Raw genomic sequence first — 144,179 nt, forward strand, 5'->3', positions numbered from 1 at the left:
GAGGGGTGGTATTACAGAACAGTGGATGGTGTGAAGTAACATACTGGCCTTCTCAGACAGCGCACACTTTACCCATGTATAGAATAAACAACCAACTTATCTCAAAATACATACAATTATTTATTAACAGAATATTCCAACTTCAAGGTGCTTCAGTAAACAACCTCTTCGACTAGACTGGTAACATTCAACTAAACCACAAAATAAAAATGAAAAGAATAAAGCAAACTGACCAACTATGAAAAAAACATAATAAAACTTGAACCAATAACCAATAAATCAATGCAGTGACATCACAGTTCAGAGGGAATGTGTATGTTTAGTAACCAATGTTTGTTAAGGTCAAGAAGAACAACAGCTATTCAAATCAACAGCTCACAATGCAAAGCAGAAGGGTAAATACATTGTTTCATCAAATGCTTCAAAAATAATGTGCTGAATTAGAGATTAATAACCTTTTTGATAATCGATTCTTAATGTTGCACTCCTAAAATGATGGCTAAAAGCAGATTAGACACAATGTGGCAAGGAAGGCGTGATGGTATCACATCCAGGATAAGAGGTCAAACTGACAACAAAAAATATCAGCTGCTGCGTTATTTAGCAACCCCTCTTAGTCCCACTTGTCTCTTTAAGTACATTGATAAAAATATTAATGTGTGCACGAGCTTTAGCAGCACGCTACGGCCGACTCAGACAGAACGAGCCGTGTAGTAAACACAGCAGAACAAATGCTGGCTACCGTCTTAGCTTTAGCAAAGCTTCTGCCTTCTAGCATTAGAGATAACAGAGACACAATTTAGCACATATTTTAGAACTATGCAGAAATATTTTATGCAGGTTAGTGAGACATGACATGGTAGAAGCTCACATTGCTGGAGTAAAGTGACTTATTATCACCCATTAATTAATTAATTAAATTAATTAATTTAGCACTCAAACAGTTAAACACCGCAAAAAAGGAAAACACTTGGGGTACGTCTGATATGGCCAGTAGCTATGTTTCCATCCAATTGTCTCGCACATTTTGAGATTATTGAACTTTTAAAACGTTACAAAAAAGAAAATGAGAATTAGGCTTGTTTCCATCCAATGGCTTGTAGCAATATTCCCCGGCTATGCAAAGCAAAGAGGTTGCAAACTAGTATGGATGACACATGTATAAAAAAAACTTAAAATATGCATAAAAATGTGAATGGAATCAAGGCTAATGTCAGTGTTATAGTGCTTCCAATAAAAGTATGGTCTTAAAAAAGGAGTCAGAAAACTGTATTACCCTTATTATATTTATCTATTCTTGGTTTTTGCCCTCAATTCCTATCATACAAAGGTCATTTTTTTTCAGTTTAGTATTTTTTTATTTATTGGTTAACCTGCTTGTGTTCTTTCTTGTATTTGGGCCTACGTTTCTACGATCCACCCTGCAATCAGTGGTCCTTTTTGTAACCCCACTGCAGTAACCCCAACTGCAAGCCTAAATCACTTAACAAATGATTAGCTGACCTCTCTGTGAAATTTCTTTAAAGGTCACTTTTTGGATTTAGTCATTCAAATTTATGACAGACACAAGACGTAGAAAGAAAGTTAATTAGCTTACCTGTTTTAGGGTCAACGGAAAAGTATGGTTGACCATGAAGGATGCTGTATACAACTCTTGCACTGTTTCCATAGGTTGGGTCATCTGCATCTGTGGCTGTTACTTGCGTTACGTAGGTCCCTGTGAAAAAGAGCAGAAAAAAAAGACCAACATATCAACCTTGCATTAATCTGTTTTCACATGAGACTGGCATCCAAATTCTTTTGAAGTTCATCAGCTTAGCAAACGATGTCACCGTACTGAGTGGTGAGTCACGGGTGAGAACGCTGCTGCTAACGCTGATGGAGTGGAATGAGGAGTGTAGAGGAAATATATTTGGTGGGGCAAGATGCAGTGTCCCTGTTGTATGATTGCATTTGCACAATTCAAGCTGTACAAAGCAGCAATAAAAAATGTATCACAAAATAGCTATTTTGCAACTGTTCATTGAACAATGTTGCTTTTAAGAAAACAGAGAGCAGAGTTGGAAACAATGCTAAGATGGCAGACTTCCAGTCTCTTATAGCAACAATCACTAACAACACATAAGAGTGGTTTCCTCATCTGCCTTTACATTATCATCTGGGGAAAATAAGTCATTTTAAAGTTATTGCAAAACATCTATCTCTACATTCACCAGACTCTGGTGTAACAACGGGCCCATTGGGACCTGCCGGTCCTTCAAATGGTCCATTCTGTCTCAAGTTGAAGCTGTGTTTTCTTGTGCAACCTAAAGGGAGCTGCTCCCTTTCTTGTGTGGTTGTTTTTGTCTCCTGTGAGTCCTTCAACAATTCTCCTTTAGTCAGCCTCTGCCTGCAGTTCTAGGCACATGTGGGTCATGGTTAGTTACAGCTAGATTCAAAAGCAACTTACAAATCCCTAGTTTGATTATTTGACACAAACTGTGTCCCGCAACTGATTACTTGACACAAGTTGCGTTTTGCTTAAGTATCCCTGGTAAAGTATGCTTGCCTGATGGTTGAAATGTACCAAATAAAAACTTCAGTTTTTTTGCCAGAATTGTACACCGACCCAGTTCAGGTCAAACTTTCCCGACACTGAACTGAAGTCTGATAGATCCCAGAAGTGAAAACTTTACAGTTTGCTGTTGTTGTACCTGTCTTTCGCATAGATTAAGTTAAGGTTAATCATACTTAATTTCGTAGTAGGCTTGCTGGAATTTGGAGCCATTTTAAAAACTGATAAAATGTTCTACTCATATTCTATATTTGCGGAAATAAGGCTAAAAAGGGTTTGGAAGGGTCAGCCATTGAAATAAATGTTTATTTCCCAACCAATGCATTACTTAGATCAAGTTTAACATTTTGCATAGTTGGTTAACAGAATTTCAAACGTCCCAGGAGAGTTTGAGAGTTTCCAGAGTTTTTGCACAAGTCTGCCCCCGCTGGAGATAAGTTGAAATGACACCAGTGTTGTGCACATGGATGGGAGAAGAAGAAAAGCATCTGCAGGTGCACAGATCTTTTGTTTAGAGGTGTAATGTCTTCTGAGGTAAGAAAGCTATAAATATTGAAGGTAGCCCATGTTCTCTCACTACTGCATCGATTACTGCGGAGACTCATCAAAGTACCCTGGTGAACCCACAAGTACGCCCAGAGGATTCTGCCCAAATCACTCTGTCATGAAAAGACTGATCCAGCCTATAGAGGCAACTGTGGTAAATAGAGGCAAACACATTTTACACAGCAGACAATTGTAAGGGCATGTATGGGGAAGAAAATAAATAATATTTAACTTCAAAACTTGCACTATGCACCTTTAAGTCTTTTAGGTTTTTTGAGTTGTGCTTAAATCCAAAGCTATAGATTTTCTGTAGGAACACTTCATGAACTTAATGTGCTTCCTGTTTGGCCACATTGTGTTATCTTGGCAGGGGAATTGGCATTGTAGTCAAGTTGTAAGACACATCTTTGCTCCTCTCATCATAATTTCCCCGGTTAATGACCCCATTTGACACCCTAATGCTTCAAAGGCATCCTGTATCCTAGCAAAAAAAAACTGCTCCAAAACATAATGATTATAAGTCCATGCATGACAGTGGCGATGTTGTTCTTCGGGTCTTATTCTGAATTTTTCTTCCTACACACACAGTAGGTTAAAGTTGCTGCTAAAGAGGTCAATTTTCATCATGTCTGACCACAGCACTTTCTCCCAAAAAGCTTGTCGGGACATATAGGAAGCATTTTACAGCCTTAATGCCAATAAAGACATCTCCACGGAACACTGAGATGGGTATAAATAATATTTGACTTGCCATTTATATGAAAATGTTAATGAAAGCAGAACATATATTATTATGCATATCGTATTATTCCCATTTCTGTTATTACTTGTATTCTGTTCTGTTTATTCAGTTTTGTTTACCATTATGTTGCTGTAATAAAATGAAGTGTGTAATGGGGGTTTTATTCATTTTCCCCTATTTTGTGGAGCAAATCTGCCTCTAACCCTCCAGGGCAGCCAGTGAAATCATACTATTTGCCTAAGCTCCCAGAAAAAAAGATAAAAAACAAAGCAACAAAGAGTTGAGTCAGAAACACAGTTAAGGTGGCAGTCTTCCAGTCTCCTAAAATAACAATGGCAAAGCAATTACAAGTACGAAGTTTGGCTCGTCTTCTTTTACAATATGACAAAAAACAAAATCGCTTATTTTACTAAACCAAACCAAAGCATGTGCTTGAATTGAACAGATTCCACTTTTATGACTCCACAACACACGGAGATTGCTCAGAGTGACTACCCCATCTGGGCGGTGTAAAAAATATACTAGATGAAGACGAAAATTGCAGGATGTGTGGGAGGCTTTTCATGATCAAGAGGCACTGACCGGAGGGATGGCACTTAACTTGGTCGTTTTCTTTTCCGTTACGTTGCTGCATGCCCGTGAAGAACCTGTTGTGTATTAAGCAGGCTTTTCCATCTAAGCTGCTGTTAACGGTGGAATTAAAACATCAGGTGAAGAGAGATTAGCGTCTCTGAGAGATGCCTGATTAGAAATGCCGTACGACTGTGTTAAACATGTGTGTAGAACAGATGAGATAACGCGTTTCCCGTCAATGCAGAGAGAGCGGAGCCTCGGCAGCCGCAGCCTGCATGCGCTGTAAGTTTAAAAGCCTTCAAGCACCTTTGACTCCCACACATTCCCATGCAACAGCCGTAACAGCTTTTACATAAGCGTGAGGCTATAAACCAGTAAAATAGATTTCCATTTATAGGATGAAGGATAATCAAATGCCTGAATGAGAGCACGTCGAAAAAAAAAAGTTTAACATTCTTCAACGATTAAAAACTATCCAACTTCACCAAATGCTATATTTCTCAAGATTAATGCAGTAGTGGTGTAAAGGAAAGCAATTAATGCAGCAGACTACACAATGTATACATGTTTTATATTTAAGCGTGAGGCTGGGAGATAAGAATTACTACAATCGAAAGACTGATTCGATTGCAAAAGGAGTTTTTCGGCGGAAAATGCATTAGTCTGATGTTAAGAACCACATTAATAACCCAAAGTGGAGGTTTGTATACAGGCAGTGGGATAAACAAATTGATTAAGCATAAGACTTCATTTTGCAGTAATTACACTCCCTGCAATGGTGTTTTTAATCTGCCTTATTCTCCAAATGATTCAGGGATAAACTATTTATTGACAAGGGATTATGGAACGACATTTTTTTTCTCCCTTGGCTAAAAATTTGTTGCATTCAACAATCTACCAGCCACTAAAGCAAATATATATCCCTATAGTTACTCTAAGTCTGTTTAGGACCGTTGCTGAGGCTTTTTTTTAAGGGCAATTGATTACCCTCTGAACACTTCACTACAATGTAATTCAATTACATCCATTGATTTTAATATAATGGCTGCATCTCAATATCGATAGCTTCTGGGTAAGTTCATGCTTTTGCACATTTCTCTATTTGCTTATATATATATATATATATATATATATATATATATATATATATATATATATATATATATATATATATATATATCAATGGTGGTTTTGAAAGTTTTTTATAAAACATAAAAATCTCAAGTGTCATACATATGTGTCAATGGATATGTTTACATGCACATATTAATCGGTATAGCGGTCTGATTGGAATACAAATGTAATGCAATCAGAATTTTTGGATTAAGCTCTATTGGAATGAAATTGTGATTATTTTTTTTTATATATATATTTATTATTATTATTATTATCATTATTATTATTATTATTATTATTATTATTATTATTATTATTATTATTATTATTAATAATAATAATAATAATAATAATAATAATAATAATAATATTATTATTAAAGCCAGTAGGCTTGGTGGGTAGGCTGGGGAGGTGGAGGTGTTGGTCCTGGTGGGTGGTTGACTGGCGGGCCCTGCCGCCTCTCCCCGGCCCCCGGGCTATGGTGGTGCCGCTGGAGGGGCCCCTTTCTCCGGGTGGGGCTTTCGGGGAACGGGGGTGCCTATTGGAGTGAGTAGGGGTGCTGGCTCCCTGGGTTGGCTCCCCAGTCCTTTGTTCCCCATCCCCGGACTCCTCCCTCTGCCTGCTCCATCACGCCGCCACACATGTAGGTCCTTGGGGAGGGGGCGTTACAGGAGGTTGCCACTTTCTGGTGACGTCCCTCTCCCCAATTTTATCATGCATTTTAGACACTTTCACTTCAAACATTTTCACAATGCACATTCATGTAGGCCACGATATGGGGGGGTGGGGGGAAGACGTCTGGGGGGGGGGGGGCTTATGTTGTGTGAGCCTCTCTTCGGACGGCTCCCTTCAACTCCTCTTGCATTTAGACATTGAGGGTTCTGGGTAGTTGCTTGGAGGGGGGGCGCTGGCACCAGCTTCCTTCTGGAAGGGAGGTGGGCTGTGCCGTGCACCCCCTTCGGTGCTCCCAGTTTTTAAACACACCTGAGATCAACATGCAACAACACAACATCTGAGCGGGCGTAGGGAGGATCGGGGGTCTTTTGCACACCCCGATCTCCGATCGCGGTACGGAGTCTGGGGCCTGGAGGAGGTGCGGACCACTGGGTCCGGGGTCTTGGCGGGGGGGTGCTGCGGGTAGCCAGCGGCTTGCCGGGTCTGGGGCTGACGCCTCTGCTCTCCCCAGGAAGGGATGGGGGGCAGGGGTGGCTAGGGTAAGGTCGGGGTGGGAGGGGGTTTATTATATAAGTATATAGTGGGTGAGGGGGGGTTCAGGTCGGGTGGCCCCTGCAGGTCATGTTGGCCCCCCCTCTTTGGAGGGCCTGATCCGGGGGGCGTCTGGTCCGGGGGCGGGGGTCGGGGGTCGGGCACAGGCAGTCGTATAGTTGAATTGTGGTGACCCCCCCCACTTGGGATTTTTGGATGTGAATGTTGTGTGGGAATGTGTGTACAGCGTCCTTTTTTTGTGTGTCTGTGTGTGGGGCACTAGGGAGGTTTTTTTCCAGGTTTGGGTCCGGTCCGCTCCCTCTCCCAAGAACATCTCAAGTCTCCGATAGGTGCGGAGCCCATCCCCCCACGTCCTGCCCTCCTCCGCTGCGTTGGCGGGCGCCTTGGCCCTCTGGCGCATTGACAGTCCTCGGGTTTGGGGCGGGTTCCCGGGTGGGCGCCGGCCCATTCCCGGCGGTGGCTTTGCGGGGCCTCTGGCCCCCAGGGCCCATGGCCAGGACCACTTCAGCGCGGCTGGCTGCCGGCGGAGCCCACGGGCTCGTCCCCGCGGCTCTTGGGGGCGTCGGCATTGCGGTGGCTGGAGGATTTCCTCTGGGTCGTGTCTCCTCTTTCCTTGGGGGGGGGGGGTTGCAGATTTCCTGTGATGGCCCCTCTCGGGCGCACTGCTTTGGGAGTCCGGGGTTATGGGTCCCCTGACCCCTGCCTCTGTGCTCGGGGAAGGCGGGTCTTTGGTTCTCCACAACCACTATCGAGCTATTTCCTTTTGTATAATTTTCACCTAAACTAGTGCACTCTCACAAACTCCCACAGGTGCTGGGTCCCAGGTATTAAATGTTCACTTATATACAGAAAGGCTACAATTTATTTATTTACTTTCTTTCACTTTCTTTTTTTAAGGTATCACACTACACATGTCAGCTTAAATAATAATACATATGATTTAGTAATGGTATCTAGGTGTTATTCGATTGTATCTGTTGCTTTATGTCTGTTGGTTGTGCTGTTCTTTTTGCGTCTCTTTCCAGGTGATGGAGCAGACAGAGCACATTTTATCATTCTCTCCCTTTTATCTCTTCTTTCTTTCACCTCTTCTCTTTCTTTTTTTTTCTCTTCTTGTTCTTCCTTTACTCTCCCACTTTCCCATTGTAGTGTCCATATAATTTGAAATTCTCCCTGCAGGAATCACAATAAAGCTATTTACATGCACAAATCAAGCGAAGCATTATGGCGAAAGCGGTTTGCTCCACTTGGAAAAGCAAAATCTGTCGAGCTCTATTTGGCATTAAGACATCAATTCTTATTGCCACATTGCTAGACAGGACACTGGGAAAAAAAAAAAAAAAGGAATGAAATTGTGATCCAAACAAGACAGGTGGTGTACGCCGACCGCTAATCAGAATCTCAACACTCCCGATCATGTCGTTCAGATTGGGGCGAACTGTCCTGACTACCTGAATGTCCTAATAAGCCTGCAGCATCTTTGGGAGAACAGTAATGTCTCAACCTGGATTCTGGACGCTAAGAATAATAATTGAATACTACTACTACTACTACTACTACTACTACTACTACTACTACTACTACTACTACTACTACTAATAATAATAATAATAATAATAATAATAATAATAATAATAATAATTGATACTTTATTCATCTCACAATGGAGAAATTCAAAGAAGACACAGATTCAGATTCTTCCCATTTCAAATTGCTTGTATTCTGAATAAATAATGTAAACGTACGTCATGATCAGATGATTTTGTGTCCATATAATGATGTATTAATTTATATTACTTTTGTTTTTAATTCCAAACACATTCCAATCTGATCAAGGAATGTTTGCCTTGTAAACAGCTTCTAGGGCCCTGTGGGATGAGTAGCCCCTGAGCAAGTATACATTGCCTTTTTCAATAGGAAAACGGCAATGTATGATTATCCACAATCATCTATCTTATTGATCTCCTCACTTTCCTTTCATGGGCATGGCAGACATCTTTTTTTTATGAACTTGAAAGGCTCTCCTCTACAGTAAACATTACAGTACAGCTTTTCATTCAGGGAGCCGGCATCATGTTTTCCCTTCTATCTATTCATCCCCTCCGAGACTGCTCAATCTGAAGTTTCGAGGGCTTCATTGTGATTCACATCAAGAGAAAACTATCCTACCAGTAAATTTACCTTGATCTGCCCCCAGTCCCCGGGGGTCTTGGGGGGGTAAAGACAAAAGCTGTGAAATGTACGCAGGGCACACCAAGAATAAAATGGTTCTCTGAAATGTCAAAATCTGTTAGGTGGAGCAGCGTCAGCCCCGCTGGTTGCAACCATTCTGTTGTCAAGCTGAACTTAGTCTTTTTGTTTCTCGTAAGGAGAAAAGGCTTTCGCTTAAAAGAATGGACTCTACATGGTCTCTTACCAACTGGTGACATCTCAGGTACACTGGCTGTATACGGTCCCTCCAGGAATTTTGGTTCATTGTCATTGATATCTTGGACCTTGATGACAAATTCAGATTCCGGCTCCAGAGGGATATTGGTGTCAATGTCCACAGCCTGGGCCCGCAGGGTGTAGTAAGGCTTCTCCTCCCTGTCAAGACTCCTTAAGGCATGGATGTCCCCCGTAGTTTGGTCAATTGTGAAAATGGAGCCAGCACCTTCCCCCGAGAGGGTGTACTTCACCGAACTGTCCCCCTTATCGAGGTCAGTGTGGAGCTGGGAGACAAAAGAAGGGAGAGGAAAAAAAAAAAAGGTTGAGTGCAAACATTGGCACAGATAATGATTCAATGAAAACACCGGGGAGGAGCTGTCAAGGAGAACTATTTCACAATGACAGTCAAGGAAACTGACTGCACATCAAAGAGCTCGCTCATCTCTCTGTGAAGTTGTGCAAGACACTAAGTCAGGAGAGAAGAAAAAAAAAATGATAACGCTCTCGGTACATTTCGCAGATTAACGAGTCTAAATCTTTCATAAATAATGAATCATCCCAATGCAATTATGCTGCCATGACAAGCTTTCAACACCATAGACCTATTACAGTTTAAGAAGATTTCAGATTCCTTTCCTAGTGATAGGCCGATGCGAGTTTAACTTCAGGGTGCACACATCAAACTGCAAAAGCACAAGACAAATATCTACAATGCTTTATTTTTTTTTAACCAAAACCCGTGTAAAAACAAATTATAATTGATGATTTCCACAGAACAAATAATCCAAATTTAACTTCCTGATGGGAAAATACTGAGGGCAAGGTTCCTGATTAAACATGAGATTTGGCAAGAATTGTTGTTAAATAAAACTGCATTTTGCATTTACACACTTTATCTTTGTCGAATGTTAAAATTAGTTTCCTAATCTGAAACACTTAGATCTGAATAACAGTAAAAAAAAACAAAAGAAAATCCAAAGAGGGTAGCTACCTTTTAATGCCAGTGTACATATCAGAGGGAGAATTTTAATAAATTTACTAAGCCCCACAACCTTCCAGCATTTGCAAAACACAACATTTTCAGGCAGAAAGCGTATTTGCTAATACAGTTCCAGGTCCATCAAAGCAATTTTTCCCCCCTATGACAAACAGATTCTGGGCTGGCAGCAGAAACCCCTATTGACATAGTTATGTTTACTTTATTGTCGAAAACAGCTAGGATATTCAAAACCCTTTAAATATTTACAGCCTCTAATGCAATGTGATCACCACAGAGGACTATGGATTTTTCTCCTGCTCTGTCAGTGAGATGGAGTTTCCACAGGCTGGACTGAACAATGGTTGTATACCACGACAAATGAAAAGATATTGAAGCACGGAAGAACACAATTCCAAGCTGGCTACGTTAGGTCATGTCTTGTGGCAATATGATACATTTTCCATAAAATCTGAAATCTTACAAATAGACTTTAAAGCCATTTTTTTGTTATAAATGTGTTTGATTGGACAAGACTATTATTTATATCAGCCTGCACCGCCTTACAAAGGTATTTATGCCACTTTCTTTTCTTACAACTACAAGCTTCCGTGCATTTTACAGGGAATAGGTTTGGGAAAGCAAACCACACCCTTGTAAATACGAAGCACAATGTTACATGGTTTCCCAAATGTTTTCCATTTAAATATTTGAAAACTAACATCGCATGCCACCTTGAACACCATCTCCCATGTAAAATTGAGCGGTAGCGGTGTCATACGGTGGGGATGCTTTTCATCGGCAGAGACAGGGAAGCTGCTCAGTGTTTGGGAGAAGATGGCTGTAGCTAAATAAAGAGCATCGCGGGAAGAGAACATGTTAGAGGCTGATGAAGACCTGACACTGGAGCAGTGGTTGAACTGTTAGTGGGACAACCACCAATGGATACATTTTAATAAATAAATGTAACTGAAGCATTTATTTTTAAGCTCTAGATTTAAGTAATTAGGCAGGTGTGTGTCGTAGTAACTAACTATTTGAGTATTATTCTGTTGAAGTAATGCTACTCTTACTTGCATACAACTTCTGGCTAATCTTCTTTTACTTTACTTCTTTTACTTTTTAATTTAGAGAAGTAAAACAAATCTCGCTGGTGAAGATTCTCAGTCAAGATTCTCAGTTTTTGAAACTTTTTGAAAAAAAGTTTCAAAAACAAAACAACTGGACATTTTTCCGAAGTTTGAAGACTTTTCGCTTCCATCCAGAAAGCTTTCACATTTAAACTGAGAAAGCTTTCTCGATGGGAAGCGAAACGTCTTCAAACTCCAGAAAAAAGTCCAGTTGTTTTGTTTTTTGAAACTTTTTTTGGAATAAAACAAATCTCCAAAGCCCACTTCTGGAGAATAAGCGAACTGTGCATTACATCTGCGCATGCACGAGTCATACGACTTTATCCTTATGTAGGCTATTAAGGAACCGAGGAAGCTATCAGGCTCAGAGCGGCTGCCCTGTAAACAAACGCCGACAGAGGACGAGAGTAGAGAGACAGGACATGGAAACAGCCTGACAGGAATGTTATTTTGCACACTGTCACTTTTTAAATACTTCAAATGCATCCAGGAATAACAGAAAAGTTGATAAATATAGTAGATGAACACTAGCGGCACCATATGCCGTAATATCGCCTCACCCACGTTAAATGTGGCCAAAGCAACACTTTATTCATGGCAGTTGGGTTACAGAAATATAAAAAGGGTTACAGTAACACGTCATATTGCTTTAAAAACTATCGATGATGTATCCCTATTTATCATCGCAGTAAGGTGTGCTGTACAAAAGCATTTTATCATGGTCTGATGGGCAGTGCTGTCTGCACATATCCACCGTGCCCGGGGGCATCTCAAGACCGTACGGTGCTTCAGAGGTGCTTTGAGTCTCCAGACGGCTGCAGTGAACCTAGAAGCTGCTTCCAGTCCCTTCAACCCTCACTGAAGAACACGACTGTCTCTCCATCGCCTCTGTGTCGCTCTCTGTCCACCACATCTCTTAAGTCGCTCTTTCTCGGTCCTAGACCAACTCGCACCTCCAGCCAAATCAGTGCTTTACGCACCTAACTAAGCTCAACTTTAGTGTCCCAGCTCAAAACATGGACAGTGTCCCTGCAGAGGATGGCTGGTGTCACAGAGAGAAACATGGTTCTCTTTGTTGCTTTCCGCAGTTTTTAAATGTTGTTTGGTAGCCAAAAAGGAGAAATTACCCATAATGCAACCCAGTTAAGATATTGTGCACATCCTTAGCAGGTGTGCCAAACCAGTAGAATTTTTTTTGGAAATGGCTAATTTTTTTCACTAAGTTAACTAACCTCAAAATTAACTTTGAAGCCGTTTTCAATCCTAGTTATCCTCACTGGACGTACTTTGTATTGTGCGACTGAATTCATCAGGTCAAATTAAAATGAACACCACCTAATTTAGCCCAGCCAGTAGTCCCTTTGTGTTGAAATTACTGTGTTGATATTACTATTTTAATGATTTTAATGCATTTCACAACAACCTCAGGGCAGGTTTTTACTGTAATCCAATTACTGTGTTCTGAAATACGGCTACTTTTTGGTTGACGTTCCAAAACACTGAGCTAAGACTTCTCTAATTGTACATTTCTTCTGATCATTTGAACTCAGAATTTCCCTGACTTCAGCTTTTCTGCTTCCGCGTTGCCTATCGGGTCAATGGATTCCCACTACACCATTGCTAACTGCCATGGTCATAAAGACAGAAAGAAATATGACATGTGGCGGCAGATTTTCTGTAGGTTACAGCGGCTCCAACAGACACACAGACAAAAAAAAAAAGAAAAAAGGCCACAAACACACTGGGAGTAACTGGTGATTCAGAGCAAATTGCCAAGTTCACAGAAGCATAGCATGGCATTATAATGCTGTCACCCATTGGTGCATTTCTCATTGCTATTCAAATGATAGACTATTATTCTTAGTACATGACCGATGTTGGGTGAGAACGAGACCCCAAAATATTTTCTCCCAGGAGGAGGGAGACTGTGATGTAGGTTTTTTCTCATGTATAACTAATGTGGCTGATACGCATTCCTCCTCCCCAATCTGAGTCATGTGGCACCAATTAGGGATTCACAAAATTACCCACAAATTAAAATTATGGGCAAATAATGATTAAACTCATTCTCAAGATTGTGTTCTGTTTTTTTTTTTTTTACCCCCAGAAAATATCTACAACGCCATCTGATTAGTGAGTGAGTTTTAGCAGAACTTATATTCAGTACGAACTTGTTTCTTCCACTCGACTAATGTCCACCAAATAAAGTGAAACCATCGTGTTGAATGTTAAAATGAAAAAACAACACCTGCATATAGTGTATGCAAAGACACACTACCCTTCTTCTTATTATTTTTACATTAAATTGAAGCAAACTCTTCTTGTTTTAGCTATGTTAGGATAAGAAAAAAGTGATAAATGTATATATATATATATATATATATATATATATATATATATATATATATATATATATATATATATATATATATATATATAGCTGTTAAAACATTTGATTGATTTGTCCTTTCCAAGTGGCATTTCAGCCTATGTTGGTACAGCACTAACTTTTTGAACTCAAAAAAAAGTTTATTTTTTATTTTTTTGCAGTTTTGTATTAATGCTGTTTTTAACCTAGTCAGTCTTTTTTGTTTACCTTGAACTGAATGCCTGCCTGTAAATCAAAATATTTCAGACTTTGACCAAATATTTTAAGAGAACAAGGTTTTTGTGCCCAAATAACAAAATCAAATATTTTATTTGGAGATGAAATTTTAATTTCTAAACACGTTCCATCTCAACTTCCATATTTTTTCACATTTCTCTGAGGCATTTTGTCCTTTTGGGCTGCACAGTGGAGCAGTTTGTAGAACTGTTGCCTGGCAGCAAAAGGGTCCTGGGTTTAATTCCCAGCCTGTGGTATTTTTTTTGCTATGGTCTTCCTGTTCATGTGAGTTCAGTTTGGTCACTCCTGCTTCCTCCTACAGTCCTAAAACATGGTTGTTTATGCTCAACTGCCTTATAGAAGTGAGTAAGTGACGGATGCAGCCATAGAGCAGCTGAAACCTGGAGTCGTAGAGCCAGCTTTGGTTGACAAGAAGCAGGTGTGATAATTAGTGAAGGGATCAGAAACCAAAACCAATTGAAAAAGTAACAAACAAGCGTACAATCAAAGGGCTGTGGAAGCAGTAACCATGCAATCTGAAGTCCCATGGAACAGCTCCATGTGTTTGGAATACAAAAGTTTGAAAGCTCTGGAAATTCGCTGAGTTACAGAATGGATCAAAAACCACAAACTGCAGAGTGACTACAAAAAAGGTAGGACCTGAATTACCTCTCTCTGCTCGCCGTGCCTTTCCTTTCCTATCGCCTCTGCTATGTTTGGTATAAAAGCTGGCTATTGTGCTCATTATGCCTGAGTTGGCTTTCATTGTGCATTTGATTCTGTTAGAGCTGCCTTCTTTTGTGTGTTTGCATTGACTGGGCTTTAATAGATTCTTTTTTTTCCCTTTTCCTACCAACATTGGCGTTTTGTTGTGGAATTTGTCTCCTTGAGTTATGCAGTTGTGTGTTGTCAGGATGTGTCATGATGACAAATTGGTTTACGCTTTGAGCTGTGATAATTTAAAAATTATAAGACGCCGCTTGTTTTCTCTTAAATGTGAGTGTGGCTCAGTAATTATTAATCGGCTCTGATCTGCCAGGGATTATATCTTCGCGGGTAAAAAAAAAAAAAAAAAAAAAGTGTTGGCTATAGATGTGTTTTTGTGATTTCTCTGACACTAGTGAAGGGATTTGACTTGACTGGTAAATTTTTAATGGGAAATAGCAGACGTTTTTGCTCATAAGATGGATTATTTTCGGCACAAATGTTTTTTAAATGTCTAACATTCAGTGCGTTTTTATTGTTTAGCTTCATTTCTTCAGAAATTATGTTTTTCTCTCCCTGTTTGGCCATTATTTTTCTACAGAACTCTTTACATTCATTGCATATCACACTTTTTTTTCTTGCTGCAGCTCTTTACTCTAAACTACTTCAAGCTGCAAAGTGTGTTTTTCATTATGTTTGTCTAAAAGGTGTATATAATGACTGGGGGGAAAAAGTAAATAATTTTTTGGTTGCTCAGATCCTTGTGGATATATTTTGGTCCACTTTTCGTAAGACTACTGCTTCACTTCATCAGGGGTTTACAAACATTAATTTCTGCAGCGCTCTCTGGACTTTAACTGAGCTCTTGCGACACCTTATTCCTTCTTCTTTTTTCAGCTTTATTGTTGTTAATCTGCTGCTGTGTTTTAGATCATTGTCTTGGTGATGCCCAGGTTTGGGGCAAGCTTCATCTGTGGGTTCTATTTCATCCCTACTGACCGCCAGAGGCGGTGCTTAAAGCACTGAATGATCACTCTTGCGCATGCACAGGTCGAGAATTTTATACCAACATGGTCACGTGTGACCCCCGGTGACACCGGTAAGCCCATATAATCACGTGACAACGACAGCTCAGTCCCTTATCATCTTCTCGCATGCAGGTTGTATAGGTGGTAAGTCACTGATTGCTTGTCGCTGGTAGCCTCGAGACTACGGTCGGGGCTGCGAGAATTATCTCGCCCTCCAGAGGCTGCGCAAGCTCCCCTTGTTACAACTTTGCTGTTCCTTTGGAAAGTTGTTTCCCTTTGATCGGCGGGAGCGGGGACGCGTTCGCTCCCCGCGCCGATTTCCCCGTTGCAGTTGGTAAGACGTTAGGCGATTTCGACCAGCTTGTAATGGTAGGTTGCAGCCGCGTTCGGCTGCCTATAATGTTAAATAGCAGCCGCGCTGCCGATAGTGTTAAATAGCAGCCGCGTTCGACTGCTTATAATTAATTGCCGGCGCATCAGCTGCCTATATTGGATTATTGCAGCCTATATTTTATTACGTGGCAGCCGTGTTCGGGCTTGCTTTTCATTTACTGTGCAGCCGTGTTAAGCTACCAATATTATTATTACTAAGCAGCCGTGTTCGGGCTTGCTTCATCGTTTACTGTGCAGCCGTGTTAGGCTTGCCTATATTTTATTACGTTGCAGCCGTTTTCGGGCTTGCTTTTCATTTACTGTGCAGCCGTGTTCGGCTACCTATATTATTATTACTAAGCAGCCGTGTTCGGGCTTGCTTTATCATTTACTGTGCAGCCGTGTCCGGCTTGCCTATGTTTTACTACACAGCAGCCGTGTTCGGGCTTGCTTTATCATTTACTGTGCAGCCGTGTTCAGCTTGCCTATGTTTTATTACAAAGCAGCCGTGTTCGAGCTTGCTTTATCATTCACTGGGCAGCGTGTTCGGCTTGCCTATGTTTTACTACACAGCAGCCGTGTTCGAGCTTGCTTTATCATTCACTGGGCAGCGTGTTCGGCTTGCCTATGTTTTATTACAAAGCAGCCGTTTTCGAGCTTGCTTTATCATTCACTGGGCAGCGTGTTCGGCTTGCCTATGTTTTATTACAAAGCAGCCGTTTTCGAGCTTGCTTTATCATTCACTGGGCAGCGTGTTCGGCTTGCCTATGTTTTACTACACAGCAGCCGTGTTCGAGCTTGCTTTATCATTCACTGGGCAGCGTGTTCGGCTTGCCTATGTTTTATTACAAAGCAGCCGTTTTCGAGCTTGCTTTATCATTCATTGGGCAGCGTGTTCGGCTTGCCTCAATAAATGTTGCAACCTTGGTGGTTGGTACTTCTGTAGCTACGGTGATCGTAGTGCTCCTTGCAGCCTTTTACGCTGCTGAGGAACCCAAGGTGGCGTTTTCTGCTCAACCGGGTTTCCTGGCCTGTTCGTTCGTCGGCTTAAGTGTCAGGGGTGGCGATTTCAGCTCGACCTGACCTAGTCCTATGAGCATAAGATGCTGGACAAGCCCTACTGCAGAGCGTGTTTGGCCCCTCTCCAGTCGAAGGGTGGGTATGATCTGTGTCCCTCTTGTCTGGGACCAGATCGCCATAGAGAAGCCTTGACTGGAGATGCAATATATTCCTGGCATCGGGTACTGTTTTTCAACATCAGTTGACTCTGGCTCGCATCTGTCTGCAGCCAGTTTACGTATCTCTTCCGGCTCTGTCGGAAGAGGACGGTTTGATAGTGGGCGCTTTGAGAACTGCTCTTGCCCGGTTGTAGCTGGATGCTCAACCGAACCAATCTGCGGCTTCTGGTACTTCTTTCGACGTCCTACTACTAGGTCGTCGTTTGTTTCCCCATTGCTGAATATGTGAAGGTGGTTCATGCCTGTTGGGCAGGCACCCAGGCCTTTTTTTTGTTGCTGACCTCTGATGGCAGGGCCCTGGCGGCCATGCAAGACGTGCTCAAGTTTGGCTTGGGCCATATGCCTTCCTTCGAACATGCCAGAGCATCCCTCAGTGTGGTGCCGGAGCAGGCTTTGAGAGCTAATGCCTGTAGTCCTCGTCCTCAGTGCCGTGTGACTGCCGATCTACTCTGTAGAGTCTATGACTCGGGGTCTCTTGGGGCGACTTGGTAACTCATTGTCGCATTTATTACTGGTCTCTCAGCCTCTCTGGAGGCTCCGCGATTGACACACCTTTACATGCTTTTTCTCTCTTGTCAAGGTAAGTTGGCCGTGTCCTGTCTACCGTTGTTGTAGCATGCCGCCAAGTTGATTGGCTCAGTCTCCTCTAACCGAAGCCTGTACAGAGACCCTGATGAGTCTTCCAGTGATTCTGGGGAGTTATTTGGCTCTGCTGCGCTTGCAGCGGTCAACCCAGGCTTTGCGTACAAGGCAGCACCTGGCCGGCCTGCATCGTAGGCGATTGGCGTCCTGCTGGGAGTGCCTCTGGTTCACTTTAACACACTTATCCTGCCCCAACTACACCTTTTGTGGGGCAACCACGGCCTGCTTATGGCCAGTGCATCACCGAGCTGGCGGTGGGACACTTTACCCAGGACTAGCTTGGCTGCTGGACCGCTCTCGTTTCTGATCCATGGGTGGTGTCTACACTTGCCCAGGGTTACGTGCTACAGTTCCGCCACCGCCCTCCTTTTCCTGGTCGAGTCAGGATGACGGGAATTCGCGACCAGGTAAAGGCTCAGACTCTGAGCCCAAGATGGATGCCTTGCTGGCCAAGGGTGGTATATTGCCTGTTGACCCCCTGCGGGACCCAGGGAGCTTTATACTTAAGTATTTTTATTGGTCCCAAAAAACGGCTGCGGACTCGACCCAAATTTGGACCTGAGAGGTCTGAATGTTCTTTCGAGACCATCCCCTTCCACATGTTGGGAGGGGATGTGCTTCAGACAATCTTCTCCAGGCAACTGGTTCACCCTGGTTGACATGAGGGACGCATACTTCATGTCCCAATCGCACCATGTCATTGGCTGTTTTCTCCGCTTTGCATTTCAGGGCAAGCCTTTCGTCCAGGGTTCTCCCATTCGGTCTCTCTGTCCCTACGTATGTTGCTTGGTGCATTGCTGCAATACTGTGTCCTCTGCAGGCCAAGGGGTTAAAGATCCTGCTCTACTTGGACAATTGGCTCATCTGTGCGTCCACAGAGGCCCAAGCCACTGCAGACACGAGCACATTACTCGTCCATATAGACCTATTGGGTCTACGTGTGATCTGGCAGGAGAGTAACTTAGTTCCATATCAAAATGTCACGTTCTTGGAATCACAATGGACTCCCTCACTGTGACCGTTCGCCCATCGCCTCAGCGTGTCGAGGGCATTCTGCATATGCTGCCCGACTTTCTGTCCGGCTGTGCACCCCCTTTATTGCTTATCTTCATCTGTTGGGCAAGCTGGCTCCTGCCACTACAGTAATACCCCTGGGACGGTTGTCTCTGCGACCACTGCGGATGCGGTTCACAGCCTGAGGCTGGACCCTTCTCGTACGCGGTGCCATCGCACGACACTGTGGGTGTCCTCTTACTGCCTCGCATCACTGGCTCAGTGGCAAAATGCAGTATTAATGACAAAGGGTTCCACTTGGTTCGCTGCCGTCTCGACAAGAGGTTGTCTCTACTGGCGCGTCCGCCACGGTATGGGGCGTGGCAGCGACAGATCGCCCGGGGTCACGGTCTCAGCGGAGGAAAACTGCAGCTCATCCACGCCTTGGAGTCAGAGTCTGTGCAGCGGGCGTTGCAGCACTTCCTCCCAGACCTGTGCGGACAGCATGTCTGGGTGCGGTCAGACAATACTTAAGTGGTTTTTCATATCAACCATCAATTGGGGACACGCTTGTTAACATTGCTGTGGCTGACCCAGAGGCTCTTGACCTGGGCAGCCCCTGTTCTCGCCAGCCTGAGAGCTGCCTACATTCCAGGGGTGCAGATGTTTCGGCCGATATTCTGTCTCTGGGACGCCCGCCACCGGGGGAGTGGAGACTCCACCTGGAGGTAGTGGGGGTCATTTCGGAGTAGTACGGAAAAGCAGCTGTAGATCTACTTCGTCCGAAGAGACAACACATTGCCCACTTTAGCTCTCCCTGGCAGACAATGCCAGTCCCCTGGGTCAAGACGCACTGGCACATGACTGGCCGAGAGTGCTGTTCTGCACTTTTCCGCCGCTTCCCATGATAGGCCCAACACCCCCGAGGGTCCTTCAGGAGGGGCATTGGGTCCTTCTAGTGGCCACCTGGTGGCCAGGGAGAATCGGGTTTCCTTTGCTGCACAGGCTCTGTTGCAGCTCTCTAATGCCTCTTCCCCACAGGACGGACCTTCTGTCACAGCTGGGGGGTCAGATCCTGCATCCCAATCCCAGTCGCCTCCAACTCTGGGCCTGGCCGCTACCGGGCCGGCGTTTCCTTCAGAGTATGACGGAAACATCGGACATATGATGACTAATGCCTGGGCCCCTTCCACACGACTGGTTTATACCCATATGTGGAAAGTTTAGCAGCTGGTGTCATGCAAGACATGAGGACCCTGTACACTGTCCTGTTTCTCTTATTTTTAACCTTCCTTCAAGCGCTGCTTTCTCAAGGTTGGTCTCCATTCACTCTGGAAGTTTATGTTGCTGGCATTCGGTGGCGAATGGAGAAACGATAGGCCGTAACAAGGATGCCTTGTGTGTCTGAGAGGTGCCTGATGTTTGCACCCTCCCACATGCCCTGTTGTGCCTGTGTGAGACCTCTCTCTCTCGTCCTCGCTGCCCTGCAATCTCCTCCGTTTGAACAGTTGGCAGATGCAAGCCTTGAGTGTCTGTCAAAAGACTTTCTCCTTGCCTTGGCTTCGGCGAAGTGGGTCAGGAAGCTACATGTGTTGTCTGTTCACAAGCCCTGTTGCCATGGGAATCCAGCTGATGTTGTTCTCTGGCCTGATGTTGGGTTTCTTCCTACTGTGGCCTCATTGGCGGGCCACACTGTGTCCCTCCAGCTTGCTTGCCTTTATACAGATGGGCCTAGCCTTTCTGCCCTGTTCGGGCACTGAAGGCATATGTCAGACTCACAGCTTCTCTGCGGCAGTCTGATAATCTGTTTGCTACTCAGGGCCCTGCGAAGGGCAGGCTCCTTCTAAACATCGTCTTGCACGTCGGATTGTGGACATGGTGGAACAAGCGTACGTTTTACAGGTCCGCCAACCCCCTGCTGGTGTACGGTGCCATTCCACCAGAAGCATTAGTGTGGCATGGCCACTATGGCGGGGGTCACTCTGGAGGCTATATGTCCAGCAGCCTCTTGGTAATCCCCGAATACCTTTGCAAGGTTTTACAGGGTTAACTTGGCCGACTTTCACCCTTTGGTGGGGATCCTATCCCAGCACGCATCTTCATCCCAGTGTGGTGGGCGTGCTTTCAGGGTTGTTTATTTCTGTGTGATTCCTCAGGACTCTGTTGGTAATCGTCATCCAGTGCTTTAAGCACCGCCTCTGGCGGTCAGTAGGGATGAAATAGAACGAAAGTTACGACTGTAACTACGGTTCTATGAATCCCGGATGACCGCCAGAGCGCTCGGTCCCTCGGAATCATCGTGTTGTTCGCGAGAAGATTAAGGGACTGAGCTGTCGTTGTCACGTGATTATATGGGCTTACCGGTGTCACCGGGGGTCACACGTGACCATGTTGGTATAAAATTCTCGACCTGTGCATGCGCAAGAGTGATCATTCAGTGCTTTAAGCACCGCCTCTGGCGGTCATCTGGGATTCATAGAACCGTAGTTACAGTCGTAACTTTCGTTATATGGCCTCTTATCAGGCCCTGTACACACGTAGCCAGTTCTTTATGAGGTCGAACATCTTCCCCTCATCGTTTTGAAAAATATTGTACGAATGGGAAAGTTTTTATCCACATAAACTAGCACACTTTAAAACAACCCTCACTGGTGTAAGCATTTTAGACTATTGGGGGGGGGATGTATTGCAAAGCTAAAACTTAAGTCACCCAGTCAGAATCCTTCAGAACAACAGCGTCAAAAAGCATTGCACCTCGGTATTGGGGTAGAGAGTTGGTGTCAAACAGCTGACCTCCAAACGCTCTTTCTCTCTTGCATCTCGATGTATTACACCAGCAGGGCTTGTAAAAACAAACAAGCGCAACATATCTGAACCAACAGTAACGTTATAACGTTCCACGTGTGCTTTTACTATGAAGTCTGGATACCAAAGTGAAGACAGGAAATACTCAGTCGGAAATGAATGATCGCATGTGCTGTTGATTTCATGCCAGTGGATTTGTCCACTTTAACATGGAGATGGATTAGATGCATCGTAAACAAACACAACACCAAGGGAAAAATCAGCGCCTCTCTGATGACGTTCATTTTTCCTCCGCTGTGCGGCCAAGTCGATACCCCTAAAACTGGGACCCTAAAACTCTGTTTTGGTACGTCCATACGCTAACACTAAAAGGGATGTATTCTAAACTCTCCACGTTGGCTGGACCTTTGAGAAATACTGAACGTTTTGTTTAATAAAAAAATTTATTTGTTTTTCCAGCTATGTGCCAAAAGGCCTTAGACTCAAGCGTACTCTGGTACAACAAATTCCATGGCTGATTCAATGAATGAGTGGTTGTGAAACACAAATCATCAGGCTTAACCACTGTATTTGACAGTTTATGGCAAAATGCAATTTTTTTTTTTTTATTAATTAATTTATTTTTTTAAACACATCTTAACATTGTGCAGTAAATTGTATGCAAAAACTCCGCTTGGGTTTCATCAGCCTAAGCAACATGGCGTTAGCGGTCTAAGCACAACATAAAGCAAAGTAATGCCACATTGTCTTGAAGAGAACAAACTTTCTTATTCAATTCTGTACTCGATGAGTCATTTTTCTGTTTGTCCTTTTGTCAACTCCAATGTTTCACATGCTAAGGACGGTTCGTAGAGTCTGAGATGAAGGTCTTTGGTATTTTACAGTTTCTCTGAGTGTTGCATGCTCTGACTTTGGGGTGAATTTGCTGGAATGTCCACACCTGAGAAGATTGATAACTGTCTTAAAGTTGGGATGTTTGTAAGACATTCCTAAAAATAAGTTTTTAAAATGATGTCAAGAAGATGTGTGCTGGCTAAAAGCTAACACGGCTGCACTTTGCACTTGAATAGCTAAATTTGCTTTCGTTTTTTTGCGTCACTAAATTGACATCAGAACCTTTTTGGGGGGGGGGGAATTGTCATCCAACAAAACAAAAAACTTTGCCTAGTGTCTAAAATCTTTTAGATAAATGCTCAACAATTATCTCATACATTTTCTGCATTTTTATTGGTTAGAACACAAATAATTTTGACTACTTTTTTTTTTCTTTATCGAAACAGTGTATTAGTGTAGAAAATATTTTCAACATGATAAAAAAAAATATAGCACCCTGAAACAACATTCAGTTTACATTTGTCAAATGAAATTTATTGAAATCCTTAAATTATTAAGAAATCCTTTTTTTTTATTATTGTTATTATTCAGACATGGACCTTGCATGGGCTAATTAAGCATGCATTTACCTGTAAAATTACCTGGTTATAGTTAGGTGCTTAAACGTCTAGCATTGTTGAAATCAACTTGCCTTAGGTCAAATTTAAATAAAGCTTTGAGCAAAATATAATGAACCAACCACTGTTGTGAAAGTATATCTATAAAGAATAATATTGGGATGTTTCTACATTATCATTGAGATCTCTATCATACAGTTCAAAGATAACATAACAATAAACTCCCCTTGAACACAATCCCTTGTCTGATGATGGATTGAATGACATTCACATGTATCTAAGCTGCCAGGGGTGGAACTTTAATTTACATGTATCATGAATTCATCTGACTGGAAGAAGAATGACAAAAAAAAGCACCGATTGGCCAGAGGCTCAGAGAGCCGTGCCCCAAGGACAATCTAACCAATTAGCTAAGCTATTTTGACTAGTGCTTCAGTAAATGGCACTATTATTTCTCTCGGTATTACTTTTTTTTTTTCTTTAACACTAAAAAAGTGGTAAAAAAAATCCTTTCTGATTTATTAGTCAATCATAACCACGGCATACTTTATATTTTACCATGAAAGTAAAAAGTTTAAAAGCAACAATGAACTGGAAATTTTGTTGAAGTTACTGTTATCGTTGCAGAAACTCGAGCTTTAAGTTTAGTTTTTCTTTACGAACAGATAAACTTCCACGTTGCTGTTTTCAGTCTGATAGCGAGGGGTTTCTGGAGAAACGGTCTTGTTTAACAGTTGTTCCTTTTATCATCTCTCCTCTTTTTCCTCCCTGTTGTAATCCCGTAATCTATTGCAGCATCAATTGCTCCAGATTATCTCACGAGTTTACCACTCCCATTAGACGGATGAAACGGCAGCGCCAGAGACAAACATTTTCAGTCTACAACAAAGCAGCCCTTGTCTCGCTGTGGTTTTCGTCGTGACCTACTGCAGAGATGATGGCAGCAGATGAACTGTTGCAACAATGTTGTCTTAATGGGATCTATTTCTTTTCGCGACGCCACCAGATAGCAGACACAGAAAACAGCTGTGTTTAAAGCAGCCCAAATCAAGCAGCCTGGAGCCAAAGGGCAGCTGGGAAAACCCAACCACGTCTTTCATTAAACCTACTTGATGACACGGTTTCTAATTGTGGTTGCAGTGTGTTACAAGATCCCCATCTCACTGCCACCTATTCCCGGCGGACCCAATGATGGAAACTTTACAATGAAATTTGCGAGCTGCTGGTGCTCTGTGAAACTGAATCAACTTGTTTTCGACACATACAGAGAATGAGCTGCGTAAGCGCCACGGCACAATCTGTTGCAGAGCAGTTGTTTTGGATTGCGTAAGGTTGTCGAGGCGTTTGTGATGTTTTTCGGTCATATGCACTACAGCATTCAAAGGCGGCTCAGGTTTAATGAAGTTATGCCACATTATTAAGACCACCTCTGCCAAAACAGCACAAGAAATGGGGCATTGCTTAACACTGATATACCTCCTTTTCCTGTAAGATTAATGAGCAGTGAACTGGTGACCAGTATTATTCAAGCATTAAAAGTGATGAGTAGCGACTGAGACGTATTCCCAAGAAGTGAGGCAACGCAGAAGTGTTGTTATAAATTGAGAATGAGGTCACCAATACCCATGACCACTTGGAAGTTTAAATACTGTCATCATTCCCATGAATGTCATACTTACAAGCTCAAACGTATGCATACATGTCAAGTAATGTTTAGATACATGGGTTTCTGTCAAACACAAGTTTTAAAGCTCATGAAGTTTCGGGTTGTGGAGATCTTTTCAGATACCAGTTATTTAGGATATTCGTCCCATTGGAACGGTCGAAATGTGTTAAAATATCCACCGTCTTAACTAGTCGCAAGATGTTTGGATGTTCAGGATCAACCCAAGAAACCATCAACACCAGTGTCGCTGTCCACAGTGAAGCCAGTTGGCCACACCCACAAATCAAAAGGGTTTAGCAAAAAAATAAATAAAAAATTTGAAAACAGTAAAACAGTTTAACTTGAACATTCAAAGGCAATTTTAAACAAATGTGTTTTTAATCTCGATTTAAAGGAACTCAGGCTTTTAGCACTTTTACAGTTTTCTGGAAGTTTGTTCCAGATAAGTGGAGCATAGGAACTAAATGCTGCTTCTCCTTGTTTAGTTCGTGTTCTAGGTATGTAGAGAAGGCTGGAGCCAGAAGACCTGAGTGGTCTGGAGGGTTGATGCCCTGATAACAAGTCTGTGATGTATTTAGGAGCTAAGCCATTCAGGGATTTATAGACTAACAGAAGTATTTTAAAGTCTATTCTCTGAGATACAGGGAGCCAGTGTAATGACTTTAGAACTGGGGTGATGTGCTCTACTTTCTGCGTCTTAGTGAGGACGCGGGAAAAAAAGAATGGTTCAAAGTTGAGCTTACAGTTTTTGCCACCAATATAGAAGCTATAAGTCAGATATATACTGTAAAATGAACCCTAAATCATTCCCATTTGTCACCTGGGATGGAAGTAGCATTCCCTATAAACCATCGGTCCTCTCCATCAACAATATCTCAATCACATTTTTCTCCTTTCAAACCTAGAGGTATGGTCTGGAACTGCTTTGATTCAGCGTGTAGCCCGTGTTTACTTCCTGGTTCCTGAGCCAATCATATGAGAGTTCCCAGGGTTCCCTAAACAAAGGGCAGGATTTTGTATTTTATCTTGGTAAAAGAGCAGCAGCCTGCAAACATAGAAGCCAGTAAGAGAATCGGACCATAAATGGAACAGAATACAACATCATAGACCGATCCTGTTGAGGTAAAACTTCAGTGCAAAAATGGACCATTGGGTAAATGGTGAGTCTTTGTGAAAGGCACTGTGAATGTGCTCCTCTGATTAAGTGTCATTATTACTTATTGTTCCTTTTTTGAAGGGAATCTGAGTGGCTCATCTGGTGCTTGTGCTATTGGAAGTCAAATGATAATTATGTTTTCATCAAAATAAGTAAGGGTCATATTCTAAAAAGAATCCTAAGGGTAAAAGTAGCTCTTGGTGACATCGTTTTTCTTTCTTTCTTTATTTCTTCTCTTTTTAGATTTTTCTTAGCATTTTTCCCCTGGTATGATTAAAAACTATTAATAAAGCACTGCAGGTCTGAAGAGAGCTCCTAAAGTGTTTAAGAGTAGTGAGGAGGACCTTTGGCGAGCCTAAGAGTGTCTTAAGCAAGGGAACAGAGAGAGCTGGTTGGCTGATTCACTACCTAAACAATGGAGGAATTGAGCACATACACATTTATACAAATATGTAGATAAGACACTTTATCATCACCAAAGAGGGAAATTACTTGGTTTCAGCAGGGGGACGGGTTAAAGGTGAGGTTCTAGTAACGCAATTTTATTGAGGATAAATAAAAGGGAAAACACTGGAACATGTACAAACAATATACTACAAAGGAATTATATATTTTTATATATAAATTGAATAATATATTTAGGCTGTCCAAAAGCAAACAAAAGATTCCCACACACAAGATTTCCCTTTTTTAATGTGAGCTTTTGGTCAAAACGTCCTTTATCAGAACATACAACATACAGAGGGAGCAGACAGCTTAAAAACAAATAAGTCCTGCCCTGTTTTGTTTTTGTGGACTAGTTTTGGCTTCCAGCACCTTTACTAAAACATACCTAAGTTGAGCTGTAGATCTGCTATAATATTTACAGACTGTAAAATGCTCTCAATAATAAACATTTTAAAAGAATTGGAAAGAGTTGCAGCAAAAATATACGTAAAAATTTAACATAGAGGGAATATGTAAAAGAGGTAAGAAAGCATTTGTTGTATTGTACATGATGATGTGACCCTAAATGGTCATCTAGTCTGGCTTTTGATTGCTGCGCATAGCACTTCTCATTTTCCAGGCTGGTGCATAAAACCAGAGAAAAAGACTCATTGCACTTCAAAGGACGTCTATTTGGGTGTTGATCCAGGGACCAATTTACCTCTCAACACTCCTTTACAGCTGTGAGGACAGAGGCGCTGCTCCTCTGTCCAGTTCGGTTTTCTCCACCGTTTTTTCTCCAAGCAGGCAATCGCAGTAAAATGCTGACAGGTGAGTGCGCATTAATATCAAATAGCTGAAGCAGTAAAATGACCGGTATGGCAAGTAAACATAACGATAAGAAAAATAAAGGGGATTTCAACATTTTCATGCTTTCACCATCATGACACACATCTTAATTCTAATTGGTTAATTTCTCTCCACTGATTACTGGGAGCACATTTGGGTTTTTCTTTGCTTGTTTCTGGTCTCAACCAGTCACAGCTCTGAGAAGACAGCGTCGCAGCTAGCAACGAGGTCAACCCGCTCCTCCTCACTAAGACAGGAATTTCTGTCCGCTCTGCACTCAGTCACTCTCAGCAACTATCTGAATCACTCCTAAGGCAGGAATTTTTTTTTCCTCGGCAGGAATTTTTAGGCTCAATTAGGAGCTGTCGGAGAGGACTCTGAGAATCTTTCTGAACAGGCTTTCAGTTTACCTTCTTGTATCTGTAATGTGATTTGCTGTCTTATTTGTTGTGTATTTGGCGCCATCCATTCGGAATGGAGATTTGTCATTGCTCATGTGTCATTGCCGACTAAATCTGGAAGGTGACGAATTTAGATTGCACCCTGTTAATCTGAAGTACTCCCGTGAGATGTCATGAATGAGAAAGAGTTATTTTGCACAAGTTATAGGAGCCATAAATGAGCTCATAGGCGGGGCCCTATATGGTAGCAGCGACATAAGAATATATAACTGTGGTATGTCAGGCTGTCATGATGCTTTCTTGGCTGATAGTCGTCATTATGATTGCCAATACTTTGGGTCTTATTTTGGAGTTTGGGCCTCAATCGTCAGTTTCTAAAACAAGATACTATACTAATTTTCAGTTTACAAAAAAATTGCTAGCAATCTAATTTTAAATTTAAAAAAAAAGTTCTTTAATCCCACTTTTTTTGAAGATGTACACATTTACGGCACAACTGCTAGACCGCGTTCATTTTATCTACTTTCTTTAGTTTGACTATGCATTGAAATGCATGGTTATTTTACTGAATAAATTATCATATTTGATTAGGGGGTAGGTAAAATTTGATTTTTATTTGATTGGCAGGAGGGGAAAAGGAGCCTCTTTGATAAATTTGCATGAAAAAAAATCTAATTTTCAGGTATTTCAATACAAGTACCCAAGAGAGGCCTATTGAATCAGAACCGCACTTTGGAGGAAGAAAAAAAAAATGCAAATGCAAAAACGAAACGGACAGACACATTTGCTCATTAATTACAAGAGAACACAGCCTGTTATTAATTAAAAAATCCATTATGCCAACAATGGTAATCAGTTAAATGAAAAAATATTCATTAATAAAGAGCCACTCAATTGTTTAAAGTATAAAGAAGCAAATAGCCCAGGGGCAAAATCATAGCCCTTGTAACCAAATCATAAAAGAACAAAAGAGCATAAGTTATTGCAATGACAAAGGGAGACAGAAAAAAAAAAATTTAAAGAGTGGGTCGCATTTATATCGCATTAACCAAAAGAACGGCCCTTATGTTCAGAATTCAAAACGATGGCGGTTCTGATAACTTGAAATGAATCATTGCGGAATGCCTGAATGAGAACCGGCTGACACAATGGCAAGAATGACCTTCCCCTCCATTTTTTTTTTTTTTCCCCCTTGATAAGCATAATTACGGAGATCCTCTGAGCAGGGTATCTGTTAACATGGAAGCTAAAAAAAGAAACTTTGTGTGTAAAACTGTAATAAGATTCTAGTTGCATCCAACCTCACAACATCCACTGCAGAAGCAGTTTGTTTTATGTATTTTGCATTTGGATTAACAATCTACATATTACCACAGAGGACTATTCAACATTTGTGTATTAGCTCCCCTATTAGCTGCGTAACAAACATTGTTCAATGATCATGAAATAAAGTAAATAGTGGCATAAATACATTCTGCCATGTTATGACAACAAACAATGTGGGAAGCGGGCAGCTTCTCAGTAAGGAAAATGGCAATAGCTTTTAAGTTGTGAGAAGTTGTTTTTGCCAAATTTGCATACTGACCATCTGCATTTATGAAATTAATATTTCCCTCAATTCTTCTTTTGTGATATGTACAGTAGATTTAGAGATGTAGCTACACAATCTTCAGGGGCACCTAACTCCACTCTGTGTGTGTGTGTGTGTGTGTGTGTGTGTGGTTTAACACACCTGAATTTAATTTAATGAATATATGTAAACTGATCACTTTTCTTGGAGAAATTGATTTCTCTGGGTGCTCAGGTTTCAGTTAAAAAAAGAAAAATGTTTAAATGTTTACATCTGCAACAAAAAAATGTAAATTCTCGCTATGTTACATGATCTGTACCACAACCACATCAGATTCCTTATTGTGTCATTAAAAGGTATAACAATATTAATCCGTCCGTCCGTCTTCTTCCGCTTATCCGGGGTCGGGTCGCGGGGGTAGCAGCTTCAGTAGGGAGGCCCAGACGTCCCTCTCCCCAGCCACTTGGGCCAGCTCCTCAGGAGGAATCCCAAGGCGTTCCCAGGCCAGCCGGGAGACATAGTCCCTTCAGCGTGTCCTAGGTCTTCCCCTGGGCCTCCTCCCGGTGGGACGTGCCCGGAACACCTCACCAGGGAGGCGTCCAGGAGGCTCCAGATGCTTAACCTCCTGATCCCAGTGTTCATAACGACATGAGTGATATGGGAACAGCCTGGATAAGACTAATAAATGAAACTTGCTTCTCCCTAATGTTATACATTTTCCAAGTAGAAAAATGTGTTTATATTGTCTTTCTATTCTGGCAATTCGAAGATACATTGCAGCTTTCATAAAATTAATGTAGATATAGGGAATTGAGAAATGTTTAGAAACTATACCTCTTGGTTTTTGTTGCATTTCCCAGCATAATTAATCTAAACTTGACCATTATCACTAAATATGCACAAAACAAGATTCCTGTCTTGCTAGTTAGTATTTATTTATAATGTTTGCTGACATTCTGGGGGTGATTTACACTTTTTATATCCAAAAGAGCCAATGCCTCTAACATTAGCACCTTCAAAGCTGGTAAATACTGTACAGAACAAGAATTAGTGGTTTTGAAACAAAAGTTACAGATGTGATTATGCACTTAAAAGTGGAATCTTGATTGCTTCATCACAATTAGTCAAATTAGCTTTTCTAAATAAACGTATGCTTGGAAAAAAATAAACCCTTACTCTGTTCTGTAAAATAAATAGTTGAAAGATGTCTTGTGTGATTTAAAAAGTATAAAAAATATTAATCATTGCTTCAAATTTAAGATCCAAATGTAGCTTATTCTACCAACATGGAGCAAAGAAGAGGGAAGACTTTTGTTCCTGTTGGCGTCAAAGTATGGCAAATGTAGTTTTTTTTTGTCTGTGTTTTAATGTTAGCACAAACCCCAGTCCGCACTGGCAAGACTCACTTTCTGCAAAGTCAAATAAAGTAGGGTTTACTGCATCGTCATACATTGCACCCTGAGATGGATGAAACAATTATTTACAAAAAGCATAATCGTTTAAAATTATAAGAAAAAACACTGTTCAGTAAAAACACTTATTTAAAAAGAACTTGGTTGAAAAAAGGTCAATTGAAAAGAGCAAAAATGGTGCCAAGTTTAGTATCCTCCTGGTTAAAAGAGAACTAACACAGCCCATGCTCCTCCTACCACCCCCATTGCATACAAGATCACAGAACCAAGCTGGGTGATAAAGAATTAATCATCTGCATGACTTTACAGGTATCCTGGCATCTCTGCAGCGGCTCATATTGCACAACTGCAAGGACAAAGACGCAAGTAAGACACTGACAGTAACAAGTCAATGTCCTCTTTAAAAATTGGGTCGTCTTGTTCCATCTGGATTAGTTGAGCCGATGCACGCTGGCAGCCTCAGCATCAGCAGCGTTGGCAGCATTGGCAAGTCCATTAGTCGTCTGACATTAATCAACACACACATTAAAAAAAAAAACGTATTGACCTACTGGCAACAACTGTTGATGTTACTGACTGTTAAATGGTCTCTAACTTGGAGGAGTAGTTCTTGACTATTTAAGAGAATGCTGCTCCTTGATGCCGTTGCTTTGCAGCAAATGGCCCCTCACTGACTGGGCAGTAAAGCTGCATATTGATTTGAGTTATTCCAGCGGAGAATGTAACCAACCTCCTGTAGAAAAGGCTGTAATTGGATTTCTGCAGCCAGGATTATGTGGAGCTCCTCAGGAATGCGCATCAAATCTGCAATTCTTTGTTGACGGCAGGCCAAAGGTGTCTCTTGAATGGGTGAGAAATCCAGCTCCAGCAGGTACACTTAGAAATCAACAAACACCCCGATGAAAGCAGCTCCTGTCTTTCAATAAAACTTCAACTGAGTGGATTGTGGTTAATTTTTTTTTTTTTTATGGTTGTGTATGCCCCACTTTTTACAGTTTAATGATAATGTATACTCTATACTAACCCCAAGTCCATTTAAAAGCTCTGCACTAGAGGTCTTCTATTGCAGTCTTTAAGGTTCAGTGTCCTGGAACTTTTAGATGTGTCCCTGGTCCAATACACCTAAATCAAATGGCTGAAATAGCTCCTCAGTATGCAGTCAAGTTCTCTAGAGTCCTGCTAATGACCTGATTATTTGAGTCAGGTGTGTTGAGGCTCATAAAAGTTGCAGGGCACCAGACCTCGAGGACTGGAGTCGTGCGCTAAAGGATTATTAGAAAGGGCCAATATAAATGTCTTGCACTTGTATAGCGCTTTGACTAGTCTGACCACCCCAAAGAGCTTCATTCACAGTCAGGCATTCACCTATTATTCATCCATTCACACTGTGTGTGTGTGAGCTATGTTAGTAGCCACAGCTGCCCTGGGGCAGACAGACAGCAGAAAGGTACCTCTGACCACCGTGACGTGTTTTGCCCAAGGACACGACAACTGAGACGGTCAGAGTGGGGGTCCGAACCGGCAACCCGCCAATCTCTATGCCATTGTCGAACCATATAAGACAATTCTACCTTTCAAATATACCCTATGAACGATGAAACAGAATTTATATGAAATGTTAACCAAATGTTTTTGTTAAAGTTGTGCTCTTCTTTTTTGTCATCTTGGTGAGGAATTTGTTGCTTTTTTTTTGCTGTTTTGGACGCTTTACTGATCCCTTTAGGAGTTTCCTAAAGCACCAAAACCACCAACACATCACATTTATTACTTGTATCTTATATCTTTTAAGCCATAATAATGCGTCATTCTTAAACGATGACAAACACTATGTGACACAGGTAATGCTATCCCTGTTGACATCGGGTAATTGTTCATAAAGTAACATGGTCTCACAAACAGTAGCCTATTGATTTATCTTAATTTTGACATTTTTTTTATTTATTCTAAAAATACCAAGGTTGGTGCAGGCCTTGGAAAAATATAAAAAATATATATATTACTCTACAAGTATACATGTTGCAGCCCCATCATCTCATACATGTGATTTTATTTTATTTATTTATTTTTGATTGGTGGTCATGCTATAAGATTTTTTTTTTAAATGTTTTATTCTAATCATCAAAAGTACTCAAGTTAAGAGAATAATCATACTTAAGCTGTTTTGCTCTATTTAATGTTAATTGGCCAAGTAATAATGTTAATTGCCCAATAGTAATGCTGTAGACTATTTATTTTACTTTACCTCTTGAAATTAGTTCCAAAGGTTTGATTCAAAACACTCTTTCCTCTTTAAGAGGGCGATAGATCCCAGTCCTGCAGTTGCCTAGCCAGGGCTTTCCAAACAGTGAGGCGCTATACTCCCCTAGCAGAACCTGCTTACAGTTGCAAACTTTTGATTCAAAACATCATTATACCAATAAAAAAAGAAAGATGTGTTGCTTTGTGCGTTTGTAGTTGTTGTCACCGAGGGGGAAAAAAAAAACAAAAAAAAAAACAAAACTGTACACTCCACACAGTCAGAGAAAACTTTCCGTGGCGTCTAACTTTGCAGTCGGCTGTTTGTTGAAGTGGCGGATACACAGTGAGTGAGAGGCAGTTCTCGGGTATCCGAGCCATGACTTCATCTAGCATCGGTAACGGCTGACAGACACTTGGCCAGAGCAGATTGGGGACAAAAAACGGGACTGTGTTTTCCACACAATTAGGAGAGAACCACAATGCGTCAGGTACCTGACTCTGCAGTGGGCTGTTTATTTTCCTGCCAGATACAGTTACTGCATGTCGTAGCAAGTGCTTGACTAAAAAACAAACACTGCTACCCTTAATACATGGCAGCATTCTGTTAGCAGAGGCATGTGTTTTTTTTTAAAGGTGAGTTTTCCGTCGGACCGGCTTGATCCAGCGGCATACGCAGCTGGCAGACGGCTTCCAACGACAGATGGAGGATCTGGAATGAAGCATGGTCCACACAATCCCAGATAACTACACTGTCTCTGATACCAGACTCTCCTGCAGGGTGTTTATCTAATTTTTATTTTTTTTTCACTTGCAGAAATGGTGACTTTTGTAGCTTGTTGCAAACACTTAATTAAAAAACTGTTTTGATTATAAAACGGAAACAAAGTGGGGCTCCCCTGAGATGCCAAGCAGTGACTTTTTCTCTCTCTCTCTTCAATACATACTTCAACCAGCACCGTAGCACGACTGACAGCTCGCAAGATTCTGGACTTTTGGTTAGACCTTATAATTGGAAACGGGCCCGTGCGTTATCAGAGCCGTGTTGTCGCTGCCGTCAGTTTATTTCCTACTTATTATAAGGTGAGGAGCAGCTATTTCATCAGTCCTCCCAGATCAGTTCCTGCTTGCAAGTGGCTTCGTGTCCGTGTTGTCAGACCGGTTGCGCGTCTTACCACATTTTGACTGGCGGTTGGGCAGCGGACATTTGAGGGTCGGCACTGTACTGGTGAGCAGGTGACGGGGAAGAAAACAGATTGTCAAATCTTGCAAGCATTTTACAGATGATCAATATTGGCTTGTGTCGTTTTTTTTTTCTTGCTTTCTTTCTATTAGTGACAGCTCTGTGCTCGCTATCTGCTTTGTGTCATACCCGAGTTGTGCAGTAAGGGCGGAGAGAGGAAAACTCAAAGGGGTTTATATTGGCAGATTTGCAACCTTAGAGTGTGTGTGTGTGTGTGTGTGTGTGTCAGGTGCGTTACTGCAAGCCTTGCATGTATGACAACTGAAGTTAATGAGTTTTATTCTCTTGTGATACTGTTTAAATGGCCATTCATCAAGAAAAAAAGAAAAAAAAAACAATTGGATAACTTGCACTTTTCGCAAATAGCTGAAGCCGTTGTGGATATGAACGCCACAGAGTTCGACAGTTTGAAAAACTGATCAGAATCGGCAAGCAGAAAGAAATGCACCTCTGAAAATATATCATTGTTATTGATCTTACAAAGGTCACAATTAATGCATGGTCACCGTTTCTCATATTACACATGGTTAAACACTATAGTAACATTAATACAAGACACGGGGCACATTTTTCTTCCCATCCCTCCCCCCCTGAATGTCATCCTACAAATGGAAAATGTTGACCATGTTAGAAAGTGATACTGATTGGGGCATTAGCAGGCCATTTGGAAATATGATTCAGGCGATTCACGAGAAAACTCCATTACCCATAAGGACAAAATATAGGAAATGTATTACTTTGGCAGGACAGATGAATGACATCATTAGCTTTTTATTTCATCTGTTCTTTCTCGCGACATCCATCATCAGCATACATTACCACTCCGAATGCTCTCAACCTCTTAATAATTTCTAACGAGCTGCGGAGTCACCGACATACCTCAACCTTATGCATGATCTTCAGCAGAACAATCCTTTTAAATCACTTTGCATATCACAGGAAATTACAGGTGATCTGTACAAAGCTGATGTCCCAGAATCATTTTTCAATTTGGTCACTTTGGTCTATTCGAAATGGGCAAGATGACCCTGATTTATAAGCAGAACCTGTGTTAAGGCATTGTGGAAATGAAAGAAAAAAAGAAACCACAAAAAAATTAATAAAACAAAAATAAACAAACAGGAGATGAACAGCGTCTGTCATGCAGACGCTTAACAATAGCCCAACAGCGACCTGAGACGGAGCCTGAGATCAGTCTAATCAGTCGGCCCTCTGAATGCTGCAGTGTCACTGGAATGAGCAGTGATTTGACTGACATCTTTCTGTTACCTTGATCGTATTTGCCCATTCTCTACAAAGCTGCCATTTTTTTTTTTTTATTTCAGACAATTGTTGGTAATTTGCTTGGTAATTCTTAATCAGCTTTTTTCTACGTTCTTATGACTCTTCTTCCTGATTTGTAGATGTCTAAATGCATTGAGGTTTAGCTTATAAACTGGCCAATGAATTCAAGCACCCAAAGTCCACGATTTGGATGTAATTAACTCCACGTGCAATTGGTAAAGACGGTGCACAAAAGTGGGTTAGGGAGAATAAAATCCTTATTGATTGATTTTATTTATTTTTTGACCTGCTTTTTGGCTTTGTTAAATAGAGTAAACATTTTACAAATTGGAAACTGAAACAATGATCAACGTAGAAACTTTTCAGTCTGTTTCACCACTCCGAATACCGTTTCATGCATTTAGCTTAGCTCTAATGACTGTTTATGTTTACACATATAGAATAGTGCCCTCTATGCTAAAGTGCCCTCTATTTCAGCACTGATTGATAACTCTGAAGCAAGTGGCATCTTTAGCAAAAAATCATTTTCAGCCCCAAATATGCTAAGGTGCAAAACATTTTTCTGCCAAACCCTAAACCTAATTATCCCATAAAACTATAATCTGAGCCCCGACACGTGACATTAAAGCAGCACTAGTTAAAATTTTTGCCTTAATGTATCCTCTTCTGAGACTTAAGGAGTCTGTCATCTCCCTCTACTGTCTCTGGCATGGAGCCGGTGGTCTTGCGGTAAGCAGAACAGCTCTACGGCAGCCCAATGTAACGCCACTGGCATCCATAGTGGCATCATCGAGTCCACCTATTGTAAGTGACTTTTGGCTTATTGGCTTATGTGGTTTATTGGGCTTGTTTTTTACCGTGGAGATGCTTATTTAGGCTATGGAATAAGCAACAATGGACAAGAGCAAATAAAGTACTTAAAACAGCTACATTTATGACATATCACAACAGGTCCATATGGTTAGAACATCACTACTCGGCATTTTGAAGGAGATCTGCCCTATTTAAATCTCAGACATTTAGTTTGGTGTTCTACACTGCTGAAGTAGGAGTGAACACCAGACTCGACGAGCTGTCTGAGGCCTTCAGAAGAAGGATTGTAGTGGTTTATTAACTATAATACTGCAATGGTCTAGGGTTGGAGGACATTCGAAACAACTGCCAGCATGCCCAGGTCTGGCTGTCTATGCAAGGTAACTCTGAAAGCAGAGGGCAGCATGCCTAAACCAGTCGCCACCAGTCCATCATTGGACCTACAATGATTTGTTTCCTTCCTGTTAAAGGGGAGTTTTCCTCTCCACTCTCGCTTCATGCTTGCTCAGTATGAGGGATTGCTGCAAAGCCATGGACAATGCAGACGACTGTCCACTGTGGCTCTACGCTCTTTCAGGAGGAGTGAATGCTGCTTGTCAGAGACTTCAATGCAATCTGCTGGGTTTCCTTTGAATAGGAAATTAAATTTGATTGATTAAATTTTACTTTGTAAAGTACCTTGAGATGACGTGTTGTAAGTTAGTGCTATGTAAATAAGATTTAATAGAAATATTTTTTTTTTTCACTTGAACTAATATTTGTTTTTATTTCAATTAAATCACTTTAATTTTCTAGCATAAATACTGTTAGACATCAACATGTGACCATTTCCGAGCTAAATATCCTCAGGTTTATAATATTGAGGTCTTTATTGGTGCACCGGTACTACATTAAAGAAACTAGTTAAAAGCTACTTTATATACTGAGAGTTTATGGTGGCTTTGATAACTTGAGCTGAAGGACACTGGCACATTCCTTTTCTAGAGTTTGGTATTTTTTCCAACTTTTCTTTTAAATAAAGAATTTTGCTTGAATAATGGCTTGTATAACAAAAATGAAAATATGTCAACAAGGCTTGCCAGTTTTGTAAAAAAAAAAAAATGTCCTTGAAACAAATGACGAAACAATTACTTCATAAAGAAAACCTTTTGGAAGGCTTTTGGAAAAGGCCTGAAAATGTGTTACCCGAGTATTTCTGTCAAGTTTTTTTTATATTACCGCCATTGTTATCCTGTCATTATGCTGTTTTTTTTGTGTTAAATATTCTTTAGCTAAGCTGCATATAAATAAACAAGATAATGCTGTATAAGATTATTGTTTGAGCACTATATTCTCAAATGCACAAGTTACAGCCTCACTTAGCTGTAGGTCACTGAATAAACATCTTCGTAGCACAGAGCAAACCAATTAAGTTATGAAGCCTGTGAATTTGAATTCCAAGTTAATTAGCTGCTGGTTTGCCGCGCAGCCGGTCCCACTGAAGTATTTTACCGCGGTGGCTGTCCTCATCATCACGGCACATAAACAGGTTTGTTGTTTTTATGTTGGCCTGCTCAGATATAGCGGACTTCCGCAGCGATTAAAGAGAACCAAATTTAACCGAGTGGAACGCGGCGTCGCCACTAAGGCCTGTAAATTTCATCCAGCCGGTTGATGAAATCTTTCTTTGTGGGGGCCCAGTGTGTAAGTCTTGTTGAAAATGTTTTTATGTCCCTCTTATGGGTCGTCACTGAAAGATTAAATTGCCGGCTCCACATCGGTCGTAAATCTGAGACAGGTGTGGAATGGGACGAAACGGAAGAGCCATCAATAAAAATAAGGACAGCCATTCCTTGTCAGGCAGGAAGAGGAGGGGGAATAAACAGCTTGTCAGAGATACGGAGCTGGCCTTTCTAAAAAAAGCATCATATTGACTTTTATGTAAATAAGTGACCTTTTGTCTGTGTGTGAGAAATGGGCCACTGAAACATACAGCCGCATGCTGTTTTTATAAGGAAAAAGGATAACGACTCCCCCCCCCCCCCCCCCCTTTCTTATAGACTCAATGTCACAATCTAAATTTAATGGATTTAATACATAAACTACTCACTCTGAATAATTGGGCTATTTCTTTACAGTTTAAATCTGTTATTTTAACTTTGAAAATTTCCAGTAATGACGAAGCAAAGTCTAAAAACACGATTTTTAGTTAATTGGTCTGTTTAAGTTACCCTTAGGTGTGTGAGTGAGTGTATGGTTGTTTGCATGTGTCTGTTTTACCATGTGCCTGATGTTTCCCTGTGATGGACTGGCAACCTGTCCAGGTTGTACCCATGAGCCTGCATGGATAAGCAGGTACAGAGGATGGATGGTTGGTGACGTAGACAGAAACCTGCCTTGCCTATCCTTCGATGGGAGATAAAAATAGCGGGGGGATGGGGGGGGGGGGGTCTTCTCCTTTGAGCTGGATCAACAGTGTTCTTCGTCTCTCCATGTCATAGGTTTGGCCTCTTTAAAAATGCATCTAAACTATTCTTTGTCGAGGATGGGATAAATATACAGCAAAATGCTTCAGTACGTTTACTGATAAAAATGAATTTGGAGCACAGGTTTGAATTTATTTTTGGGAATTTGGAGGTAGACATTCTTAATCTTTCAATCCACCAGAGTTTTTGGTCGTAAAACAACCCCGCTGCATGATTCTCCCCTGCCTTGTCATGTTTGTAGACTCACTCTTCTGTGTGCAATTATATTGTTTAGTGACATTCACACCTGTATGTGTCTAAGCTGAAAGCAGTAATCGGCAAAGGGTGCGCAAAAAAAAAAAAAACTGACCAGCAGGGGTATGGAAAATAAAATGGAATAAGGTTGCTGTAATGGACTTTCAGTGCTCTAACGACTCACTGAGATCAAGTTTATGTCAATAGCCCCAGCTCTGGCTTGCTCTGGGCCCGCTCCGCTCTGGCACAGTTTAATATCAAAACGTGGCAAAACACAATTAAATAAACCAGATTTAAATTGCGTTTGCTCAGAACACAGGGATTCAGTTTCAACGACATATTCATCAGGCAGTGGAGTAAAATCACTCCGTCAATGATTATTGGGGAACATGTGACCGTATTCTTTCTGCAGGAGCTCAGACATCCAGTTCAATGTGACTAGTCTTATTTTTGGCCAAGGTACAGACACCAGGGACACAGTTAGTGTTTCACTTTGGATCCGAGGTTTATTCAAAGATGCATGTGGACAACAGGACCAATACATTCACATGAGTGTCCTATCCAATGCAGCCCTGACACCAGGATTCAAGCAGTTTCTAGCTCATTGTAAGCTTTGGCATTGGTGGTTTCAGGGTTTTTCTGAACATCTCAACAGGTGTAGTTTGGTCTAAGGGGAATCGTTGTCTCAGATGGACAAAGATCCAATGGATAAGGCAGGCTCACATTACGCTTTTGACATGACTTCACAAAGAGTAAACCTCAAGTCGCTTGAATAATTGTGGGCAATGTCACAAATGTTGGTTTGTGCCAACTAACTAGCTTACATTAGCTCTACCAATTATGTCAAGACAAATTGTCAAATATCCATCTGAAATTTAACCAGAAGGCTTAAAAAAAATGTTAATGGTTAAAAATATGGCTGAGTTTGAAGTACAAGTACATCAAAAAATACTCGTGATTCTGTGGATTAGAGGAAAACCAAATTGTTTGTACCAAATTTTATTGAAGTTGTTGGTAGTATGATCACATCACCGGAACTGTAGGTACAAAGCTCATTTTCAGTGTTGGTTTTGAATAAACATGTGTTCACAGTATCACAGTCACTGCTACCTAATTTGAAATCAAAGAACGTCACGTTTAAGAACATATTTAAATGTTTGGGTGCACCCTAAACGTACACCCCCCCCTTCCCCACTATAGAACTGTCAGATGTGTTGTTGCTTGGAGCTTCATTATCTTGTCACACCTTGATATGATTGCAGCAACACCCAGCTGCATTTATCCCCAATCTGTAAAAACAATGTTTTTCACTGAGACCTCACCCAGCATTTAGCTGACGTTTCTCGTTGCACCTTTGCTGCCATGTGATTATAGATCTGGGTGTTTACTGAACAAAGCACTTGATTGAACAATAAGCCCTTACTTGTTCACTCGCTGCAATAATTTTCAGTCAACATTTAGCAAAGCAATGCGGCAACAGAAAGGCTTAGACAAATTACTTGCATGCTATAAGGGTTTTGTACATATTGCGGTGGTAATGTATGTCTCCATGTAGGCCTGTACATCTATACAGTATGTGTGCATGCAACCAGTTCAGTTATTTGGCGTCATACATGCAAATCTTTCCACACACACACACGTATGGCTGCATGCTCATCAGCATTTTTTTTTCTTTGCACAAGTATGTATGCATGCTTGTCTGAATGCATGGGTACATGGAGTAACTGCAGTAACTCCTTAAAAATTGTGTTTAAAGCTAATTGTTTCTCTTCCCCACATTTTGGCACATTCTGATAACTCTTTAATCATATAATTGACCTTATTGATTCTCAATTCTTAGGCAAACAAACAAACGATCACAAATAAACTTTATGTTCCCTTCTCCATTACCTTTTTTGTATGGATTCTGAGTTGTTTCAATTACCACTACCGATAAACACCGTTGTCTAACCTTCATTTTGACATGAGACTGCAAAACCAGAAGAATTGGAAAACTGCATCCTGCACTCAAGGTGAAGATTTCAAAAAATTAAGTAGCTTGGCTTTTTATTGCATCATATTTTTGCAGATAATCCGAGGCCTAGTTGAGTGAAGTTTTTGGCATATTATCTTGCTACATTTACCCTTTTAGACCCTGTCGACTCTGCTTGTCAAACTTGTTTGCTTTCCTTATTATTCCTGTCCTCGGACCTGCGACATTTTTATGCTGCAGAATTCCCCGTTAAGCTGCCCTCATTAGGATTTCTATTTTTGTTTAGTTCTTTTGTCCATGTAAAGGCTAAGCAGTCATCATGGACAGGTTCTGTGTAACTAAAATGCTGCTCTGAGCGTATAGGTGTGGACAAAAGCCTTATGTCTATCCTTAGGGGGGGAAAAAGGAATGCCTTTCTAATTATTGTATTTGAAATAACTAACAAGTGACTGGCATTTTGTCAAGGTAAAGATGAAGAGATTTCTTGATTACTGACATCCCACTTTCAGGTAGACTGAATGAGGCATCAAACAAAAGCCATTTCATGTCTGAAACGCTGCAATTAGAAGCTCTTGTTAGAAAATATACCTTTGAGCAAAAATGCCTTGAGGGCCAAAGTATGATGATACAGCCTTTTATTTTATTCTCAATAATTTTAGTTTAAGTCAGCATTGGGAATGCAAAAAAAAAATGTAATATTAAACGAGGAATAAATTATTTCCACATAGCTGCATAGAGCACTTAAACAAAGTTAGAACTTCTTGAACAATTTATTGAATGTCTTATTGCAGATGTATACTTAGCCAAGCCAGCTTGATTTGCCAACAAATGGCTGTAATCGTCCATCTGTTTCCTGTGCCCAATGAATCTGTCCCGTGGGGGACGCTGGAGAATACAGCAGCAGTCAAAAGTGGGGAGAGGTGGAGAACCCCCATGATGCACCAGTCTACCACAGGGCCAATACAGCTTGTGAAATCCAAACTCTCTCAAATCTGAAGCTCAATTTGACGACTCCAGATGCACGCATGCTGGATTAACTGGAGGAAATCCATTCGTGTTTGGTGGAGAACATATAAACTTCACTTCGATGCCTCCCTTGAGGTTTAAAAGTGCCAATAACCCAGAGCTGCAGGTGGTGAAGCTGATGCATTGCAAAACAAAATGTACAGAATGGAGACAAATAGTTACAATGCTAGTGGTATTTTGGTGAAAAGCGGGTGTGGACGTCTTGAGCAGCAAAACGTGCTTATATGCCTGTGTAGGCTGGATCAGCTCCCAGAATTAAGGCATACTAAACACTGGTTATTAAAACTGCAGAAATCTTCCTGCTAAGGAATAAAATCCTCACAAATGGGATGGCGGGGAAAAGTGACGGACTGATTGGAGTGGCCCCTGCCCCACTAGTTGAACACTACAGGTCAGCAGGCTGAAAAAAGGCTACGGTCCTATTCGACAGTAAAAAGACAAATTCTCCTTTTTTGTGAAATATTTTCAGTCATAAAGAACATGGACAGTTACGGTGTGGAGACTAAAAGAGGTCCATCTGTCACTTTTACTAAGGTTAGACTGCAAACTACATTTGACAAGTTACGAGCAGCTTGTCTGCTGAGATAGCCGACCCGTTGCCCTGTCTATATCAATTTGTTGCTTTATCAAGGACTGAATGACAAAGAATGACAAACACCTCGTGTGCTCTTAAATTAGTTTTTTCTGCTCAATATCAAAGAGCAAATATGGACTAAATATTCAAAATTTTACTTTAACTAAAGCCAATCTATTTGCAGGAATAATCATTTAAAATGATACCTACTAGTTGGTCTGATACTTTTTGTGAAAATGCTTCAAACCTGTGGTAATTGTGTTGTTGTTTTGTTTTTTCTGTTGTCGTGGTAGCAAAGGTTTCACAAGTTATAAGTCCAATTTCTTTTCAAAGAACATGGCTGTAGGCTACAAATTTAGAAAGTTTTAATTTTCACCAAAACATGTGAAATCCTCTGAAATAATTGTTCAGATCCTCAAGTTTTTTTTTTCTATTTCATTAAATTATGGAAAGGGGCCTTTATCTGAAAGTCTGTCTTTATTTTAAAATGGCAAACAAAAAGGAGACTAACTATTTTAAAGGGGAAGAATTAGCTGGTCTGAGAACACAAGAGTAGCTTGTCTGTTTTTTTTGGTCACGCACCTGTTCAGTTTGTGAGCCATAGAAGAACCATTGGGTGGTGAACTAAAACACTGACCACAAACACAATTAGCACCGCTGATTAATTTCAGAGCGTGTAATTATAAACGCTTACTGGCCCCAGCTCAGTTTCGTCATAACATTGCGCTGAGATTCTAGACTTGCGCTGTAAATGAGTTTTATTTAAATATGTGTTTTTACCTTTTTTTTTTTTTTCTTTTTTTGCATACATTGCTTTGATACATGAAAAACAAATGTGAATACATTAGTTTCCTTTCACTGTTTCTGCATTTAAATGAGCTTGCAAATATTACACCGTATGAAAGCATGAGGGGAAAAAAACCCTCTTTAGTTTGGAGTCGTACCACCAGGACAAGCAGGAATGCAGACGTGGCATTTATTTTTACATATGCTGCAGAACAAAAGAAACTTTGCTGGCACTCATTAATCCAAAATAGAACAGGTAGCCTATAATAATAATCTGTTTTCCCCTTCGGTTTAGTTTTCTAAATGTACAAGTTGCTGAGCTAGATTAATACTGTGTATACTTAAAAAAAAAGGATCTGCAGCCAGTCAGGAGAAAGACATGCTGTTTTTAAAGCTACATTTTAAATGCAAGAATTAACATAAAATTAGACATTAACGTGCACAACTACGTTGTAATAGAAATAAGCTCTCCCACCTCAGTGGTGAGGCTGGACACAATATTGACTTTTTGAGGTGTATTGATATGTTTTCAGAGGAGATAAAGGATGAGACAATTCTTCTTCATAGCCCAGCTTTCATGGTGGATTTATAGCAGCCAGACTTCGACCTATATTCAGAAGAGGAAGAAAATGGAAATCACTGCCCTGCAGTTTTTAGAAAAAGATGGACTGACTGGGGGAAGAAGGTGTTTGTCATCCTTTGTGGTGAAAAGCAATGGTTTCAAGGGGGGCAGATAAATCTCAGGTTTTGGATCAGACATAAATGAGACCAGCTAAATATGGAGTTACTGAAAAGTTGGTAGAACTGTAACTTTGATGTTTCGTTTTTGCACAGCGTGACATTCCTTAGTTTTCACATCTTATTATAATCTGACAATGACGTAACGCCTTGGAGGGTAATTCATTTGCATTTCACAATTACCAGTAGGAGCACCTGAGGGTATATATTACCTTAGAAAAGTCATCAAACCCCCTTGAAACTTATTTTTCTACTTCGCAATCACAACATTCAACACAGCATTGGGATTTCACAATGGATCGATACAAAGTAGATCATAAATGTGAACTATATATATATATATATATATATATATATATATATATATATATATATATATATATATATATATATATATATATATATATATATATATATACTTTTTTCAGGCTTGGTTGTATTCAGCCCACACAACAATATGCTTTTTAAAGATAGATAATGTTGTTCTGAGTATATCATGAGGACCAAGGAACCCTCCAGATAATTTGGGGCTTTTTGGGTACATCTCTGCCAGTTTTGCAAATGGAATGAATTTTTTCACCATTCTTCTTTGCAAAATACCTAAAAAGTCCATTAGATTGGGTGGAAGACATCTGTGAAGATCAAGTTTAACGTCTTGCTAAAGGTTCTCAGCTGACTGTAACTGGGCTGTTTCTACACACTCTGCTTTTGATCTAAATTAGTTGATCTTAGACTCTTTGTAAGAAAATTGCCACCTCAGGGAATACAAGTTTTTCAAGATCTACCACTGACAGACCTTTTTAAAATTCCAGCCAAAACAGGACTTGAACTATTTCAATTTATTGCTTTCTAAAACAAAAGCTAAATTCAAATTGCGGTGCTGTAGGATGTCCACGTTGGAAAAAAGCATGGAAAGACTCCTGCAGGGGAGTAATTCCATGAGAGAAAGTGAGGTTTCCCACCAACCCTGACAAATATCCACCATTCATTGTTCCTGTTTTCCATTTGTTATAGGAGTTCTCAATATTTTCCTCTCTGCACAGATGTACTTGAGCCGCTCATATTTTAAGTTAATGATGCATATTGACGCTACATAAAAGTTTTTTTATTATTTTTTTGTTTACTTACCAGGCAAATACTGCCAACATTACTTCTGACTACCATCAAAGGCAGACCGAGTACCACCAGTGGTGCTTGTGCCACAGCTTCATAATCATGGTTTGAAACCACTTCATTGCAGCGCTGGCTGTAGGTTTTGGATCATTGTTTTAATGCAAGGTGAATCGCAGCTCCCGTGTCGAGTCTTTTGTGTTTTCTTCCAGGATCGTCCTCTATTATGCTACATCAATCTTCCTATCAACCGTGGATTCACAGACCAGAGCATCTTTTCTCACATGCTATCTGTGTCCCCTGCCCTTTCCTTAGTCAAAGTGCAGTAAGGGCCCATGTATCGCCTTAGCAGCTCATTTAAAAGACTTTGAGAATATGGGTTAAAGAATTCCAGAAATGTATGCAATACCTTTTTTTTTTAAATCTTGAAAGGTCTGGTACTACTGCTACCTTGTCACTGTATCCAATATTACAGACAGGATTAGGACTGCCCCGTTACCTAACTCACCATAAAGTTGGATAAAACTTGTTTTAACTATACCTAAAATAATTAGTTTTGCCATTTTCTACTCGATCTCTAGGTTTAACCAGGGTTAAATGTAGCATTTGATGTGTGATTGGGTTTTATTTCCACAAAATAGACAAAAAAGTGCTGAAGCAATCAAGGTAGTTTTTGTCTGTTTTTCCTAACAGACAAGTTCTCTAATGCCAGCCGTGCACAAGGGCGACGCTAAAAAGTGGATTTGAGCGGTCCTGATAATCCTGCTCGTAGCATGGTTCCATTTCTTTGTTGGCTCCTAAAATGCTTCCATTGAGCCCAAAATCAAATGAATGCGTTTTAACATTTTGGTAAGAAGAAACCATTAAGGCGACAAAATTTGATCCGACTGTTGCCAAACATCTGCTGTCCCCACAAGCAAGCACTTGTTCTTTTTGGCACCAGCGCCAGGCAGACTAGTTGAACCGAGACACCAGTACAGGCTGTGTACTCCATCACCTCACCCCCTCGCCCCCAACCCTCCCCTTCTCCCCGTACAAGTCTTTCATTTAGCTTGCTGTCAGAACTGACAAAATTACCACCCAGTTAGCTGCTTGAATTATGTTTCAGTGGCTAGCACTAATTAGTGCTTATTTAGCTTTTGTAATTACAGCTGGCAGCGATGCATTTAATGCAATGCTCTTGAAATAAATGTGTATAATGTGCACTGCAGCAGGGCCCAAATCGGCACGTTTTATTTTTAATAACATCAAATAACAGAATAGTACATTTTTGGGTCCTTGCGACACCTATTACACTTTTTTTTTTTTTTTTTGCTGAGTCTGGGATCAGTGTGCTGTTTATGACCCAATTTGGGTTAAGCTTCAGCTGACAGACAGATGGCGTCGCATTTGACTCTAGAATATGTCTGGAATATGGGCTGATATGCTCTGTTTGGTTTTCTCCACATATGGTAACGTCCATTGTGGTCAAACATTTTTCTGCTTTGGAACAATATCGTTTTGGACAGATGAGACCATAGAGGCTGTTGTTAATTGCATGGTCTGACATTTGGGGGAGTTTGCTGGACTTTTCACTCCTGTGAAGCTCGCAGTTCCCCGCTGGTGCTTAATCTATATCCTGTTAAAAATCTGGATCTGTAGCCCTTCCCAGATTAACTGGCAGCAACAAGAGCTTACCTAAAGTTGTCCCAACAATGAACAGAAATCCTTACTGAACCCTAACAATAACCTATTTACATATCTATGTTGAGGAATGAACTCAAAGACTAAGGTAATATCAATTTGTTTAGTTTTTTTTTACCAGAGCAATCATAATTTACTAGTTTTCCTTGCATAGAGTTAACCTCTTAAGACTAAAATTGCAAAATCAGCTTACGCTGGTCCTGTTTTTTAATCAGCCTTGATGCCTGTTGATTCATACTCTACACGTAACTAATATCAGATTCAAAACAGTTTGCTGCCATCTAGTAGTAAGTGTAAATGTTATCCAGTTGAGATTTAATATTGTTAAGCTATATTAGAAATACTTTTGATGGGAATGGGTTGTTCAGAACTTGAAATAGTGATTTGTTTTAAAGGTCCTGCTAAGTAATAGGCATGTATATTATTTTATTAAATCTACTGAGACTTTAAAATTAAATAAGTATTATGCAAAAGTATGCTTAATGTTAAGAAATTGCATCATGAGATTTATCTATTATAGGTGCTATAGTCAAAATGACATTCAACTTAATTTAGCATCTACTTAAAATCCAAAATTATTATTTTTTTATTTATGAATTTTTTCTACATAATTTCAGGGAATAATGTTAAGGCACTGAAAAGATTTCCAGCATTTGAACACTCAACAAGACTCAACATGGCCGCCCAAATGAGCCTGGTACTGCTGGAGATTCCTTCTTATTAAAAATGAGTTGTTCATTTTTAAACTGTCGCTTTATGTCTCCTCTGATTAAGACTCCTGCAGCATCAGTGACTCCGTGTAATAAGATTGTAATAAGATTGGCTTTCTTGGATAACTAGTACTAAATGGCATTAGTACTAGTTATCTGACTAGGATAAAATTGGAATATGTGTGAGTAAATTTCCCTCTGACCATATGACTGGACTGATTTGGTTTTAGTTTTGATTCTGGATAAGAAATGGACCCGTTTGTCTTGTAACATGCTTCAAGATGATAATGTGATTTGGCACTAAATAAATACAAGCGGCATTGAATTATAGTCTTAAGTGTCATCGATCTGTATTCAATATCTGTGCAAATGTTTTAAAAAAAAAAAGGTTTCTGGCACTGGTTCACTGAAAAGTAAACAAAACAACAACACTGGAAATCCCTTCAGTGGGCATCTGATGGGTGCATGGTGAGTGCACACATGGGTGGAGAAAAAAAAAAAAAACATGCAGCTGAATCCCATTGCTTGACTTGCAGCCAGCGGGATCTTTGCTCCGTGCGATTTCTCTTGCTCTCTTGCCCCAAATTTCCCATCAATCTCCACTGCAGCTATCCTCTTTAGGCTGAGTGCCAAAAGATTCAAACAGGGTCACAATAATGGACCATTTTTAAGGAAGTATGTGCGTACGGTACACTCATGTTGCTTAGATCGTTATGGCTGCATGTGTGTGTGTGTCTGGCTGGAAAACGGGTCAGAGGGGTTAAAGTGTTGCCAAGTCTCTGAGGCTGGTTGGACAGATGAGTCAGTCACATCCCTAAAGTATGAGCTCCTGTGGCCATATCGTCATCTGCTGCAAAGTTTCTCTTCAATCAGACACACACATACCCCACCTCTTAGGCTACCTCCCTCCCCAAGTATAGCTTTTCCTCCCTCAAAGTACTCCTCTCTACTTTTTCTTCAACTGCTCTTCTCCCTACTTACAGACGCTGCAGTCAGATACTGAAATTACTTCAATTGGTCCGGAGAGGCACTTTTGCCACTGAGAAGGGAGCAAATTTAGTCTGCCACTCTTACCCCACTCCATATAGGTCACTGAATAGACCTGACGTCTATATACTGCTTTCCATTTACCACGGAACTTAAACCTGAGGTGTGTTTATGAATTCTCCCCATGTTTCAGTGCAAAGCCGAAAAACCAATAGAAACTACCAGGTCAATCATTGTTCTCCATGACCGGGATAACAATTGTTGGCTTTCTAAGTTCATAGCATGTCGTCTCTCTTCATCATTTGGGATTCAAACAACAAGTGTGACACAACTCTCACGAATGGCGTCTATCACTGCTGCTGACGGTCTTTCTGTGTTTGGCAGCTCTACTGGGTTTCAGGAATGGGGTTTATTTTAGATCTACAACTTCACAAGTAGGAATTTCAAGTACATGAAGATTTTAACCACAGCAATATTTTCTGCAATAGCTTTCACGATATTAAGTGTGGGACTCATTGAAGCAAAAAAAAAAAAATGTCTGTGGTGAAAGTAGTTTATTTCTTCACTGGACGTTACATTTAATGCATTTTTCGACCATATTGAATTCTTAAGTTAGGGTTGGAACACAGCATGTCCATCTTTTAAAGACGGAACTCCAAATTCAGGGACTGTTGGTTGAAAATACTGACTTTTGTTTGGCTAACTGTGTGGGTTATTCTGAACCCCTGAATATTCAGAGGTTGATGATTATTCTGACATAGAAACTTGAAAGGGTGCTCACTGACCGAGCCAACGGTTCTTAGCTATAAGAGATGATAATGCATCTCTCTTAATTTTGGTGCATTCAAATACTGCAGGGACATGTTTGCTAGCAGAGGCTGTATGGTCATATAAGGACTTTCTTTAAATGGATAAAAAAAACAGCAGGTGAAGTAAACTGAGTTTGTCACTGCAGCCACCACTTTATTTATTCAACCAGGAGCCAAATCAAAGCAACCTTTTAGGAAGGATTTTAATGTTGCTGTTTTTTCATGTAGCAGAAACAAAGGGTATGCAGTATGTTTCATCTGTTATTAAGAGTGGAAAACAGGGTCTATAGTGTAGTTTAATATTGCAGCTAAGATTGGGATTTATGCAGTCGGCTGCCATATTGGATTATGAGGATGGGTTCCAACTTCTGGGGCCAGTCGAGTTCAGTATTCTTAGAACAAAATTATGCTAAACTAATTGAGCTGGCTGACTAAGCCAGGTACTATTAGCCATACAAGTTGAAATGAGTGTACATTTTTATTTAAAGTATTCTGGCAGCATGTTCACTAACTCAGGTAGTTGTAGGCTACCATGAATGTACAAAAACCATGAATAGTGCAAATAAGTTATTATTCCAGGTGGCACAATGAATGCATTTGAGAGACGTATACACATTTGAAGCTGGGGTTTGTGCAAAACCTTTAAAGTTGGAATGCTGAAACGTTATAGGCTGTATAAATATATGCAGTACATTTATTTTTAAGTTGGAATTCAGAAATTTGCAAGTTTGTCTAATCTATTTGTAATTAAAAGGACAGCAATGCATCTGTCTCCACTTGGCTGCATTCAAACATTGTAGTGACAAATCACTCATGGAGGTTATACAGTAGTGGCTGATTTTCAATACAACTTTTAAAAGCATAAATCTTTATAACTGCTACCAATGTTACAGTTTCCTTATCAGATTTTGACCCGAGCCTTGCAGTAATGCTCATGCTTTTCAAATTTGAACTTAAAAGTAGGGGATCATCTATAAGTCGGCGTTTTTGAAAGAACATTCTTTCAAAAGGTTATGAACTGTAAAGAATTTACATAAATTCAATATGTCTCCTGGATGGCTTTACATATTTAGAAGCATCAGGTTATGTTCTCCAGGTTACTGGTGGTGGTTTGCTACCAATGATCTTCACCCTTAAACATGTTTTCTGGTAAACATTTCTACAGCTTGGAACATCCGGATACAAAAGTAACGCAGCACAAAAATCAAAACAGAAGTAACTTGAACCATGACAAACATTTTGCCATCTGAATTGTACTCACTGGGTAAAAAGCGGCTGCAGAACTAGCCTTGGTTCAGACAATACAATTGCTTCAGCCTTCAGGAAATGCTCACCTGGATTACCTCTCTATATTTTTACAACTGAAAGTAATTAACTGCCTTTAACCTTTTTAAGATGACTACAAAAGAAATGCTGAAATCTATAAATGTATATAATTTTCTTTGACTCAGAAGTCAAAAATGTCAACTTATCGGTACATCAGGAATGCAGATATACTCCAGAGCGAACTAAAAGGTCGTGATCTTTTATTCTGGGCTTAAATGCTAACTCGATGTCCCTGACAGTGCATTACTACACCTTATCTATAGCGTTGTTGGTACTTGTTGGGCTTGTACCCTGAATTCAGACAGCTTGTTTGAACTTATTAATATAGCATCGCTACAATCATGATGAGCCAAAATCCCCCTCCGTTAAGACTTCCTCAACAAAGATCGGAGGATCTCCAAATGCTGTTCATATGTGGAAGAATCAGTCAATTATTTTGAAGCAGTGCAGCGGTCCAGGATTAGGGACTTAGAAGTGCAACAGACATCAGCCCTCTGCCTCTCTCCCTGCTTTAGCCTCAGAGACTTGCACAAACAGCGCGGCGTGTCAGGGCTGATTGCAGTGGCACTGGGGCAGATAAGTCAGTCTTACTATTATCCTGTGTAAGCCAGGACTGCCAAATTACAACTTTAGCCTTAAACCCCCACAGAGTTTGCTTACGAATGTCCTAAGCCAGAGCAGTGAATAAGAAATCCTGCTAAAAAGAGTGATAGCCAAGGTATTAGAGGGGACCAAAACAAGTGGGTCTGATGGGATGCATTTTCTTCAGGCTGCCGCCGTTCGTTCTACCTTTTCATTGCTGCTGGCACCCTTCCCGGCTCATAAGTATGATGTTCTTACAGCTTTGCAAGGAATGTAATTTAAATTTATTTCCCCCGTACCATCGATTCTCTCTCGGCTTTGGTGCCACGTGTGTCTGGGTACCCTGACACAGAAAGGTTGTGGCACAGAACCATTAGCATGTATGGATTTTGTTTTTATCTCCCTCGTTGACCCTGGGACTCGTTTTCAACAGGAGATTTAAAAGATAAAAGTGGTGAAGCTTCATAGAGTAAATGAAACTCAGCAACTTCAACCAGATATAATATTTCATAGGCTATACAATATGGTGGCTTGTAAAAGTATTCATACCATTTTCCTGTTTCTTCTTATGTTTTGCCACATTACAGCTAAAATTTTTTTGACATACTTTAACACCAACGAGTGGTACATATTTGTGAATGGAAAATTTAATGTTTTTAAAACATTTCTTAAAAATAGCAATCTGCTAAATATGGAAAGCATTTGTATTCAGATGCACCTGAATTAAGGTATGAGTCCACCAGTTTTGTGCCTCTACAAGATGACATTTGTTAATTAATTTATTTTTTTCTCAAATGGTTCAAGCTCAGTCAGATTAGATGAAAATGGACTCGCGCCACAGATGCTCAATTACATATCCAGACTTGGACTGGGCCATTGTCGCACATTATTGTGCTTGTCCCTGGGTTGATCAGTGATCAGTTTTCTGCCACACTTAGTTTAAAAAAGTTCTATTTTGGTCCCATCTGACCAGAGCACCTTCTTTGACATGTTTGTGTCCAATATTAAGGCCGTGTCAAACTTTAAATTGGCCTTTTTTATGGCTTTTCTCTCACCAGTGGCATCATTTTAGTCATTCATCCTCTAAGGAAAAAAATGTGTAGTCCCCAGGTGATAAGTCTTGTATTGGCAGGTTTTAATACCTGAGCTGTGGATTTCTGCTGCTCATCCAGAGTTACCAGGGGGCCTCTTGAATGCTCCTAATTAATGGTGGAACTAGCTGTACATTCAGGTCAGCCAGGTTAAAATGAATTATAGCATTGTTATAGTTGACCAATTGAACATTTTGGTCTAAATTAGCAGCCGTGACAGGATCGAGTTCTTGAAATTATGAATTTGTTCTTATTCATTCATCATATTTTGACTATGTAGATGTGTAGACGTTTATCCTTAAGCAAATACCATTAGATCATCACACAGTATAACAACCTTTGAAAGCTTATTTACATCTGATTTGTAATTGTCTGTTTCCTCAAATAGTTGTGGTTATTTCATATATTTTAATGTTACTCATTTAGAAAAACATAATTGCAACCCCTCTTTAAACACTGACAGTTTGGTGTTAGTTTATGAAAAAAAAAATTGTAATCATATCAACAAATATAAACTGTTGCATAAAGCTGCAACTCACCTGGAGGCTCTAGTAACGCCAAAATACATGTGCATAAAAAAAAATAAAAAAAATCAGTTGAATCTATTAGTTTATTGCTATGCATGAGTCTTCAGTTAAAAATGAACAAGGCACAAGAGTAAAGATTAAATTAAGAGAAGCAAATTTTTATCAACAGGCCTTCACAGATACTGCCGCTGTGTGCTTAGCAATGCACTGAACTGCCTTGGAGGGAATACATTGCATCTGTTTTATGCATAACGCGCCAAAAGTTTTTCTGTCTTAAAACGTTGCAGGGATTAAATTTTTGGTTGATTCCCACAGGGAGGGCCTTTCAAACAACACGAGCGCCGTTAACTTGCTTTTTATTAGGTCAAAGTCCTGGAACATGAGCTCCACTCTGTTCTTTTTAATGTACAATGCTGGGTAAACCTATTTCCATGTTCCGATGATACATTGAAGAGAGCTCGCCGAAATGTTCAAAGCTTGGAATGTTGTTTTAGAGCCTAAACCTGCTTTAAACTTCTCCACAGCTTTCTCCCTGACATGTCTGCCTTGTTCTTGGTCTTCGTGATGTTTGTTCTCTAGGCAAGGCAAGGTTATTTATCTAGCCCGTCTCAGAAACAAGATGATGCAAAGTGCTGAAGTGCTCTAATGAACCTCTGAGTTGATTTTTACACTGAGATGAAGGCGCACACAGACGGACTCCTTTTCCAGTTTAGGTGACTTCTGAAGGCGATTGGTTGCAGCTGATTTTAACAAGGGCTGTGAAAGCAAATCTACGAAGAAAACATTTAACACCCTCCGCCATTTCCCTTTCCTTTCTATACTCTGCTTTAATTTCTTTTTGTCTGTCACATACATTTTTAAAAAAAGTCCATTGTTGTTTGTGGTTTCAATAGGACAAAAGTTTAACAAGTTCAAGTTGTAAGAAGAATTAAATAATATACATTTTATATACAGTTTTATTTGGTATGAAATTTGCCAAAGCTGCTTATTTATGTATATTTTGACTATATTGTTGATATTTTCCTTCTAGTACCTCTGCAATTTCCAAACTTTCTCGATCGTTAGTCTTATCTTTTTTTACCCCCTTTATCCCATTATATCTGCACACGTTTCTTTGCTCCCTCCATTTACCACCAATTCAATTTCTCCCACAGTCCTTACCTGGTGATTTATGACTTCTACTGTACCATAAATTACAGGTGGAAAAAAAAAGACTTACCTTGCCAACGTATTGCGGGTCTGACCCCATGTACTCCTCCAGGACAAAGAACTGGTTCCACACCCAGCCCCTCTTGACACGCTGAAAGCCAGCCGCTCCATTCCTCAACGAGCCCACCGAGCTCCTGCCGCGCTCCCTCCCACTCCTGCTCCGTCCCAGTGGGGATGAAGGTTGATGCAGAGAAAAGACAGAACCCTCGTTGACAAGAATCCACAGGAACAGCAGCAGGCAGTTCCTTGTAAGCATTGGCGATTTGTGAGGTTCGGGTCCCCGATTTGAACTCCTTGTTTTTTTTGAGAACTGAGCAACGTTAAAACGGCGGTCGGTGAGGAGTCGTAGGACCGAGCGAGGCGTGGCGTCCCGGGGTATTTCAGGAGTGTAGCAAGTGATTCCTCATTACCTGAAAAAAGAGTGAGAAAAAAAAATTATATCTAAATTTTCATTACCCCTAATGCAAACTAACAACTCATTAGAATAAGGAATAATGGCGGTACAAGGTTGTCTCACCTCACTCTCAGTCCTACCATACAGTGCTAATAGCTTCCCTTTCACAAACACCAATCGGTAATGGCTTTCTTTTCATAAATACAAATATCTTAGTGGCACTTAGCAGCATATATATATTTTTTCCCCCACTGCTCACCTGCATTAGTTTTTAACTGCTCAATGATAAATTATTGTGCTTTCACTCTCAAGTATAAAAGTAAGTGCTGTAATTATGTGCCCTGTGATAGATTACTTCTACACCAGGCAGTTCTCATGGATACATGCTCTAATTAGCAAGGAAACTTGTCTCTGCGGGGAAAAACTGTGCCTTTTATTTTCCCTGTCAATTACAGGCTACCACACACCGAGCCACAGACCTGTCAATGTTACAGCAATTCTTCACCCATGGCACAGCTGAAAGTCAGCATTTCCAATGACACTTTAATGAGAAGGGTGCTGATGAATGTCATGATTTACTTTGCTTAAGTTTGTCTTGGTACATTTGATCTAAAAACTGCTGGTAAAGAAAAATAAACTTTTTTTTTTCTTCTTCATAAAACAGAATAAAACATGAAGAAACCTGCAGAAGACAAAGCATGACGCACTACAGGGTGCATATATCAAAATGCCGTGTGCATTGGATGAAATGTCACTGTATTGGAGCGTGCTCACTGTGATTTCTCAGTTATGTTGCTTTTTTCTGAGAAATCATCCCTCTATAAGGGGCACAGCTTGAGAATAAATGGCGACTGCTGACTGATTCTGCTGCATGGCGTTTTGACATGCATGTGAGAATCTGAACACATCACAGAAAATGTATCTAAAAGCAAATATTTTTGCTCGGTATGACCAGGTGGGAGGCTTTTTTTCAATAAGCAACCATTTACCTATAAATTAAAGATTTATAGGTAAATGGATAAATGCCTAATGTTGGTTCTGATATAAGTCAATTGATATAACTGTTTAATTATATCAGTACTAAATTGTCATTGGGAGTCAGGCCCTTCGCTGTATTTAATTTAATGTTTTTCAGTGGGTTGATTTGGGTCGTGGTGTACCGCAAGGCTTAGTCTTTTGAACTGGTTTCTATTTCATGCCCTCTTTTTGTCCCTGCACTAGGGACAATAGAGTTAATTTCTATGCAGATGATGGTGTATATTGCAAATCTGCAGATTATGGAAGCCTTGCCTATAACCGGTTCTTGTAAAATGAAACCTCAGGCAGAAACACATAGTATGGACTCTTGGTTGCCTCCAGGCAACTGATCCCTAAAATGGTGTGCATCTCAATACTTCTTTTAAAATCCTAGTTCTCAGCTTTATCCCTTATTTTGCCTCTTGCTCTAAATACATCACAGATGACATGTTTACTCTATTTAGATAATTTGATGACATCCAGTCAACTGTTCTGATTGGAGATCAGATCACCCTTTATTAGAGCATTACAGTTATCACGTCTTGATCATACTACAAATGTTGAGTTCCTAATCCCTTTGGTAATATCTGGCATTTAATGTGGTGAAAATCCTTGTTTAATCTTGTAATACACTTTGAAACTAAGAGAAAGGTGTAATATATTATATTGTTCTATTTTCCCTAACTGAATATGCAGTGCCCTTTACAATTGTAATTGAATAACTTAATGTTATTAATTGAATAACTTAATGTTATTCAGTTAGCATATTCTCAAATTAAGGTTTTCACACAATTGCTTTAATAGGGATTATTTTGAAGGATTGATTGTTTTGGAAAATGCAAGAAACAAATTATTTGCTGTGTAAAGTGTCAAGTTGTTGTAAACTTTGAAATGATTGCTCTCGCTTCAGATAGGGGTAATTTCTGCTGGCTTGCCATTTTCCCTGAACGATGTTTGTGCAGATCAACGCAAATTTAACTTTAAATGAGGTCTCTTGACGTTCTTAATTTGACGAGTGGCTAAGGGAAATGAGGCTGTTATTCATACCCAAGGGAAACGAGAAGACCCAGGCTGACAATTAAAAGTTTATATGCATTCTTGTAAGATGAATGTGACTGAAACATTGTGATAAGGATTGCTATAGGTCAAACAAACAAAAAAACTCAACATTGAATGTTTTTCTCACTAAATACATTTTGTGTCATTCAAAACTGTCTTTTTTTTTTTTTTAATATCCCTGCATGGCAACATATTACTGGAATAGAAGATACATTTAATTAAATTGACTTCACACATCTTGACCAGGGCTGTCAATAACCTTGAAGGATGCCGAATTTATTACTGCATTTAATAGGTTTTCACGACAGCAACTCCTAGATGGAGGATAACGCCACCATAGAACCAACTGTAAAACCACATTGAAAACTCGGTAAGTAGCTACTGTCAGTGCCTCATTTACAATCTTCTCTACATTGTCAACACCAACGCTTTCGGCTCCGGCCTTGTTACACAAGACTCGATTGTTCTGAAAAACAAACATATGGAGCAGCGGCTGGTTGGGAAGAAGAATGAAGCTAATGGTTCCCACACCTGGTTTAGTACCCACCCACCCCCCATCCCCACCGAATGCTCTTAGAGGCTGTACGGTAATGGAAGAAAGCATGCCTCTAATTTCATAAATGGAGCCCTCATTGACATCATTGTCTTTGATTAATTATACAGACTTGGAACAGTGGCTTCAGAGGAAGATTACTGCTGCAAGGTTATCTCGCGCAACCAGATCCATTTATTCGCTGTCACCACAGTCCCTTTAAAAAGTCAAAACTGATCTGCAAAGTTCCCCCACATGAAATTGGCAGGAACTGCCTTGACACAGGTCAGACATGCCTCTCCCACAGGTCAGTCCTCATTTAGCGTCGACATAATGGAAAATGACTGTTCCCATAATTCCTGCAAAATCACGCCTCTGCCTCTGTTCAAGGGGGGCCCCATGCATATTTTATGAGATGACTTCATTAGCATATGTCGGGCTTTCGGGTGCGAGCCTTGACCTGTGTGTCTGCTCCGCGTAGCACGACGAACGCAGCGGGCTGACGGGGGGGCTCTCGCACATCACCTTCAATAATCAAAGAACATATGGCCGGCCGATCTGCCGGTGCAGATTACCACCCACGAGAAACTCCCACAGAAAGTTATTAGTTGTCAAGGCAGCCATAAACATGACAAACAAATCAGCAGGCATTGACTTTTTGCAGCGAAGGGGAAGAAATGAGTCATGAGGATCAAGTTTTTGTTTTGCATACACTTTTATATCCTAACCTTTTTTTTTTCCCCTTCCTGCTTTAATAGCTTCATTATTTAGCACCAGCATTATTATTATTCAGGGACATAGACAAAGGTGTAGCTGTTTTAACAGGGTTACGAACTGACCTAATCGTGGTTCGGAGAGGAATTTTAAGTGGCGTCTCAGGAGATGTGTTGGAATAGTGCGGCTTTTCTCCTATACTGCGTAAATGTAAACGTGGGATTGATCTTTTTTCATTTATTTTATGATTTATTGGTAATTTACATTTCAAACGAGTTAAATGACCGTATAGGTCAAGCCTGTAAGTTTGTTGTTGTTGTTTTTTTCTTTCAATATATTCTGTGGTGTATGTGTCTGTGTTGTGTAACGTTTATAGAAAACACTAATTTACACAGAAACGCAATATGGAAGTTTAAAATGTGATAAGGGAAACAGAAAGCTCAGCTTATATAAAGCCTCCATCAGAATAACATAGTTTTTTTATTGAATGGTACAGATTGGTAAAGAAGATATGAAAATACACAGTATAGCACATTTTATGATGCTACAATCTATCTATTGAAGACAAAAAATAATCCCAAGAGAAATGTTTATATTTTTCAAAATGTATCTATATACCAATATACTGTATTTATTTTATATCCCAATAAAACACGCATACACAGACTGATATGAATCCTCCTCTACTTGTGATACTTTCACAAGGAGGAAGATCAAAATAGTGATAAAGTGAAACAAAAACTGTAACCTTAAGCCTTGAAATGCTCAGAGATATTTCCTTTATTGAGATGTAGTCTTTAAGGGAAATAAATATTTGATATATTTATATTATACATTGTAAAGGAGATGTTCTGAATTTATTTGTTTTTCCCAAAGTCTGATTTGTTTGGAATGAAATATACTCTTCTTATGACAATATGGTTTAACTTATTAATTTATAAACCATGTATCATGAGGTTCTTAATCATGATTTAATTCATTCAGCACTAAATTTGCCTTAATAATCACGAACAAGAGCTGTGACCTGTAAACTCTTTGTGTGACAAAATTTTCATTGTCGTCTTTCCATTTGATTTGACAAAAAATGTGTTTTAACACTTCCCTGCAAGTGGTTTTGTATTATTTTCTTTCTAATAGGCTGTTAATTTCTTCAGTTTTATTAGGATATTGTCGCAATCTGGGACTTAAATGAAGGTATTTGTTTTTTCGTGTATTCTGGCTTTTTTGTCAAGTTTTTTATTTTCCTTCCCTAATGTCTGGCAATCTTCAGTTGGCATTGCTCTAGTTTTCTTATTTCACCTCCCGCTGCACATTCTCATTCAGTCTGCCTGCTTCTACTCACCGGGGTTTCCCAGCCTTTCCTGGTATGTAAGGGGATAGTAATAGCATATTTTTTTTTAGTCACATTTCAAAAAAAAAAAGAAAAAGGTGAAACCAGCATTTGCAAATAAACTCAGGTAAAATAATTTTCACAGGCTCAAGATTCTATTGTGCTGTGTATAAGGTCCTGACTGTGTTGTGAAATGAGGGTAAAGTCGGACATATTTAGAAAATAGAGGAGCCGCTTCTCAACTTGCTGTATTGATCAGTGTCTGCGCTGATCTTCTGATGTATTGAAATCTTAGTACACTTTTACAAGCAGGTGTAGGGAGAATAGTTATATAATTTTCAAATACAAATATTTACTCTTACAACAACAAAAAAACGGTTGTGTTGTGAAGGTCTGTGCAGTCCCATTTTCTGTTTGGTATTAATTCATCTCAAAAAGCCTACACAGTTCTGAGAAAAAGTATATACCCCCCAAAGATTTGTTTGAACTTCCTTAACGGGTTTTAACATCAAACATAATTTGAAAATAAATAAATAAATAAATAAATAAATAATGCTTGAATGTGTTTGCCACATTGATTGGCCATTATATATGGCTGAAAAAGCTACCCAAACCAACCACACCGCCTGATGTAGAAAAGTAATTACCCCCTTTAGATTCATAGACTAATGGCCATTTTATAGTGTAACTCTAGTAGCTGCAGACCGACCTGATTACTGTCTGACCTATAGATTCCACAAATTACTGAAATGGAACCTGTTTGACAAGATGCAGAGGGCTTAAAGATCCCTTTAAAACTGACACATCACACCTCAATACGACAGAAATTCAAGAGCAGATGAGAATGTCGTTGCCCCCTATTGATCTAGAAAAGGTTACAAAGCTATTTTTTAAACTGATGAACCTTACTGGGGGCATATTGACAGCTCATCCACAAAAACAAACCCAGAAGAATGTCTAAAGCACTGCAGGACTTGGGTTTCCAACTACTTGAAAAATAAATAGAGGACACTTTTTGGCCAGCCTTTGTCTTCGGCCCCGCTGACATGATGAATCTTTTCTACATTTTCTTCTTTGTATGAGATGATTTTGTAAACATTCAAACTTTAGACACACATTTTTGTTTATAAATGTGGATCTGTTCCTTTTTTTTTTTTTTTTTTTTTTTCAAGGAACACTTGGCAACCCTACGCAGGATTCACTGGTTGTTAGTTAATGATTCAACAGTTAGAGACTGGGCAAGAACAGCATCCATGGGATAATCCCAAAGCCCCTGCAGTCCCAAAAGAACACAGACCCATCTGATATCTGCCACTAAACACCTTGGTCACCTCCAAAGGTTTCAGGAAATTATTCCAATGACTGATGAGACAAAAGGGCGACATTTTGGGTGGTTTGCATCCTGTGACATCTCACGTAAAAACTAGTCAGCATTTCAGAAAAGAATAGGGTGGTTTTGCAGGACCTGGGCCAGTTTTTTTTGTTCTTTGTATCTAAAATAATGGAATTTCACTTGTTGCTCCTTTTTTAAGCTAAAGCTAACTTAGGTTATGCAGCAAGACAATAATCCACCCGTTTATGCAATGCAGGGTTTTGGGGGGTCAGATGCCTTTCTTTAGCAGTAAATGGGTGAGAGACAGGGTACACCATCTACAGTTTCCCAGTCTAAGGTTCAAAGCACTCCAGGAGTTCCTGCTCTGTGGTTAAAAAACAAAAACAAAGGTTTTGCATAAAGGTAGAGTTGGTGAATTTTCTAGAAGTTTCCCCAAGTCCATTTTTTTAATAACTATGCATGCGCTTCTGCTCCTCAGGGAGATTCCCTGAAAAAAATTTAAAAAAAATCTCCCAAATCCACTCTGGTCTTATTTCTACTGCGACTCTAAGCCATGTTCAAAGTATACGATGTGCACAGCAGAGCTACAATGAATAGCTAACCGCTAAGCTAAACTTTTACATGAACACTAGAAGTGAACATGCGCCGGCAGCAAGCGGATACCAACAAGGGACGAGCACGCATACCGGCGTAACGTGAGCGCGTCGGAATGATTGGCATGTGGGACAACCAGTAGATGAGGTGAGGGCAGGATCAATCCATTTTTTTTCTCAATAAATAATATACTAGACTACTGTCAGCATGGAAGGACCGTTTTACCCAGTATAACAAAGTGTTTCTGAACAGGATTACCAACTAAAGCTTTAAGTCCAACTGAAGCATGATCATTTTATGAAGGCTTTTCTCGCTTGAAAATCATTTAATGCGACTAATGTCACAGATGAATTCAGGCCGACTCCTTCCAGAATTGTTCATTTAAAGACCAGCTATCCCAAATGCTTGGGGGCAGTTTTTGATGCCGAGGGTGGTCCAACAAATTATTGGGCTTAGAGAGTAATTATCTTTTCGCTTAATACAAATCTTCATTTGAAAAAATGTGTTTTCTCAAGTTTTCTTGCTCCATTATCAAAGTGTGTGTGTGTGTGTGTGTGTGTGTGTGTGTGTGTGTGTGTAAATGGTGACAAAGGAGCAGATAATAAAATAATAAATCTTTAAGGGGACATAATTGTTCACAGTTCTATAATTGAGGCATAAACTGAATTGGAATTAGCTGGATTGCTTTGTACTGAATTTGAAAACAATTTGTGTTTAATTTGTGTATCATTAGGAATGAATCGATCCCTTTCATTGTGACCTACACCGAGGTGAGCTTTTACCCTTTTTTTCTTTCCACTCGAAATGACATTTGCGATCCAGTAATTATCATTAAAATAAACAACAGAACAGTCCAAAACACATAATTTAGTATTTATCTGCACAGATTAAATTATTGTTGCAATGTGAGCTTTCTATGATGACGTGAGCTGAGCCCACTGCAGTAAGGACTGTTAATCAGGTAAATCACAGGGAAGACGCCGTCTCCATACAGCTCAGGCAGGGGGAGACGGTAATAATGCTGAAAACCCCAAAGAAGCAAGTGGGAGGAGAATAAGTGTAGGTGTGAAACAACAAAGTAATGAAAATGGGAATATCATCACAGCTGGCCAGTCGAGCTGAATTATCACAATCGCAACTCATGTGTAGGTTAAAGCACGACCAAAGCCACAAACGGCGAAGAAAATTGCTTTAATTTTGGTCACATGTGATTATTGTTTACAGGGATTTGCTTTTTTTTTTTTTAATACAGAATCTAGAGCGTGTTTATATGCTATGAAATAGTTTTTAATTCTCCAACAGGATTTAACGCTTTTTTGTCGCAGAAGCCACAAGATTAAACATGTTATGACTTATTGTATTTGACTAACCGACTGTAGTGTATAAATGTAAACCGGACGGAGGATAATACAGGTTTTTCTAGATGGTGTTTGGCGCATATATTTCCAGACCCCACTATAACACTATAGAAAATCCCGTGCAGCCAATAATCACCTAATGAGTGAATGGTGTCCACCATTGTGTATCTAGCTGTGCCAAACTTCACAGCTTGGTACAGCTACAGACCTCCCAAGGCTCATAGTTAACCTGGAGAAAACTTAACTATTTAGACTTTTCTTTGACAAGGAGCTTGAACCCTGTGTCCTTTTTTCTTTCACTTTAACACAAACTAGAGCGTAATTGTAGTCTACCAAACAGAATCAGTGTAAAATACAGTGAAGTGTGTGGTCGTAACCCGTTCAAGGTATGTGACGTCTTTTGAGAAACACTAAATTACAATGAGAAATCCATCCCATCCCTTAATGAACTTGTTACTGGCGCTTTGTAAATTTTTTTTATTATAGCTTTATTTATATAAAAAAAGAGAAAATAAGAATCCAAGTCACCCTTTCACATTGACTTATTTCAAAGTCAAAGTCCCCATTGTCCCATACTTTATTGAACATTTTTGGCTGGATAAGAAAACTAATTAAAAAGTTATTTGACGGTTTGTCTCTTCTAGGAGAGTCAATCAATTTTGTACTTGTCCAAAACCATCTGTGTTCTTCTAAGGTTAAGAATTACTGCGGTTTGGCTACCAGCCCAGATCTACTTTGGAGGCTTTCCTGAAAGGAAGTTTTTGTCTTAAATATTATGATCTAAAGAAGATTAAACACTACTTTTCAACAATTATTTCAAACTGTTTGGATAAAAGCACATCTTTTTTTTGGTAATAAATCCACTGCATCATGGCAGACCTAAACACATTCTCGTAATGGTGACAAATGAAAACGAGTCCTGTTGCCAAGACCATTTGTGTGATAAATGCTCTTTGATGCTTCTTAAAGCGCAACGTCTGCAAAACAAGGATCTCTATACCGGGGGCTTTGCAGGGGTGCTTCGGTAGTTCTAGAGGAAACAAAATTGGAAGTACAGTTTTAAGGTACTTTAAGACAGAGAGTGATTGCCGCTGCTGCCTCCATTGTTTTCAGTGTAAACACAGCAGCAGAATTCATTGCGCTGAGAGGCAGGATGGCTGCACCTCCATTGGATATGTCTGGCTCTCTGCCCACTGCTGCTGACTTCATGATGGTTCAACTCCTTTTTAAAGGTTTGCTATCACCTCAAATAAACCCCTCTGCTTGATAGTGTTGCAGGTCTGCTCTGCCTCACCCCTGCCAGGCTCCGCAGTGCTCTACAGCTTTCTGTTTGCATGCAGGGGGTGAGTGGACTTCAATTCCTTTACCTGACCAGTTAAATTAAAGGCATTACTTCGCTGCTTCTAGGCTGGCAAGCCATGTGAAAAAGGCAGGACCCCCTACAACAACCTGTATCTGTAACATATTTAAATGTTGGATATGTAATGTCAATTTGAAAAAACACAGAATTTTAAGTAATATACTTTAACATCTGGCATGTACAAAACATAAATATAAATTCACTTCCCTTTTGTTCAAATGGATACAACCATATTTGCAGGAAAATGTTTCTATATATATATATATTTTTTTTTTGTAATTTGCACTTAAAATGTCTTCACTTAGAGCAAAGTGGAACCAAAGTCATTTATTTTTTTGAATGAGGCAACTTGGCGATTTAAATCTGACTCTGAACACGAATGGAAACTGAAGCAGAGGCGGACCCTGAAACACGACGGACCCAAAACATGCCTGTGTATATCCACCAAGGACTCATTCTGATTCTCTGGGCTGACTTGAAACGAGTTGCAGATGCAAAAGAAACCCTTCAAAGATTTCACAGCTGAAAGCGAGGAGTGGGGCAGACTTTCCTCAGAGTGATGTCAGAAACTGGTAGAAGGCTAAAAGAAGCTTCACCTCCAAGTTGTTTCAGCCATAGGTAACACTAGCTGGAATGGGGTTGGTTATTCCTGCCTTTTCTACAGTTAGAACACAGTTGTATTTTATCTATGGTTAATTTACACAAGGTTAAAAAGAGTTAGTCTTTGCTGTTTTTCATAGATAAATATTTCAGTGACCATTTCCTAATTAATAACTAACCATTTAATGGTAATTTAACTTTCACATGACTTTAGTTTGTTGACCTTTGATAATCAGCGGCTTCTTTGAGTGAAGTATCCCCTTAATTTGGAGATCTAGACGTTACATTCTGTGTTTTATCCAACAAGTCAAATACATTATTTAGGACACACACTACCAAAAAAAACCCCGAAAGAACAGTCCAATCTGGAGGTACGCAGATTGATTTTCAGAAATTGATTCAGTTGGATACGTCTCTGACAGGCACCAGAGGGCATTGCTAGTAGCATGTGTTACAGGCGGGTACTGGAGCATCCGTCAGTCAGTCAAAGCAATGTGTGAAGGTCATCAGGCACGAAGGATACATTATAGAGGTGTTGGACAGCATTTTTGGCACTTGATGTAGGTTAATAGGGCTACATTTTGTGTTTGCTGGAGGCCAGGTGGTATATTTGCACAGTTGCCCTGCGAGTGTGGTATACAGAAGTGTTGATGGTTCAATGAACGATTTTTTTTGGCATGTAAAAAAAACATCAAACAGCAACATTTATGGTACTTTCTCTTGCTGGACGTTCAGTAAAAATCAGACAAAGGCTAGGGGCATATGCTTTAATCCAGAAATTGGGATAATTTTGCTATTTGTTCACTTTAGAAAAACAAAACGCTGCCTGATTGAACAACTCACTACGCATTTTATGGACAACGTGTGTTAAAAAAAAGATTAAAATTGAGCAAAATTGTAATTGGTTGGTGATACATGGGGGGGGGGGGAATGACACCTAGCAATAAAAGGCTGATTGCAGATCAATTGGCGAGTGTAATAATTGCAAATCCCATGTATCTTTGAAACATCAGTCTAATCTCCTTACTTTCTATAACCAGAAATAGAAAATGCACACTTTGCAAAGAAAGATTCTACATTCAAAGGTCTGCAGCCGATATTCCAGTGTGCTAAGTGTATGTTCACCCAATAAGGAGGTGATTTAAATTAAAATACCTCATTAGACCTTAAAACTCAGGATCTACTGTACAAGCCAAAGGTTTGAGTATTACAGCACTTTCAATAAAACAGATTATGACTACTACTGTACATTGTTCCAGCAATATGTGCTTCCAGCTAAATATGACTCTCAATAAAATAAAAAAGGCCCTCGTCACTGTGTATTTTAATTACTTTCGTTTGAAATTTGTCCAAATGGTGATGTCTGAATTACTGTACACAACATTGAATTGGAAATGCCATAAGTGTAAAAGCTTTCGCGTTTGCCCAAATAGTCAATAGTCTGACGGACGGAATCTTTTGTTTTGATAGTTTTGCCTTTAGGTTTCCAGTGTCCCACAACCAGCAGTCAGTCATCTTTCATCTCATCCTTGACGTCAGAAGTTTTTGACAGAAACAAATTTCCACCGTCAGGAGACGCGCCTGATCTCGTAGTGAAGCAGTGAAAGACCGGCAGCTACTGAGATGAAATGAAACAGCACTGTTGCCCCAAGGCAGCTGTGGAGCACTGCTGGCGCACAGGCAACGGCTGTCATCCAGTCAGACCATCTTAAAGGCCGCTTTTACAACCGATTTTTGATCCGAGCTGCTTGAAAACTTTCTCCCTTAACCCATTAAGAATGGATACAGCGTTTCTACGCGTCTCCCTCTGAGTTGAACGAATGACCTTTCCGTGCTTCTCTCATATAAGCCTGTCATATCTTTTGTGGCTCACAGTCAGAGTTTTAATATTAGCCAATAAAAAGAGCAAAGTCAATAAAAAAAAGGCATGAATGCTGAGGATTTGATCTCTTAAATGGTTTTTACTGTATCTGATATGTCTTGTTTCCTCAAAGGCGGAGAAATTAAGTGGCGACTCAAAAGCTCGACTTTATCAGGATCATCCATTACTCTGTATGCACAGCTATGAGGTCCTCAGTGTCATCTAATCCTCATAAACAATATAATTGTTTTCTTTTTGCTTCAGAAGCAATTAAAATACCCAGAATTCATTTGTGTCCAGTCTTATTTTTGTGGTGTTCAGCAGCAATGTTTTGGTAAATCTGTCTACAAGAGGGTAAAGCACTCTGCTGGATGAATAAATTAATACCAAAGATGTTTTTTTTTGCTAGAAAAAAAAAAAAACATGTAAAAAGGGTGTAAAAGCTGCAGAGGCCAAAAGATTCTGATCAGGTGTACTGCCAGGCCACGAGATGACGTGATACGTGAGACTGGGTCCATGAAAGAGGGACAAGGGTTAAGTCCTAATTTTGTAACTTTTTGTACATGCTGTATAAAAGTGTCACAAATCACAAAGTGTGTTTGTTGCGTTTCTTAAGTGAATTGGTCTTGGTCTGACATCTTGAAGGACCACAGTGTTGAGAGTCCCGTCAAAGGTAATGCTGAGTCTATACTGACTTTATAATAAGCTTTCAGGAACAACAGATGTAAACAAGGTGATGCATATAAACAATCTATAAACGTACACTTAAAGAAAAAAAAAAGTGTAAATATGACATAAGAGTGATAAAGGATTAAACACGCTAAAACCGATTCAATTCAAGCCAGGTCAAACTAGATCTTGCTAACCTTGAAAGTCGAGGAATAAAATTGGCTTTAAGAAGGGTTTTAAAAGCAGGCAATGATGGAGTTTCTCAAATTGCAGAAGTTATTCCACAATTAGGGTTGCAAGCTGCAATAGAGAAGGTCCCGCCCCCTCTGACCTTCCTCCTAGATCTTGGTACCCACAGGAGATGCTGTTCAGTCAACTCATAGGACTGAGAAGGTACGTAGGGATGAAGAAGCTCAGAGAAGTACGTCTGAACAACATCAAGCTTACATTTTAAAAACAAAAATCAGAATTTTAAAGAGATCTCTAAAATGCATAGGCCAACCAGCGGACTGAGGCCAGAACAGGGGTGGCGTGTTCTGTTTTTTTTTTAGTTCCAGCTAATTTGAACCAGCTGCAGATGAGAGAGCAAGAACTCCAACAGAGTCCATTACAGTCATCTAAGCAGGATGAAATAAAAGCATGGATTACACTTTCAAAGAGTTGTCTGGACCGCAACGATTTCACTTGGAAGCTACTTGCCGCTGCTTCTGCTTTCCTGAATGGAATAAAGGTTGCACAAATTACTTTTGATAAGTCTCTAATTGTTGATCAAATGCATTCTCTATTAAATCATGTACTGAGCCTTTTGAAACCAAAGCGCTTGCTAACTTCAATGCTCTGTCAACTGGTTGTGAAAAATAGCTTTGAAATAGTCCTTTTTGTGTTTTCCCCTAACGAAACAAAGGTTTAAAGAGCCTGAGCGGTGTAAAATATACGATATATATGTATGTATGTATGTATGTATGTATGTGTGTATGTGTATATTGAATGATGAATGGGAAGCCACAAATCAAATGCTAATTTTAGAACCGTCAGCTAGCTTCAGTGTGTGAAATATACAGTATATTTTCCCTCAGAATGGATTAATGTCTTTTTTTTCTACTTTTTCGGTTTATTTGCAGTCTACCAGGTTCCCAAAATGCTGCTACACAAACAAGTCAAAAGCACCCGCAGCCTCTTCAATTCTAATTTATCCAAATCAAAGCAGTCGTGTGCTTACTGCACCTGGACAAAAGCATTATTTTAAATTCATAGACACCAAAATGTGGAAGGTTTAAACAAAAAAGTTAACACCAAACTATTTTTTTTTTCAAATACGTATTTGAAAGCATGAAGTTTATAGAATCCTATTAATAAATGATTAAAAAATTAACAAAAAATAATGTCTTTTACAACAAAAATGCATCCCTTTTTATTTGCTACTCTGTGAACAAAGTTAGTAATACATCATTTTTAGGGATCGTTTTTTTTTTTAAAAGGATATAAGACATGACATATTTCCGGTGAACACAATAAAATAAAATAAACGCTTTGAAATCTGATTTTTATACTGAACTATGTTCAGACATATCAATGTTATCAATATTTAATTTAATAAACCCTAGAAAATTTTTATTTTGACATATCTGAGCACATTTGACAAGCATAAATAAATGTTTTTGTCTAGCTAGGATTTTATTTTATTCTGGTTCCTATGAGAAGATTTGAAGTGAAAATATTTGCCAAAGTGTGACATTGCCAAAGATCATATTTTATATTTCATAATAAAAAAAACATTATTTTACCCCTTCAGATCTGACAGGATGCATGTTTTCTCACATGCCCCTGCATGATTAAAGTTTTTTTTCTCTTGATGAAATCACAGTGATGTTTACCTCAGAACTTTCATCTAAAATTTAGCAGACTTTTTTGCCATATTTTTATTGCATTTTCTACCAATGTGTTTATTATATTCAATGCAAAATAGTTTTTTTTCACTCTCTACATTAAAGTCTCCCAGTAAACGTGGACTATCAAATAAGGCAGGTTAGTTTAATCTGATCATTCCACAGTAATAGCTTTCTATCTTTTTTTAGGCAAATGCTTGCTGCTGCTGAATGGCGTGCAGTCTTAACATGCACAATAAACCTAAATAGGGAAAAAACTGGAATATAACGATTTGGTTGCAGGAAGCGGCAGTACGGGCTGGCAGGGGTGACTGAGAGCCTTCTGTTTGACAGAACTCATTATCTGAGCTGGTGGGGGAACCTAAGTGGCCACCTGGATACTTCCTGCATGTTCCTTCCAGCAAGCATTGAGAAGAATTAAGCGCATCAGTCAGTCTTCTTTTTGTGTGCCAGCATTCGGATTCTAATTTGCAGATCACTAGCCGGAATCTGTGGGTCCCTGTTGTAAAACAGAATGAGAAGGGGCTACAGTTCTGTTATGGGCCCTCCTATTCTCATTACCGTTTTCAAAACCACAATTCCTGCCAGGGAAAAAAAAAAAAAACAGGCCTTTTCCTGAATAATCGCCGTCCCACTAGTATGATGTCTTCCTGCAGATAAACCACCAGCACACTGCCAGGGACATGCCTAAAAAATAAAAAATCAGTAAACAACTTCAGGGCCGACTTCACCCCAGGGCTTGTTAGTTTGGATGTCTGAAACGCCGTCACCCTGCTTCAGTCCCCAGCACATTAAGGGGATAGCTCAGATTTTCAGAAATGTGGTCCTGTGAAGAGCCTGTGAGCAGTCAACGTGTCGCCAGTGGTGGATTACCTTTAGCATCTACCCTTTGATAAAACGGACAATAGTTTAATAGCTAACAGCTGCTCAGAGAAGTAAAATAATCACTGAAAAGATTTTCAACCTTAAGCATTTCATAGAGTATCATTGATTTATTGACTTTTTCAGATTGAGAGAGAGAGAGAGAGATCTATCTCAAGACATGGTATGTAGTTCTGTTGGCCATTCTTTGACCAGACATTAGCTAGAAACCTGATATTTTTTTGGCAAAATCAAGACAAATAAAATGATATAGTGTGAGTAATGTGTCTTGGCACAAGTGCAACCTTTTTTAGACAAACATGGCATCTTAGATCCTTTTCAGCCAGGGTACGAAAAAATTTCTCAGTACTAAATCAGTACTGTTAAAGCTTTTTAATGACTTGTTTTTAACAACTGATTCTGGCAGTTCAGCCATTTAAGTGCTTTTAGATCTTACTGCTGCTTTTGACACAGTTGACCACACTCTTGGACCGACTGAGGGACTGGGTGGGTGTCAGCGGGACTGCTCTGCGGTGGTTTAGGCCCTACCTGTCAGAGAGGTCTTTCTCTGTCAGGCTGGGGGACTCTACGTTATCGTCTGCCCCACGTTATTGTGGAGTCCCTCAGGGTTCTATCCTGGGACCTTTTGTTGTTTGCGGTGTACCTCCTTCCTCTCAAAGGGATTTTTACTAAATATGGTATAACGTACTATTTCAGACGATTGTCAAATTTATTTGCCAATTGCTAAAAAAAACAGCCACTGCCCCCTGACACCCCTACTCGACGTCAAAGCTTGGCTATCAAACATTGTGAAATAAAAATAAATATGGATAAAAATGCCATATCCAAGATTATTAAGGTATGTAGTAAAATCACAGGCGTCCAACAGAAAAACATGACTGAAATATACAAAGAGCAGGTAATTAGGAAGGCTGAGTCCATCTTGGATAATTACACCCATCTCCTACACAACCAATTTCAGTTTCTACCCTCTGGTTCCCGTTTTAAATATCCACCAGCCCGGACAAATGGATACAAACATTCCTTTCTTCCCTCTGCTGTCCAGCTGCTAAACGCTACCAGGAAAAGCAGATAGTCACACGTTGCATACATATAGGCCTTCGCTTTATTCATTCTCTGCGCTGCATATATTTATATATATTTATTCACCTTTTATATTTTATGTGTTTCTTGTGTTTTTATGTGTGAAGTGTGAATGTTTATTATTATTACTGCACAAAAATTGCCCATATTGGGACAAATAGAAGTTACTACTACTACTACTACTACTACTTATTGAGAGCAAGACAGAGGTGATGGTGTTTGGCAGTGCCATCTCTGACTTGGGACCTTTCAAGGATTTTGTACGTTTCAAAGTAACCAGCCTTGGTGTCACCATAGAAAGCGATTTTAAACTGAACGAACACATGAACAGCGTTTTAAAATTGTGTTTTTCTCATCTCCGTCTTTTATCTAAGGTAAAACCGTTTTCATCTTTTAACCTCTTTGAGCAGGTTTTACACTCTTATCAGAATCAGATATACTTTAATAATCCTAGAGGGAAATTACTGTCATTACTATTATTTCTAGCCGTCTGGACTACTACAATGCACTTTATTCAGACATTAGCCAAAGAGCTCTGTCCTGTTGGGGGCGACTGTGGCTTGGTGGGTTGAGTAGTCGTCTGGCAATCTGAGGGTTGTGGGTTCGATTCCAGCTTCCCCCTGCCACATGTTGATGTGCCCCTGGGCAAGGCACTTAACCACAAGTTGCCTACCGAGCTGCGTCTCGGTGTATAAATGTGTGTGCGTTAGTGAGAGCGACTGGGTGAATGTGGCTATAGTGTACAGTGCTTTGGGTGGTCAACAAGACTGGAAAAGCGCTATATAAGTTCAGTCCATTTACCATTTATCTGTCTGCAGTTAGTCCAAAACGCAGCGGCTCTTATTTTAACGGGGAAAAGAAAACATCAACACATTACACCAATTCCTGCGTCTTTGCACTGGCTCCCTGTTCGTTTTAGAATTGATTTTAAGATTTTATCGTTTGTGTTTAGAGCTTTGAAAGGGATTGCTCCACAATACGTCACCGGCCTCCTCCAGATTTACTTTCCGGCACGTGCTCTGAGGTCTGAGGGCCATCTTCAGTTAATAGTGCCTAAGATGAGGCTTAAAACCAGAGGCGACAGCGCCTTTTCTGTAGTTTGGAATACTTTGCACCTCCGTATATGAACAGCCTCCACAGTGGAGTGTTTTAGGTCTCGTCTTAAGATCCCCTTTTATTCTTTGGCTTTTAACACCGCATAGTTGTGTGGTCCTCTGTGTCATTCTTAGTTTATTTTTTGTTATGTACAGCACATTGGAAACTTTTTATGTTGTTAAATGTGCTATATAAATAAAGTGAATTCGACTGGATTGGATTGCAAGTAAGCTAATGAGTGCTCTAAACTCAACCCCAATTGAATAACTTTAAAGGAGCTATAAGTAAGATATTTGCAGTAAAATCAGCCTAAGTCATTGTCATTTGTCATCCGGGATGGAAATAACATTACCTTTAAACAATCGGTCCTCTCCATCAACAGTGACTTAGGCACCAGAAATAGAACAGAATACAACATAAGTAAAAATTCACAACAGCAACGCACAGTTTAAAAATGGCATATTAGATAGTTGTGATTGGCAAGCTGTTGTACCGATTTGAGCCACAAGGTGTCAGTGTTACTTATAGCTCCTTTAAGATCCTCCTTTTTTATTTTGAAACTGGTGTACATAAGATAAAAAAAAACATGCAACTGTGATATTACTGCTAAATATTGCTTTAAAGATTATGATTAACCCACATGCGCCTCACCATTTTCAATCTCCTCCCTCAAGAAATGGTCCCCATCACTGTATGTGCGCTTATCTTAGACATTACGCATTGACGGTGACAGCAGTGACAAAATGTATTATTACCATGCAAGTGAGACATTACACACATTGATATTGCATCACCAAAGAAAAACATACATGCTGTGCAGCTATGCTTTGAAAATGTTTGAATCAATGTCCACAGCTACTTAGCGATTCCCTGCTACTGATAGTCTTCTGAATAAAATATTTAGTTCTAAAGTGCGTATGCCAAAGTTTCATTCATTTCCTTTACACCATTTCAGACTCCCTCCAACAGTGTCATTGTGACATGCATTTCTAACCAACACTTATACTGTAACATCACTGTTTCAACAGAGCAAAGGCAATCATTTGCTCAAACCTTGCTTCCAAACAGAGTTTAAAACAACTAAAAGAGGATTCTTCTTTTTGCTTCTTTAAAAGGAGGATGGTTTCATGTGGATTGGGGGTAATCCTAAACTTCAAGCAAAAGTGAAACTTATTGGTGTCTTGCTTGTGAGTAGGATGACTCATGAGATGGATCGGTTGATCAGGGCATTTTCTGCAGCAATGCAAGCTCAGCTTTTATCTTTTGTGGTTTTAAGGCAGTGAACCAAAAAAAAAGGTTTCTCTACGTTTTGATTAGTCTGACCCCAATGGACTGAGACAGGATGGACAGGATTTGGGATAGTACGGTAATGCTTTTTTTTTTTTTTTTTTTTTTTTGACGTAATCAGGAATGCTGACTTTTTTTTTGGTCTTTTTTTTTTTTTTTTTTTTGGAAGTGATAGATTTTTGATCCATGAGTCACAATTAGACATGCTTGTTTTCTTTTACCCGTTTGAGCTGACTGATACCTGGGCCCTGTTTCAGGAAGCCGGGTTAGTGGATATTCAGAGTAACAAATATTCAGAAAGCTCAGAAGCCTTTACCCCGAGTCATATTATGACAAAAACTACTCCATGAAACAACGTCTGTCCGTAGCAGGGTTGTTTGGGAAAACTTTGAGTTGTTCCTCCTTTTTAGCTGAGATCTGGACAAGGACGTGTCAGAAAAGGGGTGTCCTTTTCTGGAGCGCAATACGTCACAGGAGAGGCTGATCAGACAATGATTAAACGTCTTATAATTTTTGGATTAATATATTTTCAAACACTGTCATTGATTTATCTCAATATTCTCAGCATGCACAACACAGCGAGGGGATGCTCTCAGTACTGAACAATTTCTTTGGTCTTCTCTTTGTTTTTATGCCAACAGCAGCTTTTTAATAGTTAACTTACAGTTTTATGTTGTTCCATAGTAAGAGACCCACAGGATTTTGAGGTTTCCGCCACACCCCCCCTTTTTGTGTTGAATGAGTGAAGTGTTAGAATCCAGCTTTGATTCTCCGTCAAATAAGTCTCATATCACTCATGCATTGACCTTTTCAGCAATTCTCTGCTGCTAACTCGCTTTTTTCAGCAGCAGCAACCCTGCTCAACTCAGGGTTCATAGGACACTGGGTTTAGTTACCTGACTGACATTACCTGTTCTGACACCAAAAATACTGAAGTATGACAGCGTGAGGTCGAACTACTCAGAGTAGCTGCTTTCTACTCAGGGTAGATCAGCCATTATTTCTGAAACGGGTCTAGGTTGCTAGAACTTCAAAACAAGGTAAAGAGAGATCCTGAAAAGTCCATCTGATCTTTATATATTATATATAATAATCTTTATTTGTCATTGCAACATACTTTCCAAGGAGTCTTTGCCATACATTCAACAAAAACGTGTTGAAAAGTTTTTACAAAAAACTGAACAAAAAGTCCCGTTGCCTCCAATTTAATCCTGTTTGCTGATATGTTCAAATAAGATGTGTCCTCTGCATTTAACCCATCCTGAAGGAAGCAGTGGAAGCGTGCAGATGTGCAGATTCTAGCGATTCAGTACTCAAAAGAATCGCCACTAGTTCAGGGTCTGCCCCAATGAGTAAACCCACTCTTCTAAGTTTAATGCAAACTGGGAACAACACTACTCTGAGCTACTTTCTCAGGAAGGGAGTCGTCAGCTGGGAATGCATGGGGATAGCCTGGAACAAGCTAGGGGGTGTCACAGGACAGAGCAATGTCAGGGTTTCCCTCCAAGACCTATTATCTCAGGGATCTTATCTGGGATGAGCGAAGATGTATGGGAGGAAGGTTAAATCCCAATTCAAATTCAAACCTTGGTTCAGTCACAGATTGATCTATGCTGATCTGTAAAAAAATGGGTATTCCCAGTAAAATGGAAATCATTTCTTAGAATAAAAAGGCCTTTAGAGCTTTTGCAGCTATATTGTAAGAAACCATATAATAGACGTAAGGTATAGGTTTCATCAGTCGCCTTTACTCCGGTAAGGAAAGCCTTTCATCATTGATTCCACTGAGATGGCATATCACCTTGACTATAATCTTGTGATGATAAAAAATAAATTAGCTGGGTGTCCTACTGAACGAAGGCTGCCTCTGTGCTAGAAATTGAACTTTTCCCCCGCTGAAGATATGGAAAGCTTAGCTTTAGAGACAAAACTGGCCCGAGGCAATAAAGAAAACCCACACTGGCTCAGCGCTCCCCAGAGTGAACATGTCTGAATCCCCTGCCAACAAAATCTATGATGCAATAGATTTTGTTACAATGAAAGGTTGTAATTAAAGGCCGTGATCTGACTGTTAAACCTTCTCGGGGAATCTCAACACCTGAAGATCATAGGTGCACGCTCGTTGAAAAAGATGAAAAATTGTTCTTCCAAGTGGTGGAAAAGAGCAGAACGGACAACGGGGTCCTGCTGTTTGAATCAGAGCTGCTGCTGTTCTCAGACTCATGGAGAATGGATGTACGCACCACTAAAAAGCGTCACTGCAGAGACCTGTCAGAAGTCTGCCTGATGGAAAAGCAACAAGCCAAATTGAACTTTGCCTCACCTGCTTTTACTGACTTTGCAGCGAAAGCTCAGACAACGCCTCAGCTCCCGCCGCTTCGGTTTGGCAACGAAAGACACGGAGGCTGAGTTTTGAACCCTGTTGCTGTGTTACGGGGCATGCCAATAAATTCTGCTGAAGGCAGCGCAAAGCGGTGACGGATAAGGTTATAGCGGGAGCGAGATTGTGACGAGACGTATCAGGGAAGTGGTCAATATGGATATGCTCTAATGGAGAACGACGGCGATCTCTGAAAACTGCCTAATCTAATGCTTCTGCGGGAAGATTTACAGCACTGTGGGACATTAAATCACATTACTCCAGTAAACATCGATAACTTACAACCTTGAAATATTTTGTTCTAAGATTAAAAAAAAAAATATTATGAGCGATCAGGTGTATTTAAAGGGGGGAAAAAAAGGAAACTTTTCCAAGTTCATGTGGTTCATGTTGATTTCTATTATCCTACAGCCAAGTACTGATATGACAAATGATCTGAAAAATGAGCAATACACACAATGAAATATCAAATCATCAACGACCTTAAATGCTGTGAATTACATTGTTAACGAGAAGCTGTGGTTGACACTTAATTATGCTTTGTTTGTAAATGGATAATACGTTTGCCATCCATGTCAGGAACCTTTGTTTGAGTCATTATTTCAAAAATGTGTCTTAACTTTGATATTGCAATTTAGATTGCTTTGGCAACACACGAAATGCTCAGAAACAAACGAGTGCCTTAACATTGCTTCAATCTAAAATGTAATATATATGTTCTATAACTGCTTGTCTAGTTTTTTTTTCTTTTCTATCTGTAGCAATGTCTGCTGTTTAAAGACGGGGTCTTTGGTAAATGGAGTGCTTGTCAAAATCCAGTAGAAGCAAGAGCTCAGTTTTGGTGACAGAACTAACACTGTTTATATAACACCGTTCCAAAATATAAAAGTATGTTCGTGGAATTGCGTTTTCATTTTAGAAAACATGATGATAAACTGTACAACAATAAGTATGAAGTCTGACAGAGAGTGGTGCCTTCAGAGGTCACCAAACCAATACACAAAGTCCACCGGTGAGTATTTTATTCTGAGTCATGAAGACCGAGACACAGACAACACAGGTGTGGATAAAGTTCTCTTGGAAAAACAGTATCACAAGTTTTAAGCATCTCATGGACTACCCTACAACTCTACATGGGGAAAATGGAGTAAAATGCTAAACTACCAAGACATGGAGAGCATCACAAACAGCCTCAAGTGCACGTTGGATGAGGTTTTCTGCTGGAAACTTTAAAGCCCAATACATCCAGAGTCCTGATACACCCCAATTAGAAAACCCTTTCAGATGATGCGTTAATTATGCATAATTACATTTATTTTAACTATTTGAGCCCATATCTATATATTTGTCAGTATCTGACAGTTGGGGAACTTATTAGAAATGTTCTGAATTAGATGAAGAGAATTAAAGTAATAATTTTTGGACCAATAGAGGAGAGATCAAAAGTTAGCACACAGCTTCAGCTGCTTCAGCTAGAAACCACTGATCAGTTCCGAAATCTGGGTGTTGTGATGGACTCAGACCTGAACCTCCAAAAGCATCTGAAGACAATTACAAGGTCGGCTTTCTATCACCTGAGGAACATTTCCAGGATTAAAGGATTGATGTCTCAGCAGGATCTGGAAAAACTAATCCATGTGTTTATTTTTAGTCGAATTGATTACTGCAACGGTGTTTTCACAGGTCTGCCTAAAAAGTGGATCAGACAGCTGCAGCTGATCCAGAACCCCGCGTCCTCACTAAGACTAAGAAAGTAGAGAACATCACCCCAGTTCTAAAGTCCTTCCACTGGCTCCCTGTATCTCAGAGAATAGACTTTAAAATCCTTCTGTTAGTCTATAAATCCCTAAATGGCTTAGCACCTAAATACATCACAGACTTGTTATCAGTGCATCAACCCTCCAGACCACTAAGGTCTTCTGGCTCCAGCCTGCTCTGCAGAACCAGAACCAGAACCAAACATGGAGAAGCAGCATTTAGTTCCTATGCCCCACTTATCTGGAACAAACTTCCAGAAAACTGTAAAAATGCTGAAAGCCTAAGTTCCTTTAAATCAAGATTAAAAATTAATTTGTTTAGGACTGCCTTCGACTGCACTAGTTAAACAGTCGAATGCAATTATTTTATTTATTTTTAATCCAACTGCGTTTTCCCACTTACTTTTTTTCTGCTTTATTTTCTGTATTTTAATCATGTAAAACACTTTGCATTTTCTGTGTACTGAATTGTGCTATATAAATAAATTTGCCTTGCCTTGCCAAAAAATTTGCTCTTACGCTGAGGGGTTAATTTGAGGAAAGTAAGATCAAATACTGTTACCATAGCGCCCCCCCCCCCCCAAAAAAAAATAAAAAAAAATAAAAGAGCATTTATACACTTTTCCCTTTTTGTGGCTTTTTTTCTGTTGTTTTGCTCCACAGTGGAAATGGTGTATTGACAAGTTTTCGCATTACTTTTTGTGGCCTCCATCTGTCATTTTAACAGCTGAACTGTAATCAAAATCCGGTGGATATACTGCAAGTTGAACCTCTTTAATCACAGCCGAATGGCTTTTGCCCATTATGGCTGTTTCCTTATTCTAATTACCCTGATTTAATAAGTGCATTTGCTTGCAGTGACAGACACGCATCCCAAACTGTTATGACTGTCATTACCCGGCTGCGGCATTTTTCAGCCAACGCAGTTCCCATTTTTGCTTAATTAGACATTGCTAAATGTTAACAGATAAAGCTTGGGTGAGCAAGTCGGTCTGCGTTCAGATTTACACCCAAGCTGAGCAGATGGCAATAAATTAGAGATGAGAGAGAGACAGAGAGAAAAGAAATGATGTGAACAAAAGATAACTCAGCCGGTCCTACTTCTCTTGCATAACATAACGGGGTTGTTGTTTTTTTTCTAATCAACAATTGTGAAGGCAGAGCATGCCTTCCCTTCTCCAGTTTCCCTCTGCAGTTTATTTATTTTCCATGGTGTTCCGATTACGCACTAAACTTAAAACTATTGTGGGGGGCTTTGGTAATGTTGCTTTTTGTATTCAACCTCCGGATCAAACGGTTTTCGTCCAGGAGCCGTCTTCAAAGCAAACGCTGTTGCTCAATTGAACTTATCTACCCATTGCATCAAAAAAAGATAACTAACCTTTCTCACAAAAGTGTCTCCTCTGATTAAGGTGAAGGAAAGCTCTGAAGATGTGCCCTGAATACGTTTGTCCAGCTGTTGGATTTGAGTAACAAAGGTAAAGTTTTGATTTTCTGCAGTAGGATTGTGTTTACCTGGTATTAGCAGAAGAAAGCTGCAGTGACCCGTTTGTAGACGCTTAAAGGCTACAGTCAAGCTAACAGGTAAATAAAGCTGGGTTTCTTCAACTGTTTAGAATTACTTTTATTAATCTAAATTGCATTGCCTTACAAAAGTCATTTTTTTTTTTTTTGTTCATCAATTTTTTCATTTTTTTTTAACAAATTATACATTTTTGGTACAAGATGAAAAGCAATGGAGTCACTTTAAGTTGGGTTAGTGACTCTGTCCAGCTATAGTTACCATCATGAAAGACTTCAAGGTGGTATTAAGGCCCATTTTGTGAATCCAATCCAACTTTATTTCTAAAGCACTTTAAATTACCAAAGGGACCAAAGTGCTGTACATAATAACATAAAACATTTTAAACATTAAAATGCTATAGTAAGAAAAAAAAACATAAAAAACAGAAAGGGGATATAATTTAACTGTATTAGCGGCCACACAGTAAAAGTCTAATAACATCAGCAGAAGCTAACATCAACTTCTCACATGGTGTCAAAGGCCAAGGCAGAGAAATGAGTTTTAAGAAGAGATTTAAAATCCGACAATGATGAAGCCCATCTGATGTTCAGTGGTAGCTCATTCCATATTTCAGGACATGTGGGGCGGTGGTCAGTTATACCCACCAAGCAAGCCAGGTACAGCCCCACATCAGCTGATCTGTACAAGGGCAAGCTGGTCCCTGTTGCTCTAGTCATGTGCATTCATGTAAAAAGTAAAAGCAAGATTTAAAATTATTTTGAATGTGTGCAAAGCAATGAGGCATGTTAATTGAATCTTTAACATTTGTTCGGCCAAAGACAGGATCGCTACCCGGCGTTTGATATTTTTGTTTTAAAAAGAACAGTACGACGCCCCCCCTGTTGTCCTGCATTACCAGCATTGATTCTGAAAGCTCACCGCTACGCAGGATATTTCTGTCTCCACCTGTGATTTAAGAATGGCTGGAGGCATCTCAGAGGCAGGTAGTGTTTGGAGATTTTTTTTTTGGCAGAAATAATTTGCAACATAGGCTCTGGCCTATTTTCTGGATGGAGCTGCTGATGGAGCTGTTTCTACCACTGACTGTATTCTTTAAGTGGAAAGTACTCCTGACACAATGCTTTTTTTGTGAAGAAATCTGTTTCTGAGACGGAGCTGTTGACAGAACTATGGCGACCGTTGACTCCTAAAATGTTCATTGTTTTGCTTTCCTATTAAAGTTGTTACTGGTACAGTACTTCTGTCTGTATGTGACTGTTTATCCTGAACAGAGACACCTCTTCTTTCCCTTTTTATAGGGAAATATGGATCAGTGTTTCTCTTAAACTGTCTCTCTTTCCTTGACAGGGCCACTGTTGTTCTTGTCACATGTTTTTGTTTAATTCTATAGAAAACAATTTCTTACCAATAGAAAGTACTCCTCCCCAGGTGCCTTTGTGGTTAACTTTTGAAGGCTATCCACTCTCTCAACCCCTCAGCTTCAGTCAGCCGCTCATACTCAGCCCGGTTCTGCTGGAGTTTTTCTCCTGTTAAAAGGGAGTGGTTTTTCTCCACTGTTGCCACATGCTTGACTTGTTTTAATCAATAAAGCTTTCATAAATACATTTTTAGCAACGGGCAAAAGAGAAACTGAATTTCACTGTATTATAGTTTAGTTTAGATAGGACTTTATCAATTAGATCTGTCTGTGGATCATATAGGAATACATTTCTTTGGACCGCCCATTACTAAGGGGTGGACCTGTTTCGGTTGAATTTGCATCTAAGCCATTACAAGGCCTTTGTTTTGGGGAGTAGTATAAAGCTTGGTACTGCACATTACTCCAGACTTTTTGAATTGAGAAAGCTTCCTGGAGAGGAAGCAAAACGTCTTCAACTACAGAAAATAAGTCCAGTTGTTTTGTTTTTCCTCTTTTTTTTTTTTTTTGCAATTTTTTTTGAACCAAATTTTATTTTATATGAATGCATAAGTATTGAACCTCTTGCGTTGTGTCCGGAGTTGAAATTGGATTTGAATTGGTGGTGTATAACTAAACAGAATAGTATCAATTTATCCAGCATGTATAATGTATCAGTGCTAAAAGCTGACAAGTCCCTAGAAGTTGACATGAAAATGATGGTAAAGTGCATCAACTGGATTTCGTAAAAGCTTCATAACAAAGCCAAAATGGTTCAGCAAGTGTCTCTTCAAACAGAAAATACAACCTCTGATTCAGATGCTGCTGCGGTACATTCAAGCTGAATTTCTTCCGTCCGGCTATTCCTCTGATATGTTTCTTGCTTTTTCCTCTGCATTCGCCCTGACTGCGGCCACCCAAAGAACACCTTATCATTTGATTATCCGAGACACTTCGCAAAGATTGTGCATGCACAGAGGGCTGGTGCTGCCTAATTATGTGTCTGTGATGGCGTGCAGCTGACATTTTTTATTTTTTTTTTCCGACTGGAGGATGGCGAAGAACCGAAAACAAATTAGACCCACTTGGTATGCGCTATTGGCAAACAATGTGAGGCTCATGAATATGAAAATCAGCACTTGATATTGTTTGTGGTAAATACCACATGTGAATGGAAAGGGATGCATTAAGCATTTGGGGTCACATTTCCAACTTTTGCTATTTGAAATTATTAAATGACGACTTAAAATTTACAATGATCAAAGTAAAACAAATGGTTCGGCTAATTGATTTATTTATCATCCCCTTTTTTGTCCCCTGTGGAGCCCAGATGTTATTGTTTTAAACATGATAGATTGGGATTCTGCTGTACATATTTCCAAACAGATCCAGCCTAAGTGTTTAACTGAACAATTTTATTCAAAATACATGCACATTAGTCGTTTTTTTTTTTTTTTTTTTTTTTTTTCCAGAACAAGATTCATCGCTGTGGTCTTTCTATTACCACAGTAATCTAAATGCAAATTTTAACTGTCCCTTTTTTTTTCCCACCAAGATGACGCTTCTGGCACAGCATGAGTGCAGGAATTGAGACGTTTCCCTGCTCCCATTCTAGCTCCGTTACATGAAAATTTAACTCAAGATAAAACCTGCTTACAATTGTGATGTTTGTAAAAAAAAAAAAAAAACAGAAAAAAGAAAAGGAAAAGTGGAACGCTCCGTAATTGAATAAGAATAATGCCATTTAGAATTTGAAGATTTTCAAGGAGCACTGACTTCTGGACGTACTAATGATGCAAATAGGTTGCCGTTTTTGAATAAACCTGTAATTTCAATCCACGCGGATTAGATTAAACTGCAGAGTTTCTTTTCCCTCAGTAAATGACACTTTCTTTGCATTCTTAGTTTAGAAACCCAGCATGATTCCCCCAGCTGTCCTGCGTACACTGATATGGATTGGTGGCAGTGAAAAGGCTTTATCACTCCTGCTTCCCTTCCTGCCCCATCATCAATTTTCCCTGCATGGGTATAGTCCTGAGTGACACCTGGTGAGTTGCTTTCTCCTATCGCCTCCTCCCTTGGCACTGTAAATACATCCACAGCGTAGGAGCCAGTTGTGCCTGTCCTCGTGATGTAATTTTAAACCTGTGTGCTGGTGGTCTAATGTACCAATAACCTTCCTCTGCACATTGCTGCGTAGCCGTTCTCTGTGGCTGTGTAGATAGCCTTTTCTTATCTTAAACTGTGAATTAGAGCAGTGATGTCTCTGGAATATCTGCAAACATATGGGGTCAACTCACCAAGTTAAATGAAAGTGAGAAAATGTTTATAATCCCTTCTGGGCACCCTATTTCATTATCTATGTAAATGTATATCTTCAAGGGACGTGAGCTGGACCTCACACCTAGACACTGTTTGGAAGAAAGCCCAGCAGAGACTGTCCCTCCTGCGGCAACTAAAGGAGTACAAACTCCTACAGCAGCTGCTGGTCAACTTCTGCACTGCCATCAATCAGTCTGCTTGTGCACATCCATCACTGTGGGTTTTGGCTCATCCTCAAAACATGGACAGATCCAAACGGTCTGCAGAGAGCATCAGAGGGGGCTAACCTATCCAGGACTCGTAGAGGTCTCGGGTCAGGAAAAAGGCTAGCTAACATCTCTGCAGACCCCACATATTCTGGACGTAAACTATTTAAACTTTTCCCTTCAGATTGGAGCTACAGAGCACAGTGTAAAGAAACAACTAAACAAAAAAAACAGCTGCCTAAGAAAGGGTTGCTTCCCACAAACTGTGAGTCTGGTGATCACCTAACAGAGTGGCAAGAACGATGACCATGCATTTGTTTTTGCATCGATCCAACAATAATATGCTTTTATTTGCCCTTTTTATTATTATATTATTTCTTTATTTAAAATATTTTAAAAAAAATTGTGAAGCCAAGCATGGTGATTTAACCTGACATTGAAAGCTTGTGTTATGATTGACGTTTAATTCATTTATGTTGGGTCCTAAAAAAAGAAGAAAAAAATAAAAATCTCTTTTAGGATTGGATATTTCGTCGTAAACATTGTTGATGTTTTTCTTCTGCCATGTCTCATTTTAATGTGTCAGATCAAAGTCCAGACTTTGGCCAAGCAACTCCTAAGCCTTCATTTGTTTCTTCATTTTTATTTTACTAATTTAGAGATTGACTTGCTGGTGCTTTGGATCAATGTCCTGCTGCGTAACTCAAGTGTACTTGAACATGTTTTCTGTTAAAGAGCAGAATTCATGGCTCTGCCAATCACAGAGATTTCCCCTGGTCCTAAAGCAGCCTGAACCATCAAACCACCATCACCATCTTGGACTTTTTCTTATTCTAAAATGCGATTAGTTTTATTTGTGTTGTAACAAAACACACACCTTCTTAAAAGTTCCATTCATTTCTTTTTAGTCAGCAATATATTTTCAAAGAAGTCGTGGGGATCATCAAGCTGCTGTTTTGGCAAATGTGAGGCGGGCATTTGTGTTCCTTTTTTCTCTGTGTTAGTTTTGGCCTTGAAACTCTCCCATTGACCCAGGACGAGGGGATAATCTGTCTTGTTGCACTGCCAGTGTAACAAGAGCAAGTGGAAAATTTGCTTAATGCCTTTCCTTAGCACTGTATATGGACTGAACTGAAGTATTATTCAATAAATACAGATTTATTCTGAATGTTTATGATTTGTTTAACCTTTGCACCTTTTGAAAAATAAATAAATAATAGCTTTCCCTTTAAATGTTGTTGCGCTTTATAATTATTGCTACAGGTTATCAACATCTGCTCATAGAAAAAGGGAAATGTAATGAAGACGGGCTAACAGCTAGGTGGACATTTGTTGAAGACTAAGATTGTAGGAGACATCTACACAGCAGAATGTGAGATTCAGGCTGATTTTTTTAATAGTTTTGCAATCACAACATCATGGAGACCAAGACTGAGCATGACAACCTTTAGGTTAATATGTTTAAAGCTAACCTAGGCTAAACAAGCATAGCTTTGCTTTTCTTCCGGCTAATTTTGCTTCTTTTTTTAAATTGGGATAACAAGACACAATAAAGATTAATCCAGAGGATTTACAGCTGCAAATGCAAACAAAGCATGTAGACCTAAAATGGCTAAATACAAAATGAGTGATGTAATCCAGGCGGATGTGAAAGCGGTGCCTGAAATCCAACATCAAAGTTTGTGTTGGTCTGCTGCATAGTCTGCACCTCTCTATCCTGAATCTGTAGAGCATTTCTGTGCTAAAACCCAAAGCACTGAGAGAAATGTTGGGGACTGGTAGAAAATATAATAAATAAACAAAATACATACATGAATGATAAGTAAAAGCCAAGTGAAGAAGAAAGATGGTCAGAAATGTCTTTATAAATACTTGGTATGTTAAGTAAGATAGTAAAACAGGTTTAGAGAAGTTTATTTCAAACTTCTCTAAACTTTAACATTCATGAAATAGCAAACTTACTTGTATCTTAATTCCTTAGACCCCTAAAGTCTGGTTTTGTGCAAGCTTTTCTTTTCCTTTCCTCAGTTAAAACAGCCGAGGTTGCAACAACCCTTCACCAACTTCAAGTTGGTCAAAAGTTGTCTTTCTTGTCACATTTAATTCTGTGTGGTAACAGTTTGAGTATTTGTTAAAAAGGTTACATCAAACTTCCAATCCAAGTGGGCACAACTTTGGCCTTTTTTTTTTTTAAATATCCTTTATCAAGACAGAAAAAAAAAACACACTTTTCTCTTAAAGGACAATTTCTATGGTTTTCCTGCTACTGCAGCTAAGCTACTGGCACTTGATAAGTTCTTCATGGAATACCTCTTATATAATATCCAAACTATGCCTTCAAGCAGTGAAAAATATTTTGATCTTGGGAAAGTCAGGAGTTATCTTAAAGGTCAAAGCAATTCGCCAGATATTGACCCAATTCTGACAAAACTGAGCTGAATTCTTCTGAGAGTCAAAGCAGCAAGAAAAAAAGAAAGAAAGAATTTACCCTCCATTTTCTATTTATAATTTAAAAGGTTCAGGATTTAAAAGCGTGTATATGGAACATGTGGGCTTTTTTTTCTATTGTTAATGAAGAGACTTTAAAAAAATCTAAAAGCAAAGTTGTAAAAAAAAATTTTTCTCAAGGCTACCAATAAAAACCTTTACTCTTTTCCATCAGCTGTTTAGTTTTCATTTGATATACGAAGACACAATGTATAAATCATTTGATCTACTGAATGCTAACACTGCCGCAATTCAATAAATAAGTGAAATACAATAAATTAAAACAAGTCTAACATTTAACATTTACAATCCCTTCTGGGGCAAGGTTTTCCCAGAGGAAGCAATATATATATATATATATATATATATATATATATATATATATATATATATATATATATATATATATATATATATATATATATATATATATTAGGGCTGGGCAACGATTAAAATATTTAATCGCGATTAATCGCCCTGATTAATCGCGATTAATCGCGATTAATCGCATTGTATTTACAAACTCCAAGAATGAATTCAAAAGTAGTGTAAAAAGCACTTTTATTTTAATGTTCTGCTGCCATATGAACAAAAGTGTTGTAACATTTGTAGCACTTATTTTATACAGGATATTTTCAACCCATCTATTGAATTTAGTGCACTAGTTGATCTTTTCTTCATAAGAGAACAGCAAGCACTGCAGCCAAAATATGGCCTTTTTTGACCTGCTGTATATTAGCCAGTCCCTAAGCTTGATGTATCATGAAACTGTTGACCTTTTGGGTTTTGTGGTTTTTATTTTATTATTACAATTAAATAATAATAATAATAATAATAATAATAATGTTATGTTCAGTGTTTTTTCGCTAATCCACCTCTTATATATTTCAATCCTTATGTAATTTTGTCTGTGTTGTGTGCACCTGCCTGTTGCTTTAATCCTATAAATTTCCCCGTCGTGGGATAAAAAAAGGATTAACTAATGTTATCTTATCTTAAATAACACTTTTTAATATATGTACTGGGTTCTTTCAAGGTCTTAATTACATGTTATGTGTGGGCTCCAGTAACATCCATCCATCCATCCATCCATCCATCCATCCATCCATCCACTGATCTACCTGGATGTTCCCTGGAGAACTGAAACGCCTCAGTCAGAGACGTCAGTCTGTGGGTCTGTCGGGGCAGTGAGAGAAGTTTTGTCTCCTCTCTCCGTTTCTGGGGCTCGATGTTTTCATGTTTTTTCACGTGCTTAGATAAATTTGTTGTGTTTCCACTAAAATGAACCGGCTTTTTACAAAACATACAGCTTGATTTAATTTACGGTATTAAAATAAAGCCAAACGGTGCTACTTCCCTGTTCATGTTTTTTCGCTGCTGCGGTCTCTCTCAGCTGTTTCTTTAAGTTTGTCAGATGGCGCTGAAGTTTGTGTGAGAGCTGAGTGGGCGGGCCAGGATGAGCCTGCGTGCTGATTGGCTGGCGCCGCTGAGCCATGTACGAGAGGGGAGGGGGGGGGGGGAGAGTGCTTCCGTGACAGCGCGCTGCAGTCAGCGCGCGTGCTGACTGACACTGACTGAAAGCATTTGAGCAACATGCGTTAATGCGCGATAAAATAAATATCGCCGTTAATAGTCTAATGAATTAACGCGAAATTAACGCGTTAACTTGCCCAGCCCTAATATATATATATATATATATATATATATATATATATATATATATATATATATATATATATATATATATATATATATATATATATAGAGAGAGAGAGAGAGATAGATAGATGCTAATGTATTTTTTTCACACAAATATATAATTCTTTATGGGATGTTGACATTTTTGTTTCATGAAAAACATTTTTTTTTTTCTTTTTTTTTTTTTAAAGGGAGGTCTTACTTCCAATAAAGATTAACCTTTTCTCCAAAACAACAACACCGAATGAATTCCAAACATCCTCGCAAAGCCAAGAGAACTGTTGCCATGAGTGCAGAAGAAAGTACCTGATGTGAGGGCAGGAGGGCTCTCGTAGTTGAGGCTAATTAGATGTTTTACACACTCCGCTCACTAATTGTGCTGTCTCTGTGTTGTTTTTGGATCTTTAATGGGGTTTTAATGTCTGAGACAACATTTTTGGCCCTTTTACCAAGCAGGTGTGCTACAATAAGCACTAAATACCTTCTTCATGCCACGTGTAAACCTAATGGAGAAATGTTGAGACACAACTTGGGCCTTGTGACTGATGGTGTCTGTGACAGGGACCTTGTCAGCTGCAGTTTAATGAATCACACTTGTCCCACAACAATCCCTTGCCAGAGCTCTCTCATTGTTGTATTCTTCCAGCCATTTAACAGTCTGGGAGATCGGTGGATAACATGATTACATTGCCCGGGGGTAGAAACAGCCAATGTTCCCATTCCGTGCAATGGCCATTGTTGAATGCTGACAATCCAATAAAAATAGCCAAACTGTTGACAAATGATAGCCTGTGGGATCTGCGGTGTATTTTATCAATCTGTCCTGCCTTCTTTTCTCTGAGGCATCCTGAACTAAAGGCCACTTAGGGGTTATTAGACAGGATTATGCAGACTATTGATAATAATCCTATATGTTCAAGGTAACAGAATGCTTTAAGTTTTCTCTGAGCCATATGCTAAAAGAGCCGTGACCATTAACAGCCTTTGTCATTACTTTATATTTCAACACTTATTAACAAAAACAGTTATGATGTAATAACAAATTATCCAATTTGGACATAATTTGGTAAAAACATAGCTCAGTAATGGGTATGCAAATCATTTGACATGTATGCAGATGGCTTATGTAGAATTGGCATCAATGGTGCCCTCATTATTAGAGCAGTTGCTGGTAGTTTTGTACGGTCCATTAATAAAAGGTGCTTCTTAATCCTGGTCACAGCAGGGGGCTGGTGCCTGCCTGGGATGGTGGTGGAGCGCTCTGCAGAGGTGTCCCCACCTTTTAGCTGGGAGACTGTGCCGACTCTAGGCCGCTGGCAGTACTGGGTCAAAAGCTTGACCTGCCTGACATGGGATGGTGGTGTTGCTGGGCTGGGGTGGCTTGGCACACTCTCATGCTGTGCCTTTTTGGCCTGGGGGCTGCTGCTCCCGTGCTTCACTGACAACCTACCTCTGCACTGGGCACATGAGTGCCCTGGTTGCCTTGAGTCTGTCTGCCTGGGGCTGCCATGGCGTTCAAGACTGTGGTTCATCTGCCCTTTGCAGCTTTTGAGTGCTGCATGTTGTAGTTTTGATTTAATAAAGTCAATCATGCAATTTGGATTCCATCTTGACATATCCTTTTGTAGAGCAAATCTGGGCTGGTACAAGCCACCAGATTCTTTTTATAATATGTCTGGAAATTCATTGCAAGACATGTGGATTAAAAAGTGCAACTAAAGTTAGTAGGATTTGGGTTGAAGACATTGCTATTACTTGTTGTTGGAACTAATGTGGACCAGACAGTGCACTGGTCCACACTCTTCATAGAGGTTCTGGTTACCCAAAAGCCGTTGACTTTAGAAGTGGGACGCTGTTACGTCTGTACACCCTACACTTGCAGGGGAGTTGCACAATATGAACGCAATGGAAATCGAGCAGACCTCGTCAAGTATTTTCAAAGTTGCATGTATGAGGCATCTCCTTTGTCTGCTGACTCTCCTCTGATTTGACCGAATGTTGGAAACCTCTGCATATGGCTGATAACACCATCATTCCACTCATGACTACATCACCAAATGTGACTGGTGTTGATTAACCGTTAACGGTCAAATACTGTCAAATCACAACCAAAAATGTCATTGAATCCTGTTGAGATTTTGTGGTGGATCCACAGCTTCTCCACGTCTTGTCACTGACGCCACCATATTTCACTATTGGGATGTTATCTTCTGGTTGAGGTGTCATTTTTGCATTTAGACCAGAAAGTTTAACTTTAGTCTCGTCTAACCAGATGACTTTCTTCCATGTGTTTTGTGGTTTTATGGCAACCTAAAATAGGAGTTCTTAATGTTTTCTTTCAACAATGGGTTTCTCTTTGCCGCTGTTCTATTCCAGACAGGTTTGTGGAGTGACATCTATTAGTTGTTCTGAAATCTCACTGATCCCACCTGAGTTTTGAATCTTTGCGGGTCCTCCAGGGTTAGAATGGGTCTCTTGGCTGCTTCTTTTTCAAAAGCTCTTGTTGTCAAGATTGTCTGTTAGGTGAAAGGCCAAACCATGTGCCATACCTGTTTTCTTTGCAACTGACAGACTGCAACTTTATGAAATCCAGTTGCGTTGAGTTTCATGTAGGGGTATCAGGGAAAAGGAAGATGAATGCACAGCACATTTCAGACTAGATTTTTTGAAAATATCCAAAATAACCGTGCATCACTTCAGACATACTTTTTTCTTGATCTAAAATATAAAATCTAAATAAGGTGCCTCGACGGTTGTGATTTGACAAAATCTGAAGACTTTCAAGGGGTATTAATTCCTGTCTAGGAATTTGAGACTATCCACTTCTCTCAAGATAGATATTTTAATCATTGTTCTGACAGAGAAGGTAAACTGTGGCTTTGCATGTTGAAGACTGACAATGACAACAAGCATGTTACTATAAAATGAGTATTGGTGTGCTTTAAAGGTTCATGGACAGATATATGGGCTAAAAAGCATTACATTTGTTTTGGTGAGAGTGAAATACAGTAATTGACAATATACCTAGTTGAGCATAATTGCTTGGACAACTGAAAGCTATAGTTTGTCAGTGCCCCTGATATATATCAATGGAACCGAACCTTTAAAAATGTTAAAACCAATTCTTAAACATCAGGGCAACCAACGAAGTGAAGTTGAAGTATAGAAAACTCATAGATCTGACATTTATCAGTGTAAAAGTGAAATGGCACACAATGCTTCTGTACGGAGCCAGTTTGTGAGCAAATAAAGCAAAGGAGGCGAAGGAGGAAGCTCTGCCAGGTGGGATCTGAATCAATTAATTCATTAAATGACCGAATAGCCCAACACCTAAAAAGAATTCTGACATCTTTAAATGTCGAGGTAAATCCCCAAAACATTTGCCCTTAACAATTTTTTGAATTTGTGTGCATGTACAAACAGTAGCAAATGACGAGGATGGCATTACATTTATCCAGTATACATCAGTATTCAAACGAAGATAAGGTTAAATCTGTTCTAATTTTACATTTTGGTGAAACTGTAAAGCTAACCTTTGTTTAAATAGTTTGATTTCATGTCTGCCAAACCTTTCTTTTTTTTAATAATTACTGTTTCAACAAATACTGTGTAAAATGAATGTTGGGAAAGGTCAGATTGGTCATTAAACAACTTAAATCAACACAATTTTACAGTTAAACAGATAAAGAAAAGCATGATAAACTGCTTATTTTGTTCTTATTCGGTTCATTTACGCCTTATGTATTATGTGCTAAAATGAATATCCTCAATTTTCTAATCAATGCAGTAGAAAATCACAAGAATTGGGACTAAGTACACTGTAATCAGGAAAGCACATTAGCATAAAGATTTATTATGCACAAGCAATCCTTGTGTAGTTTCAGTGGGATTCTTAATTACTCTGCGTGACAAAGGGCAAAGCTATTGATGTCTTGTGCGTGGACATTTTATTACGGGTCTTTCGGCACAGACCTCCAGATCTTGGCCTGATAACCTCGTGGAAATGTTCACCCAGGTGGATTTCAGTCATTTGAGATGGATGTGCATCAGATACGCAGGCGAACGTGCCCCCAGATGACGAGGAGAAAGAGATGAGGCTATTCTGTTTCAGTCTTCCTCTGTTGAGTCATCACTGACCATTGTTTAACGGTCACTGATATCGTATTCCATTGTTTCAATGAAATAAGTACAGATACAGAATGCTACGTTTTTAATAGGGATATTGAATGTGAATCCTTCGCCGATCTTGCTTTAAATTTTCTGAAATAGTTAGATTTTCTTAGCAGCTCTACATTTTTATAGATTTTCTATTATGTGCTGAGGCTCGAGTGTGAATAGCTAAACAAATGCCCCTTGAGCCTGAAAATCAATACGCTTCCCCAGCTGTAATTGTCAGACTGTTGGCACAGCAAATTTTGCTCTCAAATGAAATCCTCTCAAGCTTGTTATTTGATGAGTGACAAGGACTTTGTGGTACCCACTGGTGCTCCTTTTGCACTTCATCCTTGCAAATAGATTGACCTCACTTAAAAGAAAGTCAAAGAAGAGAAAAGATGAGTCTGCACGCCTCAGCTTTGGCAAATAAAGTGAGCAATATTGATTGTGTCAGAATCTAACTGCCTCATGTTGTAATTTCAACGTCTGTGATGAGCTTTATAAACCGCTGAACACATGACTCAAATGTAGCCTGCTAGCTGTTAAAATAAATCCTCGCCACACACGCTTGCATCACAACATGGACCGGCTCCAGTTCAGTCTGTGTTCACGTTCAGTTGACTGAGGGCGCCAGCTCATCCATTCCGACTTGGAAATGGAAACGGGCAGCGGTGCCAAAATAAAGCGCGATACGCAGGCAGGTATAAATTTCAGCTAAATATTTCAATAGACATGTCATTACTTGGGTAAGCCAAGCATATGTGTCACAGCTTAGATTTGTTGTCTGTGTTAAGTGGCCATTTAAATGGACCTGGAATGTGCTGCTGAATGCACGAGCGGGAGGAACTGCTACAGTAGATTCCCCGCCTTAGTTCTCTGTCCGAGGCTTGTTGTTGGCATTTTGGTTCAGATGATCTGTAAGAACGTCTGTGCAGATGGGATTGGAACTTTAAATAGAACTGATAAGACGGCAGCGTCACTCATTTGTGCTGAAACCATGTAGAGAGCTAAAAAAAAAAAAAGTTTTACAATCCTTGTTTGTATGACTTGGTGAATTTGACTGTGTTGAACTGGCATATGATTGAATTTAAACCGAAATCTTACTGTTGTGCATATAATTGAAAGGGTTAAATTGTCTTGGTTTGCTGAAGATGTTTTTTGAGTTTACTAGTAAATCTTGGGGACGTAATCAAGGCTGATTGTTGAAGATTTACAAGTTATAAATTGTTTAAAATAATCTCATAATCAGTGTGGCACATTTCAGATTTGACACATCTGTATCCTGAATTTTCATCTTCCTCTCAATCTAAAGTAGCCCCTAAAATAAAATTAAAAAAAACAAAAAAACATAGACAATCCTCCATATTTGTGTGTTTTCGTGAATTGAATAAAAGTTTCAAAAACCTCTGTCAGTTTAGTTTAGAGAATTAATTTCAGGTTCAAGCTAATTATTTTTGTTCCAAAAAAAAAAAAAGTAAAAAACAAAGCAACTGGACTTGTTTTCCGTAGTTTGAAGATGTTTCGCTTCCTATCCAGGAAGCTTTCTCAATTCAAAAAGTCTGGAGTAATGTGGAGCATCAAGCTTTATACTACTGCCCAACAAAGGCCTTTTAATGGCTTAGATAACATGCAAATTATTTTAGGTTTCAAAACAGAAACAATAGGATGCAGTCCAGTGTCCATTAAACTTGTGATATAGCTCTTTAATATAGAGCGGGCAAGAAGCTGCACAACACATGCTATCTTTAGCATTGTTAGGCAGTTGTGGTATTCTCACACAGATTATAAATTGTCTTCTCTGTATGTTCCATTTCTACAAGGCAGTCAAAATGTTTACAAGTGTTGACAATATGGTGCTAGCTTAAAAAAAAAATCTTCAGGGACTCCTTCCTTTCATATGTATCTTAAACATAGATACAACAGGGCGACGAGCACATGGTTAAGGGCTAAAAGTAAAAGTTGGGACTGATGCAGCAACTCTAAAGCACTGTCCTAGAAAGACTCAACTACTGCAAGAAACTTGTAGCACAAGATCTCATTTCGTTCCTTTTGATATATTTGGTTTTTTTTAATAAATGTTGAGATGGCATCTGCTGAGAAATGCCTCCAAAGCCATAAAAGAAGCTAAATTAACCATCACGAAGTGAATAAAAACACAACGCGGGGTAGTTTTAATGTATTTGATAAATGTCCTTTTTCAAGTGCCTCTGCGTTGATGTCAAGCGGCTCCTTAGGTTTTCAGGCCGAGTTCCCTCTCGGGAACAACATTTCAGGTTGCAGCCAGGTGCTGTTGCATCTTCTGGAGCAACATCCCATCACCATGGAAATGTTACCTGCCTGAATTTTTAATGCTGAAAAAAGGTGCAGATGGCATCATTTGCAAAATTGATATATTTTTTATATATATACCTGAGGAATGTCAGCCATGTGGCGCGCATTGTTGTGACATGAGAACACTTCTTTTAGGGGAAATCACTGCTGTAAAAATACGATTTTCAGGAGAAACTATTTCATACCTCACGTAAAACAAAATATCTGCAAAATTCTCTCCTTGGGGGTTGGTTGTCTGCTGTGTGTGCTACATTGTCCGGATGTTACTTCATTCCACTACTTATTTTTCTGTCAATATAAATGAAATCAGCTGCACATTTGTATTGATAACAATGGTATTAATTTGCGTATTGATAAAAAAAGGAAACCTGGTGGCTTTTGTCATATTAAATATGTTCTGCATGAGCTTAGATAACTGGAGAAAAGCAAACAGAAGCACTGGCTCAGATTGTACATAACTGATTGAGGCCATCAACAATTATTAATAGAGTGCCTACAAATTTATAAACTGCAACTACTTTATTTAATTCCTACTCTGTTCTTTATCTGCATAATTCATTTTTGATGGAAATTGGATTCTGATCAGACTAAACTAAACTTATAACTTGTACTTAAACTCGTAAATCCGACTTCTTTTGATCCATTTCATATTTTATTCATCTAAATATGAACCCCTGGATGCAAATCAATAATTTGAAATATAAAACAATACTTTATATTCATCATGGGTGAATATCCATTTTCCAAAATATCCCCACATTTTGCTACTGTGGGACAACAAAATAATGTCTTTAATATACAGTGCCTATTAAAAGTATTCGCCCCCATTGGCCTTTTTCGTTGTCTCATAACCTGGAATTAAAAAGGATCGTTTGAGAGTTTGTACCATTTTAATTTGCAGAACACGCCTACGACTTTGAAGATGTATTTTTTATTAAGTAAACAAGATAGAGGATAAAACAGCAGAAACCTTCAGCGTGCACAACTATTCGCCCCTCTGCGTTACTGCGTTGTAGAGCCACCTTTTGCATGACAGCTGCAGGGGCTTTGGATCAGTCTCTATCACCACATCTTACCTCTGATGTTCAAGTCTAACCACAGAATCTCAAGTGGATTGAGGTCTGGACTTTTACTAGGCCATCTCAAAACATTTGAATATTTCCCCTTAAACCACCTGGGTGTTGCTTTAACATACTGCTTTGTCCTGCTGGAAGACAAACCTCCGTCCCAGTCTCAAACCGCAGACAGATTGACAGATTTTACTCTAGAATATCCCTGTATTTACTACCATCTATCCTTCCTTTGACTCAGACCGTTTTCCTTGTCCCTGATGCTGAAAACCTCCCCAGCATGATGCTGCCACCACCATGTTTCACCGTGGGGATGTTGTGTTAGGTTTGCACCCGACATTGTTCCATCCTTGGTGGCTGAAAAGTTTTACTTTAGTCTAACCTGATACTAAAAAGCAAACTCAAAACACGCCTTCTTCCTATTCCCACAAAATAATGTCTTTTTTTATGGCCACTCTTCTATAAAGCCCAGCTCTATGTTATGGATAAAAAGGCAAGGGGGGGGTGAATACTTTTGCAAAACACTGCAGACGGAAATATTTAGGTGATGGAGCCCGGAACGATAAAATCGCCTCCGTAAAACAGCCCGACAGCTTTCTCCTTTATTGGAGTTATGTCCTTGAATGAAACCTCAAGACGAAGCACTCTGCACCTAATTTTATTAAACGGTGGGTTTTGCCAAGTCAGTGAACCTAAAATGAGGCAGCTGAACTCCATGATTCTGTAGTCGGGGGGGGCATTTCAGAGAGTATGTCAGCACTACAGCAGGTTACTGTGCTACTGCTTCTTAGTCTACCTCCAGTCTCTGACTTCCACCGTTTCCCTCACTTTTTTTTTTCTTTTTTTTTGGCCGTACATTTTCTGCTCAGCCGTGCTGCAAAATAAAAGCCGAAATAAGGGAGAGACAAAGCAAATATTTCTTTCATGCAGTTATGGGTTATTAGACACACAGACTCACATTAAGCCTCGTCTCATTATCGGGGCAAAGATAAACTCAAAAAGCATTAGGGTCGAGCTCGCTGATGTATAGTCATGATCAGCACATTCGTTATGCTAATGGATGTTTGTGTTTTCTATTTATGCTGCAGCCTAATGGTAATATTCATCTGCGTGTGTGTGTGTGTGTGTGTGTGTGTAATCCATGCACGGCATCTCGGCGGCGCAGACTGTTTTATGTAAGAGGAGTTGACAGACAAACACGGGGGTAAACATCACCTCAGAGCTTTTCATTGACTTTTCAAGTGTTAGAAACTCGACGGTCCCAACCACACCATTTCCAGACTAATGGCCTATTATGCACATCACACACACAGTGAAAACTTAGTGTAATAATCATCTAATTAATTATTGAAGATCAAAGGAATGCAAGCAAAAGGGAGGCTGTTTAGTATTTTGCCTTAGGCGGCCCTCGGTGACCGCGGCATGTGATCCAAAACGATACGGCTCACGGAATCCCATCTACCTCGCCGTTAGCAATAAGCGCTGCGAGCCATTGATGTTTGCAGCGTTGCACTCTGCGCTACTGTTGGGTGATATTACTCTCAGATAAGTGCCTGCGAAAAAGGCCCACTTTAACCTGTGATACCTTTTTGTGCAAATAGGAAAGGCCCCACTTTGAGAGGCAGTTCCTTAAAGGGTGGCTGCTACGCTGGATAATTTCCTTGAAACTGCTGGATTTCTCTTATTTCTGGGGTTTCTACTCCCCCCCCCCCTTCCCCCGGGCTCTGATTGCTGAAGACAGGATGGGGCAAAGTTAAAACTTTGCATCCAAACAGGAGGGGGATTTCACCCTAAAGTCACAGTAATAACCGCCGTGCCCAAATAAACAGCTGCTACATGTCTTTTATTTATTGTGGGATAATCTCCTCTCCTGAGAATTTTATCTCTGGCCACAATTTGACTGCCATGCCTCTCCGCCTGCCTGAGATTTGTTTTCCCGCTGTCAAGCCCCTATTTCAAATCACAGATAATCTAACGAAGCCTCCGCTGAGCCGCACTCTTTAACTGGAGAGGCCTGACCTCAGAAAGATACTTCACTGGTTTTTTTCCGCACTTAATTAAAGTGACAAGAGATGTATTTCCAGAGTGTTTGCTTGAAGTGTTCTTATAGGTACGGCCAAGTGGAATATTGCAACTCTACATTTCAGTTTCAGGCCACTCAGGCGCATTTGAGAGACGGCAGTTTAATGTTCTGTTTGACTTGCCGCCTACACTTATTGTCAGCATATTAAGCACACACAAAAGACGCGACTGGTAGAATTCATTGACAGTCCTGCCATTTAAAATGGAATTGGTTGCAAAATTCACTGTGTTGGAAGTAGAACATTTCATTCTGCTGACATCCATAAATGGAGTCTATATGAGTAAAAAGGGCTTTAAAAACGGCCCCCTTGTGAGGTTATCCCCAGATTTACATAATTGACATGTTGATTCTCAGGGTGACTTTGGGTAAAAAAAAAAAAAAAAACATATATGGACCATAGATGCTTTGCATAATTTAAAATGTCAGGGTTTTCCTAAAAGAATATTAAAATCAAATCAACTTGCGCCTATGGAGACACTACAGATCAACCAAACTTCCCAGCCACCGTCGGCAATTGGACTCTATATAAGTAAGAAGGGGTATAAAAAAGAACGGCCCCAAAAGAGACTGTCTAGGGTTTACAATAAGCAAAGGTTTGATGCGGGACAAAATGAAGTGTCCATGGGGCTCCAAATGTGTCAATTTTAACAGATTTTGATTTATTTTTTGAAATACAAGAAAAGCTTAGAGCTGCATAGGGAGCCCAACTGGTTTTGCTTACATTGGTTGTAAGAAGGCTGTTATGAGCCCATGACAACTTTTTACCTATATAAAGGTAGAATTATTATAAGGCCCATGCACACATGTTGGCAACACAACAATTTCCTTCTGTCACCTTAATTAGGAATTAAACATTACTTGATAATGTATTAGCATGAGAAGAACCAACCTAGTAATTTAAGAATCACGGACCGATGCCTTTCTGCCTCCCTCAGATTTGTTTTTCAGGCCATTAACCCCCTATTTCAAGTCATAGACAATTTAATGAAGCCTCCACCGAGCCTCACCATTAAGCTGGAGTGGCCTGACCTCAAAGGTGTTGGGAAAGAGACTTGAGCAGTGTAGTTTAACCTCTTCCAAAGATGAGATGTATTTCCAGAGTGCTTGTTTAAAGTGTTCCTGCATTGTATGACCAAGTGGATTATTGTCTCTCCACATTTCAGTTTCAGCGCATGCAACCAAGTCTAAAAGCCTGCATTAACAGTTCTCCCTCATTCAAGTCACATCTAATAACCAAAAAATAGATGAATGGTAAAATGTTTGGCATTACAAAGGAACTGTCTGCAAGATTTGTTTTTATTTGTCAATCAGGAATGTGTCTGTCGTTTTGAAGAGTCTCAATGCAGCTACTGCCATTAAATACAAAATCCCAGGCAACATTTAAATAGTTTGCCAAACTTTGAAAGCAAGATGTTGAAAAATGGCCCCTACGTGATATTGTCCACAGGTTGTATTTCTTTTTTTGTCCTAGACAGGTTTGATGCACAGTAATACAGCATACTAGCACCCATATCAGAACAAGAGACACTTTATTTCCAGGTAGTGTTAAAAAAGATAAAAAAAACAAAAAAACGGTAAACAACCACAATGTGAAGAATGTGAAAAGAGGTAGTTGTCTACACAGTTATTGGACAAATTATTGCACCACCCTTGTTTTCAATTTCTTATTTGCAGTCATCAACAACAATGGTTATGCAATCAACTTCTAACTCGTGTGTATCATGTGACTAAAACAGAAGAAAGAAAACACAGAATTCCTGAAAGCACTGCACAATGCCATAGCTATTGACGTAAGAATTTAAATGATTGGGTTATTATCAAGAAAACCATGAGAAGTGGCTGGATATCCGCTGTAAAATTAGGCTTTTATGAGCTATATTTGTTGATGTCATTATATTCTTCCAAACATAAGTCGCACCAGATATTAAAATGAACAAGAAGCGGAGAACAAGGATGGTTTAGTGTTTATTTTTTTCATGATAACAAATACCGTATATATAGAGACTATTTACATATGTACACAATAAAATAGTTACGGGGGTCAGGGTGTCAGCTGGGGGGACTTGGGCCAATGTTGGGGAGAAAGAAACTGTTCTGGTCGAGAGAGGTCCCCGTTAAACCGAGCCTGAAGGGAGGGACTGAATCAGTCTGAGTCTGGGGCGACAGGGGTCGGCTGCAATCCTGCTGTATGTCTCCAGTTCCTAGAGATGTACGTCTCCTGGAGAGATGGGAAGTTACAGCCAATAACCTCTGCCGAGTGGATGATCGGCTGCAGCTTGGACCGGTCCGTGGCCATGGCTGCAGCAAACCAAAGTGTGAGAGATGATGCGAGAACGGACACAGGGAAGGTGGCGTAGAAGGAGGATGATTGGGGAGAGGGGGGAGACCTAGTTGGGGCTCCTTTTCCCTGGATTACTGCAGCAATGCGGCGTTGCATCGAGTCGATCAGTCTGGGGCACTGCTCAGGTGTTATGAGAGCCCAGGTTGCTCTGATTGTGGCCTTCAGCTCTTCTGCATTGTTAGGTCTGGCATATCACATCTTTCTATGTGATGTGACAGCACATATATAGCCCATATATTTCCTTAAAGTCAGGCAATTAAGAACGGGGACACCATGGTCCTTAAACCAGGTACTAGTAGCTTTAGCTCTGTGTTCAGGTGCCAAGTCCTGTTGGAAAATTAAACCTGCATCTCCATAAAGTTGGTCAGCAGCAGGGAGCATGAAGCGCTCTAAAACGTCCTGGTAAATGGCTGCATTGACCTTTTTGACCTCAGAAAACCAAACCCAGTGGACAAATACCAGCAAGCAATGCTACAGCTGAGGCCAGGTCTTGCATAAATCTGTCTGGTGGTTCTTGAAGCACTGAGTCCAGCTGCAGTCCCCTCTTTGTCAATCTACACCACATCTTTGAATGGGTTTTGTTCTCTATTGCTTGTACACTTTTTTTCCCATCACATATTTTCCTTTCCTTCGCCTCTCTATTAATGTGCTTGGACACAGAGCTCAATGTGACTATTTTATCGTTCCGGGCTCCATCCCGAATATTTATTCAATATGACTGGATTTATTAGTGAAAGGCAGAAACCTGTTATGGCTACACGTGTTAGTTTTTATGAGTTCAAATGGTTCTATTAAAGAGATGTCAGAGTAAAGAGACCCTTACAGAACATTTCAGCGCAGACCTTTTAATGCCAGTGAATATCAGAATGGACTCTTCATTCTCGGGTGACTTGACAGAAAACTAGAAGTTGTATAGCAGCGTGTGAGGGAAAGTTGACATGGAGTCATGTAAAATAAAAATAAAATTATAATTGAATATTTGGAGATGATTTGATTATTTTAATAGTTGCTGAATATTTTCAAAAAAGGTCAGAATCTAGTGTTTATCTCATATTGAGCTGAAAATGTTTTGGGAAAGTCTGATTTTTTTTTTTTTTTTTTTTTTTTACTCAAGCCACGATTATATAAAATTAGTAATCCAAATGTCAATTAACTTTCGATGGAGACACCCTTTCAAGACGCAGGTTTGCACACTTTAAAATTGTGACCAACAAAATAAAAGTGCATTAGCTTTGGCAGCTTTAATTCATATTGTTTATTGATGAATGTTTAGTAATTCTGAGAGCCACTCCAGATTGCGCCACCCGTGGACCCACGGGCATTTGCAATCAAGCATCACAGTTCAACATTATTAGCCTGAAGCAGTGCTGGCATAATGATTCAGCCAGGTAATATTAAAAGGTGGGCTCCCTCAGCCTCTCAGGTGACATAACCGCCTTAATCAAACTGTTATCGCACGAGAGGCCACGGGGAGAGAGAATAATGAGCTAGCAGTATCCCGGATTAAGAATTAGTCTTTTCTGTAATGACTCTGTCTCCTTGGGTCAGCGGTACGTGATGGCACAGCATACAAAAGGGTTGTAAAGGGGGGGAAAAAAAAATATTTGAAGATGCTACACATGGGTTTCATGACTCACACTGATGGGGAGAGAATGAAACAGATTTTTCTCGTCTGCCAAATGGAGGCCTATATATGAGAAAAATCTCTGCTTATGAATGCAGTGTTGTCTTGTCCAGAAGCCGGAGCTTTTTCGTTATTTTTGAATGATGCAACGTCTCGTTGTGTTGTTGATCATTCAAATAAACAAGAGGCTGTAGGCTCTCCTTTGAGGTACCCTGCCACCGCATATGCAGACGAGTTTGCTTCAACAAAATCTCTGCTCTTACGAAGCCTTTTGGGATGACCAGCAGAGAGAAAGTATGACAACAGCAGTGGCCCTAAAAGTCCCTCTTGCTTTTTCTGAGTTCTTCATCCTTCTCTGCGAGTTACATTGAGAAATTGAATCAGTGGAATCTAATGCCAAGAGATGCCATGAAAAGCCTATGAATAGCTTCACATTCTGCTCTCTATCACGTTTACTGTTTCTCCCTTTTATTTAGCAACTAGTGTGCTAAATGTTAAAGCTGGAACAGATTATTGTGAATTTCCCAACAATTGTTCCCTGAAAACACAAACTTTTAGATACTTCTGTGTGGGTTCCGTTTTGTACATACAAAACGGAAACACACACAGAAGCTTTTCTATAGCACTATCTCTACATCTGAGTAGAAAAGAAAGAAAATAAATACACATTTTGTGAAGAATAGTTAAGGCCTCTTAATTTTTTGGCTTCTGTCCTAAACTGTACGATCAAGGCCAAAATATTTGACTTCTAAGCAAAAGTTATGGTCTGTTGAGCATAACTTTTGCTTCCGACTGACACAATATATCATCGTTCACTGCAACAGCCTAAAAAGGTGAACTTAAAACAAAAAATCTGTATTTTAACACAAGAATGAAAGCTGACTTTATTTCAGCTTAGTCATATTGGCTAAGGATCCAGTGGTTAGTCCTGTAAAGACTGTAAGTTCCCTGGTTCGAATCCCACAGACAGCCAATCTGAGTCCCTGAGCAAGACCTCTAGCCCCAAAAAAAGCTGTTCAGGCACTGCACAGTTGCAGCTCACTGCACCCTAATGGAGGCGTTAAATGCAGAGGACACATTTCATTGGAATGTACAAAGATAAAGACAATTATATAAAAGCAGCAGCAAAGCTGTAAAAGTCTACGGCTGAAATTAATCTCATCAGCAGACTGCTACAAAACGAGGGAAGCTGTGCTTTGAGTCCTGTTGCGTTAGCAGTGGCTACCTCAGAAATAGCATGCAGCCACTATCGTTTGGCATCAAAAGGGTCTCACTCGTAAAACATTTCTAAGAATATCGCAGCTCAAAGGACATTTCTAGATCACCAAGTGCTCATAGAAAATAGGCTTAGTTGTAGTGACAATGCATAAGGAGGTCCAAGAGTGTTTGAGTGCTGAATCACTGTGGAATGTGCTCAAACTTGGCAGACTTTTTTATGATGACCTTGTGAACAGCAAAAAAAAAACCCAAAATAAATAAATTCATAAATAAAAAAGACACTGGTGCAAAGTTTTAATTTTTTTAGGCATCCTCATGCCAGAGTGGGTGGACTTCTCCCTCTAGGTTGGGGATCAGTCGTTGCCTCAGGTGGACAGGTTCAAATAATATGGATTTACTGATTGTCTATGTTCCTACCCACATATGTTCATTTGATATTGTAAAAGTGGCTGAAACGAGCTTCCTCAGTAGCGATAAAGAACTCAGCCGTGGATAGGACTAGGAGCTGCATCTCCTGGGGGAAGGAGGCTCTGAGTAGACCCACTGCTCTCCTACTTTAAAAGGAGTCGGCCTAGGTTATTTGGGCTTCCGGTTAAAATTCCTGCTTCTTTTGGACGTTTTCTGGGCATGTCCCACCAGTAGGGAGAACCCAGCACAGCTTAAGAACTCCTCAGATTGGAACCTGTTGTGACCCCTCCGAATGAGGGACACAGAGATGAAGGAAGCTTGTTGGACCCATTATCGGCTCAATCTTGAATAGGTTGAATACCATAAATCGATGGATGAATTCTTCCAATCGTTGGACATTTGAAGAATCATTTGTCCACAAAAGAAAAGGCGAGAGTTACCGTGAGTTTTCTTTGGCGCCAACAGGAAGGAGTCCTGATACATTCCTCAGGTGGCGTTGTTTCTCATCCAAGGAAGTAGACAGAGTCATCTCTGCCCAAGGAAACGGCCATGAATCGAGATTCGCTCAAAACATTCAACAACAACTCCCTCCAACAATCCAGATAAAATGTGGTGGTGTTTTGATTTTATTTTGAGCACCATACATGGTGAAAAGAGAGAATGATTTGGCTGAAAGATGGCTCTGCCGTCAATTCTCTAAGAGTGGCTGGATAAAAAAAAAAAAAAAAACAAGAAGCTCTGACAAACTTAACAGCATTAACATGACAAGAATATGTCACCATCCATCAGGATTTGAGTCCAAAGTTGATATCATTTCTGTAATCGTCTGAATCAAGCTGGATAAACCTTTGAAAATGTCAATTATTTCCCAGTATAACATAATAAAAACACTGCATGGTGATTTCATTATTCTCTTCCATTGATGTCAACATGTTTTGATAAAACAGTGATGTTATTGACACAGATGGTGAATCATCCTTTACCACAATCCTTTCGACTAAATTTTAACGACAATTTAATTTCGAAGCCTAGCATGGTGTCCACTCTTGCTGCTCGAGAATAAATCTAAAATCCCTCCATTAAAAGCATGGCCATCTAGTGCCACCAGAACCAGCACCAGCTCCTGCTAGAACGTCCACTGAACATATGTGAGGTATTTACAGTCCATCGTGTGTTTTATGGCGCATCCTGCGGACGCAGCATCGCGCTGGGATCCAGGGAGCGTGGAAGCTGGGTCAACGCCTCAGGCTCTTTGTCGCGTTGCACTTGTCGTTTCTAAACGGCGTTTGTCGCGTGGTGGGGTGTGTTGTAGAGCTGGAAGAGGCAGATGCTGTCGTAGCATGTTGTCACCGGATGGTGTGTGTGTGTGTGTTTATCAATTTTCAGGTGGGTGGTGCATGTCGGTTACATCAAGATAAATGCTTTTTGCCTATGGTTTTCCAGCACATGGCGTTATTAAAAGATCCTGAGTGTCGTTCCCCTCGTGGCTGATGAATAAATGTACAGCGCCAATCCTGATCTGTTGAATATTACTAGAAACTCCAACGAAATGCTGTAAAGATGGAGCATTGTGATAAAGTGTTCCAATATCAAAAGCATCTGAGTGAATCTGCTCTTTAATGACACAAAAATGCATCTTCCCTTTTGACTTCTTTTGATCATGAGAGAGGAAGAAACTATTAGGTTTTGATGAGCAGCTACTGTGAGGCATCATCTGCCTAATGTGGCGACTCTATGCTGCACCCTTTTTCCAGCTGCTTCAACCATCAAATCGTGATTTCCCCAGAGCCACAGCTAATTATGTAATTCATGTTCATATGATAAGACGGCAGATCATCCATGCTCTTTTTGAATGAGCTTCATGTACCCGATGTTTGTCTTCTTTTAATTCTTTCGGACATGGTTATCATGCGTCCCGGGCCGAGATGCGATCGGCTCCGAGCCAAACATCTGCGGAATGTTTTATTCATATTTTTTTGAGATAACATGCAAAGGGATCTCTGCAGGGGGAAACCTAACAAGTTCTTAGCCTCATGTTTGAACTGCACATAGAGGTTTGCGGTAAAGATTCTGCATTTTTATTGCTTTAGTGAGTCAAATTTGCCAGATCTCACTCGGCTGTGTAAGCTATGATCAAGCACTTAAATTGAATCATTGTTCTTGAGTAATCCAAAGAGAAAGTTTAAAAAATAAAATAGCTCATAGTTTGCTCATTGTTCATAAGGAAACGATGAGCAACACACTGTCAGACTACTAGATCATCACTCTTGAGATTTGTTGCATGCATACAGATAATATCAGACATCGAATAATAAACTATAACATTAGGATGGATCATACTGTATGCACAGATTTTCATGGTATTTTAGGAATTTCAGGCTTTTTGAAAATGTTTTTTTTATGTTAAATCTTTCTGGTCATCTCAAGATTTTTCCATTATCTTGGGATTTTCTCCATCATGAGATTTTCCTCTCATTTTTTTTTCTACTAGGCTATTTTCTCATTCTTGAGATTTCACTGTTTAAATGTTTTTTTTTCCTCAAGATTTTTTATGTTCTCCCAAGAAAATGTCCTACTTTCTTTGGAATTTCTTTATTTGTCTTTCTCCTCATTATCTCTAGACTTTCTTTTTATCTTTTTTCCACACAGAAATCTCAGGATTTTCTCTCTATTATCAATTTTCTTATCTGGAGAAACTTGGTCTGTTATTTATTTCCTGTTTTTGGATTTCATTTATCATGCAATGATATATTTGAAGATGTTCCCATCAACTCTCTGGGGAGAAATTCCTGTTTTCTCAGGCAATTGCTGTTATCTTGAGAAACTTTCCGGCTATTTGAAGAAATCTTCTAATTAAGGGATTTGGTTTACCATCTTAAAAATTATTTCCGGTCATCTGTAGAGACTCAAGGGAATTCCTCTCATTTGATGTAATATACAAAGAAGAGAAATATGTGTGCTACTACTGAATGTTAAGCCCCAGGTGGATATTATTTTGTGGTTTAAAATTTCTGACTTTTTAAAGTACTCTACTGTGGCTGAAGAAAATCACATAATATACAGTAACATAATGTTGAGACCCTACTGACCCTTTGAATGCCATCATTAGCTTGGAGAATTACTCTTTGTTCTCGCAGAAGCATTTAGCTCTGTGCCTTGGTGTATCCTGCAGAATCTTACTTGTGCATTGTTCCTTTTCAGAGTGCAGTGCTGCAAATCCCAGGGGTTGCTTTGTTATTGTTGTTGTTGAGGGTTAAGCATAAAACGTTGCTCATGAATTACTCACGATTACTTATTCAAAAAGCTTTAATGATTTGGACTTCAGTCTTGAGCCACAGCTTCAGAAATAAAAAGCAGGACTGGAAAAGCGATGTATTAATACAAAGACATTAAAACGTGTATTTGTAAGACCAGTGAGGCCCGGATCCAGGAGAATCATGTCCGCCATGACGCTTGTATGAAGTCTAAAAAAAAAAAAAAATAGCATTTGCCCCTGAAAGTTACTGTAGCAAAAAAAAAAAAAAACTTTCCCCATTTTAAGATGTTCACCAACACATAACTCCAGTGATTTATGGCTCTATTTAAGAGAGATGGCTATGTCAGTCCAGTGGCTCGTGTAGACAATAAGAAATGGGGCGAGCGGAGGCCTTGCTTGCAGAAGGGTGACAAAGCGCATTGTTGTTTATCTCCAACGCGATGAAGTCAACAGACCCGTGCTCATCAGCAAAACTCAGCCGGCTAGGTCACAACTGACAAATGCCGAGCCTCAAGGGTCTCGGGCTGCTGTGCGGAGTTTTGCTTCGTCTTACTCAGAGCTCAGCTCAGGTGAAGAACCTTGAAAGAGAGTGTGGGGAAGTCCATTAAGATGATGAGGCTTCCACTTTAATTCTACTTAGGGTGCTGATGGTAAAAGCATTAACAATGTGCAGGTGCCTGCCTGGGCGAGTTTACAACTGTTTGAACACTTAACAATACAACATACATCATGATAATGGTAAAAAAAAAAAATTAACTTTAGAGCAAGTGTTTATTCTTCAAGGGATCATTTCTATAATAAATTCTCCTGAATACATTTTAAAACAAACTTTAACCAAAAAAAAAAAAAAAAAAAAGTGATCATTGCAGATGCAATATTTTAGCAATTGATGAACGGGTTGTTAATGGGGAAAAGATATACCTCTAATTATTGCAAACACAGATTTATAGGACGCAATGATTTTTGCTCTGCAGTCTCCATCTCGGTCATTAACAAAGCAACCACTTAAGGGCGAGATGGATGATTCTCCTGCAGCAGACGCATCTGTCTAATGCAGAGTAATGCTTGTTCAATGTTTTGCTAAAGTATTCTTACCCCCTTTAAAAGTTTTTTTTTTTTCCTTTTCTTCAAATTCTGTACCACTACATGCACAAGCTTGAATGGATTTTATTAGGATTTTGTATGATCTCAATGCAAATAAGCAAAATCCAGTGAAGTCGAGGAAAATTCACATGCCCCTTTCCTTCTGACAATCCTAGATAAAATCCGGTGTGACCAGTAGCCTTCAGAAGTCACCTTAATTAGTAAATACGCCACCTGTGTGCAATTTAATTGTAGCATAGATCCAGCTGTTCTGTGAAGGCCTTCGAGGTTTGTTAGAGAACATTAGTGAACAAACAGGATAATGAAGAGCAATGAACACAGCTGGAAGGTCATGGAGAAAGATGATTTAAGATATAAAACAATATACCCAACTTATGAACACTGTTCAGTCTGAAAACGGAGCATGGCACAACAGAAAACCTACAAAAGGCCTGCCTGTCCACTTAAACTGACCGGCCAGTAAATGAGGACATTAATCCGATAAACAGACAGGGGGGCCCTCATAATTCTGAGGGTCTGCAGAGATCCACAGCTCTGGTGGCAGGATCTGTCAGCAGGACAACTATTACTCATATGCTCCACAAATCTGGGCTTTATTGCTCTTAACATAGAGCTATTGATGAAAGGAAGCCTCAACAAGTCCTTATTTTGCAGCTTGTGATAAAATATGTTGGAGAACCAGCAAACCTTTGTAAACCATTATCTTGCAACCCTTTATAAGCACCCCATTCCCCAACACACCCGACTCAAATGGTGCAGTTCTCTCATCGGCATTGTGACCTGAGGATCCATCCATTTGATGTGTGTTGGAGAGGCGATGTATCTTAAGGTTGAAGGATAGAAGCTCATCCGGACTCTCCTTGGGCACCCTTGGGTAAAAACGCTGTTTGGTGGAAAGCTAACAATGCACATCACCCTGAACACACCACCCTCATTGTGAAACATGGCGGTGGCAGCATCATGCTGCGGTGATGCTTCCTGTCCATCCACATCCAGGAAGTGTCTGTATGTTATGTCATCTGTGTACCTGTGTACATCCTGAGCTGGTATATTTCTCAAAAAAAGCTTTACTATAGTAGCACAAGGTGAGTATGGAGATTTTTTTAATCTTCTGGATGTGTGAGCATGGTGCTGCAACCGCCATATTTCGTCATTTCAGGGTAGTATTAAGGACCCGTGAAAAGCTTAAGAATGAAGCGTAGGTCCATCTTCCAGCAGACTATGCTTGAAAACAAGATGGCTACAATTAAATGGTTTAGATCAAAGCATATTCGTGTGTTAGAATGGCCTAGTCAAAGTACATAACTGGGAATTTGTGGCAAGACCTGAAATTGATTGACTTTTCAAACAGCCCATCTGACTAAGGTTGGGATCATTGTATTCATATCATACTCTTCTCTAGGGCTGCACAGTGGCGCAGTGGGTAGTACTGTTGCCTTGCAGCAAGAAGGTTCTGGGTTCAAATCCAAGTTTGCATGTTCTCCCTGTGCATGCATGGGTTCTCCCCAGGTACTCCGGCTTCCTCCCACAGTCCAAAAACATGACTGTTAGGTTAATTGGTCTCTCTAAATTCTCCTTAGGTGTGAATGTGTGCGTGTGTGAATGGTTGTTTGTCCTGTTTGTCTCTGTGTTGCCCTGCAACAGACTGGCGACCTGTCCAGGGTGAACCCCACCTCTCGCCCAGTGAACGCTGGAGATAGGCACCAGCAACCCCCGTGACCCCATGAGGGATTTAAGCGGGTCAGAAAATGGATGCATGGATGGATACTCTTCTCTAGATACTTTAGATGTTAAAAGCTGGACACACCCCAGAAAAGTAGCGGTTAATTTGGCAGCAGAAGATATTGTAACAAATTGTTTCCTTTGGGGGCATTAAATAAATTAATATTATTAGTTAAAAACCTTGGAAAATCATACTTCCTTTTGGTTACACTTTACAACTGCCCTCTCAGTTGTTTTGACCTGTCATTTATAATCACAATTTAACTAACTAACAGAGTTCTGGAGATTAAATACATTTGCAAAGCATTGTATTTGTAAAAATCCAGAATCTGCTTCCATATCAACTTCTCTCTGTGCAACTTTGTGCAATCCACCCTCATAGGGATGCTTTCTTGTTAAGTACAATATATATATATATATATATATATATATATATATATATATATATATATATATATATATATATATATATATATATATATATATATATATATATATATATATATATATAATCATCTTAATGCCTGTGGAGACATCAGTGGTGATGTTTCCTGGGGCCATCCAACATGAGACACTCTAACCCAGACCAACCAGCCTGGGTTGAAAAGCCTCGACTCGTAACCAGGTAGCAACCGACGCCACCTGCAGCTCTCCTCTCCTGATCAACAGCCACTTTGAAGTTTCTTGTGCAACCTTGGCGTGCAACTGAATGGCCCTTTTGCAGACAGGCCCGCACAAAAACAAGCATGTTCTTGACTGAAGATACAGTGACCCAAAGGTTTTTCATCCACTCATTAACATTTACATTTATTTTACTATAAAATGCATCCAAGTACTGAGAGGCTCTTACTTATGGTGTGAACTAAACACAAAGGACAACTCCGCATTCGTTATTTATCTTACAAGGCCACGGCATTTGTCATTAGGGAATTTCATGTCTCGTTCCGCCTTTAATGGCAACAGCGTTAAAATAAGGATCCGGAGACGTGCTGTTTTCAATTTAGGTCAACGCTGAGGAGTCTTCAGCTCGCCGTGCTCTCCATTTACAGGTAGACTCGTCACGTTGACTATGTGACTCTTCATTCCTCTTGTTTTCACGTCGCTGACGTCTTCTCCCCCCCACGCGCCGCGTCCTATTTATCACGAGTGTAGCGCGCTGCCGATCAAGCTGACCTTGAGGAAGTCTTGCCCATAAGAAGCCTCACCTACGGGGCAAGATCTAGAGTCTGTCAGGATGATTTCTTATTCTATTTAATGGAAAAAGTGCAAAGCTTTATCACCTCCCGGGTTCATGGTTTGTCTAAGGCATAACTGGTTTGAAATGGTAGGCCATTAAGTCAAAAAGCCCTGTACACAAAAAAGATGTCCTTAAGAGTCACTGTGATTTAAGTGCGTTGGAGGTGAATGGGCAATTTTATGTTAGACCGGCACTCCTGAGAACTGCAAACTAAGAAGCAGACAACAATGTTCGGCTATCTCCTCTGTGACATTTTCCACAAAGGCATTTGTCTGAAGATAAGCATGAATGAATAAAGAGCAAAGTGCTTCTTTGTCCTTATGCTCCCATCCAAGACCACGCTTCACAGATTTAGTTTTTTTTTCTTTTTTTTTTGTTGTTGTTTTGTATTTCTTTCATCAGAGGTTATCCGTTGGACGGACAGAATAAAGTGAAACGCAAGGATTCAGATTATATTGCTCTTGGATGACGACAAATTGCTTCTTGACATTTTATGTTTTGCTTATCAGGGCTGTTGCTTTTGGTGCTCTTGGAGATTATCCTGCAGTAATAACAATCCAGTAAACAAGTACTTTATAAAAGCTGCTGCTAAAATGATTACAGACGAGCTGCTGCTCATATCACAGGGACGCTGTGCAAAAATTAGATATATTCGACTGTGCAGCAGTCAGACCAGGGAAGCATATTACAATCAGCTGGATTTGTAAACTTTTTTTTTTACAGTAGGGGAGCAGGCTAACTATTTTTAGCAACCAAAACTAAATGTAGTACTTTTCTTTTTGTTCAAAAAGCGTAAGAATTAAGGTGTTTGATTCCAAATATTCTACAATGTTTTGTCCGTAACTGTCTAAAGAGTCACAATGTCAGACTTTAAAATGGAGAAAATAGAAATGTATTACTGAAGGCAACCATACGTCAAGGTTGGTTGAAGTTAGTGAAATATTTAGGGTTAGGAAAGTCAAACGATATTGTATTCAGCCATATTGGATTCCGAAGTGGAAGCGTTGGGCAGCCTCATTCGCCAAAGACTTTCCTTCTTGATTTTCCAACTTCCAGGTGTTCCAGTTGTATTTCTCCCTCTACAGTATAGCCGGAATGCAGCAAACAGCTTATAATAAATATCACTCTCCCAAAGTGGAGCCTGCGTTATATAAACAGTGGGTGACATCAGTTGCAGTTAAGCTTTAATGTATACTCATAGCGTCGCGACAGCATAAAGGGAGCAGACTAATATTTTGTGTCCTACTGAGTTTTACATTAGGCTCCGGTATGAGCCAGCCGCTGCTGCTCTGGCATCTCATTTCTGTAAGTAAAACAGAAGCCTGATAATCTGCCATGATATTAAGACGATGCGATACAGCGGGATCAACCTCCTAAATTGCGCATACAGACATGAGATTATGCCCCACGTATGGCAAAAAAATATTACAAATCATGCGCCCTCTCGGTTTTAGGCACACCTTCGGCTGTTTAGCATATTTATTTATTTTCATTCTTTGCCTGGATAAATCCAGATTTTGATATTCCCAAACGCATCTAAGGCTGATAATACAGGGATGGATTAGCAAAATGGGGGGAAATGCACATAAAACCTGCATGCAGCTCAGCATTAGAGGTAGACTACAAGCTGGAGCGGGGTATCCTGCTCAAGTGCAGTAAGGACAAAAAAGAAACTTTTTTCTGTAGCATGAGAAAAACCAACTTGAGCACCTCAAGCACCTTGAAATGATGATAAAAGGGATATTTCACGCAGAAAACACAAGTATTTGCATTCTTAAAACCGTAATCAGCTCTCATGTATATACTCAAAAGCATATAACAGCTTTTTCTTAAGATGATCTGGATCTCACAGTATATTTTTAGCAACAATAGGATGGGCACCATATGGCCTTATGTTAAACCCTAAGGTACCTACTAATCAGCAGTGTTAAAGAAGGGATCAGGATTACGAATCCCAAGTCCCCTCAGACGTAAATATTTCATTGAAACGAGAAAAAATATGAAATGCCTTGTATATGACAAAACAATCAAGAGTCAGTTTTACATATACTGAATTATAACGTGTTGATTTAATCTAATATCACCTTAAATGAGTAGACTCTTTGGAAGACTGGATTTAATGTCAGATTACCTGATAATAAAATTCATCGACGGGAGCTTTAATATCAAGCTCCACGAATAACACGCCGGCTCTTATTATCATTACTGAAGGATTAGCTGATAGACTCGTGCCACACAAACTTATCAAGGTTCTGAGGAGCCAGGCTTAAATGAAGTATTTATTGACCCAGCAGGGCTATACTGGAAAAAAAAAAAAAGAATCCACTAATGGCCTCGGAGTCTTCTGCAAAATTTAATCAGTTCACCAAAATGGGAGTATTCCATATTTGTTTTCGCCTTGCACTTTCCTGCAGATCTGCTCAGCCCCGTAATGAAAGGCCCCATGGCAACCTCTCTAGAAATCATTACAATCTCACTTTACCTCTAGGGTCACTAAACTAATAGTCATTCACCTGTGTGACAGGAAATCTTTCCCCAGTTGCCAATAGGGGGCCAGCGGGGTTGTGTTTAAGGTTATGGAGTCGAGTCCAGCCAGAGAGGGCTGTTTATTGTTCTGATGAGTCCCAAGGAATGAGAGCATCACTGTCGGGTAAATGACAAATGCAAAGCTGCGTAGATATACACAAAATATTTCTAATTGGCCTTCTTTTAACGGAAGCGACTCGACAAATAAAACGCATGCAGGGCTTTCAGGGATTTTTTTTTTTTACATCCTTGGCCGGATTCCATTTCCCACCTACCCTTTCTCTGTTGTGTATCAGATATTTTACAAAATAACAGAGGCATTCGGGTTTCCTAATTCTTTTTAAGATGTAGGGGAAAGGTAAAGAGGTAGTTCCATCTTTCCGATGTAGAATATTATATACTTACATTAAACAACCGATGTCGAGCTACACCTTCAAATACTCACAATAACCTGCAATAAACCATAAGAGCAATGTTTCTGTGAAATGAACAAAGTAGTGCGATTCAGCGTTCCCCCTACCATTATTCAAGGGGGACACCACAACAACAAGACCACCCGTCTGCAAAGCTACCATTTGCTCTAATTGTCGCCAAAGGTCTGTCTGCTGGAAACAAAAAGTCCACCTTCCTGAGTCCATCACTTAAAACAGATGACTGCTTTGTTCTTGGAAGCCCCATTTTTGTTGCTAGATAGACGGCATGAAGGTTTATATGAAACAGATTCCAAATGGAAGAAAAAAAAACACTAAGGTTACACTCAGAATTAGCCTAAAGATCTAGATTTAAAGAGATTTTCATTCAATCAAGAAGTAGGAAGGAAGAGTCCCAGGTGTCTTTAAAAATATTAAAATATATAAAGATACATGACATAACCAGACAGAAGCATAAAAGGATAGATGGGAGAGAAACAGATGCCTGCTGCTCACATAAAGCTGTATTCTGGGCTATTGATGGAAAGTTAAGTGGAAGGAAAATCTGTACCCCTCCCCCCAAAAAAATAAATAAAAATAAAATAATGAAGTCACTTTATAGGAGGGGGCTTCCTCCTAAAAAGTCTTACAAATGTCATTAAAAGAAAGGCATACAGTCTCATATATTCTTTTTTTTCCCCTTTTTTATTTACAAAAAACATCTTGTGGTTGAGAAACAACAACAGCATATTGGTCCCTCTATACTCAAGAAAAGGTTGCTGTGTTTAGCGAAGTCTGCTTAATAAGTGTTTTCCTGTCTGCTTTTAAGTGTGCTTGATAAAAGTCAAAGACTTTGAATTGTATAGAAAAAGCTCCATTTTAATAAACTTTTAATTTGTTTGTTAATATATTGTACTAAAAAATAAAACGGCACAAACCACCCGTGCAGACGAGCTAGATTCATGCCACTGGGGGTTGAACAATATAATTATGCGAGCTGCACAATGCCACTTTGGACACTTAATATAATTAGGTTGATTCCATAGCAAAAAATTCTTAACAAGTGTCAAAGTTGGCAAAAATCAGTGTCCATCTCTACAATCCATCCATTGTTTTCTGCTTATCCAAAGTTTAGTTGCAGACCAAACACATCCAGCAAGAAAAGCAGACATTTCTCTCACCAGCAACATTCTGCAGGTCATTCCAGAGTGCCCTGAGGCTTTCCCAGGCCATGCCCCCTTTCAATATTGAGGAAAGTGCCTCTATTTTGAGCTCCTGCTGGATTATTAAGATCCTTAACTAGACAGAGGATGCTGTTTTCATTTGCTCATATCTGGGATCTCATTATTTTAAACCACGTCTCGTGTCTGGAAGTGAGTGTTACTTACTGGCACGGGATATAATGTGGATAGACTAAATTGAAATATTTTCTTTCTGCTCAGCTCTTTCTTCATCACAACAGATCAGAGCAATGTTAGTAGTATCATATTTCTTATACATATGCTGATAAATCTAAGTTGATATCAATGCCAATAAGTATAATAATGTGCAAAACTAAAATAATGCATCTCTCCATCCATTCATTGTCCTTTACTTGTCCAAACGCCTGATAGACAGCTTTCTCCCCAGCAACCCTCTCCGGGTCATTCTGGGATGTCTTGAAGTTTTCAGTTTGGAAGAATCAGATGCTTCTTCGATCCCTCCCTCTAGAGGATTCAACTCAGCTCCTTTCAGTGTTGGTTCCAGATGACCCAGCTCCTTACCTCGACAGAAGACACCTTGTTTCACCGCTTGTGTCTAACATATTGTTCTCTCTGTCACAATCTGTGTCTCCTGAGCTTAAGTTGCTATGGACCAACTACTCAAGAATGTTTTTTGCTTTTGTCAGTAGTATCATACGACCCTGTTATGCCTAGTTTGATATAATGTAAATAGGTTTACAATATTGCAAACTAACTAAAGTCTAAAAAATAGCAAACCTAATGCTATTTATACAGCATGCATTCATTAATGTATCCATTGTCATCTGCTGATCTAAGGTCTGATAGCAGAGGTCACAGATCCTTGATGAAAGCCAAGGCCTCCCACTCCCTAACGTTCTTGGTTGTCCTTCAAGGCATGAAAGCATAGCTAATACCTCCGACAGGTTCGGAGTCCAACCAGTGGTCTCTCTACTGGGGTACAACCCTCCAAACCCACCAAAAGGGAGGCATTGTGGTGACATCCTAATCAAATACCATCTGAATCTTCCCCCTGTGGAAAAGTTACCTCAGCAGACTAATTAAACAACAGCTAAAATTCTTAAGGCTGGTTCACACAACGGGATAATTTCCTTGGTTTTTGCCCCGGTCTTAACTTCCGGCATGCCCCAACTATCGGGGAGGCTCTTAAGATAATCTTAAGAGATATCCCTGTCGTGTGTGATGCATTAAGAGTGATCTGGTGTGCTCGGTAAAACGTCAGGACCCCTCTGACCTCACATCGGGGATATTCAACATGTTGGGTTGTCTAGGCTTGATGTCTAATGTCGTTTGTCCTAGCGTGTGGGGTGTTGAATTCTGGTGAATGTGACGTGTAGCCAATTAGAAAGCGAGGTGAGGGGAAACCTAGAGAACAGAAATAACACAACTCCCCTCCATATCTTAGCGCAGAAAACATAGAGGCCCTGTTCGCACTGTCTCCACTCCTTTAACCTTTTATTTTTGGGATGTTTTTTCTCTGTTAAAATCAGTCATTGGCATTATTCTTCTTCCTCATCCACCTTTATTTTATTCAAAACACCTGAATAAAAATCATTTAAACATTATCAATATTTTGGATGCCATACAGAATTGTTGAGACTGAATTTTGTTAGCATATTACTCTTGTCCTGGGGTCTTGCCTAAAGAAAGAGTTAAAAGTCGAGTTGATATGATGGTAAATCTTTCCCACCTCAAAAAGCATTGTATGCAGACACTTATAGCAGGCCTAACAATTACTGTTGTATCAAATATATTTTCTTAAACGGTTCGGATGGCTTGACTGATGTGTTGCCACAATTGGATATTCTAAGCACTACTGCCTGCGATTGTGAATCGGGGTTGTAGGAAGGGGAGGTGTATGTTCAAAACTGTTCACATCTTGGGTTTGTTGTGAATGCGCACTGAATCTCTCAAAGGGATCACCGAAATCTGCCCGGGAGCACAAAGGCCCCAGGGTCACTGAGGTATTTTAAGACTTCCCTTGGAGTGTTTTAAGCAGCATTTTTCTTCTGACCAGACAAAAAGCAGAGACAATAAACTGATCTCACCTTGGAGTTTCCTTGAAAATATCCAAAGGTTGGGAACAGCAACGATTTTAAGTGGGATTGTAGGAAAGAAAAATATTTGAAGGCTGATTAGTGGTGTTGTTTTTTTTCACAAGCCCTCCGACTGTGGACGTTCTGAGATAAAAACGGAGCGGTGCTCATGTGTGAGTAATAATCAGTGTTCAGACAGTGTGCAGTTTGAGTCTCAGAGGAGCCACCTCACCTTTTATCTTAGACCGAACACAATAGCGAGCTCGCAGCTTTGTCTTTTTCTTAGGGCAAAACAGTTGTGTCCTCGATATGAAATGGTATCATCAGGTAACTGCATCCTTCCGACTTCTATTTTTTGCTGCCCGCTTCAGATAACATGCGTACACCACAGGGGAAGTTCCATTCGTTTGTTTTTCAGACAGAAAGCCTGAGAATAAGAGGACTGCACAAACTGTGAAGCTTTTTACCTCTGTGGGGGGGGGGGGGTGGACAGTTTTCACCACAGAGAGGAAGAAATGAAGAAGGGGAAAAAAAAATGTCAAGCGAACAGAGACAAATCTATATAAATAATTGCTAAGTGGAGTGGAGAGGAGTTGCCCATCATTCAGACAAGAAGCGTGTGCAATATCTCCAGGAGATTGAGAGTCATCCATCACTGCAAGACTTTAATTTGAGATGTTTAGGGCTGTTGCTGATGATTGTCTGGAGAGGCAGGGAGCGTCTGGTCTTTGGGGGTCCGCGGGGGTCTTTGAGTGTGGCTCACAGTAGGGGGGGCGGGGGGGAGAGATTGCTGCCTGCCACAAAGCCCGTTTACACTGGCACAATGCAATAGTTTCATCTCAGACTGGCTGCGAGGACGCAGACGGAACGAGCAAATCACTGTCTGATTAGCATTCAGATGCTTGAAAGTGTGGAAGCAAGTTTCTGACAGCTTATTACATCTTTTGGCGCTACGGTAATGCGCGCCGACAGATGCACTTTGGTGCACGCGCGCACACTTAGAAACACCTCATTTAGAGCGGAATGATGTCAAAATGAGTCCATTGAGTGGTGGGCGGAGATTGCCGAGCCCAAGGTAAAGAGAGTCTGGAGACTCCAAATAATCTCACGTATTGATTCCATTTGAGCCCCAAGGCTCCTGACGGACATGCACTTAGAAATGCAGCGATAGGTGGCAAATCGGTATGACTGATCACTGTAGCTCTGCTTTATGGTGAGGGGTGCAGACTGTCTATAAATAACAGCTCTCGCTAATCAAACAGAGCAGCATATCCGAAGACATGACAGATTGGTAGACGTATCCTGTAATTTACCAGAGAGCACTTAGTCTAGCTATTACATTTACATGGATAGAGTTGACTTTTCGTTGGCTCAGGCGTTCCGGGGGCTGACGTATAACAATCAAGCGATGATGGCATGTGCTAGCATATTTCACTTTGGAGGCATGCGGCAGTTTTTTATACCCTAAAAACAAACGACTAGAAATCAGTAGGGAGCTTATCAGTTATAATTAAATGTCAGTTAACTCAACAAATCATTTTCCTCTGCAAAACAATTGGGATTTGATTGAATCTGTGCAAATACACTGGCAGTGTGGTGCAGCCTGTAACAAGATAAGCTGATGTAATGCCGCTCAGTGTTAAACATTGGGACGGGATGCTGCAAGCCGTCCTTTCGCTGGACCGGCCTCCACCAGGGGGGCAGAGCTGAACATAGGCAACCACAGAAGACGAGGCAGAATACAAAACGCCATTATTGGGACACGAAAATAAGGTCATCTCCGGAGAATATCCGGTTTCGGTCATCAGATCGGTGAAATTACCTGCCTCCACGCGCACCTGAGTTCAGTCAGTAGTGTTGGCATCTCTTAATAACTGCGAGTATATTGCATGTGTCTTGACTTATCCCCTTCTAATGCAGTTATAATACCTGAGTGGTCGGTGACTGCATGCCTTGAATGCTCATTTTCTGCACAGTAGCCTCTGTGTACTCAAAGGGTCCGGCTTCTCCTTTTTCCCGAGACACAGACTCCTTGGGGTATAATTTGATTATTCCAAAGCAGGTGTTTTCAGCCGAACGTTTGATAAGAGAACTCAGCACCTCAAACACTTGAGCAAGGGTGCATTAGACCTGCCTGAAGCAGTGGAGGGTAAAGGCTTATTTCTCATCTAATCTGTGAGCGAGGATGGGATTCAGCGAAAAGCCGCATATGGCACCTCTGTAGACTAGGAGAAAAACATTGCAAATGCCGGGAAAATGAAGGGGCTGATCTTCATTATCCCTGTGGCGAAATCAGCCAGGCATATGGCCTAGAAAGTCCCAAAAAGTGGATTAAGTTAATGCCAGTCCATGTGGCTGCGACTTGTTTGCAGGAGGAGATGCATATCTAATGTAATTACAACTCGCAATGGTTTTGCAGAATCAATAGAAGATCTCTTTACTTCAGTGTCAAGTATTTTGGATGTCGCGGTTCCGGGGTGACAGCTGCTGCTGCATAACTGGGTAAAGGTTACATCTGTGATCCTGTAGTTTCCAAATGTAACCTTAACCGTAGCCTGTTTCTCTCATATTATCTCTTGTCACACCACAACAACTGCCACCCTTTCCCAGTACTTTCACTATAGATTATATCCGAGCAAACGAGAAAGATTCTCGAGCAACATCTGCCATGCACGTGACCTTACAATGTCTAAAAGAGTGGAATAATTAATCCCAGCCCAAGTGGCTGCTACTCGTTTGCAAGGTGTGTTGCGTGATATCTAATGTAATTGCAAGCTGGAATGGGTTTGCAAAATCAATAGATCTCTTTTGCTTTAGTACTGATGTATTTCCAATCTCGCTCATCCAAACTGGCTATTGCATCAACGGAGAGCATTTACTGTCTAATAGCCGTCAAAGGAAGCAAAAGGAAACCAATCGAGTAAAAATCATCCTTGGTTTTCCGTTGCTGTCTTCCCAAATCAACAGCTGCTACCGAATAATGGGTTAGAGGTTACATCTGTGATCCTGTTGTTTCTAACCCTACCCCTAACCCTAGCCGGATTCCTGCCTGCCGTTAGTCTCGCAACATTTGCTGTCAAAGACTGTGCAAACAAAAGGAATCCTCTCAAGCATGTAGACCCTGTTAGCTTTTCACAGTTTTCACTCTGTTAACAGCAAAGACGTGCGATATATTAAGGTCAGACATTATCCACTTGGACTAGAGTATTAATTCCCACAATTCATCAGATCATTTTAGCATTGATTGGATGAGATGGGACTTCTATTCGCGCGGCTCGACGTCATAAGCACGGCTCTGAACAACTTGCCAAAACCTTTTGACACAGCGTGGTGAGATAATCACAGTTGAGCACAGAGTTAAAAAGCCGCGCAGCCCTTTTCATATGCAGATGCATCCAAAAAAAGAAACTCCCGACTTTAAAAACTGACGTGGGCACACTCGCCGGATCCTGACACGTGTCTAATTGATGCTTTTCTCCGACATCGTCTCGCTCCGTGAGCCCCGGCGGAGAGGCACGGGAGGCGCAGAGCTGCCAAAAAAGTGGCGGCGATGCTCGAAGTTAAACCGCATTACAACACTGTCAAGGGCACGCGTTTCCTCCCGCTTCGCTGGAGGTTGGCAAGGGATGCTCAACTTGGGTTGGTTAAAAGGGAAATCAAAGCAATAACTTCATTAAACAGAGCACCTTGAGCTGAGAGGAGAACCAAGTGAGTGTGGAGTTGTTTAATTAAATTCTGTAATTTTGAAATCTTGCATGCATGTGAAAGACAAAAAGGCAGGAGGAAAAAAAAAAGATGGCTCAATGTAAACATGCACTTACCTGCAATGGCAACTTGGAAGCAGAGAAGCACCCAGTTTAATCCAAATTCTCACTGAATCAAACTGTCCTTCCACCTTCTTTTACGCAGGGACGTTCTCCCTCTTACTCCTTTTCACTCCTTTTTAATTCCTTTTCTCTTCCTGCTTTCCTCCTTGGTGCGTTTCAGTCATCGTCCCGCTCTCTGCGTTCACTTTGAGCATGGGCTGGAGCATAACAAGACTGTGACTGCATGCACTGCACTGAGGAGGAAGAGCCGGAGAATGCACAGGAGCTGTACCTAAAGTGGAGTGCGTCCGAGCGGATGCAGAACGACGACTGAATGGTGAGGAGGTGGGGGGGGGGGAAGAGAGCGACGACTGAGTGAGCAGGGCAATGTGCGTGTGTGTGTGTGTGTGTATGCACCAAAAGAGAGGAGGTGTGTGTTTGAAGCAGAGAGAAAATGTGAGGAGGGTTTGGGAGCACTGCCGGCTCAGTGGTGAGCGATGGTCATGATTGCGCTGGCGTAAGGCGGGAGAGCAACACCCCCCACCCTCTCCAACCCACCCGCAAGCCCCCACCCTTCCTTCCCAACTCCCTCATCAGATCCCCCTGAGCACAGAGGATCTTCATCATCAAGCAGATTAGAGCCAACTAACACCCCACCCCCATAACCCCCTGAAGACACACACATGCACGGAGCCAGCGCTGTGCACTGTGGTCACAGGGGACATTCTAATTGGAGAGACTGTTGGAGATGCTTCTTTTGTCCTGAGCGCATGTGGTGGTTTGCCTTTGAAGACAAACTTGGGCCTTAACCATTTAAAAATAAAATAAAAATATTTCCTTGAAATCCAAAGCAGTATAGTACCACTGTCCAAATATGGCAATATGGCAATGAACTTGTAGGCGTGCCACTGGTTCAAATAGATGAGTTACCTTTAATAAAGAGAAGAGCTGCAGAAATGCTTATTTGCTCTATAAGGGATCCCCTTTCAAGAAGCATTCTAGTTAATCTAATATAAACAGAATTTGCAGTGATTATCAATTAGGAAAGTTGGAAGTCTCCAAGCAACTCTAAGTTTAATATCCAATATGGCTACCACACATAAAAAAACATGGGCAAAGCTCCTTTGCATTTCTGAAGTTTTTATTTCATTACTCAGGTGGCACATTTGCTAACAGTGGTTAGCAGCGCAACACTGTCAAAGCAGACTGCTTTACGAGTTGCAGCTAGAACATGTGCAAATCCAATGCGATCATGTTCCCCAGATCCAAATTCCGGCTTCATGTATGCGTTGAACACTGCGTTATTTATGGCAGTTTACTACTTAAAAACATTTCAGAATGATGTTCTCCAAAGAATAATTGTGGCTCTGTTGTTTTACTTACCCTCACCCCCTCGTACACCCCTCCGTCTCTATCAAGAAGTTCTCAGAGCAAGAAGATGGGTACCAGAAACGGTTAAATGTGCAAATGATGCCGCTTAAGTACAGACAGTCCTTTTACCAACACCTTCAGTCTGGGGAATTACTGCAATTATATTCATTGTGTACTATTATTCCATACAAGTTTGAACAGGTGTATTCAAGAACCCATTCAATTTAATTATCACAGTAAGGCACTACAAAGAAAGTCATTACAGATACGTTGAATTGAATCAAATTTGATCCAATTATATTATAATTCTAAACAGTCTTGTATGGTAAAGTATAAAATATAAATTAATTAAAAAAAAGAAATTATGCAGGAAGCAGCAAATTGAATCACCCTATTCCCTAGAGGAAAGATCAAAAGTTAGCACACAGCTTCAGTCGCTTCAGCTAAAAACCACAAATCAGGCCCGAAACCTGGGTGTAGTGATGGACTCAGACCTGAACCTTCAAAAGCATCTAAAGACAGTTACAAGGTCGGCTTTCTATCACCTGAAGAACATTTCTAGGATTAAAGGACTGATGTCTCAGCAGGATCTAGAAAAACTAATCCATGCATTTATTTTTAGTCGAATTGATTACTGCAACGGTGTCTTCACAGGTCTGCCTAAAAAGTGGATCAGACAGCTGCAGCTGATCCAGAACTCTGCTGCCCGCGTCCTCACTAAGACTAAGAAAGTAGAGCACATCACCCCAGTTCTAAAGTCCTTACACTGGCTCCCTGTATCCCAGAGAATAGACTTTAAAATACTTCTGTTAGTCTATAAATCCTTAAATGGCTTAGCTCCTAAATACATCACAGACTTGTTATCAGCGTATAAACCATCCAGACCACTCAGGTCTTCTGACTCCAGCCTGCTCTGCATACCTAGAACCAGAACCAAACATGGAGAAGCAGCTTTTAGTTCCTATGCTCCAATTATCTGGAACAAACTTCCAGAAAACTGTAAAAGTGCGGAAAGCCTGAGTTCTTTTAAATCAGGATTAAAAACACATTTGTTTAAAATTGCCTTCAACTGTCCTAGTTAACTGAATCACCACTTTTTTGTTCTATTTTCTATCTATATTTTATTCCTACTTGCTCTTATTCTGTTTTATTTTGCTATGTTTTAATCATGTAAAGCACTTTGCATTGTCTTTGTACTGAATTGTGCTATATAAATAAATTTGCCTTGCCTTGCCTTGCCTATTCTCTGCAACTATCCTGGTCTTAATGTGCCATTAATGACACTGCCACAAGATGGCAGTAATGGACAAAATAGTTTGCCAAATACCATTATAATTAATTAGGCAGGAGGCTGTTTTTTGTGATGTTCCCTACCTAAATAATAAATAAAACTATTAATACAGTTGTATTTAAAGGTCAGTTAAAAGGAGCGCTACTGCAGGTCATTCATACCTGCTGCTATCAGATTATACAATGCTGCACAATAACTATAACTGTAACTATAACTGTAATAACTAATGTGCAATTCTATTTAATACACTGTGCAATAACCTGCGCAATAATCCTGAAATAAGTGACTTCTGCCGCTATTACCACCTGAATATATGTCAATACATATGTATATAAGTCACCGTGAATGTACATAAGACATCCTGTGCCTTATTTCTATTTTTGTATTTTTATTCTTATTTACGTTTATTTTTTTTATTATCCACTGTATATATGAGGACACACTGTATATAACTGATGCGCCTTGTCCTACTTTTGGCACCGTCTTCTGATTATTGACTACTGAGCCGATGTGTCAAGTGAATTTCTCCAATGTGAGATCAATAAAGCTTATCTTATCCTATCTTATCTTAAATGTGTTTCTTTAGTACCAGTTAACAACAAATGCCATCAACAAAGCATATAACTTGATTAATTGTACCTCATATGCATTTCTTAAGCTATTTACCTATTTAGATTTATTTAGCTATTTACTAAATTTCTTTATATATACTGATGTTGGGTGCATACATGTATAACTGATGTGATTTTAAATGTGTTTGTTAAAATCATTCTTCAAAATAATTAAAACTAGACAATTACCACATCTTTTATTTTATTTGTAAAGGATTACAAAGCTGCATTTGTTAAGCAGCTTAAGTTAACTTTCAGAGCAAATAACCTCTTGTTTGGTCATTATTGATATAATAAGCGGATTGAATTTCAGAATGAATTACCAAATGGCATACATGTTCTTTTTTATTTTTGGAGCAGGATTTGTGATAAAACGATATATATTCATAAAAGTTTACATCTCAATTTCTGTTTTTTTTTTTGTTTTTTTTTTCAAAGAGTGGTCTTGAATCCTAAAACGTAATAGCTCCCGTCAACTTTATATCCTTTTTAAGTTATTTAACCACAAAATAAATTGAGATTTATAACAGTGTCCTCTCCAAGGCAAACAATGGTTAATATTCATACCCAAAACCTAAATTACCCCTCAGTCTTTTTATGTGAGAATATTTCCAAAGTAATTTTCACACCACATTTTTGCTTGAAATACCCATCCCCACTTCATTCTGTTTCCCTTTTCCATTTGATGCGTCTCCTTCACTGTGCAGACCAGACTGAAAGCATATGGCTGGCCATCAAACTGAAATAGCTCTCATCATACTGCTCCACAGGGTCATCTTCTATGAAAATGCTCATAAAACGTCAGCCTCAGCTGATAAACAAAAAAAAAAAAAAAAGAAGTGTGGCTCAAATGATGAATATATCAGTGATTGGTCAGGAAAGCTGGATAACTGAAAGCATGGCCGTGATGCTCTTCAGTGGGAAAACAAGCCATTTATGATTGCAGGAATTGACATGTGAGATAAAACGGATCATTATCATCATCAACCTTTATTTAAGCAGGATAAGACTGCTGTGTTCCGTCAACGAGACAGTTAAACATTTAGTTACAAAAAAAAGTTACAATATCAATAACATCGTTAAATAAAACTGTCTCTCCTAAAATCAATTTAAACATTGGCATAAAGATTTTGTTTCTGCTTGATCATTTATAAGATCCTTGAAACAATGAAAAGAGACCAGCTCTCTCTGATGAAGTTCATCCTGAAGAAGATTTCAGGCTAATGGTGCTGCAAAATTAAATGCTTTTGTAGAAAATTCAGCTGATGTCGGGTAAAAAAAAAAAAAAAAAAAGATCAGCTTTATGATCATTTGAGGCTGTAAAAACCAACCAAAACAGGCCTTTATTAGTCTGCTCTTTTTTTATGGGAAGAAAATGTCACGTGGTGCAAATAATTATTTTTTATTGGTTCTTTCTTGGTCGCTTAAGGTTTACCGTTATTGGGGCTTTAAATATAGGCTATGTTTGTTGTTGTGTTTTTGATTTTCCATTATTCTTGGCAGACTTGTGTTGTAGTCCATTTGCCTCGAAATTCGAAAAGTCCAAATTCCAAAGTAAAAAAACAAAAAACAAAAGGTTAGGATTCCAATATGGCGACCACCAGGAGGAAAGTTCTCGTTTTGTTCGTAGTACCTCTTATAAATGTTGTTTAAAGCTATACTTTCCACTTTTAATTTGTTCAGTTCAGAGTTGCAGCCGCTACATGCAACGTTGATTTTAGACGCACTATTAAATCTGAGACTCGTAAAATAAATATGTTTCATCACGGCTTACTCTTGTTGATGTGAGAAGCTCCCATGTTGCATCTGACAATCGGCCATTAAAAAACTTATCAAACCTCCAACTATAGCGGTCGTTTTTTAGATTTTTCAAATCGAAACTCAGGATTTCTGAGTTCCGACTGCAAATGGAATGCAAGACAAAGGCTGAGCGAGCAAGATGTTCTGGGTGTAAGGTCAGCATCTAAGATTCAGGTTTCCTATTAGTCTACCAAAGGTCCAACACAAACAAAGCTGATCTTATAGAATTGTGTTGCTTTTAAATGTAGGATTTCTCTGACATTTCTACATGAACATAACTATTTGCCGCTGCTGTGGATTTGCTGTGTTTCATTTGAATGTTTTTCTATTCAATTTCTTCCTCTCCTTGTTTTAAATAATCCATGGGTATGTGTGAGCCATTTGTTGTATCAACCTGGTATATTCCTCTTCCAAGAAATGTAGTAGAAAACACCCAAGTAGAGAATTGCTATTGCAGCAGTAATTCAGGAAAAAAAAAAAAGAGGTGCAAAACCTACAACAAAGCTGTGCTGTGCTGACGTGTATGCATAGATATCCAGCCATGTACATTACCCAAAAGATTTCCTAGTACCTGAGGGACTGGAGTGAGCCACCAGTGGAACCCTTGGTGGTCCCGGTGGTGGATGTATTAGCTTACCCTTTGTCTACCATTTATATGTGCAATTTTTTCGATATTTCGTTAGTTCCCACAACCGTATAGACTGTAATGGCTCCCAGTTACAACAGTAGTTCTGAGTACCTGTGTGAAAAGCTTTTTGCAGCTCTGCAGAATCCCCAGAATTCCCTTGCTGTTCAAAGAGAAGTGACCACTATGCTGCTTGGTCTTTTTTTTTTTAAGCATTGTCATCAAGGACATCAAGGAAGTGAGGCATCACAGGGTAGAGTGCCTTCCATTACCTTACATTAGTAATTCTGTAACTTAATACACACACATATCACATTGTGTCACATTACAACCAACCGCCTGAATGTACTTTTTGGTGATAGACCAACATAAATGAGTGAATCCCAAAGTCTGGACTTTGACTGGGACATTGTAAGGCTGCTCTAAGATAGAAAACACAATGAGCTACGCTCTCCACTGGAGTCTGGCTGGGGATAAGCATGCACACCTTGTCATTGAGCCTAAGCTTAGCCTTGCTGTGCTACAAGCAGCGTTTTCTTTTCATCGTTTGTTCGAGCTGCACTCTAAACACAGCATGTGGCCATCAGCCAACGTTCACTACTTAAGTGAGCAGTAATGCAATGGGTGAGCTGCAAGAACTTTGGCTCGTTCAGCCGCTGAGCATAAAGAACAATCACTTACTGTTGGCTTGATACTGGTTGGAGAGTAGTGTGGCAACCAGCCATATGACTCTCAAATTAAAATCAATAAAAAACTTCAGGTTACCGGAAGTTGGTATGATCAGTTTCAGTAATCGGTACACAAATACTCGGACATGGATTATGAGACCAAAGATTCCTCTGGACTGGATGTACTGAGATGCCACAGACTGCTCGAGTTAAACCTTTCTACCTTGGATGCAGAAAGCAGGGCAGTGTGCTGCTGCCATTGTGCTGCACTCTTCGTGTTGCTCTGCATTCTCTGTCTTAGAGCAAGTCATACACAAGAACAGGTTAAGAATGAATGTGAAACTGTTCCTATGTGAAAGTAACCTAACGCATGAACATGCATTGATCTAAACCTTTCTATTGTGGCTCTGGCTATATGTTTTAGAGTTCCTCTAAACCTGGTCCTGAAGCACACCTTCCTACTTGAAGGTGCGCTTCAGGAACTGGCTTAAGCCTTCGGCAGCCTCTAACACATGTTCTTTAAGGGTTACCCCGTATTTGGCCCATCTTTTCCTCCCCAACCAGCAAGGAGATGTGCAGTGTTAGTTTGGCACATTAGTTTGTTTCCTGCTACATTTCCATAAATATGGAGCGCGTTTCCTGGACCAGTGCTTCTACGCCCTTTTCGTGTCTCCGCTCTTTCTTCTCAACCCCCCCAGTTGGTCAAGGCAGATAACCGCTCACACTGAGCACGGTTTTACTGGAGTTTTCCTCCTGTTAAAGGATAGTATTCCTCTCCACTGTCGCTACATGCATGCTCGGTATGAGGGATTGCTGCAAAGTCATTGACTATGCAGACGACAGTCCCCTGTGGAAACACACTCTAAGGAGTGAATGCAGCGAGTCTATGAACCCATGTAATCTGCTGGCTTTGCTTAGATAGAAACTTGTTATTCTGTCTAAATGATTTGATTGAATTTTACTTTGTAAAGTTTCTAAAGATGACATGTGTTGTGAACTAAATAAATACAATTTTATTGCATTGACTAATAGTTGTGCTGTCAACGCTTTCTTGCCTGAGCTGTGGATATCTCCTTCTTCTCCAGAGAGTATTGAGCTTTTGCGCTGCTTCTTTGATTAATACTTTTATTGCCTGCCCTGACATCCCTAGGGCGGTTTGTAGTTGTACTAGCTTGGGATATTGTTTTATAACCTAACCCTGCTTTAAATTTCTCCACAAATATACCCATGACTTGTCGGCTATGCTTCTTGGTCTTCATGTTGTTTAGTTCATTATCGTTCTCTAACAAGTATTGGAGGCCTCAACAGAACATCAGGCTTTTTACTGAGGCTGAGTTAGGTGATTTTTTTCAAAATTACATTTAGGGTGTCATAGTAATGGGGGGGGGGGGGTAAATAAGAATACATGTCATACCTTTTTTAAGATTTGCTCTCAAGAGATCTTGAAAAAAATAGTTCCTAATTACGTTTGTTCAGTCTTCCACATAATATCAAAATAAAATACTTTTAATTTTGTTGATTTAATGTGGAAAAGTCCAAGACACAAGAATATTTTTGCAAGATGCCTGTGCAAATTCCCAAATGGGTCATTGCAACAGCAAACAGGCTTACATCTGACTTTTGCAAGACACTATACCTGTAGCTGAATTCCCTCTCCTCTGGCATTATAAACAGAAATAACTTGCTTTTTCCATTTCCTTGCTCATATAGACACTGCGGTCCAGCTTGTTGTCTCTACACAACTGAGAAAGATGCACTTCTTAGTAAAATGCAAATCCTAGTTTCTCAAATAGGGTAATTTTCCGAGCAGGCATTATTCAAATTAAGCTAATAGGAGAATTCCGATTTGAGTCACTTTATGCAGACATGTACTAAATTTAACTACATCCTACGGTGTTCCACTAGAGATTTTATTGCACCTTACAACACACTGCTGCTTCATAATGCATGCCTTAGGTTCCCGCAGGGTAAGTGCAGAACAGGATGGCTGTGGGTAAAAAAAGGTACTTGTTTTGAGATGGGAAGTAACTCTGTATCGTGGTAGATATAGAGCTAATGAAAGCTCTGTGTTGTAGGGGTATGTTGCGTGTAATGTGATTAAAGTCATTGATCTAACTAGGCTCTCTAACATGATGTAAGCAAGAAAATAAATGGGATTTTCTCCATGCAACTCATGTAAACAGCATAATTGGAATATTGTCTTATTTAGAAAAAGGTCAATAGCTGAGAAATTGCTGTGCATGTAAACATTGGCAGTCTGTTAATGTTACTGTTTGTAGGTCCCCTTCCTCTCATTTCCATAGGAAAGTGCCCTTAATAATTATTTAAAAGACATCAATAGAGTTTAATTATTTATCATTTCTGCCCCATCCTCTAAACCTCTGAAATAGTTTTGTCTATTGTTTTTCACCGAGGGATTTATCTGCATACATGAAAGCGTTTTCTCCAGGAAGTTTTTATCACTGAATCTAGACTAGGAAGCTATAAGGAGAGCTTTGGTGCCTATCAATCCAGGCTTTTAGATAAACAGTAATTCATTTGTCCTTTTTATTTCATTCTTTCTATTAATGAAAGACTGTAATTACCATTAGCGCATGGCGGAATCAATTATTTTCAGTATTTTGCAATTATATTCATTGTGTACAGTATTATCAGTGTTTTGACTTGAAATGCCCATTACTAATATAAAGCAAGTGGGATTAGAGTCTGCTCCTCTATGCTTTAAGAGCATGGTTCACCACAACAAAATGGTCAAGTACTCCCTACAGGTTGTAGACGAGTCCCTGCCTCAGAAGGAGTTCAAGTATTTTAGTATCTTTCTGTTGAGTAATGGTGGGCTGAGGCGTGAGAAGGATGGATGGATTGGCGCTTGAGTTGCATTCACATGGGTGTTGCTCTTGAGTTTTGTAGTGAAGATCTAGGAGGCCAGACTGTGGATTTACCATTGAGTCTATATTTTGATCCTCACTTGTTGTCATAAGCCTCCTGGGCAGACCCAGAAATTGCTTGGGATACTGCAATCACTACACTCGGGAGAATGTAGCAGAGTGAGGCAAAGTGTCCTCCAGCAGCCTAAGCCTATAGCAGCATAGGTACAGAGATAGCTCAGGATACCCTAAGCCACTCTAACTATACGTTTTATTAAAAAGGAAAGGTTTAAGCTTGGTCTTAAATGTAGATGGGGTGTCTGCCTCATGGACTAAAACTAGGAGTTGGCTCCACAGGATTGGAGGGTGATAACCAAAAGATCTGCCTCCCATTCTACTTTAGAAACTCCAGGAGGAACCAGCAGTAAACTTGCAGTCTGTTCTATATGGACCTCTGATGTAAGGTGCTGCTTGTTTATATGTGAGAAGGAAAATGTTAAATTCTATTCTTGATTTAGTCATTGAAGGGTAGCTAAAGTAGGAGAAATATGATCTCCTTTCTTAATTTCCATCATCTTGCTGCAGTGTTTTGGATCAGCTGCTGAAGGCTTTTCACTTTATTTAGTGGACTGATGGTAAAGAATTAATATACTCTAGCTTTGAAATGACAAATGCATGGACTAGTTTTTCAGCAACAATCCTGGACAGAATATTTTTGCACAGGATGTTAGTTGGGCAAATATCCAGGGATGAAAGAAGGAAATACCAGAAATCTGTTTAGTAAGGGTTATTTAGTATTATCTAGTGGCAATAGTGGCCTTTATTATTGAAAGTTAGGGTGAACAACAACTGTACTGTGTTTACGCTTATCCTTATCCAGCAGTGTGAGGTAGGATTTGATATTGCCTGCTCGGGCTCCTGTCAAACATTTGACTGCAGTTGCTGGTGTCTCTAATGCAATGTTTCCCATTAATGCCCCAGTGTGTAAGATGTTCACACTAGCTCGTCAACTAGTGGTGCGCTAAAGGAATTACAAACATCCTTGCCGTTAAGCACCTAAAAACTACTACTGAAGCTGCGGAGTATGATAAATTTGATAATGTCAGGATGTCCTCCACTTATTAGCTACTCCTAATGGCTAATAGCTTCTGTCATCATGTGAAATGGTTTTTGACACTGTTGCCAAGTCCGCTTGTTTTTTTTTTTTTTTTTTACGTCGTTTGTAAATTCTGTCAGTCGCGGTTGTATGGGCTCGTTACTGAACGTGCAGTTGCTTATTTGGGGTCTAATATAAGGGACTATAAGCATGAGTAAAGAGATCCGGTCTTGCATTGAACAGGCCGGTGGATATCCCTCCGCCACTCTGCGTACACACATACTACAGGGAGAGGGAGACAAACAAACGAGCCGTCTCTACTGGAAGGACAGTGTAGTTGCTGGGCCACTCTTCCCGGTTTCTAGTGTTACGCCACTATAGACTCTTGTTTTCTCTCAGTTATTACTTCTTTTTCCTTTCTTGGTGACATTATCTTCCCTCTCCATGGGCTGAAAACATGGATGGTCCTTCACTCCAACAGAAAATGACAAATAGAATGAGCTACAGTCGTCTTTGATTGTTTCTCCTCCATCGGCAGTGCATATTCATATACTGTAGAAGACAGAAAGAGAAACCTCATATGGCTGACAAGTTTGGCCCCTTTCAACTTCTGAAATCGGAAATAGTGACGCAACATGGCGCCTCCCAGTGTGTGCACTGGCACCTATGTGTTTTTTAAATTATTCAATTTTGAGAACACTTTTATTTCTGATGTGATGATATTAGACTTTGGCTGAATATTTTGGCCAAAGAATTTTAGCCACACCACTGCTGCAGATTAATTATCTTCTCCCTTTCAGATCATTCTTTAAACACCAGATGGTTCCGTGCAAAACTCAAAGTAGTTCAGCAGCTCCTGTAATACTCCGACCAGCCTGCCTGGCACTAACAACCATGCCCTGTTTAAAGTCCCATAAATCCCCTGTCTTCATCATTTGAATGCTTAGTTTAAACTTCAGCAAATCATCTTTCCCATTATTTAGATGAACTAAATAAACTACTGATTACCTGATTCGTTATGATTCAATTCAATTCAATTCAATTTTATTTATATAGCGCCAAATCATGAAACATGTCATCTCAAGGCACTTTACAAAATCAGTGATCTGAAAGTGTATATCAATTTTGTATTAGTAACAGCGTGTGATAACTCTGGAATTAGCTTGAGAGAGGGATGTCTGGTAACCACTGCAACCCATGGATGGATGGATGAATGGATGGTATCCCCCTTATTACGCTCCACCCACTTTTATACTCTGCCACAAGAAGTTGTCGCCAAGTGTTTTCTGCAAACAAGTACCTCAGAAGCTTTTCAGATAGTTTTATGTTCTTAAATTTTCATCTACAATCCAACAAATAAAGCTTTTCAGCGATTTAAGTTCAGAGGTTTTTGCCAAAGACTTCTGCATTTTGCCCTCCCAATGCCTCTGATGCAAACGGATTGGAGCACCTCTATCCTTGGAGAAGTACAGATCCGAGTTCACCAAGGGGTTTCTTTCTCTACTTCATGTGCATCTTTTGTAAGCTGTAAGGTGGATCGGTAGGTTTGGGAAATTACGAGTGACAATTCCTGATGGTTTTGCAGAAAGCAACAGTTCGGATAACACCGGAAGAAAGTTTGTTTGTTTTGAAAAAAATAAACAAAATATATTAGATTTTAACAAAATCTCCTGTTTTCTAAGGGCTGAGATTGCATGAATATGTGGAATGATTGAATAAGATAAGCAGAATAGTTTTATTGAAATACCTCAGCAGCAAATTTACCCAATTTTCAGACAACAAATATTCTATCAGCTGCTGTTGACGACCTTCTCTAAACCTTAAATCTAAACTATCATTATGGGGGTGATAAACATCTATTCAGTTTGTGTCTCCCATCTCGTCATGCTGTCTGCTCCTAAAGCTGCTTTCAGCATGCAGAACACATCCTTAAAAGGCCTCTTGTACCAATCCCAGCTCTCTGATCTACTGTTGCACAACATCTGTTGTTTGTATGTTTAGTTAATATACCCTATAGAGTTTGTACTTAAACACAGTCCATTGGTTTGCTAAGGTGTATTTTCCCACTTTTGTGACTTTAATGAAAGTGGCCCCAGGCATTCCACTTTCACAGTATAAACACTTATATGAGCTCCTGAATGGCAAAAGTAAGAGTAACAAAGAGAGGTTGAAGATTTGAGTTAGTCATCTTGAACAGAATTTTTTTTTTTTTTGGGGAGGGGGGGGGGGTGTATTTACACCTGCCAAGTTTGGTCCGCTTTAAACAGACCAGAGATCCTTCACCCTTGGTCTGGACCAACAACCAGACTCAGATCCACTTTTTCAGGTGGTCTCTGTCTGTTCAAGATAGACTCTGGTGCGGATCGCTTCTGGTCTGAATACAAACCTGGCCCCAATCTGAACCAACAGCAAGAAACATATATATTTGTTGGACTTAACGAGCAACCGTTGCAGGAAATCTGGCAATAATTAGCCCTTAGCTTTACTAAACCTGTGGGTTATTTTATTTCCCTTTAAATACTGTCCAAGTTGTAAGAAAAATGCTTTGTTGGCAGTTCCTTTTCTTAGTCCTCTATCAATTTCATATTTGTGTCTGTGACACTTTTAGCACACTTTTTTTGTCCTTCAATCAATCACACTATAATTTGTAGTAGGGCTGGACGATACAGAAAAAAAGCATATCGATAAAATAGGAATCATATTGATCAATATTGATATTTATCAACAAATTCAAAACATAGATTTTAAGTGCAGCCCTGGCCATCCTGGCCATTTTATGCTGTTGCTTAACGTGTAATGAATCGAGAAAGGGGACCCTGTATTCAGCAAGACAAGCAGAGGTTCTGAAAAAAGGCTTTTTATTAAGATAATGTAAAAACAGGCTGAAAACTAAAAATGACCGTCGAGCCAAAAACAGACAGCAGCAAACAAACAGTCAAGAGCCGATGAACGGCAAGCTATAAAACAAGAACGGGGTCAGGCAAACTCTAAATCACAGGACAGATTAGGTCAGGCAACAGGCAGGCAGTCCAAAACAGGCAGGATCAGGCTGGTACAGATCTCCGGAGGCAAACAGGGTCAAAATCAACAGACAGAACAGGAACAGCATTTGCTGGACTAAGACTCACCCATAGGCGTGGAAAGATGATCTGGTACTGATGACTGATCTGAACACAGTTTATAAACAGGTGAAACCGGTGAGAGAAGATTGCAGGCGGGGTGGAGCTGAGCAGGTGTGCAGAGTGGCTAAACAGACCAGGCATCAGTGCTGAGATCCTAGCAGAACTCAAAAACAAGCCAGACAGAACATAAACAACATAAATCAAACAGGAAAGAACCCAAAACAGAAAACTAAACTACTCAAACTATTACATAATGGCCTACTTTTAGATAAAGAATACAAACACTGAATTCAAACATAACCCTTTCCTCAAACAACCTTTTACCAAAACTGAAAGTTTTTTACAAAAGAAAAAAAGAACGCGTGCTCGCTGAACACTTTAAAGGGGGCGGAGCTTGGAGACAGAGCGTTCCTGGATCTGCATTTGTGATTGGATGGTGGGATGTAATGACTGTGATATTAACCCATGTGGCTAGAATGTAAAAGGGAGGAAAAGCTTTTTCTATTCTCGATCTTCGTCTGTTCATCGATATGTTGTTATAGAATTATTGTCCAGCCCTAATTTTTAGTCAATATCAGCCACATCAGAGATAAGTTGATATTAGTTGATGTCTCTACTAGGGAGTAGGTGGGAAATACTGACTGCTTACACAAAATTTGGAGATACTGGAAAAAATATCTCCAAAATAGATGCAATTTCATTGTAGGTCAATACAAATCTATTTAGGATTATAAAAATTGCATTTCTTTAAAGATGACCCAAAACAAAAATAAATAAATTAAATAAAAATTGTCAAGAGAATAAGGCTTACTGTCTAGACAGTTTTTGTTAATACCTTTGAGTTAAGGGCTGACTTGGGACGGGGTCATAATCAGGTTTAGTGTTGGGATCTTGGAGAAAATGCACAAAGTCATAGTTGTTTATCTTAAGCTCAGCCATGGTTGCTTAAGAAATCCTTTTAATCAATCTTTTTTTTCAGCATTTGCAGCAGGAAAATGTCTCTCTATAAAGTCAAAGAATAAAATTGTTGATGGAGTACATGTGGGAGGGGGGTTGCTCTAGTGGGTTGGAAGTGTGTTTGAGGGAGATTTAGGTGGAAAAGGAGGCATCAGCTGGTTCCTGCTAATACCCATAACCTCTCAAAGAGGGAGATCCAATAAAGAAAATTCAAACCCCGCCACCCCTCCTCCATAAAATGAACACCCCAACAGACACCAGCACATAAAAACGAATTACATCATATAAACATCAAAACTTTCTGCTCTTTCCCTGAAGTCTGCCAGTTGTCACTGATGGTGACCTAAATCCCCTAATTTTCATCTTCCATGTGATTTTTATTTTTTCTCATTTAATTTTGTTATACGCTACTCCACTCCTTTTTCACGTAGAGCACAGATGTCATCTTACATCTCCCTTGCATACAGAGGAGTAACCACATATCTTAACCTTTAAAGATTTGGTCAGGGACTCAAAGGTGGCCCACATCAGTCTATGGAAAAGGTTATTGAGGCATTAGCATTTAGTCATTCCAATATTTCATTTTGATTGCACTGAAGATGGACAGAGATCAAATTAGGAGATTTATATTTTCCCATCTTAATGCGCTAAATTAAGCATTTCATAAAATAAAGATGGTTTAGTTTTTTTATTCTAATATAATGGCTATAAAAAAGAATAAAAACAGGAATTTAATGAAATCCTGAACCGCATGAAAACCCTTTTTTTACATGGGAATAAAAAAAGGAACGTGGTAGAGGCTTAAAGCAGCATTTCAGTGTGTTTCTGCAGTGTTTTTGTGCGCTCAGCAGTCCTGTTTGACAGCCCTGCTCCCAGATCAACTCTGACCAGATGGCATGGCGTGGCCCTAGAGGACTCCATTTTTAATCCTCTTGGCACAGGCTTTTGCTAAGCAAGAGGTGGAACGGCTGCTCGGAGTCAGGCGTCAATCATAGCGCCTCGGACTGACCCACGCTCTGTGGGACGCTGAGGCATCCCGTCTCTAGCATGCAAACAGAAAAAGGAGGCGAATGATATTTTACAAGGCCATTACAGGTAAACTGCTGATGTGAATGGAAATTTGATGGGCATCAACACATGCCTATGGAGAAGGAACATCGACTCACTGACCTTTTTTTTTTTTTTTACTTTTAAAGTAAGGGAAACCATCTGTTTGTTGCACAAATGTAAAATCAGTCGAGTAGCTGAGAAGCTTCTTTCTCTCAGGGTGTTTGAATATTTACCGTCTGTTTGTTGTTTAGAGGATGACGGAAGGACAAAAGCACCTCCTTTTTTCCCCTCCTTTTTATCCCTCTTCAGAAAACGTTTAAAAACTAGCAGTTTAATACTTGTTGCTTTAAAAAAATTTAGATTTATGACCCATTCATCAGCATTACAGCACAGCTAACCACTAGGATGTTAAAAAAGGAAGAAGTTTTTACTTTAATTTACAAAAGGCAACTCTGATGACAAATATATGCAGAGCCCCCATTAAACTGAATGTTTTTAAATCCTCTTGCTCACTCAAGGAAAAAAATGGACTCTTAACTTTAATTTGTTTTGCTTTTATCTTTACAATGTTTCCATGGAGAAAAAACCCATGAATGGGGATGGATGGATACATAAGGATGTTTTTTTTCAGAATCACAAGGACCCAGGTGTAGCTTCCTATTAGAGGTCGAGCTAATGGAATCACCAGACTGTCGCTCTCTGGATCTTCCAGGCCAAGACAAGACGAGACTATCCTGAGGGAGGTCAGGCCTCAAAGAGGGCATCTGCAGCCACTGTCTGCCTCCTGCTCCCCGATTCACTTCATTTGCTAGTAAGAGAGAAACGCTGTGACACATACATCGCATCAAATGCTGTTTTTGATTTTCTTTCCTTTTTTTAAAGCTCCAACATTTAATCTTTGATGTTTTGCATCACCTACTGCAGCAAAACGCCAAAGCCGTTCATTTTAAGGAGCGAGCTTGAAATCGTAAAAAAAAAAAAATTGAATTTTGCATATTTGGAGCTTTGCACTGCCTTGTGAGTTCTGATTATGAAGGAAAATCCCAAAGTGCTAAATCAGAGCAGAATAATCTTTCATTAAGCCTGCAAAACCCTCTTCACAATCAAAATCTGAGCCAAAGCTAGGAGCGTCTTTTAAGGAACGCTCGGAACTGAATGCTGATCACAGTATCAATGCTGCATTGATCTGAATGGAGCCGTAATTAAAACAGACGCAGCTTGAACGAAGCAGGCCACACTCGCTCTGCCCGCGCCTCGGCTATGCAGGTTGCCATTAACAACAATCAGTGCAGGCAGTGGGACTGAGACATCTAATCAGTTTGTCAAAGCTGTAATGCCATCCTAATGAAAGAGATTAAAAATGCTTATTTGAGGGGGCGGACGTTTTGCTGATGAGGGTAAAAGCAGTATATTATTATTATTGGATGCATCTTTCTTGACGGGGATTTAAGGTATTGGAAGTCTAATTATCCCGCGGCTGAAGAGGAGGAAGAGAAACACATTTCCTTCAACTTGCGGCCACTAAATCAATGTATTTTGTCGGGATGGTACGTCGTAGATGCAGACAAAGTGCATATTTATGAGGTAAAATGAAAATGACGACTGGTTTTCAACATTGTGTTTGGAAAATCTAAAAGGTGCGGCAGGGGTATATATTTGGTCCCCCACTGAGCCGATGCTTCATAGAACCACCTTTCGCTGCAAGCCTTTTGGGGTTTGTCTTCAGCACCTTTACACATCTTTACGCAGCACATCAGACATTGTTCTTTGCCATCACATTGCAATGAACATCAATTTTCTGGTTTTACCACCACATATTCCTAATTAAACTTTTCTGGGATATTCTGAAACATTAACATGCCTTGATGTAAATCCAAGATTCTTTAACGGTGGTACAAGTACAACCTGTGGTACCTCGCTGCCTTTATTTTAATTAAATGTACATCTATAAGTCAATTCAAGTATTAATAACTTGTAAGGTGTAGTAAATAATAGCAAATTGATTGGGATGTAGTTGACAAAGCTGGAACTACTTTTACTACCAAACTTAACATAAAAATATAAAAGTTATTGTTTGATATCATAATTGAAAAGCTAAATAATTGAAAAACAAACGGGTTCCGCTTTACTTTTTCTTGGTATATCATAAAATCCCAATTCAATCAGAATAAAGTTTGAATAAAGTTTTTTTTTTTTTTTTTTTTTTGTTCCCCCACATTTTGTCAAGTTCCAAACTCAAAGTATGTGAATAGTTTTCCCAAGCACTGTACATTCGAGTTCCGCCTGTAAAAGCACGGATATGACAGAAACTATTCTCCCCTAAAAAGATGAGGTCACCTGTCACCAGGTTGCCGGTGGGGGGAAGGGGGGAGGGAAAAAAAACCTTTCAAAGTTTAGATGGTTTGACAATTTGATCAGCAATCTTTGCGAGTAATCAGTCCTGGCAGACACGGCCTCCGCTCCTGTCAGAGCCACGGGGGCTGCTGCCGCCGCCGAATGAGCCCGTATTACTCGTCTGCCGCTGAAGCTGAGAGATAGGTTGTCAGGCGAGCATTTGGCAAAGATTTGAGCTAGGAGTGGGAAAAGGATAGAGGCACAGTAAATACTGCGGAGAGATGAAGCTGCCGGAATATGAGCTCAGGCCTGAAGGAGTCTGAGGTATATTGAGGAAGTGGACAAGGATGAGCACAACAGCCAGGAGGGCTCTGGTGAGGAGGCCGCCACAACTCACTGTGGGCTCTAAATTGTCTTCTGCAGCTGCAGTATATTACATTTTTATGCTGTCCACCTGAATGCAACACACTGCATCAACCCCAAGCCCCTTCAGAGTGTGTTAGTGAGTCCTGCCTCTGTCTGAGCTTTTAAATTGTTCCTTTATACAAAAGAAGACCAACGGCCGTCTCAAACTGTGCAGCCGTGTTATTCCGTTCGCTTGTTAGGGCCAAATGTTATGTAGGTGACACAGATACTCGGATGTGCTCGGCTTTTCCTGGCCACTCCAATACTTCGGGATAAGCGGTTAGATCTTTCCTATGAATGGTGGAGCGCCACGTCGAATGTCGCGCTGCAAATGGGAGAGGCGTAATCTCCGAGGGGAAATGCGGTGCCAGGGAAATGGCTTTCTTGTTTGTCCACAGCATGGAATTAGATCTCTTCATCCCTGCTCTCTCGCGCCGTCTTCACAAGGTTATTATTCCCATGGTTCCCATGGGGGAGGCATGTCGGCAGATGTGCTTCAGATTAAACTTGTTAACCACCGACATCCTCGTCTTAAAGCTTTGTGTTTTCACATCAGATGCATACGTTATTTTACTTAGCGTAAAATCATTTTGATTGTTGTTGTTGGAAAGAAAAGTGACAAATGAACTTTTTTATTTCATTTATAGGAAATTAAATGACAGCAACATATTGCCGTTTACTGATAAGTATCATATGTGAACACCAGCTGGCAGTTGAGACCTGATGTAGGGGGGGAAAAAAAGACATTTCATACGCTTTTCAGAGTCTCTTGATTGAAAGTGGTGAAAACGATGTCTGTTAAACAAGAACCACTGAAATGTTGACGCTCCAATGTTTGACGACGTCGGGGATTGTAATATGAAAGACAGGGAGCGGTATCTTATTTGGCGTGTGTGATAGCTCTGATTTTATGTTGTAAAGGAATATCCAAGAATGTGACATGATTCTATCGCTTTCGTATTTCTGACGGAGATGCAAAAATTATCACAAGCTTCGCCTTTGCTGTAAAATCTATATCTGCACTTACAGAAGTGTTGAAAGGTATACACACCCCTCTATAATGCTAGCTTTTTGTGATGTAGAAATACATCATGATGAATATTTTTTTTAAACATTTTTCATAAATAATGTGGCATTTATCTTACACAAATCAGCTAAAAAAAACAATGTGTTATAAGGGCAAAACGTGAAATAAGGTACTCCAACCAATGTGCACCTTAAAATAACAGTTAAAGCTCCTTTTGATACACCTTCTTTTATCTTTATCTTCTTCTTTTTTAAGGGTCTTTCAACATCCCAAACCTCTGTCATTTTTCTCTTCATAGTAGGTACACCTGGTCTGGCGTTCTGTTAGCTGTGACATCATCCAGGGAAGACAGATCACCCGCTATTACCATATAACATAGAAAGTACTCCTGGATCAATAAGTGCTTCTGTGCTTTGTGTCTCTGGTCTTCATTAACCTCCAGTCGGTCGAAGCAGGTGGAACCAGAACCAGGTTAAAGTCCCTGTTAAAGGGGAGTTTTCCTCTCCACTGTCGCTTCATGCTTGCTCAGTATGAGGGATTGCTGCAAAGCCATCAACAATGCAGACGACTGTCCACTGTGGCTCTATGCTCTTTCAGGAGGAGTGAATGCTGCTTGGAGAGACTTGATGCAACCTGCTGAGTTTCCTTAGAGAGTTTTGACCAATCTGTAGAATCTGATTGAACTGACTTTGTAAAGTGCCTTGAGATGATGTGTTGTGAATTGGCAATATATGAATACTATATAAATATAACTGAACTGTATAAGGTGATTTCTTGACCACTTTACATTGCAACCTTTTTCAAAATCTCTCATTGTTAGGAATTTCTTATCCCTGGCTCTCTTCAGGTGACCCCTCAGATTGCTTTGCAAGATTTTGTTCTACAGTCTGGCTAGGCCATTCTAAAATGTTCATTTTTTGTAGTGTGAACTACTTTTTAAAGTATGCTGGGACTCTGCGTTGCTGGAAAATGCAACCCCTCTTCATCTACAGCTTTCTAGCAGACCTCTTTAAAGGTTTGGCAGCTAATTGGTGTTAAGACCTATTTATAATGTCATGTACCTTGTCAGAAACCTTTGTTCACCCTGAAGAAAATATATTAACAATAATAATATTAGTAGTAACAATCAAATTACAGAAACTACAGAAAATCTGAAAGTGCTGCACATAACAAAATGAGCAGTTCATTTCAGATAAAATAAACCAGCAGTAGGTGTGAGTGCCATAAAAGGAAAGAAGAATAGAAACAGAACAACACAGAGCGTTCCCCAGCCGGGGAGCGGCACGGGAAAAGGCCCGGTGCCCTTTGGAGCGGCATCGAGTCCTGGGAACGTGAAGAACCTTGGTGTTGGAGGAGCGGAGAGTGCATCAGGGACGGTGAAGGGTGAGGGGGTCGTTTAAGTAAGACATTGGTGCATCACCGTGCAGTGGGAAGATTCTGTAGGTGATATGAGCAGAGACAGGGAGCCAGTCAAGTGAACAGAGAAATCTGGTGATGTATTTCTGTTTACGGACTTCCATCAGGATCCTGGCAGCGCTGTTCTGGACATATACTTGAATTTTTACTTTTGCTAGGCGTCTCGATGAGAGGTGCGTTTCATGCTTGCAGTCTGGAGGAGTCAAAGACGGGGACAAGCTGAAAGTTTGCCCCTGTTGTGGAAAGATGAGATTATCCAAGCACTTTTATGATGACCACTCCGTTGGGTTTATCAACTAATTATGTAAGGTGAGAGCAACGACTCCATCAATGTGTCAGACTGTTTTGCTTCCTCACAGATTTGCTCTAAACTGCAGTTAGTGCAATGTTTTTATGCTAAGGAAAGGGAGAGATCCAGAATATATACACAGCTCACATAGTGGCATAGTGACAACTGGCTTTTGAACAAGTCAAATCAGAACTGTCTGTTGTCTGTCTGCTCTGTTAGCCGAGAAACCTATTCTACAGTTAAATTCTACGTAAAGTTCATAGGCATTATAAGGCCATAAGCCATTTGTTCAAGACAGTCATGAAGCATTATAAAGTTCAAACGATCCTGAGTCAATAGATAATGTAATAGATTTGCTGCTACGCCTCAGAACGTGATTCTGTGACCATCAGGTTTCTCTGTGGCTATGTTTTTTTAATGCTTTATATTCTGATGCTTTCTATTTGTGGGGAACTTTCCTTTGAAACTGTGATCCAAAATTGAAGCAGTCTGTGCCACTGGACCGTAACACACACATCCAGAGAGGAGTTTAGCCACATCTGGATGTTTTCTTTGGAGGGAATAGATTCCTCCTTGCAACCCTTCTCCTTAGGTGAGAGATGGGAAACACACCAACTTGTTATTGAAAATTCCCGCAGCTCCTCCAGGTTGCCTGTCGGCCGCCTCCATGGCCACTCTGTCTTATCTTTTAATTCGTTTTGAAGAAGTTAAACTTTTTGTGTCGCTCCTGTTGTTCCTGAACTTCTCCCATTATTGGTGACTCCGTGACCTTTGGCCTGGTTGATATAAGTGGTTTCATCAAAATATTTTTTTTTATAGTACAAAAAAAAACTTTTCAAAAGGATCAACCATCTTCATCTGATGGTGATTTACAGGATAATGCACCATGTCACCAAAATCAAATCATTTCAAACTGGTTTCTTATACATAACAATGACCTTATGGTATTATAATGGCCTCCACACTCTCCAAATCTTGATCCAACAGAGCCTCCCTGTGAGAAGGGGAAAATGGAAGTCCAAGTCGGTACTCACAAAGTGTATGTAATGATGTAACCATTGCATACAATGGAGTACAAAGAAAAATGGGTGCTGCTTGAATAGTTTTTACACGATAAATGACTTTTTTTTGGCAATGGAAATATTTCGAAACTACCATTTTTTAATGTTTTTTTTTTAAGTGAGGAAACTATGTACTATCCTTCATTTAGGGAGCTTCCATGGCAGTGTCTAGCAACAGTTGAAGGAAGGGAAGCAGTGGGTTACTTTAAGCATCATCTCCGCCTACATTTTAACCTTTCTTAAGAATCTGTATAATGTAGAAATGGTATGACCATTCCTTGATACCAGGACCTGACCAATATTTGGCAGACATTTTTAGAGGAGGGACAGTTCAGATTTCCTGCTTAAATAGCAATGTTGGGCAAAATTTAAATGAATTCTCAGAAAAGGGAAAAAAAAAAAATCTTCTTATGCAAGGCCAGATAGCCCCTCTACCTTGTCCCCCACTTACATAACCAAAAGATCTAGGACACTGCTAGCCCTTGGCATGCGCATAAAAAAATTATATGGCTAAAAGCAAGAAGTGTCAGGCATCAGATCACAACCTAAAAATAATAATATTGGGCACTCGCTACTAGAAGACATAAAGTCCTTGAAAACGTGTCGGAAACAATTAATTTAGGACATCTCTTACTTTTTGCCAGTCAACTATTGAGAGCGGAGGCTAGGAAAATGGACAGAGGTGATCAGAACAAAAATATGCCGTCACTTCACCACTTCACAGTCACGTCTCAGACTTCCCACCACCTGTATGGTCCTCATTTGGTTCATTTTTGTAGGGCGAGAAATCCAGTCTTAAAATAATGATCCCTGAATGTGCATAGTTCTCTTGGCTAGATTGGGTGTTATGTCAGTCCCTGTGCAGCGGTTTCCATACTCGCCATGCTTGTTACTAAACGAGATGATTCCTGCAATTCATTTTGAAAAATTGGGTCAGTAAATTGCTGTCAGTGTAATTCATTTGGCACTGGAACACTGAAGCCAAAATGATGCCTCGTCTGCTGTAGCGCTGCTGCAACCGCCATACTTGGCAAGCAAGGTTCAAATTAATATGTTGCAGGATTGGTTCTCAGTCACACAGAGACACACACACACACACACACACACTTGGTGGAAGTCAGATAAAGACAGCAGGAGACAGGGTAGGCAAAAAATATGATTCCACCAATATGGGCAAATGACTTCCTTCACCTTCTCCCCAAGGAAGTCTTTTCAGCGTGACTAATAAGGTTCGCTGAGAATCGCGGGGAAAAACATGCATAAACCTCAGAAACTTGCGTGACAAGCTGCACTTTTTATTTAAGTGAAGCTTGAAACATCGCATTGCGTGCACACACAGTTTTAGTGACTGAAAGGCTTCTGTCATGTGTTATGTCAAGCTGCGTTCCATGACCGTGAAATCTTGGGGTTTAACATGCCACATACTCATTGTTGTCCCACACATAATAATCCAGCGCGACAAGCTCTCTGCGATTTACATTTTTTATCAGTGGACACCGTATGTGATGAATTGTTGTTGTTTTTTGTTGTTTTTTTTTTTTCAAAATGAACTGTAAGTTTGCCAAATTCTGCTTCTCAGAACTTTGAATTGTGTTGTTTTTGAAATTTGCTATAGAAATAAACTTGCCCTGTCATGTATATGGGAAAATAAGAGATGGAAATGTTATATACAAAACAAAACAAAAAAAAAAAAAACCTTGAACTTTATTGATCTCACAATGGATAAATTCACCTCTGCATCTTAACCCATCCCCTTGGGGGGCAGTGGAATGCCACTGTGCGGCGCCTGGGGAGCAATCTGGGGTTAAGGGTCTTGCTCAGGGAGCCAGAGTGCAGGCTGTGGGGATCAAATCGGGTACTTGCATCCATCTCAGAGCGCAAGTGCGCTGCTCTAACTACTAGGCCACCACTCCCCCTGGTAAAATCTATTTAACGTATATTATAATCTATTTCCAGATTTTATCCCCTATCATGCTGTCTAATTGCACCCATCAATCTGACTATCAGTCACTGCGTTCTCCCAACCTTCGGTGCCGTTCTCCCAACCTTCGGTGCATATGCCCATCCATCCATCTGACCATCAGTTTGTCATCCTATCAAGCTTTCCATCCATCCAGTAGTTGATTCACCCCTCTATCCATCCATGAGTCTGTCCATCCATTTGATCGTTGGTTGATTGATTGATTGGATGGACAGACAAACTATCATTCCATTTTTCGGGTTCTTCAACGACCATCTATGCATCCATCCAAAAGCTCGGGAACTATCGATGTGTCCCTCTGTCTATCCACCTCCATCCATCCTCTTCCTTACAATCTCTGGTATCCGCATGTAACATAAATATTCCCTGCCCACTGTAGAAATAGTAACACTAATTCCTTTAAGAAGGGGCTGAGAATATTAGACATTTAGTTCAGTAATCTCTCCAGCTGGATATTGGGTCCTGCTTTTTTTTTTCCAGGGACTGTTCTGAAGTTAAGGTGAAGCATTATTTGATATGGCCCTTAGCTGTGAAAGCAGCTCAGTGTACTGTTTGATGTGCATATTTGCTCCACGGTAAGAAATAAAGGCACTTTGGATATTGTAAGTAGCCTCTTGGAGGAAATGCAGTGTGTGATCTTCTGACATGCAAGGGAATGTTATATTTTCTTGTTTTTATTTTTGACGAAAGGAGATCAAGTTTTTAGATGTTCTGCATTTCAGGTTTGGTTAGAGGGGATATCACAAAGGCGTTCTTTCCTTCTGTCAAGAGACTAGTACGGCAAAGATAACGTTGTTATGG

The 144,179-nt window shown here is 40.0% G+C and overlaps 1 protein-coding gene and 1 long non-coding RNA gene across 2 annotated transcripts; one reads left to right on the plus strand and one right to left on the minus strand.

Moving 5' to 3' along the window:
* Positions 1-1,529: 1,529 nt before the first annotated feature.
* Positions 1,530-119,711, minus strand: LOC118556860 (cadherin-12-like). The gene is made up of 4 exons (XM_036125398.1): positions 119,423-119,711; positions 54,025-54,424; positions 9,175-9,469; positions 1,530-1,717 (listed from the first exon to the last, which is right to left on the minus strand). Exons 2-4 carry the CDS (start codon positions 54,268-54,270, stop codon positions 1,545-1,547), a joined length of 714 nt encoding a protein of 237 aa, XP_035981291.1. The 5' UTR covers positions 54,271-54,424; positions 119,423-119,711; the 3' UTR covers positions 1,530-1,544.
* LOC110368966 lies at positions 14,277-83,869 on the plus strand. The gene is made up of 3 exons (XR_004927428.1): positions 14,277-14,549; positions 78,618-78,683; positions 82,032-83,869. It is a non-coding gene; the product is annotated as an uncharacterized LOC110368966 (long non-coding RNA).
* Positions 119,712-144,179: the final 24,468 nt, after the last annotated feature.

This window comes from Fundulus heteroclitus, chromosome 21 (genome assembly GCF_011125445.2).
Source record: "Fundulus heteroclitus isolate FHET01 chromosome 21, MU-UCD_Fhet_4.1, whole genome shotgun sequence".
Lineage (NCBI taxonomy): Eukaryota > Metazoa > Chordata > Actinopteri > Cyprinodontiformes > Fundulidae > Fundulus > Fundulus heteroclitus.

Bases quoted from the DNA above. Each gene is read 5' to 3' on its own strand.
- LOC118556860 (XM_036125398.1), bottom strand. From the start codon at position 54,270: ATGCTTACAAGGAACTGCCTGCTGCTGTTCCTGTGGATTCTTGTCAAC. The intron at 9,470-54,024 runs GTAAGTCTTTTT...TTTGTCTCCCAG, and splicing joins ACCCGCAATACGTTGGCAAG to CTCCACACTGACCTCGATAA. The intron at 1,718-9,174 runs GTAAGAGACCAT...TCTTTTTCACAG, and splicing joins ACCTGAGATGTCACCAGTTG to GGACCTACGTAACGCAAGTA.